Source organism: Tachypleus tridentatus, chromosome 6, assembly GCF_004210375.1.
Source record: "Tachypleus tridentatus isolate NWPU-2018 chromosome 6, ASM421037v1, whole genome shotgun sequence".
Classification (NCBI taxonomy): Eukaryota; Metazoa; Arthropoda; class Merostomata; order Xiphosura; family Limulidae; genus Tachypleus; species Tachypleus tridentatus.
Genome location: NC_134830.1, coordinates 157,439,237 through 157,583,415, shown reverse-complemented (window position 1 = coordinate 157,583,415; position 144,179 = coordinate 157,439,237). Strand labels below are relative to the sequence as shown.

The 144,179-nt window shown below is 37.2% G+C and overlaps 2 protein-coding genes across 7 annotated transcripts; one reads left to right on the top strand and one right to left on the bottom strand.

Annotated features, from left to right (window-relative positions):
* Positions 1-35,442: 35,442 nt before the first annotated feature.
* Positions 35,443-108,800, top strand: LOC143254228 (chordin-like). 2 transcript variants are annotated; one of them, XM_076509027.1, is made up of 24 exons: positions 35,443-36,251; positions 64,703-64,806; positions 72,826-72,952; positions 84,053-84,124; positions 86,287-86,404; positions 86,933-87,032; positions 87,739-87,886; positions 93,277-93,363; positions 96,273-96,410; positions 97,344-97,435; positions 99,865-100,009; positions 100,503-100,618; positions 100,760-100,879; positions 101,013-101,160; positions 101,946-102,172; positions 102,796-102,927; positions 103,359-103,550; positions 104,401-104,494; positions 104,990-105,132; positions 105,723-105,831; positions 106,057-106,170; positions 106,362-106,459; positions 106,642-106,741; positions 107,017-108,800. In XM_076509027.1, the coding sequence occupies exons 1-24, from the start codon at positions 36,113-36,115 to the stop codon at positions 107,103-107,105; spliced, it is 2,952 nt and encodes a 983-aa protein (XP_076365142.1). In that variant the 5' UTR covers positions 35,443-36,112; the 3' UTR covers positions 107,106-108,800. The 2 variants fall into 2 exon arrangements, with proteins under 2 accessions (XP_076365142.1, XP_076365143.1); XM_076509028.1 differs by lacking the exon at positions 93,277-93,363.
* Positions 108,801-110,772: 1,972 nt separating this feature from the next.
* Positions 110,773-143,250, bottom strand: LOC143254226 (alpha-mannosidase 2-like). 5 transcript variants are annotated; one of them, XM_076509022.1, is made up of 4 exons: positions 143,089-143,250; positions 139,480-139,932; positions 117,844-118,016; positions 110,773-115,656 (listed from the first exon to the last, which is right to left on the bottom strand). In XM_076509022.1, the coding sequence occupies exons 1-4, from the start codon at positions 143,233-143,235 to the stop codon at positions 112,851-112,853; spliced, it is 3,579 nt and encodes a 1,192-aa protein (XP_076365137.1). In that variant the 5' UTR covers positions 143,236-143,250; the 3' UTR covers positions 110,773-112,850. The 5 variants fall into 5 exon arrangements, with proteins under 5 accessions (XP_076365137.1, XP_076365138.1, XP_076365141.1 ...); XM_076509023.1 differs by lacking the exon at positions 143,089-143,250 and adding an exon at positions 142,845-142,982; XM_076509026.1 differs by lacking the exons at positions 139,480-139,932; positions 143,089-143,250 and adding exons at positions 125,943-126,042; positions 131,846-131,984.
* Positions 143,251-144,179: the final 929 nt, after the last annotated feature.

Genomic DNA, 144,179 nt, shown 5'->3' with positions numbered 1-144,179 from the left:
AAGCACTTGAAAGTCGTCAATTCTGGCTACCCAATGCATATATATATATATATACCAGTACATTAATGTATGTTATTGTATGTTGTACATTGTTAATACACGTTACTGTGTGACTGTTAGCACTTGTAGTTAAACCTCCAACAGATAAATCTATGTTATTGTATGTTGTACATTGTTAATACACGTTACTGTGTGACTGTTAGCTCTTGTAGTTAAACCTCCAACAGATAAATGTATGTTATTGTATGTTGTACATTGTTAATACACGTTACTGTGTGATTGTCAGCACCTGTAGCTAAACCTCCAACAGATAAATGTATGTTATTGTATGTTGTACATTGTTAATACACGTTACTGTGTGACTGTTAGCACCTGTAGTTAAACCTCCACCAGATAAATGTATGTTATTGTATGTTGTACATGGTTAATACACGTTACTGTATGATTGTCAGCTCTTGTAGTTAAATCTCCAACTTACCTAACAGTTACGATTCCAGCCATACACACATCTACAAAGTAAGTCGATCACTTTTTCAACCATCATTCTCTGAATATTGAGCGAGACGCTTTTTGTGTGTGTGTGTTTCTGATATTTCTTTACACTGTGGTCCATACATCCGGAATACGAAGCGACAGTCCTGTGGTTCGAGCTTCCGGATTGTGTAAAGGCAGAAAAATTGCCATGAACTTGTTCCATATTTTTCACGCAAGGGTTATTTGATAGACTCTTGGACTAGGCAACTAGTTAACAACACTCACCATCAACTCTTGGACTAGGCAACTAGTTAACAACACTCAGTATCAATTCTTTGGCTAGTCAACTAGTTAACAATACTCACCATCAGTTCTTTGGCTAGTCAACTAACTAACAACACTCGCTATCAACTCTTGGGCTAGGCAGCGATTTAACAGCACTCACCATCAACTCCTGGAATATGCAACTACTTAACAACACTCACCATTAACTCTTGAGCTAGTCATCTAGTTAACAACAATTACCATCAACTCTTGGACTACTTAACTAGTTTACAACACTCAGCATCAACTCTTGGACAGGGCAGCTAGCTAACAACACTCAGTATCAACTCCTGGGCTAAGAAGCTAACTAACAACACTCACCATCAACTCTTGAGCTAGTTATCTGGTTAACAATAATTAACCTCAATTCTTGGACTAGTCAACTAGTTTACAACACTCACCATCAACTCTTGGACTAGGCAGCTAACTAACAACACTCACCATCAACTCTTGAGCTAGTCATCTAGTTAACAACAATTACCATCAACTCTTGGACTAGTCAACTAGTTTACAACACTCAGCATCAACTCTTGGACAGGGCAGCTAGCTAACAACACTCAGTATCAACTCCTGGGCTAAGAAGCTAACTAACAACACTCACCATCAACTCTTGAGCTAGTTATCTGGTTAACAATAATTAACATCAATTCTTGGACTAGTCAACTAGTTTACAACACTCACCATCAACTCTTGGACTAGGCAGCTAACTAACAACACTCACCATCAACTCTTGAGCTAGTCATCTAGTTAACAACAATTACCATCAACTCTTGGACTAGTCAACTAGTTTACAACACTCACCATCAACTCTTGGGTTAGACTTGCCTGACTGTTATGAAATACATTTTGATAACAGTGAAGATGAAGGGATATCAGTAGGTAGCTTCCCCCACCTCTCTCTCTTTTGTTTTGTTTTTTGTTCGAAAGTAAATTTTTCAGTAGAATAATCAAATTGAAACTGGACTTCTTAACTGCATCTGAAAATGTGTTTTGTTTTCTACTGTCAACCGTTACATTCACTTTAATACAACCCCTCTGAATTATTTGTTGTTCAGTTTTATGCCTTCAATTGGCTATAAACACTTTTAACTTATGAAAATCTGATGGTAAAATAAATAAATAAATACATAAGGTGGCGCCACCTTTTAATATTTACCGATAAAGAGTCAACTAAATAGGACCATCGCAAAGTTGTTGGTTTTTTTTTAACGAATGAATGGGAAGTTCAAATTTCTTCGTAGTTTTTGTTTTCGCGTCGGTTGTCATCGACATATTTTGGGTCTCGTGGCGCCGAGAGGACGGTCGCCTGTAACATTCTGTGGCTTACCAGTTCCGACTATGGTCGGTTAACACCTAAACTAATTGCATTATTTAGCAATGGTAAGAAATACCACGCTGGATACGTGGCGCATGCGACTATGGAACTGAAATAGCTCGTAAAAAACGTGGCACGTGTCGAAATGAGGGAAGTCTTCAAAAAGTTTCAGCAAAACTGGACGGAGTTCCCGCATTATAAATCACTTTTGGAGCGTTCACACATATTTTGCGGGTATTACACTTCGTTAAATATGGTCTAATTTGTAGATAACAGTCGGTTGTTGTCTGTAGTGGTGAGGAAAACATTCTTTCTGTCGAATCGTTTTTTAAAACTCCTGGAATTGTGTGTGTGAGTTGTTTTTTTTTATGCAACAAACCTTTTCAAAGACTTAAGTTAAGAAAGTGTCACTCTAATTGCATAACGTTAGTATGTCACGAATTTAACAAATTCCAAGCATGCCAAGAGAGAAGATAAGATTTAGCGGCACCTGGTAAGAGCTAGGTATTTTAAGAAAGGGCTTTCATTAGTTACAATTCGAGTAAAAAAATAAAAAGTGAACTCGCTTTATATATAACTGATGTTACGCACCCAGGTGACAGTGGGCAGGTTTGAATATAAAGCTGCATCACCGAGTGGAATATATTATTTTCATCTAGTGTCAACCTTCTATTAAACATATGAATACTATTTCTAAGGGCTTATGAGATAAATTAAACGCCAGCGTCAACCACGCATGTCTGCTATATCCAGTGCCGATGAGGTATTTCGCGTTCATCGGGACAGCTGAGATTCGAGAGAGACAGACAGTTGTGGTTGATATGCTGTTTATATAATCAGATTACATCCACTTTTTTGAGTTGGTCAAGTGTAGTAAATTATCAGGACATCTCTTAAGTAATGTTCGATTTTAGGTTCAGAAAAATAGAAAGGATTTCAAACGCTTTTAATGTTATTTAATCAATAATGTATATTCTATTATTATTAATTACTTCCTGTCATCGATTCACAAGCTTCTGAATGTCACCTCTATAAAATTCTTGGGGATTGGAGGAAAAGAATGTAGCAGGGTAGTTTTGACATCTTCATATGTTCCAAGCCCTTTTCCATCAAATTAGTTCTGCAAACTTTGGGATAGATGATAATAAGATGGGGCAAGGTCTAGAAAATAAGGAGGATGTGGAAGTTTCTCCCAGTCTACATCTTCAATCTTTACAGATGTGATCCTTGCTGTTATGGGGCCGTGTATTATCCTGGTGTAACACAACAACTTATGATTGATCAAAGCAGGCCTCTTTACTTTAAGTGGAACATTCAAGCGCTCTAACTGTTGACAGTAGAAGTCTGATGTAATCGTCACATTGAGTGGCAGCAACTCAAAGTGGATCACACCAACAATGTCCCACCAAACGCTTAACAAAAATTCCCTAGAGTGGAGGTCCATTTTGGACTGTGATTTAGCCAGTTTACCTGTTGGCAGCATTTAACATTTTTATAAAACATCCATTTTTCATCTCCAGTCACTAACCTGTTCAAGAAAGGTGAGTTATGTTCAAGAGAGTGCAAAGAAGTGCAGATGTCCACTCTTGCTCTCAGGTTGGCTTCTGTAAAATCATGAGAGACCCATTTTCCAAGTTTGGACACCTTTCCAAACTGTTGCAGATGAGAGTGAACTATTGAATGGGTTGAATTAAGCTTCTATGCCAGTTCTTCAACTGTTACAGCACAATCTTCATCATGTGCAGCCAACAGTAAGTTATCATTAATCTCAACAGAATGACCTGAACATGACGCATCACTTAATATGTGGTCACCTGATCTGAACTTCTGAAACCACCTTCGACATTTTCTTTCATTGAGAGACTCCGGACCATAAACACCTTGAACGTTTTGTGTATTTTCTGCTCCTCTATTGCCTTTTTTAAACTCGTAAAGTATTATATGTCTAATGTGCTCCTAAGACAAGTCTGTCTTCATAAGGGTATATTTGATTAATGATCTAAAAACGTGGAGTTTAGTTAGTTTCTTTTATTTATCTGAACATTTTTATATATGTCCTACTACATATTTTAGTCATTAAAACCTTCTATAAAGACAGAAATGATGATGCACTTTCTGTATTAAAGTTTCGGACATTACTTATGGGATGACCTGATATTAAATATTATAACAGATCACGAGCAAACGACCAATGCTAGGCTGATTTCCTTAAGTTCACACAAACAGGCTAAGTAAACACGTAACCTAATAGAAAACAGTACGTTAAATATTCATATTTCAGTTACCGTATCGACGTTATAAATATATAGATATACATATATACGTATGGTGTTTTGTATTTTATAATATACCTCTCTGTATTCTCAAGACGACTGGTATGGGTATTAAACCTTTAACAAAGAGTTGACCTGAAGTCGTTAACCTGAAGATGACCTAAGAAGGTCGAAACGTTGTTCTGTACTTTATTTTAATTAAAGTTTTAATACCCATACTAACCATCTTGAGATACATTTTTACTTCAAGTTGGTTTCTTGTCATCATGAATGTACATTTTTATCGACGCTGTTAAACCAGTAGACTTTGAAGTGATCGAATTCTCTTAATGTTTCGGATTTAAACATTGCATCATTTAAAACACCATAAACTACGTTTTTCTTTTACTTTGATCCAAACCACAAACTTCAGTGTTTTAAAGTAGGTAGGCCCGCTAAGTGATACAAAATAACTATAAACACAGGAGAAGATTTGTCTGAAAATCCTCAAAAGTTACATTAAAACCCTCACAGTTCCCCACATGCAATGTATATAAATCAGAAGTATTTGTTTGGTTCGTTTATCCAAGTCAGAAACTATATTACAATACGTGATGAGAAGTTGTTTATCTAAGTTTCTTTTAAATTTTGTGCAAAGCTACACGAAGGCCATCTGCGCTAGCCGTCCCTAATTTTGCAGTGTAAGACTAGAGAAAAGACAGCTAATCATCACCACCCACCGCTAATTCTTGGGCTACTTTTTTACCAAGGAATAGTAGGATTGACTGTCACATTATAACGTCTACACGGCTGAAAGGGCGAACATGTTTGGTGTGACGAGGATTCGAGCCCTTGACCCTCGGATTACGAATCGGGTGCCTTAACCACCTGGCCATGCCCAGCCGTTTATCTAAGTCCCAACTATATCACAATACGTGATTGGTTTGTTTATCTAAGTCTGAACTATATTATAACGTAATTAGTTCGTTTATTTAAGTCACAATTATATCAAAACGAGTTACTGGTTCATATACAATAGAGATGAGTGATATGAGTAATAAAAACTTTTAATTAAAACGTTTCAACCTTGTGATGACCAAACTAGGTCGAAATGTTGTTACTTGTCTTGTGTTTTGACCATAACTGACGTTACTGCCATCATGAGTGATTGATTCGCTTTTCTACGTCGGAACCATATTGTAACGGTTTATTGATTGCTTACTTAACTCAGAACTATGTTACAGCGCATGATTAGTTTGTACGTTTTTACCCAAGTCAAGGCTATGTTGTAACGTGATTGGTCCACACATTTAAGTCAAAACTATATCCAAACAAATGAATTTTTCGCAAGCACTCAAGGCTATAGACTCAGCCCGAATTTAGTTAAATATATTATTATAACTTAGTATCTAGGTCATATTAGCAATAAAATCGATATCTCTGTCTGAAAAACAACTTTTATCTGCAATATCATTATTATTTAGGTCGGAGTTGTAGAAAAACAACCGTGGCGCACTCGTGCGTGATTTCAACTTCAAATTCAACACTATTTGTGTCAGAAGTTGTAAATATGTTACCGTTATATTTATGCCAGAGTTTCAAGTTAAACACTAGATCAGAGTTGCGAATGAATTATTAACGTTAATCAGAATACACCTGTTAATAGGTTTCCACAACACTTACGTTAGAACTGCTAATAAATTAAAATCCTATTTAGGGTAAAGTTACAAATGAGTTATGAAGACTATTTAAAATAAAGCGTAAATATATTGTAGCACTGTTTAGGGTAAAGTTATAAATAGATTGTAGCACTGTTTAGGGTAAAGTTATAAATAGATTGTAGCACTGTTTAGGATAAAGTTATAAAGAGATTGTAGCACTGTTTAGGGTAAAGTTATAAATAGATTGTAGCACTGTTTAGGATAAAGTCATAAATAGATTGTAGCACTGTTTAGGGTAAAGTTATAAATAGATTGTAGCACTGTTTAGGATAAAGTTATAAATAGATTGTAGCACTGTTTAGGGTAAAGTTCTTAATGAATTATAAACTCTATTCAAATCGCTGACCTAAGGTTTAGTAATTCGTTATCCAAACCAAGCAAAGCAAGATAATTTCATCTCGTTAAACCTTAGCGTTTTAATAAAGAATCGTATTTTAGTATGTTAGTCTCAAATACCAAATCCTCCATTGTTGATACACTGTGTCGATGTCATATTATGTTCCTGTTTTGGATTTCTCAGTATCGTTTCACTGCCTATGTCAACAAACAATAAAGCTTTATGTCTTTGTTTTGTTAGGTTAGGGTTTGTTGTTGTTTGTTTCAAAGCTGTTTGAGAATTAGAACTGAACGCAAACTATAGAAGCACCTCATTTTTATACCACAGTAATTTTTTGTGTCTGTTTACCCCTTAAAATTATAGAAGTCGAGCGTTCCAAAAGAGAGGTATCATCTTAAATACAAAGAGCATACTCTCCTAGATTTCTATAATATCGAAAGTTAAGCCTCACCTTTCTCGTAATTATTACAGCAGGACAGTCAAATTTATATTTATCATTCATTAGGTATTCTATGTATTGCTGAATATTGGGAACTTAAGAAGATGCGGGGTAGTTTGTCGCATGAATAAGGAAACAACTGGTAATTTTTCAAGGACAGTGCGCTATTTCATCTTTTCGCATCGGCTATTAAAGTTCCCAAGAATATTTTTTTTTCCTTCCTAGTACCGCTTAAACCAAGGTTACTATAATTATTTGCAGGAGCCATTTTGTGTCTTTTCATCATCACGATTGTTTTGTTTTTAATAACGAACTTCTTTACGTATCCTCTAAAACAATACGTTCTGTATGAAAATCCTTTGTAGATAAAGAAAACGATAACTTATTTTTAATGAAGTTTCTGAAGGTGTGAATTGAAACAAAGTGTTGTTCATAATGTTGTAACGTGTTCTATCGTTGGATGTTTTTTGTTGTGTTTTTTTTGTGGGGAAGAGAGGTCATTTTATAAAATAGTGCCAAATTCAGTCTGAATTACTGTACCAAATTACTATATTTCTTCAGTAACGTTTGCTTTAGGGTACATTCACTTGTAGGCCTAACTTCACGAACAAAGTTACAAAAGGAACTCTGAAAGCAATATGCTCGCAACTAAACCTATTTGCAGAATTTCCTTGTTAATTGATCGATAACAAATACGCTATAACTAACTTATTGTATAGTTTAATAACTGAATCACAAAACTTGATGAGTCATTGAATGGCTCTAAACTGATTCACTGAATAGTACTCTAATACAGCAGATAGCCCCATGTGGCTTTACTCTAGGAAAACACACACGCTAATACAGACTTACTCTATTATTGTTCTTTTAGTAAAAATACTAACGACACGAAACTTCTAGAACTTTCCTGAACTTTCTAGATGACGTAAGGTAATGCTCCCTCTAGTAACCCCCCAGTGGCTCAGCGGAATCTGGGGACTTATACCGCTAAAAACCGTGTTTCGATACCTGTGGTGAACAGAGCACAGATATCCCATTGTGTAGCTTTGTGTTTAATTCTAAGCAATAACAATCCCTCCAATGAAAAATTAAATATAACTTACAACAATATAATAATAGTTGACGAATTCTAGTAGCTACAAAACTGCAACCAACTTTTTCCAAGATAAATGTGAACATAAAACGACGTTTTAAAACATTATCATTGTTTCAATAATATGAGCAAAACTAGATAGAATTGTTAGTTTCTAAAACAATGTTTCAATAATGTGAGCAAAACTAGATAGAATTGTTAGTTTCTAGAACAATGCCACATTTGGTTATCCGCTGCGTCTACTGCAGGGAATCGAACCCCCTGAGTTTAGAATTGTCAGTCTGCAAACTTACTGCTGTCACACCAGTGTTCGATTAGACAGGAAAAAAGAAATGTATTGAGAGCAACCATGAAACAATAAATCACACACGAGTTTTGTTTTATCGAATATTGAGCTCACTTTAAAACCTAGTCTTACATATAAGGTTAGGGACAGAAGGAAGTAACGCAGTTCTTTTTGTTAAAGTAAGTATTACACTTCGTTCAACAGAATCACGAACTGAGGGGAGTGTTTCTGGAGTGAGACTTCACTGCGTCACTAAATCTCAGTGGAAAGAGAAACAGACGCACGTGCTTAGAGCTATGGTCAAAGGTCAAACCGATTCTTCTTGTGTTCATATCGTCGTTATATAATATTGTATTATATAGTATTGTTATATAGTATTGTATTACATAATATTGTTATATAGTATTGTGTTATACAGTATTGTTATATAGTATTGTATTAGATAGTATTGTTATATGGTATTGTATGGAAAAACGGCTCGTTTGGGTTGAGAAAATATTTTACGTAGAAGAGCGAACAACGTTTCGACCTTCTTCGGTCATCGTCAGGTTCACAAAGAAAGAAAGAGGTAACTGACCGGAAGCTGACCAAAACTGAGGTTTATACTATGTAAAAACTACACTGACAAACACCACACCAACATTATTTATAAAATACAATGTGATAACTGCCACGACTTGTATATTGGAGAAACAAGTAGATAAATGGAAACCAGATTCAAAGAACATAAAAAGTCACCTTCACACGTTTTCGAACACTGCAAGTCAAATAAACACAACATAACCATAGAAAACACTCAAATACTAAATAAAGAAACAAACATAAACAAACACAAAATTAAAGAAGCCTTACTTATACAACAACTTAAACCCAAAATAAACCAATATAAAGGAACGCCTTTATACCTATATTAAATATAATAATATAAAATTATATATTCAAACATCTAACACCGCCCTCTACATTCCGACACTCAGTTACACAACCCCTTTCAAACATGTGGTCAGCTTCCGGTCAGTTACCTTTTTCTTTCTTTGTGAACCTGACAATGACCGAAGAAGGTCGAAACGTTGTTCGCTCTTCTACGTAAAATATTTTCTCAACCCAAACGAGCCGTTTTTGCATATATATTTCTTTACAAGTGGGTTTTCTCGACATCACTGATTATATGGTATTGTATTAGATAGTATTGTTATATGGTTTTGTATTAGATAGTATTGTTATATGGTATTGTATTAGATAGTATTGTTATATGGTATTGTATTAGATAGTATTGTTATATGGTATTGTATAAGATAGTATTGCTATATAGTTTTGTATTATATAGCATTGTTATATAGTATTGTATTAAATAGTGTTGTTATATAGTATTGTATTGTACAGTATTGTTATATAGTATTGTATTATGTAGTATTGTTATATAGTATTGTATTATGTAGTATTGTTATGTAGTATTGTTATATAGTATTGTATTATGTAGTATTGTATTATATAATATTGTATTATGTAGTATTGTATTATATAGTATTGTTATCAGTATTTGGTGTATCTATAATTATCGTCAATTCTTAATTGTGATCTAATCAATCGCAGGACAATAAGGTAATTAATAATCTGTGATGATGAGAAATCCCACTTGTAGAGAAAATTATATATTTAAAAACGGCTGGTAAATATATCATATATAATAAGGTAATTAGGTTTACGATATATGATATTACTAATATAGTTTACACTTTTTTTGTTGTCAGATTAACGAAGGTTTTCTCTGTTAACTGATTTGAAGACAGTTACAAGAAAAGGTATAAACACTGACTTCCATGTTGTCATCAAACTGGTGCTCAAGATGTTCGTGGTAAATAAATATAAATGTAAAATGAAAACATTGTGAGTGTGTGATGTTGGCTCGTGATGCTCCATCTTTAAACTCCATCCTTTATATTATGTATTTTGTCTGTTGACCTCATACAATAATATTATTTTCTGTTGGTCTGTCTGTGTTGTTACGTCCACACTTTCTTTACGAATTAGGCCCTGGATGGCCAGGTGGTTAAGGCACTCGACTCGTAATCCGAGGGTCGCGAGCTCTAATCCCCGTTACACTAAAACATGCTCACCCTTTCAGCCGTGGGGAGCGTTATTATGTTACGGTAAATCCCACTATTCGTTGGTTAAAGAGTATCCCAAGAGTTGTTGGTTTGGTGATGACTAGCTGCCTTCCCTCTTGTCTTACACTGTTAATTTAGGGCCGACTATCGCAGATAACCCTCGCGTAGCTTTGTATTAAATTCAAAACAAACCAATCTTAACGAATTTGCTTTTACTCTTTGTTACAAATCGATACCGATTAGTTCTCGCCAAACAAGCCTCCCAGTAAGCGATACCTTCTCCTATCACTCCTTAGATTGCTTAGTAAGTACTCCTTCACGAGTTGCTGTCAGAGCCAATCAGAACCGAGCAATTTCTGTGAATAAGCGAAAATGAGTTCAACTTGTCGAAGATGGTAACAAAGTAGAGCAAGGAAATAATGCTAGAATCGTCTGCAGATAGTATCAGCCCCCTGGTGGGAGATGGATACGTCTAAGCATGGTAAATGGAAGTGACAAGACCGACCTGGGTCACGTGGGCCACTGACAGGCGGGAACCCGTCCGTGGCACCCATCAGTATTCAGTCCTCGTCAGTTGCCCGTCTTGGTGGCGTCATTTGGCGGCATGAGGTCTTGCGGCTTTATAGAGGGGAAAAAACCAAAAAAACAACAACTGAAAATTGTCGCAGTGCGTCCGGAGGAATGTTATTTTCGTCCTTGATTGAAAACGCGCCTTCCACTCAGTGCTTTACGTAAACCTCGCCGTTGAATATTAGCATTAGTTTACCTCACTCTTGCTGGTGCGAGAAACCCCTTTTAGCTTTAGCGAGTAATAAATGTTACATAATTCCGAGGCCAACTAGATACAGGAGTGGAATTATTAAAACTCCACGTTCTATCGACGAACCAACGACTGTTTATTCAAGTATCATTCCAATCGGTCCAACTCTTTCAACGTGGAAAAACAAGCTTTATCAGGTACTGATTAATTATCGAAGAAACTAATTCCTTCCCAGGGCTTATAATGATAACGTTCAGAGTTCGATTCCTGCGATGGACACAGCAAAAATAGCCCTTCGTGCAACGTTGTTCTCTGACTAATCACTACAGCTATTGGTTCTTCCTCAAGACATCTAGATAAGCTTGAGGGATTATGATATTGAAATTCATGGTTCCATTACTTCAGTGGGCGAAGCACAGGTAGCCCATTTTACAGCAACAAACAAATGAAATTTCCTAATTTAATAAAAAATGAATGAAAGATTCTAATTACCTGATGTAGCTCTTGGCAACGTGTATGACGTACGATTTTACCACGCATCCAAAAAAACGACACAGAAATTGATTTAAAGTAAGATAATCTAACATTACTCCATGTGCAGAAACGAAGTTCACTTACGAGTTAAATACTTGTGGCTTAATTACGAGACACCTGTTTCTCCTCTAAAGAATATTATCTCTTTCATCAGTCCAACCTTCAGATACTAAGCCTGCATCCGGGTACTGCGACACAGAGTTACGTCATCCTTTATAATAGCCACTTTCGAAACTTTCCACAGAATTCTATACCAGAGTCATGACCAGTAAAATGAAGAAAAAGTAGCCTGAATCATTTTAAATTCCAACAGAGTACTGTATGAAACTTGACGTTCATAGTTTTTGATTATTTTTTTTTCAAATTCTATAATGACAAAAGTGTAGGCCCACCGCTAGTACAGCGGTATGTCTCCGGATTTACAACGCTATAATCAGGGGTTCGATTCCCCTCGGTGGGCTGAGCAGATAGCCCTTTGTGGCTTTGCTATAAGAAAAACACACACAAAAGTGTAAATATTTTCCCACGCAGCTTTTCACTGTGCCTGTTATAATTTCTGAGCTACTAGTTACGACCCTCTGTCTTAAGAATCTGTTTGTTTCTTTATTTTTTTGAATTTCGAACAAAGCTACACGAGGGTTCTCTGCGCCATGTAAGACTAGAGGGAAGGTAACTAGTCGCCACTATCCACCGCCAACTCTTGGGCTACTCTTTTTACTAACGAATAGTGGGATTGGCCGTAACATAATAACGCCCCCATGGCTGAAAGGGTGAGCATGTTTTGGTGTAACGGGGATTTGAACCCGCGATCCTCATTTTACGAGTCGAGCGCCCTTAACCACCTGGCCATGCCAGGCCTTTTAAGAAGCTCTCAGAGATGACCCGGCATGGCCAAGCGTGTTAAGGCGTGCGATTCGTAATCTGAGGGGCGCGGGTTCGCATCCCCGTCGCGCCAAACATGTTCGCCCTTTCAGCCGTGGGGGCGTTATAATGTGACGGTCAATCCCACTATTCGTTGATAAAAGAGTAGCCCAAGAGTTGGCGGTGGGTGGTGATGACTAGCTGCCTTCCCTCTAGTCTTACACTGCTAAATTAGGGAGGGCTAGCACAGATAGCCCTCGAGTAGCTTTGTGCGAAATTCAAAAAAACAAACAAAAGGTCTCAGAGATATCTATTGCTTTGAGTTACCATGTTACGACTCCCTGAGCAATTATTAGGACTTTAATTTCAGTTTTAACATGTTAGCAACATACCTACATTATTAAAAAAAAAACACAGAAGAACAAAAATCGGAAAAGTTTTGAGTAGTAACACTCTGTTATGGAGCTAGAGCCGTGTGCAAAAATTCCAGGTTATCAATAGGTACAGGACAATTAAAATCGTTTATTAAAATGTAATAGTTGCTATGAAAAAGTTCGCCAACTCTCCATTACTTAAACCAACTTGAACCTTTAGGCGTGACTGGAGAAATACTGAATATATTGGTTACGTATCAGTTTGACACGTCAATATGGGATAACAGTGACACTCTTGAATATCGTTATGAATCACAAAGATTGGATATTTATTCAACAAACCAGCATAAATGACCCCCAACACCACCATGGGTAAGCTGTAAGCTCATAAATTTTCAATGCTAAAATCCAAATTCGATACGTGCTATGGACAGAGCACAGATAGTCCACTGTGAAGGTTTGTACCAATAATCCTCAATAACATGATATTTTTAGGGCGCTCGAATCTCAATCTGAGGGTCATGGGTTCAAATCCCCGTCTCACGAAACATGTTCGCCCTTTCTGCCGGGGTGATGGTGTTACAAACTCTCGGTTAATCCCACTATTAGTTGGTTAAAGAGTTGCCCAAGAATGGACGTTGTGTGGTGATGACTAGCTAGCTGCCTTCCCTCAAGCCTTATACTGCTAAATTAGGGACAGGTAAAGCAGATATCCCTCATACCTCGTGTAGCTTTGCGCGAAATTCTAAACAAATCAAACCAAAGGTCAAATTTTGTTTTGCAGAAGAATATTGAAGATAATGTTTAGGTTGTTTTTCATATTTTTTTTTAATTTTACGGTCGTAAAACAAACAAAGAAAAATAATAATAAACCGCCCAGAACTTGAATGGGCTAACCATAAAATAGGCTTACCCTAATTACCTGACACAGGTATTCCGGGTAGATCACGAAGTACTAACGTCAGTTATAATTTTTACATATGCTGATAATTTGTATGTAAGAAAAACAAAAAGTGTTGAATTGATACTTAATCCATTATGTATTATTAGTCACGTGGTCTGACCTCATTTCTTAAAGACGTCATACCGTTGCGTGACAATATTAACTATAACACGTAATAATGTTACAAACAGTTAACTCCGTGTATTTGGAAATTTAAAAAATAAACAAACAAAAAAGTACGATAGTTTTCGTTTCACTTTTAATCCGAAACAACCACACATCCTAAACAGTTTTTTTTTCAAATCGTTGTTTTATAGTGTTGGGTCTTACACGCTTTCATGAATGAAAAAAAAAATAGCTTTAATTTTTTTTTAATGTTAGAGAAAACTTTGTTTGTAGCTAGAAACATTAATAGAACCATTAAGATACGGCAAGCAATAACAACACGCCTGAGATTATCCGGGTTAATCATGGTAGTGTCCTGACATGGCCTGGTGGTCAAGACATTCAGAGGTCACCCCGTTCGAATTCCGTTCCTGAACATGCTGGCCCTTTCAGCCATAGGGGAGTTATAATGGTACGGTCAATTGAACTATTGGTTGATAAAGCGTACCCCAAGACATGGCGGTGGGAGGTGTTAACTAGTTGCATTCTTTGTAGTATCTCACTTCGAGAGTAGAAACAACCCAAATAGACTTGGAGTAGTTTCGTGCGAAATGTCCCCCGAAGGGACAACTGTAAGTTTACGAACTTGCAACGCTAAAATCCGGGATTCGGCTACCACAATAGAAACAGCAGATAGCTCAATATGGCTTTGCCCTATTACAAAATAACAACGCTAATTTGTCGTGACCAGTCACGACGGTCACTTTAAAGTGACTTCACTTTCCAACGTTTCGATGAGACACTTCACAATCCTATTAAAATATTTTACCTAATTTAACGAAATTCAACTGATCAGATATTTTCCAACTTCACATTAAGTACGGTGATGACGTCATTACAAACTTTGTTAAGCCTAAATAGTTCGTTTTACGCAAGATCAAAATCATATTTTTATAGCTTGCTAATCATTCAGTTACAGCCAGTTAAACTGAGTGGTTAATAATCATGCCACATGCAGTTAAGAAGTTAAAATTAAAAAGGCCACACCCATAAGAGATGTTACACTGAGCAAACCATTAACACTGTTTGTTTTTGTTTTATTGGCAGGTTCGTCACAAATGGCTAAAGAGTTGAAATGGCACTGTTGCATAGAGATAAATATAAGACCTTACTCGAAGTATCCGACGAATGCCATGTAAGTTACCTGAACAACTGGTATCTTAGTGCGAGAGTTTAAAAAACGATTGGTTAAGCAGACGAGTGACGCAAGTGTTTTTATTTGTTTGTTTTTAATTGAGTACAAGGCTACACGAATGGCCGTTCGCGATCTGCCAACCATGGGTATCGAAACCCTAAATCCTCAGACGTACCGCTGCACCACCTGGAGGCGGTGTTTTTGTGGTGTTACGTAATCACTGAGAACAAGTCTTACTAATAATAATTTTATAAACTTAACGTGGAAATTCACCAATAAAATAGGCCACGTCTATTATTAGCAAGGTTAATGCGATTAGCGTTGAGGTAAGTAGGTCTGTATACATTTTAAACGAGATAGAATAAGATTAACATTTCTATCATCTTGTCATTGAAATTGTAACGTTTATCTTGTAAGCATTCTAGTTTTAATAATTGTAACGTTTATCTTGTAAGCATTCTAGTTTTAATAATTGTAACGTTTATCTTGTAAGCATTCTAGTTTTAATAATTGTAACGTTTATCTTGTAAGCATTCTAGTTTTAATAATTATAACGTTTATCCTGTAAGCATTCTAGTTTTAATAATTGTAACGTTTATCTTGTAAGCATTCTAGTTTTAATAATTGTAACGTTTATCTTGTAAGCATTCTAGTTTTAATAATTGTAACGTTTATCTTGTAAGCATTCTAGTTTTAATAATTGTAACGTTTATCTTGTAAGCATTCTAGTTTTAATAATTGTAACGTTTATCTTGTAAGCATTCTAGTTTTAATAATTATAACGTTTATCTTGTAAGCATTCTAGTTTTAATAATTGTAACGTTTATCTTGTAAGCATTCTAGTTTTAATAATTGTAACGTTTATCTTGTAAGCATTCTAGTTTTAATAATTATAACGTTTATCTTGTAAGCATTCTAGTTTTAATAATTATAACGTTTATTTTGTAAGCATTCTAGTTTTAATAATTATAACGTTTATCTTGTAAGCATTCTAGTTTTAATAATTATAACGTTTATCTTGTAAACATTCTAGTTTTAATAATTATAACATTTATCTTGTATGTTTGTTTGTTTTGGAATTTCGCACAAAGCTACTCGAGGGCTATCTGTGCTAGCCGTCCCTAATTTAGCAGTGTAAGACTAGAGGGAAGGCAGCTAGTCATCACCACCCACCGCCAACTCTTGGGCTACTCTTTTACCAACGAATAGTGGGATTGACCGTCACATTATACACCCCCACGGCTGGGAGGGCGAGCATGTTTAGCGCGACTCGGGCGCGAACCCGCGATCCTCGGATTACGAGTCGCACGCCTTTCGCGCTTGGCCATGCCAGGCCCGTTTATCTTGTAAGCATTCTAGTTTTAATAATAATTCACGTCCCTCCTCCGCAGTGGCATAGCGGTATGTCTACGACCTTAGAACGCCAGAAACCGGGTTTCGATACCCGTGATGTGACAGAGCACAGATGGCCGTTTCTGTAGGTTTGTGTTTGACTACAAACAAACAAAATTTAGATTAATGCTAAAGATGGCACTTTACTTAACATCAAGATTATAGCATCATTACAGTTTTTAATTACCACTAAATAAAATATAACTATTTAGATTAAAATGCTATGTTAAGCATCGAGCCAGTTTCAAAGGGCATCTTTAGGCTTATGGGTCCTGCTTTGTGTAGTTTAGGCTTAACGAAAGTACGAAAATGACTGCAACTACTTTATTTAAAATGAACAGTATTGACACCATTACTATATTCTAAAATCTTCAACACTATGAATACGTGTAAAATCTGTGATGTAACTACTAAAAAGGCCCCGCTCACAGCATGAAAAGTAATTAGGCCCCCTCTTTGGGCCCCCCGTTTAGGCTCGCAAACCCCACATTGCTGGGAGGATATTTATTGTTTGTTTGTTTTGTTTTGTTTTGTTTTTTTATTTCACGCAGAGCTATACGAGGGCTATCTGCGCTAGCAGTCCCTAATTTAGCAGTGTAAGACTAGAGAGAAGTTAGCTAGTCATCATCACCCACCGCCAACTCTCGGGCTACTCTTTTACTAACGAATACTTGGATTGACCGTGACATTATAACGTACCCACGGCTGAAAGGGCGAACATGTTTGTTGTGACGGGGATTCGAGCCCGCGAACCTGGGATTGCGAGTCGAGTGCCTAAACCACCTGGCCACGCCGGGCCCAAGTCAGTAGAATACCTACAAAGTATGTAATATAAAGTCAGTAGAATACCTACATAGTCTGATGAAAAAGTTTGAGGTTACTAACAAACACACAATTTTACAAATACAGTTTACTGACTATGTATTACAGCTTACTGACTATGTATTACAGTTTACTGACTATGTACTTAAATTCTATAGTCAGTTCGAATTATGTAGAGAGAAAGGGTACAGTCAAGTGTTTTAACCTAAATTTTAAACAGTACATTTAGAGAGTGGCCAAATACCTTTGAATTATGAAGGTCAAATGTAGGTTGAGATCTATTCTCAACCTTCTCTGGACTTCATAGTAAAGCACAAAACTTGAAAATTCCTTGGTAGCTAGATAAAGAATACAGTATGATAAAGTATAATAGGTATAATACTAATGTCTTATGGCAATCATAATTAATTTTAATCACGCTTTGTTAGTTTGGAGGTAACATTCACATCTTAACCGTTGTCCTCATAAGAATACATAATTTTTCACGATACGTCATCGCAGTTCTAATCAGTTCTGGGATGGACGAATTATGCATTCTGGGATTGTTACATTAAATGTGGTCAAAGGTACAGCTGAAACTAAAGCACAGTGGTCAGGGAGATAATAGTTCCGAGTCCTCAGATGGGGACATACAACTGGAGGTCTGATTTCCCTAAAGTTTATCTTGGTGGACATTTGAAACAAGCTGATACCTGTTCATTGAAAGAAAGACTTGGATGTAATGCAGCTTAGACTGTAGTCAAGGTCATTTAAATCTTATAGGGTAAACAGGCCTTTCCTGATGTAAGCAGAACCCACCACATTACATTCTTCATAACACTGGCACTCACAAAATGGCAATCCATTCTTCAATGTCCAGTGCTGTATTATACGCAATGCAAACTCCCCTTTGTAGAAAAGGTCGATTACTTTGTTGCTTCATGTCTTTGCAGGAATATTCAACTCAATGTATACTCTTCAAAACAAGAAACGCAAAAGGGATATTTTTGTTATTTTAAAGAGAAATATATGTAATAACGTTACAAGCTCAGAGTATGTGATGTTACACGTATTAAGGTACTGAATGTCAGACCAAAATGACAATAAAACTTGTGCACTTTGAAAACGGAGGAAAACATCGGATTTTTCGCCAAAACGCATGCGTGTCCAATTAATTTGTTTAAGAGATCTGCATGTTCTGCAAGTGCAACATGTGCAAAATCCCTATAATAGTGACGGGTTCTCGGTTTCCATAGCTCTATGTTAAGCCACCGACACGCAATACAGTTTCGCCAAGACTGACTGAAGCACAACGCAACAACAACATTGGTCGCTTGGAAGCAGGCGAATCTCGAACAGATGTTGCCAGAGCTGTGAATGTCCACCCAAGCACCATCACAAGGCTATGGAATCGTCACCAACAGCATGGATCAACTCGTGACCGTCCACGATCTGGCAGACCTCGTGTGACCACGCCCGCACAAGATCGCTACATCCGGTTACGTCACCTACGGGATAGGACCACCACTGCGACGTCTACTGCCTCAACAGACCTTTTGCACATTCGAGAGAATATTATGGCTCAACGATACGTCGACGAGATTCTTAGGCCCCATGTGCAACCCTTCATGGTGAACGTCAACGACGTTTTTCAACATGACAACGCCCGTCCTCACACAGCCCGACTCACTACTGTCTTCTTGAGACACCACAACATCAACGTTCTTCCCTGGCCCTCCATATCACCAGATTTAAACCCCATCGAACATCTTTGGGACGAGTTGGACCGACGTCTGCGACAGAGACAACCTCAACCGCAGACTCTACCTCAGCTTGCAGCAACTTTGCAGGCTGAGTGGATAGCCATTCCACAGGATGTGATTCGTCATCTCATTGCTTCCATGGGCAGGAGATGCCAAGCAATTATTGATGCTCACGGGAGGCATACTCGATATTGACGTTGAGTGACGTTAAACTTCAACTAGTGAGCGTGGACTTCGCCTTTGCAGACTTTGGATGTTTAGCAGTGAATGTGCAAAGTTTCACACATGTCATACAGAACTACCCGGAATAAACTTGTTAACAATTTGTCTCATATTTTGCCTTTTGCGTTTCTTTTTTTTGAAGAGTATATATGGGAATAGGCGATTCCTGCTGTTGTGTGTATTCTAATTGTTATGCCAGCACCAAATGCTTTCTTCTTTGCAAGAAGGAGGAAAATTTCACCAATGGTCAAACAAGCCTGAATTGGTACCTATCCTAATTTTTTCAAAGTGACACCATCGAGGAGCATTACAACAAGTGACTTGATTAATAACATAATTGTAGGCATGTTTGACATGTTTCGGCAATCTCAGTTAACTTTCCAAAAAAACTTGACACTCTTGTGGTCAAAGATCTCTTTTCTCGTTTATCATGGCTGCTTTGGCCAAAATAACAGCATTCTCAAATAGGTCCCCTTTCATGGAAGTTTACGTCACCATATTTCTCATCCATTCTTGAAAATAGAAGAAAGAAAAACACATTAACATATTTCTTTCTTCATCCTGCTTCAGGAAGAAGTTTAACCAAATAACCTTTCAATTTGCTTCTGTTTACAGTTTTGTGACTGTTAAGGTCACTAAAACAACCTGCAAATAAAGTAATATACATATTAGAGCATCTGAAGCGAAAATTCCTAGAAATTACACATTGTTAAGGGCATGTTGCTATTCAGTAAATGCCCTCAACTCGTTCGTTTTCTCTTCCATATATCCTTTTTTTTTTTCTCACTCTAAGTTTCCAGTTTCGAGTAACAGTCCAAATGACACATCACTTCGATGGAAATCGGATAACCTTCACCTGTTTTTGGTTAATCCTCAGATTTTTGAAGCTGTGTTATAATTGCACATAAATGTTTGTCAGGATAAAGAGTTGAATATTCGTATAGAAGCACACACACTCCTTTCTATTATTTTGCCACAGAACATTCAGTTCAACAAATTTGGTGACTGGCCCTTTCTAGGCCTCTTTTCATCTGACGCATCTTTACTGTTAGTTTACTTTGTGCTTTTGACAGTTTGTACGTGTCCTATTCACGATTTCTGTCTTGGGGTACCATGGACCTCATAATTGTCAATTGCATCATCCTTGACAAAGAGAATATTCACTGGAAGGACACTGATGACCGTCAACCAAATTTCCCAAGGAAAACTTGTATGCGTCTGACCTGGAATCATTTGTTCCTGGAGCAGTTATAAAGTTTTCTTGTAACCTCTAACAAATCACTCACCAATTTCAGTCCATGTAGAATGTTTGTTTTTCAGTCATGTCTGCCACCACCTATACACTAATTAAGCATCTCTAATATAAAAAAAAGAAGTTATCATTTACGTAATCTCAAGTCCCAATCTTCACATCTCCAATAGACTACACAGCATTTTATTAAACCATCACAAACTACATTTTCTTTAACCTAGCTTATAATACACAGATAACAAGCAAAACATTACTACAATGTTATTACTACCACCCTTATTGACCAAGCTTATTTACAGTTCTGTACGAAACCTGAATTTGAACAACATGTAATTCAAATTTTGATCTAAATTAGTCGTAAGTCAGCGAAATTCCTAGATTGGCGTCAGGAATTTTGTGCATTGTACACAAAAACCATTTAGAATATGTAGGCTAAAATTAATAAGTAGTACCCAACTAAGCAACGTTTCACAGTTGGTGCTCTATAAATGCAATTGCACTAATATACCCAACAGATAGAAGTGAACGTATTAGGTAATGATAGGCTTAACGTTGTCTACGTGATTTTTATCACGAATAGTAGGTCCACTTTTCAGTCTATTGTCGTTTTCTGTGTATCTGGTTGGTAACAATGTTCTACACTTAACAATGAGCTACAGATAACAGGTCCTTGTTTTAAACTACAAGATAAAACTATCAGCTCGTATGTTGAGCATCTAACGACATTTCACACAATTCTTAAGTGCACTTTTTTATCAAAACGTCCTTGTTGATAAAAATTTCCGATTACGTCATCAGTACAGTAAAGATCTACATGTAGGGGGAACCCAAAGGTGTATTGGTAACAGGAGTAAAGTCACGCTTTTGATAATGAATTATCAAGTATTTTCGTAGCTGCAATAAAACGTAAGTTAAACACAAACTTCAATAAACAATTCCTGTGACACTAGGGGGCATACTTGAGAGGAAAGAGAAACACAGGTCTGTTTTGGTAATCGTCGGTTGTTGAAATCCGTCAAACGTTCGATCGTCATCTCAATTTTTGTAAGATTCAAAACAACGTTGTTGTTGTTGTTTTTCTGTAACCTTAACTGGGTCATTTTTTATGTAACGTTTTACAAGCAATACAATCAGTTGTGTTCAACTTCACTAGTTGAATTCGGTGTAAGTTGTATAATGATATTTATTAAGAGGAGCACTGGATATTAGCTTAATAAAAAGGAACATACTATAAAGATTAGGTTTATCGCATATATGTATAATCTCTTTTGTTTACAAGGGACAGAGGGCGGTTTAAGCTGACGTATTATGTTATGATTGTTATACTGATGTAATATTTGGCGCCAGTCAATCATAGGCTTCACTCTCGGCTACTAAACGAGGTGGGTCATTTGAGAAAATCACCTAATAAACTGTTCTTTACTCATTATAATAATGCTCACTTTTGTTTTGTCCTCAATGTACGTGTGCACCTTACTGTCTAAATGCTAATGCACGCGCACTTTATTTCAACGAATGTAAACAAAAGGTGGATGAAAATATACTTTATTCAATATCTTGTACGACAACATATTAAAAACTTATCAAATCTTTTAAGAAAGGCCTAAAGTTAGGTTGTAGAACAGCGCGAAGTTTATTTATTGGTAGTAGTAAGTACGATAAAGTTTAGCCCTAGCTAAACTAAAGCAAAAAAAAAACAACAACATAAAAAAGTTACACTGTTAATTTATTTCTTTAACGAATACAGACCCTATTTAAAAAAGGCATAATGTTAGGCCAAAGACAAGTGGACTTGCAGATTTCAGACTTTGATTAGAATTCTTTTGTATTATTCTGGAAACCTTGTATTTAAAGAAGTTCTGTTGTAATAAATATACCAGTTTGACCTCAAATGTAACATGAAACAAATAATTTATTCAGAAACTGATAAGAATGGGAAGCGTATGATTATTATGCAACATTTGACCTAACATGACTTATAACCAGGAGCGGTCGACCCGCAACCTAAGAAAACAATCACTTATTCAATGGACGCTAACACCAGAAATTCACGCACTAATAATCAAACGCAGACAATTAAGACGAACACACTACATCACACGCGATCCACACATTAAAACAGAAATCAATAGAACAAATACAAAAATTAAACAAGAAATTAAAAAAGTCAGAGAAAACAATTGGCATAACTTCTGTAAAAACTTAGAAAAAACCAAGAACAATCCAAAAGAATTCTGGAAAAAATTCAAGAGTATTGCGTCAGACAAAAACACAAATCACATGTTACAACACATCACACACAACAATAAAATCGCAAGGACGGACGAAGAGAAAGCTGACTTATTAGCTGACTATTACAAATCCGCTTTTAGCGATTTAAACTCAGTAGATTTCGACACACAACACCAACACCATGTCAACAACTACATAAATACAAACCAAGCTTCATTCTCACCAGGATTTCCCGGAGAGACACTAGAAACACACTCAAATTCAATTAATAGAAAAATAACCACAACCGAACTAAAGATTAATATCAAAAACTTGAAGAACACTTTCCCCGGACATGACCAAATACCAAATATTATTCTCAAAAAAAGTTCCACTCTCCTACTACAACACCTCACAAACATCATGAACATTTCATTAGCGACAGGGTATTACCCTGACACGTGGAAAAAAAGCCATCATAACAACGATCCCCAAGAAACAAACTAACAGAACAAATCCAGATAATTTCCGCCCCATCAGTCTGTTAAGCTGTCTTGGCAAACTGATGGAGAGAATTATCTCCAACCATCTCCTCCATTTTTGCGAATCAAACAACATCCTTCCAGAATCTCAAAATGCCTCCAGAAAAATAGACAAACAACAGATCACCTCACACGACTCACCGAATCAATCTACAAAGCTTACAACAACAATCAAGTAACCATCGGGGTATTCCTAGATGTCAAAAAAGCATTCGACAGCGTTTGGCACAACGCCATCATATACAAACTAAATCACCTACAAATAAATCCCACGATAGTCAAATGGATTTCAAATTTCCTAACCAATAGAACAGCACAAGTAAAAGTCAATAAAACCATATCCAAATTATTTAATATAACGGCAGGAGTGCCCCAAGGATCAGTCCTCTCTCCACTTCTATACATAATTTTCGTCAGTGACATACCTTTTCCAAATCTAATATGCACACACAATTCACAATACGCAGACGACATCGCAATCTGGAGCACCTCCAGAAACCCAGTAATGGCCACGTCTCGCGTACAAGAATCACTAAACAACGTCTCAACATGGAGCAACAAGTGGAGGGTCGTGTTAAATCCGACAAAAACACAAGCAATCACCTTCTATAGAAAACTAAAGAAGCAAAGAAAAAATCTAGAAAAAATAAAACTATCACTTGGAAACACAACCATTAACATGAGCAAAAACATCACATTCCTTGGCGTCACTTTCGACACAAAACTAACATGGAAAAAACACATAAACAATATACACTCATCAATCAGAAAAAGGATTTCATATCTAAAGACTATAACTGGTAAACAATCGAAATGCGCACCGAACACCATTATACAAATATACAAGGCTTACATCCGTCCACTAATAGAGTACGGATGTCAAGTAACATACAACATGTCAAACAACACACTCCAGAAAATCCAAGTGCAACAAAACAAAATATTAAAATCCGCATTCAGTTTACCATCATTTACGCCAACAAATTATCTACACCAAATTAGTAATTTACCAACTATAAGAGATAGAATGACAGAACTTTCTCTCAAATATTATCTAAAAGCAGAAAATAGAAACAAACTAACGGCATCACTACACAAATTATCAAGTGCACCAACAAAATACATATCACCTTACAACATATTTCAAGAATCACAATCCACTCAACAAAGAATCTAAATAAATAAAATCCATGTTATTAATATGTATTCCTTTTTTTCAGGTACAGGCCGAAAGTTTTGCCTGTCGTGTGAAAGTGGGTTTTCTCGGGGCACTCCCGTTTCCCCCCACATCAAAATCTTTAGGCATTGGATTTCTAGATCCCAGCCCAGGCAACTCTTTTGCCAGACCCTGAATCGTGCCGTTTGATTTGATCTGGATTTGAATGAATTATATTCACATTCACATCTGCCCAACTTCTTCCTTTCGGGACAAGTCCCGGTCTCTCTTTCCACTGCTGCCTGTGCCTCCACCCAAAACAGCATTTAGAGAGACATCCTCCACCCAAAAAGTCAAGAATAATAACGATAATTAATTTATTAAAATAATAATAAAAAAAAACACCACTTAATCTTAATAACAATCCACGAAAGGGGACGAAGAGGAACCACAAAGTTCCTGAACACCCCAGTTGGAGAGAGAACTCTTCTGATTTCTCTCTCTCTAAACTGAACCCCCTGTCATGGTAGTTTAGTTTAGTTTAGATTCGAGAGAAAGCTGTTTTAGATACTTTAGTGAGGCCCGGCATGACTAGGTGGTTAAGGCACTCGACTCGTAATCTGAGGGTCGCAGGTTCGAGTGCCCATCACACCAAACATGCTCGCCCTTTCAATCGTGGGGGCGTTGTAAGTGTTACGGTCAACTCCACTATTCGTTGGTAAAAGGTTGGTGGGTGGTGATGGCTAGATGGCTTACACTGCTAAATTAGGGACGGCTAACGCAGATAGCCCTCGTGTAGCTTTGCGCGAAATTCAAACCAAAAAAGTTAGTGAGTGCCTGTGTCGATTAAAACCATTACAACAAGAGACTTACTGGCTACATTTGCGATATATGATTACAAGAAAGATGCTCTCCTCCCGAAAATTATGCTAAAAGGCAGCGAGAGTAAAATACCTAAAAAAAATAATATCACTAGTCGAGTTCAAAGTTGAAAGTTTAGCTGTCAAATAACATTTCTTGTTATTCATTGATATGAAATATCAGTTTGATCGATAATCGAACCTAATCAGTGTTGTTTCAGGTATTTCTTTGTTGTTAAGCGCAAAGCTGCAAAACGGGCTAACCGTGATCCGCTCACTGCAGATATCGAAACCCGATCTTCGACGTTATAAGTCCTCAGAGTTATCGATGAGTTCTCAGGAGAAGGAGTGATTAAATGCCAAACTAGAGGAGACACAACGAACACTTTAATAGTGTGCAAACACTTCGTTGAATACATGAAAACAAATTATTTCGTGAATTCTCGTAATCCGAGGGTCGCGAGTTCGAATTCCCGTCGCACCAAACGTGCTCTCCCTTTCAGCCGTGGGGGCGTTATAATGTTACGGTCAATCCCACTAATCGTCGGTAAAAAGAGTAGCCCAAGAGTTGGCAGTGGGTGGTGATGACTAGCTGCCTTCCCTCTAGTCTTACACTGCAAAATTAGGGACGGCTAGCGCAGATAGCCTTTGTGTACCTTTGGGCGAAATTCAAACCAAAACCAAACTTACGTGAATTTTAACTTGTAGTAATATATCCTAGCGCCCATTTTATACATTATCTCCTTCTGGTTTCCGCCATTAAAAGTACGGCCTGTTTTAGCAAAGTACACACTGTCTTAGCTGTAAGTCTGCATGCTTACAGTGCTAAAAATAGGGTTTCAATACCCGTGGTGAGCAGAGCACAAACAGCTCAATGGTAAGCACCCGAAGAAACGTTGGGTCAAAGAAAAAGACACTATAATACAAGGCCACAGTAATATAGTCTTTTTTTATTGTTATGCTCAATTCACTAGTTTACGCCTCTAAATATGCAAAAATACCGTTTTCGGATAATGTTTTGTTTCGGACTCTTTAGTCTTAATAAAGCATAGCAACTAGTCCAACTCACATCTGCAGTTCCTTATAATGCTCAAGGACTTTTAAGGCTGTTTGAGATATAACGTGTCATACATCTTTAAGTAAACATTTTGCTCGTGTTTCGTATGATATATTAGAAGTAAAATATGATGTTCTAAATAGATTACTCGAGATGTATGTCCCTTTAGATGTTTTGTTGAAGCGAGTTAACATACAGGTTACCGTAATGGATTCTGGGTGAGAATACATCTTATTTTATTTGGTGTTTTCCTCGAAGTTTTGACATCACATTGCTACTGTTGCATACTAATGGGCGTTACGACCCAAATCCTTCGACTGCAAACGTCTGTTAAGATTGGATCTTTCGAATACCTTACTAGTATATTAATACCGTTGTTTATTACGGTTGTTGCTGTGAAATTTAATGACCATTAATATTTCGGACTGCGTTAAGAAAAGACAAAGGTCATCCTCAGTGGCACAACGGTATGTCTGAGGACTTATAACGCTAAAAACTGGGTTTCGATAGCCGTGGTGGACAGAGCACAGTTAACCTCTTGTGTAACTTTGTGCTTAATTCCAAACGAACAAAAGACAAAGCAAAAAGAAATCGTAATAAGTGTTTGAAATGTTGGTCTGTCCTAACATGTTATTCCAAACTATACTGACTAGAAGTACAATCCGAAATATTACTTATTAGTTCTTGAATTGTGTGGGTTTATGCTACTACGTGGCGCTGCTAGCAGTTAAACGTAAAACAAACTCTGTTAAAATACGTGATTTCCTAATGTGTCCCCATCTAACAGTGTACCATCGCCACGCTCAGTTTAACCTGGTGTAGAGACTGTATTATCACCATATTTGTGAGAACCCCAGGGGCCCAACTGGGCACCGTGCCAACTATCTTTTGTTGCACTAGTGCATTTTTTTTCTTATTTCACTTAACAGTGCAGTGAACACAACAACATCTATCTAACGAAAACACGAGACATGTTTACCACGCGATTTTATAAAACTGTACAATAGCTGATCTGCGAATATCAAACTTATCTGTATAAGGTAACTTTACGACTCTCTTTCGAGATGCGTTTCGATTCTGCGCAACTACGCCTCACTGAAGCCGTATTTACAGCTAAACTAGTCATTCTACTTGGCTTGCATACACCACAGGCGATAGTAGAAATGAATTTTTAACGAAATGACCTTGGCTTCCAGGCCATGTTCGTCCTTTGGATGGTATAAATGTTCCTTGATGTCGTTACTTGCTGAAACTGACATAACAAATCACTTACACATTAAACTCTTCTCATACAAGTATTCTACATTAGCCCTAATAAGGTTATACATCAAAAGAATAATACTGCCCTTTCATCATGGCTTTATCGTAACGTAATCTTTATGAAATATCTCCTCTAACGTACATCTTCCTAGCATTACAAGGGGTTAAATAAACCTTTTTTTTCTCTTTTTTACGAATGACCATAAGGTTAGTGACCATCTATTCCAAACATTTAGTCTCCTCCTTTCCAGTGGCATAGCGGTATGTCTGCGGACTTACAACGTTAGTTTCGATACCCGTGTTGGGCAGAGCACAGATAGCCCTTTGTGTAGCTGTGTGTTTAACTATAAAAAATCAATCATTTAATGAAGTTCAAAGAAATTCATATATATCCCTAACGAGTGACTTCACTTTTTTATTCCATTTTAATATGCACGTTTCAGAAACGTAGTTAACTACTGATCTGTCTTTCTCGATTGTATGGTGTCCAGGCTACCTGTTTACTCATAAAAGAGTTTCGTGCGTTAGAGAAGGGGTGTGAAGACAAATAGGTCATCTCAGCAAAACGCTTTATTCATATGGTTACATATTTCTTTGATTTTTAAAATATATTCTCCTACTGGTTTATATCGTTAGGCGTGTTCTTTTGTTTTGCTTATTTCATAATTCAACGTATTTTCCACTTTAAAAAAGGGAGAGCGTTTTATTTATTCCACTGTAACTTACAAGTTCCACAAGCTGAGGCCTAATATACAACTTAACACTTGTTAAATTATCTCTCGGAGGTACGGTACCAACTCAAAAATGCACAACACTAAATCTACTTACATATGCTTACTGACTGCTAACTTGTTCATTCTGGTGTTTTCTTATCAATATTTGTCTCTTTGAAAGTATCTAGAAAATTCGAGACGTCATGTCAAATCCATATAGTTCGAGGCGTCACACATCATCGTTACGTCATTCCACAACATCAAGGGTACTATGAACAGTTTATCTCACTAAACGTGAGATCATACTGTAAATAAATTAACATCTGTAAGTCACCAATAGGGATAATTTAGTGTATTAAAACCAATTTTCCAGAAACGCCTAACATAACTTATTTCTTACGCCATTGTATTACATCAAGAATAAAATTAAATAGACACAATTTTGGCACAACAAAATACAAATATTTTATTAGACATTTCAGCCATCTAGCTTCAGTAACACAGTTACTATTATTAGGCCTAGTGATGGTAATTCTGTTACCAAAGCTAGTCGGCTGAAATATCTAACAAAATACATCTTTTGATGTGTCATTAAAACGTCATTTTTGTTTTGCTTTTTTTTTCTCTTAAAGTAATAATAAGTAATCGAATGAAAACAATCTTAAATGGCTCCTCGATTGGTGTAAAAATGCCCAGAATCGATCTATAACTAATATAAATCGAACATTTATTGTCAGTAGATTTTGTCAGTGATACAAGTTTTTATTATTATTATTTACATTATTTTAATTATCTCCTCTGAAAACTATAGTTTACTGATTTCAAACAATGTATCATAATACAATAACTGATTCACATACAAAAACAAATCTCTAAATAATTATTTCAATCAATGATTTTATAACATTTAACAAATTAAAAAGGAAATAAATAATAAGTTTTTATTTGTGGCGAAAAACGAAAACAAGATTTCCACATATATTCACCTTATCTTACATAATGGGATCATATTGTATCGTATTTTGTCAGTAACCTGGTGATAAAATATTCATTAAAAATTAATAAACTAATTAATTAGCGTTATGGAAGAAGAAAATAGCTCAAACAATGTTATATTTTGATAGCTAGAAATGATCTTGAGAATTATGTATCAATGTTAGAGATTTAATCCAGAACCCAAAAAATTTTAGGGTCTCAAAGCGAACCTTGTAACCTCGGCCGTAATGGGTGCACCTGTGCCACACATCGCCTCGCTTCGCACCGGTCAAATAAACTTGACCCCACACACACTTTTAATTTGTCTCCTACGTCTCTGTGTGTGGTTAAACCTTTTGATTTGTGTAAGAAACAGAGAAAAGGAGTTGGTAAACAGACATATCTGTGTAAGACCATAAGGCTTAGTCAACAGCCTTTATGACGTAGTTTTCTACAAATTATTTTACTAGTGAGATAGGCCTGGCATGACCAAGCGCGTAAGGCGTGCGACTCGTAATCCGAGGGTCGCGGGTTCGCGCTAAACATGCTCGCCCTCCCAGCCGTGGGGGTGTACAATGTGACGGTCAATCCCACTATTCGTTGGTAAAAGAGTAGCCCAAGCGTTGGCGGTGGGTGGTGATGACTAGCTGCCTTCCCTCTAGTCTTACACTGCTAAATTAGGGACGGCTAGCACAGATAGCCCTCGTGTAGCTTTGTGCGAAATTCCAAAACAAACAAACAAACATACTAGTGAGACAATGGTCTTCATTGGCCAACTAGGAAAAGAATTCAAACTTTTAGCTAAAGACTAGGATCACAAAACGAACAAAAACTGTTGTGTGCATATTTATGCCCACACAAAATACAGAAGTGAATACTGGAAAGTAGGTATAATAATATTTGTGTAGTCTTGCTTTGTACCATTAAAAATAAGTTATTCGGTATTTAAAAGTAGGCCTAATCGTATATATACATCCATTGCTTTCAGCGTTACAAAATGCCTTAATAGCTAATATAAAGTAGCCTTAGCATTTTTTTACTTTTATTCACTCCATGTTGCACCATCATCAAATAGCGCTGTATCTAATGAAATGTAGGCCTAATACTATTATTTTTTTAATCGTACGATTTTTGCTTTCACTACCAAGAAATACTGCGAACAAATGACGCAAAGTAGGCTTAGCTATGTTCAACTTTTAATTGCACAATTTGTCTTTAAGTCACTACCAGAGAAAGAAAAACAGTTGTAATAGTTTTCATTTGATTAATATCTTAATTTTGTACTTTAAAGAATTTTGAAGTTTCATAATCTATTTTTGTCTTATAAAGATATTTCATCGCTATTTTAATAAAGAGTATGTATAACAATAATTTTATTGATATAATTAGTTCATATTCAGTTTGTTATTATTAGTATATGATAGTTATTCATTCCGAATGTCAAATCGCTGCTAAATGAAAAAAAATCTTAATATTTGTTATGTATATACGCCCAAAAGTAATTTGGAGAATTGCTCTTTCAATGTAAAGTACAAACAAATAGATGGCAAAAATACATTAAAAGTTTATGTTATGATAAAATATCATGTAGGCATTCAAGGCATATTGCGTTAATGAGAAAGTTGACGTGCTTAAACAAACAAATCAGTTAGCACCCACTACCCTCTTTAACACATCCAATGTTGTTTACTATAGGTTGTAATGTTAGTTTGACGGCGCCCCCTGGCGACCCTGTCAGCCTTTTCTGGAGGCCCTCAGGCCATCTAAATAAACACAACGCAGACAGAACTTAAATAACGATATACACGAGAGCTTTGGCTGACAAGTAATTTTCGCTTTATTTCCTTATCAAGTGGTTGTTGTCATTAAAGGGTAGGAATAGAGACGGCCCCATAACAGGAACCCAAAGAGAGGTTAGAAATATGAGAGGGATGAGGGGGTAGGGGGCGTTATTGATAGTTGGAGGGTAGAAGAGTATTAGAATGAAAGCGGAGTTTGAGAAGCAATCTGAAGCATACGTGAGACGCAGAAAAACAGTCAGCTGTATGGACCCTCTGACGCCGAAACTACGTAATCTAGGTTAAGCAGCGGTGATCACCCTCTCTGTCTTTCGCCAAGACTAATATAGGGCGCGGGGATCACGTGACCTCCCCATAACTAGCTCCTTTCATAATAATGACAAATGCTGATCATATCGACTTTGGTAAGAGAACGGTTGGGTTAAGCCGTTTTTCTCTCATTGAATGTCGTGGTTTATAACTGCATATAAGTTTTATGAAGCTCGAAACGAACGCGAAAACAGAAACGCTCGCTCATAAAGACGACGGTCCCCCTAAACTAAATTATTAGCCCATAAATCAAGCAGTAATTTTTACCACTCAGTGCAAATATTCAATGTGTATTAAATCTATTTATATTCATCCAATTTTTGTTGTTGTTTTTCATTGAAAAGTGTGTAGAAACTGACGACTGATAGAGGTTTTCAATAGCCTTGAACTTGAACCACTCGGTTATAGATCGGAATAAGCAAAAGCTAAACGGATAAAACACTTTCAGTAATGAATAAAGTATGTCCAAACAGTATTTAACGTTGTATTAAAATCTGCTTAAGTCTAAAGCCCAGAAACAGTTGTCATCACCACTGTACACCTTAAAGGTACGCGACATCTAGTAGCGTGATGTGAAATTATCTAGGTTTTTCACGAAAGTACTTGTACTTCGTGAATAATCACGTGAGGTTTTAGAACATGAAAAAGTCAGTTTTTTTATTGTTCTTTTTGTTGTTGTTGTTCCACGAGAACAACTAGTGTATCAGCCATCAATAGTTTAGCAAATGTTTTAAACAGTTAAGTTTGGCGTACACTTCACACGTTACTGACGATTGGGTGGGGAAGCGACAACTGGAGTGGTTTCTTGGGTTCTCCCCATCTTGTTCCTTGCCACCTACCTACCTGACTGAACTGTCATGAGGGGTGAGTATTACGTAATGCCTCAAACAGTTCTCCTGATAAAATAAATGGGAAATGAACTTTATCCAACACAAAACAGAACTGCTACAAGTCCTTTATTTTCATTGTCATATATATATAAAACAGAACTGCTACAAGTCCTTTATTTTCATTGTCATACGTATATCAAACAGAACTGCTACAAGTCCTTTATTTTCATTGTCATATATATAAAACAGAACTGCTACAAGTCCTTTATTTTCATTGCCATATATATAAAATAGAATTGCTACAAGTCCTTTATTTTCATTGCCATATATATAAAATAGAATTGCTACAAGTTATTTATTTTTATTGTCATATATATAAAACAGAATTGCTACAAGTTCTTTATTTTCATTGCCATATATATAAAACAGAACTGCTACAAGTCCTTTATTTTCATTGTCATATGTATATAAAATAGGATTGCTACAAGACCCTGAGTTTATTGCCACATGTGACAATATTTTAATGGTTATACAGTTCTGGTGGACCAATAAACATTTAGTAAAATAATTCGTGAAAACATTCAGTCTGTCTCTCCCTAACACGTTGAACAGTAATAACAGTTCGGAGGTAACATTGGCTTGATGAAGACAGTACTAGTTGATACTTACCAAGAAAAGTGCTTTAATTTACCATGGTAACAAGTTCTCACATAGCTAGTTATTGGACGGCCTTCCCCACTTATTACTTCCAGTTATATAGACCTATTATATAGCCGGAGAGTGGTACAGAGGAACAGCAATAAGCCTAAGAATGTACAACGCTGAAATCGAGGTTTCGATTCCTGTCGGTGGACACAACAGATAACCCTATGTTGCTTTGATATATAAAAAAAACCAACAACAACACAAACACACAGACATATAGAGTGATAGAAATTCTGTATGCTGTCGGCAAAGATGGATGGTTAACCCTTAAACGGTAGCTATCATCAGTTGGTGGTGCTACCTACAACATTCCCACTGTTTAAGGGTTAATAAATACACAACCAACGCTTTTAATAGTGTAAAATGAGTAAGTAATGGCTTCTGAGAAAAGAACATAAACACACTTTAAAAGTATTAAAATAAAGAGAATAAAACCTTTGTTTGTTCTGTTTATTGCTATACAACGAATTATCGGTTTTTCTTCTCACCACAGTTATCGAAACCCGATTCTTTTTTATCTTGATATGCTTTCAGACTTACCGCTGAGCCATTGAGTGGGGAGCTGTTATTTATAAAAGAAATGTTGCTATTGGATACGAAAATTAAAAGTTCTGGTTCAAGATATGACTTCACAAGCACGTGCGAAAGCAGGGAGGGGCCTTCATATATGCGTACACTTAAATATCGAATAAAGAGTGAGAAGATATTATTATTATAGGCCCATAAATCAATTTATATATATATACTTTTGTGATAATGACTTTGTCATACTTCTTAATAGTAATTGTTGAACGGATGACAACTGTCTGTTGTAAAGGATAATGTTTTGAAAGACTTCCGCCTTTAGTTGAAAAGACGATGAAAATGAATCCGAATATATTCTGGCAGTGCTGTCAAAAATTAAACATTGCTTCTAGTCATTTGTATTGCAAAAGCTCAGAAGATTAGATAAATGTGACCCGTCATGGCTAGGTGGTTAAGGAACTCGACTCGTAATCTAAGGGTCGCGGGTTCGAATCCCCGTTACACTAAACATGCTCGCCCTTTAATTGTGGGGGCGTTATAACGCTACGGTCAATCCCACTATTCGGTGGTTAAAGAGTAGCTCAAGAGTTGGGGGGTAGGTGGTGATGTCTAGCTGCCCTGTCTCTTGTCTAACATTGCTAAAGGAGGGACGGCTAGCGCAGATAGCCCTCGTGTAGCTTTGAGCGAAATTCCAAACCAATCAATTAATAGATACATGTAGGGTTGCTGTGAAAAATACTCGAGGTAATCCAAAATCTCTCTGTGGTTCATCTCATAAATATTGTGGAATTGTTACGAGTTTGATAATATCGTATTTGTATTGCAAAAGGTGTATAGATATGTGGTTTCACTTTTAGCTGCTATTAAAACCTCGTCTGTATTATTAAGGGACCACTGGACTAAGTTTACGACTCAGAAAAAATATAATATTTCAGTGTTCTTTATTGTACAATAAACTGCTACATCTCTGATCTATATTAAACAGGACATGAGACGTTGATAAAGACGCGTGATCTTAGACCAAGTATTCTGAAAGTTTATTTTTGTACAATATATTAATTTGAAAACGACGTTAGAATAGAAAAAAACAACAGTGGTCTTGTAGCTTGGTGTTTGGAATCGTTTCGCGAATGTCTATTTATTTGTTGCTTAGCGAAAAGCTACACAATGGGATGTCTGAACCGTATTCAATACAGTATTAAGACCAGCTTTTTAGCATTTTTAAGCCTCCATTCTGAGCTACGGCGAGGGTGGGGAACGTTTTATGTGTTGTTTGGAATATTTTGTGTGGAAAACTTTACGTATCCGTAAACTGTACTTTAGTGGTGACACCTTTTATCTGTAGAAATGAATTCCAACGTTCGTGTTCTGGAGTCTCGGCATTTTGTTACTTCTGAAACGTTATCATAAAATAATACTTTTAAGTTGCAAGAGTTGTTATAAGACAACCAATATGTTTATGTGTAAATAAGGATTGATATAAAAAAAGGCAGTTTTGTCGTAAATGTTTGTCTTGTTGGAGACTTGGGTGCTACGTCGGTGATATTTCATTAGATACAGACTGATAAAACTGGTAATGTTAAGGAAATATTATCAGATGAAAAAAACAAGAACAACAATAACCAGTATATGTTCACATTTGGTGAAATTGACGTCTATACAACTTGTATGTAACCATCCGGTAGTTGTAACCGTGCATGGCACCACTCTCTGATCTTGGAAAGCTACACTCAATTCGACTGATGTGGCAACATTAGAAAGTCGCTGTATATTAAACTTTCTCCGACCTCAGTTTCGTCGAAGGATGAACGTCTACTCCGAGCTCGCCTCGTGCACAACAGCTACGGACCGGTTCTAGCAGATACGATACTTACGTGGTTCACCCTGTATGATGACGTCATGTCGCGCGCTTTCTCTTCATAATACGATCGCGGGGTAGCCACGATTTCATTCAAAGGCCTATCTGAGCGCCCTGCATCACGTAACGATCAACATCGCGTCACACAAGAGCGTGAATAATTCTCCAATCCTGAATGGATCCAAAATTCGAACAGTTTACCTTAAGCCTTTTCTATCACTTTAACTAATAACCTCTCTCGTTTCCCCAGTATATACTGTGACCTCTTCGCTGCAGCTGTCTATAGCATTGTGTGCTCAGTCGCAGGGGGTGTGTCGGCCGCACGTGCGTTTCATCTCACAGGTGGGAAATTGAAGGCCCCCCTTAGAGATTCTACTGGACGCAGGTGACATCTTTTAAGTGGACGCTGGCAGGTCACAGAACAGTATTATGGTATAAAAGAATGAACGTCTACGCTAGCATTCCGTATTTCAAGACTCGGCTTAACGAAGAACGGCGACTCATTCAAGGGAACGTCAACACTACAGTTCATCGGGTCCACCGCTGTTTTTATACCGACCTCATCACGGCCTGTATTCCGTTATAATACCAGCTGCAGAATCTCACTCTCAGTGTGTGTGTGTCTGACTAGACTCGCGGGTCATTGGACTCCTTTTTTTCCATTACGTACCACACCCCCCAGTCCTCGTGCTCCGCGCGCGAGAAGCGCTCGTGCCCGGGTATCACATTTCGGCGAGGGTTACCGGTTACATTAAGTACTGATGGCGAGTTGGACGAGAACACTGGTGTGGAGGTTGTTGGTGACCGCTGTCTTTTCCAGGACCGTGGCCGCCGATAGTGGAGGTCTGAAATCGCCGCTAAAGGAGGCAGATGCGCATCGGCAAATATCTAGACAAACGCGTAAGTACAAGTTCTATCTGCTTCCTCTCTCTGTCTGTTTTTTTACTAGCAGGATGTCTCTTCTCTAAACTGTATTCAACGCGGCACACAAAATAAAGAAATCGACATACGCCTATGAATTTATACCACATTTTGCTCAATCTAAAATATATATTAAATTTAGTAATTTTTTCTTCTAGAACTTAAAACGTTTCTGTAGCCTACTACTTTGTAGTAAGATATAATCCATCCTCCGAAGGGTGACTTCGATGGAATAGGAAAGGAACATTTATTTGTAATAATAACAAACAGTAATTTGTTTTTTGTTGTAAGTCATTCGGGTTTCTGTTCTTTGTTCCTGATGTGTGTTTGTGCAGGCCGTTTCGTTACGTAAAGTATTTGCGTGTTGATCCGTGAGGTAAGGGCATAGGGTGAAATGACTTGAACTTAAACCTGCATCAGGTTTGTCGCTTCTGATAACATTATCACTGTATGCTACTACTAGATAAAAACGCGCGCGTGTACTAACTGACATATGATTTCATAGTTCAGTCGCATTCTATGGCATAAAAGTTAGGGCTGGCTGTGTTTGCTTATTATTTTTATCATTCGGTTAGGGTTAAGCAATTTTATGTTTCAAATATTATACAAATTATACGTTTATTTTATCTTTGTTGGTTAACCCCTCATTTTTTTTTAATTGCGGGCCACACGTCCTCAGACTGTCTAATCGGTGCTCGTTTAACTGTTCGTTTTGTGTGTTTAAGAAGATTAACGGGGAATCGAACCTAGGATTTTCGGATTATGAGTCCGTAGACTTAACCGGGGGACAGTCATGTAATAAAAATTGTTTATTTGTAGCGAGAAGTGCATAAATTAATAATGGTTGCATCGACTTATCGTCTAACTTCTAGTCATGGACGAGTAGTTAACATTACTGATCTGTGGATTCAAAAGTTCCATGTTCGAGTCTCGATATCACTAAAAGAAATTGTGTCCTGCACTTTTGAGGCCGTGTCACAAGAGTGATTGTCATGTCGCACTGTTTGACTAGAATAGCCCAAGAGATGGCAGTGGGTACAGTTCACTAGCTGTCTTCCCGATATAGTTTATCATTTCATAAGTTCGAAATAAATCACGTATAGCTTTGGACAAATATCAAAACGTACCATATACGTGCGTATTTATACGTATTCTTAAAAAACAAAACAAAAGTTATAAACAGTAAGAAGGAGTTATGCGGTTGTTTTGTAGATTCGTGTTTAATATAACTTGCTGAAGATGGAATATATATATTCCGAAACGTCCAAGAATTAGATGTTTGCTACTAAACATACACCTGTCAAATGTTTATTGTAACTGCCTTCAACCTCTTATTCATCATTAAATGGATTTTATTTTTCAAATGTCATGTGATTAATAATATAACTTTCTCGGACTTCGTACTCTCAAGTTCAGCGTTTCGTTTAAATGTAAGCTCTCAGTGGTTACTTTGATGGTTTTCCGAAGTAGCACTCGATAAAATATAATTATGAAATGACCATCAGATGTTCACTTGTATTACTATACATATATATATTTCAATGAAACATTAAAACTTCGAACTGTGGTTGGCTTCCAGTGGACATCGTAGATATATATCAATGTCATTTTCAGTGGCACGTGGAACTCGTGAAGAACCGTTATCGGAGTAAACAATGGATCCAACGTTTGCGTAAGCTAATAAAATTAGCATCAAAGTGTTATTATGTATTTAAAAAAAATAAATAGATTCACGTCATTGGGTTTTTCTATTCTGTTCGGATATTGTGTGCGTTTTAAATTTTTGCCAATGTTCGGGCAAAGCACGTGCTGTCGGCACGCTGTACCAGACGGATGGCTACAACTAGAAGTCTGTTTCACGTCGGTGACTCATTCATCCTGTCTGAACTAGTAGAACGACTTTTACAAGATTAAAAAAAAAAGTATAGAAAGGTACTTCCTTAGCCTTTCTTTAGTAAATTACTTGTTTTTTGTTGCTTTTTAATTCATTTTTTTGTTTTTTAAAGGACAGTCTGGAATGATGACACAGTGGAATTGATGTATCTACGTAGTTGCTAGCAAGATACACAGCTTTGTTCTAACATTAGATATACAGATGGTTCTTGGATTGTGCAACTGTCGCTAGTAGGTATTTAGCCTTCAAAACGACTCTAAGCATTACCGATAGAGGTCGCGACGATGTATTTATAACGATAAACGATTCAAGATTACAACCATTACAACAATTGTGTGATGCTTTTTCGCAATGTCGATATTTCCTTGTACTAGTTCCCAGCTTCACAATGATTTTGTTACTGTAAATTTAAAGCAGGAGAAAACTGCTTAACTAACTCGCAAAAGACACTTTAACTATTTCTAATAGCTCTTAACGACCTTTTACTATTGCGACTAAAATGACGTACAGTCTAATTTCGGTGTAGTATTTTGAAATACCGAATTTCAATAGTCCACTATTACCAAAAAAAGATTTCACGGCCTCGTGCAATATTCAGGGGAATTTGAAAAGAACGAGCGAAAACAAATGGACTTTTATTCGTCAATCTAATTCATTTAGGTTACTATACCTCACATAAAAACACCCTCGTATAAATAAGCTACATTGGAACTCGTGTGTGTGTTTTCTTATAGCAAAGCCACATCGGGCTATCTGTTGAGTCCATCGAGGGGAATCGAATCCCTGAGTTTAGCATATTGGAACTTGTAACATGATTGTTATCTAACACAGTATGCAAGCGGATAATTGTTTTTTTTATTGTTGTTTATAGACTGGTCAGTAAAAATGTTTTGTTACTTCATGGCCTGGTGGTTGTTGGGGAGCTCGACTCGCAATTTGCGGATGGCGGGTTCAAATTCCCCTCACTCCAAATATGCTCGCCCTCTTAGCCGTGGGGCCAACGAGGCTTTACTCAAATAACCAACCAACGATTGCTAACTATGCCCGTTATTAACTGAATAAGTGCTAAAAAGTGATGAAGTGTATCACCTTTTTCATCCGTAGGTACGTTATAATGGTAGTGTCACTCCCAATATTCGTTGGTAAGAGTAGCCCAAAGTGTCGTTTTGCCTATCTGCCTTCTCTCGAGTCTTACTGCTAAATTAGGGACGGCTAATACAAATAGACCTCAAGTTGCTTTGCAAGAAATTCAAAACCAACCCAAAACACACATCAAGGAAAATGCTAGGTCTACAGAGGATTGGATCAATGGCAGGCCTAAAACCAAGTTCGACCCCTCATTAGGCCTAACATCAAATTAAATCCACGTTTTTGTTTTCCTTTTTTCCAAAAGCGACATCAGTGTTCCGTTGAAATTAAAAATCACGAAGTTTTTTAAAACTTCAATGAATTTACCACGCCGTACCCTCCTCCAGTGAATACATTTTATCAAATATTTTGTCTGCAATAGGGAAGTAGTTGGTACGCCCCAATTTTCCACTCTCAGGGGCCATTTGGGAATACAGTGGTAACAGTTTACGACACCGAACGCCATTACTTATGGTCCGTATGACCCACCATTAGTCCGGCATGGCCTGGTGGTTAAGGCGCTCGACCTCGTAATCTGAGGGTTGCGGGATCGTATCCCCGTTGCACCAAACATGCTCGCTCTTATAACATGACGCCTAATTCCACTATTCGAGTAGCCCAAGAGTTGGCGGTGATCACTAGTTGCCTTCCCTCTAGTCTTACACTGCTAAATTAGGGACGGCTACAGCAGATAGCCCTCGTGTAGCTTTGCGTGAAATTCAAACGAAACCAAAACCCATCGTTAGTAAAGTGTGCAGTAAGTCATGCGCATTCGTGATGACCCACTTGAAGTAAAAATGTATCTGAAGATGATGACCCAAGGAGACCGAAACGGTGTTGTCCACTTTATTTAATACCCATACTAGCCGTCTTGACACACAAATACGTACATTTATTCTCAAATATATTTTGTCAGATTTCTCAATTTTCTTTCGATACCTGGGAATTACAAAATACCTGGTGCAAAACTGGTTAAGACTAAGTTTTCTTTCCAACTTTTTCCACCTCGTGTTAACTTTATTTATTAAACTTTATGTGCTCGTTAAAGGTTGTCATTTATCGGTAAGAAAACTCCTCCATAGCATGCTGCAAGTGTTACCTTGAGGAATGTGTTGTATTATTTTCTTCTCACCAATAACATTAGGAACTCTGTGATGCAGGGTGGTTAGAAGTGATAGACGCGAGGTAAGTGTAGCTACTCGACAACGACCACCTCTAACTCATGCGCTGCCCTTGTCTGTTCGAATAGGGAGACTTAACCGTTATTAGATTAGTGCACTGGCTCGAAGTGTGGAACGCGTTTTTTTGCACCATCGGATGCGAACCATGAATCCTGTTATTCTCAGTTCAGGTACAGTAACCATTAGACCACCACAGTTAACAGTTACCCTATAAAAGTACTAATTTTTATTTGTTTCGAATTACAACGTAAGGGATATGTGAATATGAAATGGTACTTTAGAGTGACAGAAGAACAAACTTAATAGTATAGTTACGGTGGCGAGTGCCAAGTTTATGTCGTTTTGATTTATCTGACCCTGACTTATGCCTTAAATTGTCTATATATATATATATAGATAGATAGATACCAGCATTCATGCATTACACAATGTTGCAGTGGTATTAAAATATGCGCAGACCTAAATTATTTGTGACACATTTACGGCGTGTTTACCAGAGTTTTGGTTCGACTGAGTTTTGGCTGTGTTCTCAGATGATGTAATAATAGCATATTGTAGATTATGTTTATTTGTTGAACAAGTTCGGTTTTTCCACTGATAAGACTCGCGTTTTATTAAGAACCCTTTAATCAACAAAGTTATTTATCACAAAGCTAAACAAGGGGCTATCTGTGCTATGCCCACAGCGGGTATCGAAACCCTGTTTGTCGTGTTATAAGCTTTCAAACTTGCCATCACTGAGCCACTGAGGGCAATTAATAAGGCCATGGTCTGGTAGACCATTTTGGGTTTTGAATTAAATAATTTAGAAGAAAATAAAAATGTTTCAAAAGTCAATGGCGTGGATCCCCTCGATAAGCCTGATAAGATTAACTGGTTCAGGGCTACGCGATCCTGTGACGCATCGGAACCCCTGATGGAGAGAATCGTGTTAAATTCTCGGTTAATTTACTGTGTGTTTATCAGAGTAACTGAAGAGAGAAACGTGACTGGAGTTAGCTTAGTTAGACTGTTCTCAGATGTAACAAAGTTGTAGTAACAACACATTCATTGCTGTGTCACAAATGATTTAGTTCCTCGCACATTTTAGTACTATTGAAGTATTAACATCGTGTAATACATGAATGCTGTTGATCTCCACCTCCAGGGGTCGCTGAACGTCATATATCAAGACGTTGACAGGCAAAACTCCACCCCCTTGTCATTTGGTACCTTTTTGTTAAAGTACACAGCTAATAACTTGTTTGCCAAGCTACTACAGCTTTCGAGATTGTACAAACAGTTTGACAAAAAATTGTTTTCGTGTTTAGACACGTTTAGCAGAATTGTTACTTTTTGTTCTTGTTAATGTAATACTTGTGCTCTCAGAAAACAAGCTTAAACAGTCACTGTTTAAAGTGCAAGCTTTCCGGACAGGGTGGTCCAAGAATAATATTTTTTACATACAGCCAACAGTCGGCGTAATTACGTTTTGTTGTTTTTATGCCTTTCTAAACGGTATACGAAAAACGGCTTAGCGATAGCGTAGGGCCACCTGGCGAGACTGTGTAAACAAGTATATTTAAATGTGTGTATATGTATGCTGAAAACGTCCTGTTTCAGATCGGCTATCGTTAAAGCAATGACTCAAAATGGCAAAACAATAACAACAATAATGTATAAATCAAGAGAAACGTACAAAGTTTTAAATATTTTTAAATATATTATTGATAAGAGTCACGCCACCTATATTTCAAATTAAGTATTCCTTTACAAAATAAAGAAGAAGAGAGAGAGAGAGATAAAAAAGGACGGAATTCTTGCTTGCTTGGTTTTATTACTGCTAATACAGTTTAATAATATTTATGGAAACGGAAGATCGCAGGTTAAAAACATGAAATGCAAAAGTAATTGGTCAAAAAGGCTTAACGGGTTTCCCATCTGAAAATAGTTATCGGTATAGGAGTGGCATTTATTTTCTGATATTTGTTATTAAGCACAATGAGCTATCTGTGCTCTATCCATCGAGGGTATTGAACCCTGAATTTTAGCGTAAAGAGCTCTCAGACTTGCCGTTGAGCCCCCAGGGTTGGGAACTTTTTTTTTAACGAAGAATATAAAATAAGAAAGCTATTGTATAAAATAGCGTGCCCTAGTATTGTATTAATGGGTCCTCATTTTTTTTTTTGTTATATACAATCCAAAGAGGACTACTGAGATAGGCATATTATGGTAACAAAATAATAAATTGATACTGTATGGTTATAAAAAATACGGTGTTATGAAGTGAAAAAGTAAACGCATGCATAACACATGCCCACAACTGTCCGGTTTCGTGTGATAGCCTTGGATGTTTAAAAACAAGGTGACAATGTTCGTATCGATATATTAACTTTAAGATATTTCTGTGAATGTTTAATATTTTAATCATTTTCATTCTCACCCACGTAAAGTTAAGGTCTTTCTGAATATACTTTATACGATGGACAAGTTACAATAAACCTCAGGACGATGTATTTACGTCACTCAATGTTTTTTTTTTTTACACTGTTATGAGTCTAGTAGTGTGAGTTATAAAAGCGAAACGTTGAATGACATAAATATAATTTCGTTCTGGACTGAACGGTCGTTTTTATCTTTTTACAATGTTACTCCAGTCAGAGCATAAAACTCTGACTTTTGGTTGTGGAATGAAATAACTTCTATGCTAAAACAGAGAACTGGTTCGTTAACCATCTCCAAAAATTAGGTTTGCCATTAGCAATGAACCAGTACGTTAATATGTCTTGTGCCGCATTAATAAATTAGGATATTTAATCTCCAAATGTTGACATCGCTTTCAAAGATCCAGATATTTCCTGTGATTCGGTGGTTATAAAATTGATTAGGTAAACACAAGCAACTATGTAATGTCGAAACCTGGGTTCCAGAGTTAGTCTTAGTGTCGGTGAATTGAAAATGGAAAGAAACTGTTTAAAATGAGTGCAACTGATTATTGCATGTTTGTGATGTCCAATGATTGGAATATTGTTTGAAGTTTCTCTTAAAGCTGTGAAGAAAAAAGAGTACCTATAACTGGCATATAGCAAATCGATAATATATATTAGGAATGTAATTGGTATACAGTAGCCTGGGGCTTAAGGGTGACAAAGAAGCTGTTGAACTGAAGCATCGTGGGATATGTTTTGAAATTATCTAGTGCCATTGCGGAGGGTTAGTGGCCGTTACTCGGGTAAACGTCAAGTTTGTAGGAGAATTTAGATCGTTGAGTTGAAATACTTTATTATACGGACACTTCTTTGGGCTTGTACGCCGATGGCATTAAATACGTTGTTAACACACGTACACAACTGTCTTACAGAAATTCATGAGTCACGAACAGCTTACTGTATATTTTTCACGCGGGTTGGTTCAATGTCCATATCTTTGACGTCATGATGGTCAGTATTTGTCGTAGGAGCCATTTAACGAGTCATGTCTTTGCCCCATAAACTACAATTTGGGCAGATAGTTAACCTCAATAGGGTGTCATTACGTCACAGAACACGTTTTGTTGCGATTCGTATTAGCATCGTACGGGTGGTCTTCCCCTATCCCCCATCATGTATTCTATAATAGATACGAGTAGGCGTGTGGGAATTTGACATCTCAACGATTGACGTTTAATACTAGTGCGTGTATGAATATATGCGCGTAAACATTGAACACACCAACTGTTCTTGGAAATTAATGTCTCGTCATAAACCGTAAGGCTTGGAATAACAGGTGACTTGGAATGGTGCGTTAACTACGTTAATGCTGCAACAGTTTTAACGTAACAAGTGCTGCTAACCCTCAGCTTCTGGAAACATGATGTCAGCCTGTTGTAAGTGTGTGTCTTGCATTAAAACGTGCAATGACATTCGAACTTACGCGAGCTGCACTGCTTTGCATACTTATGTGGCCGGATCGCTGGATTTTTATGTTTTTTCCTGGCACACTCGGCTAACAAACAAAAATCACAGAACAAACAGATAAAGTCGGCTAAACTAATAAACATACTGAATTTGAACCTATAACCTTAAAAAAAATAATCAAATTAACCTACAAGTAAAATTAGGATAGAATTTTTAATTTTTTTTTACGCGCGTGTGAAAAATCAAGGCTTAGCTAATGTCTGTAGCTCGGCTCTACAAGGCTACTACCAGTTACGTGTGTAGCTTGGGTCTGCAAGGCTACTTACTAGCTAATATCAACAGCTCGAGGAGTAAGATTTTATGTAAAAAACAACAACAAAAAAGCATCAAAATTGACTTTCCAGGAATGTTCTCTAATGTGGCATCAACTGTTCGTAACAACTTGATGTAGGCCTCACAAGAGCGCGGTAACTAAGAGTGAGGCACTCGGCGACGAAGGGGCGCTGTGAATACGGCCGTCGGGCATCTTAGCCTGGTAGATTTCCTGTACTGAATTAATCTAGTTTACTAACAAATGTGCTGATTTAGAAAACTCGTCGATCTTCGACAACTGCACTATTGCCAGTGTCTGGCCACATGGTTCTAAAATGTCCCTCTTATTGAATCATTAGCTCTATGAAACATAGCAACGATTATAAATGTGTTGTGTGTCAGTATATAGTTGAGCTATCTGTGCTCCACCCACCACGAGTATCGAAACTCTAATTCAGGCGTTGTAAGTCCGCATACATCCGCTGTGCCAGTTGGGGTGGGGCCGTGTGTACATATAATACACTGGCGTGATTATGACATTTCACGTGAAATTCAGGCTGTGATGAAAGATCCCAGGTTCGATTCTCTCTCACATGAGTATCTTAGATGGTAGAACAACGTTTTGCTTCCTTTTTTTAACTGTTCTCAGAAGTAATTTAATTTACCAAATATACTATAAAAACGGCGGCTAGTTGCGTGACAAAATATAACTAATTATTCATAAAACGTAATAAATAAATAAAAGTTGTATCCGTGTATCGGTTACCTTTTGTCGCATAACTGCAGTGAAATTGGAATATTTATTTTTATACGTATATTTATACCTTTTATATCTCCTCCGCCCCTGTGGAGCAGCAGTAAGTATGCAGACTTATAATGCTAAAAAACGAGCTTCAATACCTGCTGCGGGTACAAGCGCAGCCTTTTTCGTAGCTTGATACTTACGAACAGACTTATTACTGATGTATCTCTGTGTGTGTATCTATAGATGATTTGTCACGACTAAATGCCATCTTAGGACACGGGGGAGGAGTCTGTCCATAACATTTTGTTTCTTGTTACACGGCCATTTTCAGGTATAGAATATGTCTCTCTGGAAAGGTCGTTGATCGCTGTTGTATAACGAGTTATTATCGAGTTAGTGGAGAAACACATTGAGAATATTTTTATATTTACTCTTAGATGTAGATAGATATGTAGATATACACGCGCGACCTGGGTTACCTTTCAAGACTGCACGATCGTAATGGGGGATGGGGGAAGGCAAGGACGATCACTGCCGTCACACCGCGACGACAAGCAAGTCCTCTTTCCCGGTCGCGTGTTCTATTTACTGGCGCCACCAATCCTCAAGACTGGTAGAGAACCGGTTAATTTTGATTGGTTGCCCTAAAAATCAAATGGGAAATATACCTCATATGGTGACAATTTTAAAAATTTAAGATGCTAACTGAACTGTCTCTGGCCCTTATTCTCTTAGCACCCGGGCTTACTCACGCACGCCCTGTGTACTTTTAACATTTCAGGTCGCCTTCGCCAGTTTTTTATTGCTTTTAATATGTTAGAAAATGCACTATTATCTTTGTATCAATTCTCTATTAAATAAAATTACAATTAACAAAAAATTGAGAAAATTTGTTTTTGACCGATATTTTTTAATCACGTCCTTAATAAAAGTGACACAATAAATGCTAAATAATAGCAGAAAATTCTGATTGGCTGGTAATATTTCAGATGCTTTATAAAATCTGGTTTTTAAAATACTGAGGAGAAATAGTGCATTGAGTTTGCTTGATACTGCTAAGCTCTATTATAAGGTTGTATCTGCTGCGTCATGGTATTTATAGAACGCACATATTTTCTTTTTTTTCCCCGTTTCTAAGTGTTTTTATGATTATGATCATTCCAATAGTTTGTTAACTAAAAATCGTAATTTGTTATCACACGAATATCGGCTCTTAGATTAATAAGATAACGCCTATATGAGCTAAACTAACCTCTAACCTTTTGTTTTTCTGTTGTTAATTCTACACAAAGGGCTATTTGTGCTCTACCCATGTCCACGACAGGTATCGAAACCCGGTTACTTCAGAGTTTTGAGTCCGCAGACGTCGCCACCTTACGTAACCTTTTGTAACTGTAAGAACTATGATTCGTCGAAATCGCTCATTGATATTAGGTAACCTTTTCAGTGTTCAGTGCTTTCCAAGTGTGGTATATTTTTCGTAATTGTTTTCAAGATTAAAATTTTTACAGTTGGTACAACGCTTCGTAAAAACAACCAGAAACCAAATTGGCATAAAAATTTCGTTTCTAACAGAAAACTTTGAAGCATTAATCAAGCGGGCGCTGTAAACGTTTGTGTATGCATTTTTTAATTTTTTTTTCTTCAGTTCGAATGTGGTCACGTGCACATGGTCGTTGCTATCGTGATTTAGTTGAAGAGCTGGCAGATTGCCAAGAAAATACGAAATAGCTTTTGGGTGTAGTAATAATAACAGTGGCGTCGAGATGGCGTCAATACAAGTCCGCCAAATCTGGGCTGTTCCGTTTTCCGTGACCTCTCAACACCCCCCCACTCTCCACCCTTCTGGCCCCTTCAAGTTCTTGTTGACTTCTAGAAATTATATTGGACAAAGGTTGCCGCCTTATATTAGACAAGTAGAAGACTTTAGTAGTTTGTTTTTTTTTCTGAAGCCACTTTGGCTACGTCCTTGTCCTAATAACATAAACATCTGAGTTGCTACGTTACCAGTTCAAGAGGTTTTGTAGTGGATAGTGGCTACTCTTTTGATATCGCAATTAAACGAAGACTAATCAGTGATTAGTTTTGTTTCTTCCATCTGTATTAGTTGATACAAAATTTCAAAAACAACAAATAATTGCGCTTCGTGAGTTACTTGTGTTTTTATCACCAACAGAATTGCATTGAAAGGCCCGTAATAAAATACTTAAAATTTTTAGATTTTTTTAAGTTGCAACATTGTTTATTTTGGGGGATGATGGGTTATCTTTAGATATCATTTGAACATGAAAATAATATTAAATAAATAAATCGGGTTTATTTTTAACTTCTGCTGTGTATCACAGCAGTAAAGTGACTTTGTGTGTGTGTCCCGCTGGTACAGCGGTAAATCTACGGATTTACAACGCTAAAATGAAGGGCTCGATTCCCTTCGGTGAACTCAGCAGATAGCCTCATGTGGCTTTGCTATAAAAAAAACACGCACACACAGACGTTGTGTGTGCGATTGTTGGCTTTCTTTCCATACTTTACCGTCGTACGTGGCTAGGCCTTTCCCAGGGGCTGTGTGGTGAAAGGGGAGGTGCAGTATTTATCGAAAAGTACGCAAACTTCGTTATGAACACAGGAGAAACACAAACACTGTTATTGAATTTGAGACAAGTACGAGTACTAACAACTTACACCTTTTCAAAAAATGATTTATTGTTGAGATGTTATCTTAATATTTTTTTAGAGACATCACTTGACACTGTGTAGCCCATATTAGGAAACAGTGTTTTACTTCTTGGACAGAACTTGAGTGCCCAAAGTTCTGGTCGAGACTGCGTAGGAGGTCCGTCTGTACACAGCCAAAGATATGTAGAAAAGTATCATACTTTGCTTTAAAAAAGCAAAATATAGAGTAACAAAGTTTGTCATTAAACACCGAATGTGTTGTTGCGAAAGCAAGCTAGGTGTTCTCACCACCAACGTACAAACATGGGTAGTGTTTTCTTAACCACTAAAGGGGCTCGGCATGGCCAAGCGGTTAAGGCGCTCGACTCGTAATGTGAAGGTTACTGGTTCAAATCCCCGTCACACCAAACATTCTCGCCCTTTCAGCCGTGGGGCGTTATAATCTAACGGTCAATCCAACTATTCGTTAATAAAAGAGTAGCCCAAGAGTTGGGCTGTGGGTAGTGATGACTAGTTGCCTTCCCTCTGGTCTTGCACTGCTAAATTAGGGACCGCTAGCGGAGATAGCCCTCGAGTACCTTAGCGCGAAATTCAAAACAAATAAACAAAGATAAACCACCGAAGAAAGAGGGCGTTAATGAAGCTTTAAATAAACAACAGTTTTAAAAAAAATCTTTCTTTAATCAAAAATAGTTGATTTTCATCAAAAAATTCCACGCTTACATATAAGAACTGACTTGTTTGAGCTTTGGAGTTAAGAACCACCAGAACATTGTGTGTGTTTGTACATATTGTCTGTTTTTCTGCTTCTAAATAAGGATTACTTGTATAAAATTCTGCTGACTGGAGTCTGTGACAGGAGAGAGGAGAAAAGACAGAGGGGTAGGGCACCTGAGAGTAGGTAATAAGTAGAAGAGAAGAGAAAAAAATAAGACGTTGGACTGTACCAAAATTATCTCTTACACCAGCCAATGTTTATAACTCTGCATGTTCTAATAAATTAAATTTACACGTGTTGGATTTCAGGATGGGGGGGGGTAACGTGTACTTGTATGATGCGTAAAGATGATGTACATTAAGGTATTTTTTTTTGTTTTAGAAATCTCCATGGTAACGTCTGTGTAGGGGGGGGGCAGTCTGCCTCTTCACCTTTAACAAGAACACGTCTTAACGAGTTTGACTCTGTGCCAGAACACACCACCGTGACTTTATAACTGTTGCCAGGAGAACATGTTATACTGTCATCCCTGATTCTGTCACGCAAGCCTGTGCTGTGCCTGGTTAAATTTCATTCATTTAACCCTAACCGATTCTTAGAACTGCGTAAGTAGGCTTCTCTGTCTGGCTTTCTCGGAAAACAAAGTTGTCACAGTTTCATCTTGCTCTTTTATTGTTTATATAAAATTAATTAAAGTAATAAAGACTGGAGGGTGAGATTGTACATTTTAGCGCGTATTTTGCATCCGAAATAATTAGATAAAGCTACACGTGTTACATCAAAGTTATAGATTTTTACGATAAAGTTTGTTAACCACATTCTCCAAATGTTGTCTTCTGTTTTGGAAATGATATCCACCTTATTTCTGGGTTAAGGAGTGGTTACCAACTGTTGTATTTTGTTTTGGAAATGTTATCCACCTTATTTCTGGGTTAAGGAGTGGTTACCAACTGTTGTCTTCTGTTTTGGAAATGGTATCCACCTTATTTCTGGGTTAAGGAGTGGTTACCAACTGTTGTCTTCTGTTTTGGAAATGGTATCCACCTTATTTCTGTGTTAAGGAGCGGTTATAATTATTCATTGTTAACCATGTCCTACATATTTCAGGAAGTGTTTACTTGGAGAGTAGTATATTGAGATTATAATATCATCACTCGAGGGGCACTTAGTCTCTTTACACATGCAGTTGATGAGTTATACTCGATCCATATATTATCTTATGGCTATCGTCCACTATTCTCCTTCACTATGCATAATTCATGGCATATCGTCCGTTATTGTCCTTCACTATACATAATTCGTGGCATATCGTCCACTATTCTCCTTCACTATGCATAATTCATGGCATATCGTCCGTTATTCTCCTTCACTATACATAATTCGTGGCATATCGTCCACTATTCTCCTTCACTATGCATAATTCATGGCATATCGTCCGTTATTCTCCTTCACTATACATAATTCGTGGCATATCGTCCGTTATTCTCCTTCACTATACATAATTCGTGGCATATCGTCCGTTATTCTCCTTCACTATACATAACGTGCGATGTAAGTTCATGTTCACTCCAGTGTTTTTGTAGTTTTTTTTTCTTTTAATTTAACTGCATCATTGTTGAAATTATCAAACTCATTTCTTGAAATATGTTCGGCATATCCTGCTATCCAGTTTTTCTTCAAAGGCTGAGCATGACTAGGTATAATACCAGTCACCAAACTTACTCATCTTTTAAGCCGTGTAGGTTTTGTAATGTTACAGTCAATCCCACTATTCGTTGGTAAAAAGAGTAGCCTAAGAGTTGGAGGTGGGTGGTGATGACTAGCTGTCTTCCCTCTATTTTTACACTGCTAAATTAGGGACGGCTAGCGCAGATAGCCCTTGTGTAGCTTGCGCGAAATTCAGAAACGAAAAGGAAACCTAATAACATCATTTATTGTTCATTATCATAAATATTTAAACATATCTAACGTTTCATTCGTCAGTTTTGGTTATTTTTTCACATGTTAGTGGTATGTGTATTATTCGTAATGTTTAGCAACATACACTGCTGGCCAAAGTCTTAAAGCCAATTGAACATAAAGAAAAAATATGCATTTTGCGTTGTTAGTGCTTCGAAAGATGAAAATAAAAAAAGGGAAAAAAACAACTTTTTAGCATTTAATAGGGAAAATGTTGACACTATGAAATTAGTCTAAATACTAGCTGATCAAAATTTTAGACCATAAATATCAAAAAGAATTCCAGTCCTGAACAGGGTAGAAAATGCCCAACAAAAGGTCTCAGTAGTTGCACGGCCGTCATTGCGAATAACTTCAAACATTTGCTTTGGCATGGTCGATATAAGCGTTTGCAGAAGGCTGGCTGGAATGTTATTCCAAGTGGTGAAGATGGCTTCACGAAGATCATGCACTATTTGGAATTGATGTTCATTTCTATAGACTTCCCTTACCATCTACCCCCAAACATTTTCAATGGGGTTCAGTTCGGGCGAACACCTTGAATGGTCCAAAAGAATCACCTTATTCGCCATGAAGAAGTCCTTTGTCCTGCGAGCATTGTGGATTGCAGCGTTGAAAGATCCAGTTATTTCCACACAACCGAGGGCCTTCAGTCTATATGGATGCTCTTTCCAACATGCCAATGTAGCCAGCTGCTGTTTGACGCCCCTGTATAACCTGCAGCTCCATTGTTCCATGGAAGGAGAAAGCATCCCAGATCATGATGGACCCTCTTCCACCGTGTAGAAAATGTCTCCGGTGGGATATCCTTATCGTGCCAGTAACATTGGAAGTTATCTGGACCATCCTAGTTAAATTGTTTCTCATCAGAAAACAAAACCACTTTTCTACGTCCCATGTTTGGTGCTTCTCAGCAAAGTTTAACCAAGCTGTTTCGTGGTGTGAAAGGGGGCGTCTTATTGTTCTTGAGCTGCATTCTGCGTCCGTAAGGGCCTTAATCTGGTTTGACGATCGGCTGGTGTCTTGCTGGGCAACCAATCGAATCCTCCTGCTCAACGCCGGCGAAATTTTCTTGGGCCTACCACACTGAAATTCTCGTTCCGTAATCCTTAGGGTCTTTTAAGAAATTTGCAACAATAGTTTTACTACACTCAATCTCACCAGCGATGGCACGTTGAGAGAGACCTTGCTTTTGCAGCTCGACAATTCTGCCACATTCAAACTATGTCGACTTTTTAGCCTTTGCCATGTTTTTACTCAATGTAACACAGGAGATGACAGTGGGAGATGTTGGATAACGCTAATGCTTGAACATAAATGACTAAATTTTGTTACGTGTTTACCGACTAACGTGTCGTTTCAGTATGGTCTTAAACTTTTGACCAGCTAGTATTTAGGCTAATTTCATAGTGTTCACATTTGTTCTATTAAATGCTAAAAAAGTTTTTTATTTTTCCTTTTCTTATTTTCATCTTTCGAAGCTCTACTCAAGTGATTGAGTCTAACAACGCAAAATGCATATATATTTTTTTTTTTATGTTCATTGTCCTTACGATTTTGGCCACATCTCCCTTACAAGGAAGAGTGGGTTAACGAAACTTAACGGTTTTTTAACAGGTTTTCTGTTATACCATACCGCATATCTTTGAGAGAGCTTTATTGGACGAGAGCTATGTTATTGTTGTCCCTATTTTAGTATTGATAAACTATAAACTACTGTTGTCATTAAGATGAAAATTACGTAAAGATGTAAACATTTCGAGCGCAAATTTAGAGAAGAAAAAACGAATTGAAGTTGTACGTGATTCACAAGATTGGACGACGCTTAAGGTCAGTACTTATGAAAATATTTTAATTTTAAAAAATAAACAAATTGAAAAAAGGTCAACCACCCCAACGCGTGACCAAACACTCATAGTTAGAGCGTAAATGTTATTCCTCGCTTCTACAACCGGTCCTGGTAAAGTTTGTTTATTATTGGTCCTCGGTGTTAAGAAGTTTTATTATTGGTCCTCGGTGTTAAGAAGTTTTATTATTGGTCCTCGGTGTTAAGAAGTTTTAGATTACTTGTTCCGTGTTACAGCTCCATCAGCCAGGACAGGTTCATGAGTTAAACTGAGAACTAAAGATGATCCCAAAGAGAGGTCCTCACTGGTGGGTGGAGGGTTAAGTGAAGAACGAGATTTATTGGACAGGTATAAAAATATTTAATTATGTTGTTCGGTTACTCGAGAGACAGTTAAGTACGAAGGGCAGGAAAGAATATAAGTGTTAAATTTATAGATGAATAGTTTTAATATCTATATTAATAAAAGCTCCCCAGTGATTCAGAGATTTCTGGCAACTTATAACGCTACAAACCGAGCTTCAATACCCGTGATAGGCACAGCACAGAGCCCATTATGAACGTTTGTGCAATACTCCCAGCATGGCCAGGTGGTTAGGGCGCTCGACTTGGTAATCTGAGAGTCGCGGGTTCAAATCCCCGTCATACCAAACATTTCAGTCATGGGTGTGTTGTAATGTGACTATTAATCCCACTATTCGTTGTCCCAAGAGTTGCGAGTGGATAGTGATGGCTAGTTGCCTTCCCTCTAATCTTACACTGCCAATCAAGAGACGGCTAACGCAAGTAGCCCTCGTGTAGTTTTACGCGAAATTTAAAAGAAAACAAAAACAACACAGTATTTTAATATCATAAGATATCGGTATTTTGTGCTCGTGAGTCGATAAGGCAGGTTATCTCCATTCCAGTTGTTATTTTTTTCGCCCCTTATGAAGTACTGAATATTCCAACAAGGAACCACGTTGTATGTCACTTAGGACGTTGAACAATTGCCTTCTGGGTGGGCTACAAATCATTTGGTTTAATAGAATTTTCTATTGTTTAACTACCGCCAGTTGTATGAACACCAAATTGAGAAAGACTGCGAAACCTTGTTACGGTAGGGGAACGACGCCCTGAAAACATTCCCCCCAAAAAAAAAAAATTTAGGTCAATCAGGAATTAGTATTAACAAAATATGACGACATGGTTTTTCACCCCTACCTCCCATCTTGCATATGATTAATTGACCGATTGTTAATCATTTGGTGCTGTTTGTATGTGAGGAGATGTTTGCGTGTGGTCTCGTATTCAAATAACTAATACGATACGAAGTGGGATACTGGGTGTTCATCGTGTAGTTGATTTTGTGTGAGGTGTGTGTGGTCCGTCTAATAGGGCGACTGCTCCAACGTCATCGTGGATACATATTTCATGACTTGAACTTTATAACATTACAAAATGGCTTAAAACCCAAATCACTTCTTTTTTTTTTTTTTTTACAGCGAACTGGTTAACGTGTCCTGAAATGTTTTAAATACGCGAGCATGCAGATATTTATATGGAATGCATTATTAGACAAATATAAACAGACAAATTAATATATCGAGCATGCATTTTTAGTTGACGTTGCTGGAAATCTTTTTTTCTTAGGCTTAACTGTGGGTGGGAACTGTACTCTGCCCTAATTTTCAAAGTCCGTATAAAAATGTTTTGTACAGAAACAATGAGTCTCGTGTTAAAAAGAAAAAAAAACAACAAAATATCAAATATTCCTGTTAAAAAAGTTGTGTTTGTTACTAAGCAAAAAGCTACACAAACATGGTTTCAAGTGTGATAGGCCCGCAGGTATACCACTGCACCACTAGAGGGCATTATTAAATAAAGTTTTACACATTTAATTTTGTTAAAGTGCACACCTGTGTAATGGCAGGACGTCTGCGAACTACAACGCTAGTAACCGGGTTTTGATACCCGTATTGGGCAAAACATGTAGATTTTGGCTTAACTACAATACAAAACATACAAAAAACAACACCTGGCGAGACAAAAATAACTAAACTGAATGTTTTTTTTCTGACAAAATCGATTAGTATTCGCTTGCGTAAACATTGTTCTAAAGATAGAATTATAGGGGAGTGAGATTTAATAAATCCGTATAGAGTGGGTCCGCCATAAGCCGAATTATTTAACACTGTTTTTCTCTAATATGATTACTTTTCAAAGTGATTTATTTTCTTCTAAATGTATATTTAACAGCCACGAGGGTTAATTTTTCTTTGTAAGAATTATGTTTTGGTTGCGTGCCCTGCTCCATTTGTACTAATTTCTCCATCACTGATCTTTCTCAGTCTGTCTATGATTACGCACTATTGTCCGGCTCTTTAAGAAGTTTCTGGGACGAACAGTAAGGACACTTTTCGACCACAAACCATGACAGATTTTCCTTTCCAAACATGAAGATCGGACTCTAAGACCAGAGGCAAAGAAAGTCCATTGAAGCTGTACTGGACGACTTGGCAGGTTCGTGGTTGCTGCGGCACTATTTTATTCGGCCATCTTTCTCACGAAAAATAACCATTTGGTTTAAAGATATAACTTATGAGTTTTCGTCAAGTTCGTTTAGATGTTCATAACCTTGTGAACGGTATCAGGAGAAACGTCCAGCTTCAATTCAGTGGCATTTGGGTTCGGAGGGCTCTGTTTCGTATCAATAGATTTCATTTTGCGAGATAAGAGTGCTAGTCGAGATCGGCTTACGGTAAGAGGGGTTTCGTCAACCTAAAATTGTAGCGCACGATCTTTTAACGCTACCAGGAGAAACGTCCAGCTTCAGTTCATATGCACTTAGGTGCGGAAGGTCGTCTGTTTTTTGGTATTGCTGCATAAGAGTACTAATTCAGTTCGAATTTGAGTGCATTTCGAGGTCAGGTGTTAAAATGGCTCTGCTGTTCGAGCTTACTTCCCTTTGTATTCGACATTTTGTGTCCTCTAGTTATGAACACTTGCCATGTAGATACACTTCGTCAAAAAATACATGAAATATACCACTCCAGCCGTAAGTCTATCCCTGGCGTCTCACTGCTCGTCGAATAATTGGGACTTGCCCATGAACCACATTCATAGGTCGCCGGTGGCGCCATGACTCGCACTTTCAGCGGTGTTCATATACATGTTGCTGTTACTAAGTTACTGTTTCTTAATATGTTTTTTAAGTCAGATAATGTTCATCTTCAAAATCTTCCTCAAATACTAACAGAAAACCGATAATTTTACACACTCCCTTAGATGCACACGAGCCGAAAACTGCCTCCCTCCCCATGCGCAAAGATTCACTAATTTTCGCGGTGCACTGTTTGAAATTTTACGTGCAAAATGCTTGTATAATATGATGCTAACCACAGTTGAAAAGCTGAGACTGTCTAGCCAGTGGATCAAACTGTGATTTTTCTGGAAGATAAGAGAAGAGCCTCTATTCAACATATTTATTTTTTTGGGTACAAAAATTAAGATGGCGCTGTTACGCAATGTCAATGAGCTGACCTATACGTTAACCTCTCTATTTTCTCACTATACACCCGATATTATGTATATATATTACTGAGAAGAAATTCTATATTTCAAGAAATCTCACAACAAGCACATCTTCGGTAATTAACGCACGATGGGAGATGGCCTTTAAAAGTTAGGGTTGACATATCTCCGCCTACATATCGACACTCAAATAGTGCAAATTTCATTCATTTGTCACTTATCAAATTTCATCGGTTAAATGAGAATTACAAAAAAGAAGGCGTCGGTACTTCTCAAGGTTTACATACGTAACATCTTTGTCTGTTATCATTTCTACACCAAAGATTTGTTTGTGTTAGAATTTTCCCACAAGGATAAACAAGGGTTATATTTACTTCGGTGGCCCCTAATTTCAAAGTGATAAGAGTAGAAGAAAAACAGCTGGCGAACGCCTTTCTCCGCCAATAGTTGTGCTACTCTTGCTTGTTTGATGGATGGAGTAGTGGTATTTGATTGTCACTCCTATAGCGCACCAACGGGCCACACGTTATAGAGCGCTTTTATTGTTGTCGAAACAAGACGCGAACCACCAACTCTTCGATCTGTACTAAGGAATATGCGAAGAATAGTTGTCATACTGAGATGTAAAACGTCCGAGGGGATGCATGAAACTTAAATCATTCGGCTGTCATTTGTCATTTCACGAGATAAATACAATAAATATATTAGGGGTAAATATCAGTGGAACTTGTTCTTTCTTTAAAAGTTTCACTAATCGTACTTTCAAGAGACGGGGCCCGGCATGGTCAGGTGGTTAACGGTTCGATTCTCTGTCACTCCAAACATGCTCGACCTTTCAGCCCTGGGGACATTATAAGTGATGGTCAGTCCCATTATTCGTTAGTAAAAGAGTAGCCCAAGAGTTGGCGGTGGATGATGATGGAATATCTAAGCTGCCTTCCCTCTAGTCTTACACTTCTAAAGTAGGGACGGCTAGCGCAGATAGACCTTGTGTAGATTTGCGCAAAATTAAAAAAACAACAACAAACAGACGGTTACGAAACCGTTACAGGGGAGACGTGCAAGTAGTGTTATTTATCTCTATATCCAACGAATATAAATGGTTTGTTTTGAATTTGCGCAAAGCTACACAAGGGCTATCTGCTATAAAAAGACAACTTATCAAATAAATTGTTAATGCTGATGAGGATTCAAAATTAGTTTGCCACATTTTAACAACTTTATTTTAAATGATACAATCCAAGCCAGGAAGAGGGCGCTTTTCTCTCCATCCCACAAATAAGTTGTTGTCATTGTTTTGAATTAAGCATAAAGCTACACAATGGGCTATCTGTGCTCTGCCCACCACGGGTATCGAAACCCGGATTTTAGCGTTGTAAGTCCGCTGAGCCACTGGGGGTCCCCGCAAATAAGAAACAATGTTTTATTTAATATTTCGACTCCAGCGAAAACACCACAATTCAATGAAAATATATTTTGTATAAAAAATTAGATATAATTTCTCTCCTTTCATTTCAATTTCGTAAGTACCCAGAAAAACGGGACAATGTGTGTGTGCAGGAGTTATTTTTATTTATTTTTAAAGAAAATGTAAATAATATTACCTTAAGTACCTATACATTTATATGGGGTCTAGCTTGGCCAGATGGTTAGGACTCTCAATCTGAGGATCGCTAGTTCGAATCCCCGCCACACAAAACATGCTTTCCCTTTCCTTTCCTTTCATTGGTAAAAAGAGTAGTCCAAGAGTTGGGTGGTGATGACTATCTACCTTCCCTCTCGTAGTCTTGCACTGCCAAATTAGGGACAGCTAATACAGTGTAGTTTTGCGCGAAATTCATAAACTAACATTTATATAGGTTCAAATGTGTTCTGTCGTTTATTTTAAAAAAAATTCTATTTGGTTTGAAATAAATGAAGTGGACAGTATTTCTCTATATACCGGCTCGATAGAAATCGGTTGATTTGCACAACACATTTGGCGTTTTATTATTATCGACGTGCGCATGCGTAAAAAACCATAAAACGTCTCTGATTTACAACTTCTGATCAGAGTAAGAACAAGTAAGTATCACCGGCTTTGGTTGCCATCTTTATCATGTGCCCAAAGCTGAAATTGTGGAACGTTTTTATAACATTCCACCAATGTCGGACTTTCCAATACGTAGCCCTACTTGTTAATCACAATTCCATGCTAGCCGAAATCAAGTTTAATAAGTGTAAAACATAACAAAAAGGGGACAACTGAATGTCACAAGGCTTTGAAAAATAGAGCGGTTAAAATCATCTTATACAATTTGTACTTAGCTCTTTATCTCTTGTCACTGCACTAGAACGTCGAGTGTGCACAAAGATTCGTTAAAAAAAAATTAGTAGCCTGATCTAGTGTCACAGAACACAAAAATAGAAACAGGACTGTTTACCCTTGAAACCGGTTATTAAACTATTTAAGTATGTATAAAATAATCAGAAGTGGTTCCTTCTAAAGGTCAATAAGTCAGAGGTCAACACCGGGTAATGTCTGAATAGTTCTACTTCGATCGTCCAAATCATATTAGTTTGAATTATAATTATCCTGGTAAACTCGGGGTTATTTGGTTCACTAGGCTTGCCACAGTAGCCCACCAGCACGTTCCAGCCCTCAATTTTATAGCGGTAAAACTCGGGGTTCGATTTCTGCGGTGGAGTGGGTTCAGCATAGATAGTTCATTGTTCTGAAAATCTCCGTTCAGAGGGCGTTTCCTTTCTTTTAAGAGATAGTAAACGTATGTTTATTACCTATGTTTATGACACGCCAAGATAAGATATACTAACACAGACCCTTTTTTTTTCACTGGATTTGCCCTAATTGTTTTGGTGCCCAATATTTTTCTTCCCTTAAAAAACAAGCGGTTTGAACGAAACTGAACAACATTATATAGCAGTACAGATTTCTAAAACTGGTTTACTTGGAATTGTTAGTGTCTTAATTTAAGTTGTTTTTATGAAAAGCAATTAACAGGTGGTTGTATCTAAAGGAAGTGTACATAACCCATTTAATAAATAAATAATTTGTTACCTTTTGTTTTTCCTGATTAATACATCATTCCGTCTTTTACATTTTTTGGTGATTAAAGGTCGTTTGGTTTGGTTTGAATTTCGTGTGAAGCCACACGAGGGCTATCTGCGCTAGCTGTCCCTAATTTATCAGTGTAAGACTAGAGGGAAGGTAGCTAGTCATCACCACCTACCGCCAACTCTTGCGCTACTCTTTTACCAACGAATAATAGGACTGACCGTAACATTATAATAACCCCATGGCTGAAAGGGTGAGCATGTTTGGTGTGACAAGGAATCGAACCAGTAGCCCTCGAATTAAGAGTCGAGTGCCTTAACCACCTGGCCGTGCCAGGCCTTCTTAACAATATGCACTACAAATCTCAAAAATGTATCCGTCTGGAATTACGATTAGAGAGTCTTTTAATGTTTTTTACTGCATTCAAAATCTGCTATTTTTAACATGCTACATAATAAACAGTTTTTGGAATAATTTTGTAATTAATTTTCCAATGAGAAACTTTAATAAAGTTCTTCTAAGTCGCTGAATTTGGGGTTAACATTTTTCAAATGAATATTAGAGGATAATCAGTGATGTCGAGAAACCCACTTGTTTGTAGCTATGTTTACCGACTTACAATGCTGAAATCCGTGGTTCGATTCCCCTTGATGGGTCCAGCAGATAGGTCAATGTGTTTTTTGCTCTAAAATAACCAATCAATGAATGATATAGCTAACTTTGCAAGTTATTAACGAAATAACTTTTTGTGAAAAGTTTGCCTTCCCATCCATAGGGACGATATAATGTGACGGACAATCCCACTATTCGTTGGTAAAAGAACTGCTCAAGAGTTTGCGATGGGTGGTGATGACTAGCTGTCTTCCTTCTAGCCTAACGTTGGTAAATTAGGGACGGCTGAAGCAAATATCCTCGATTAGCTTTGCGTGAAATTTCAAACCAATATATAGTAAAGAAGATTTTTGTACTACAGTTTGTTTGATCTCAAAAATAAATTAAAATCGAAAACTTTCAAAAGATGGTGATTTTAGATGTATCTTTTCTTTCTAGACAGGTTTTCTTAGTTTCTATTCTGGCTAGTACTAAATTTTACCCACTTATAGTAAATTCAGTATATATATCAATAAAGCCACATTCTCAGCATAATTAATTAAGCAGTTTCTAACTCTTTATACTTCTGCTATTACCTTTTAATGTTTAACTTTCACCTGAGATTTGAACGATATCACCTGTTATTCAGTAGGGAAGGTTGAAGCATCACTATAGTCAGCAGTGGGATGAGCAGAAGGAAACATTTTGAAAATAGCTACAGGCATAATACTTACTCGGCTTGCTGCACAGTATCTATCAAGATGGTTCTAAACAGTTCCTGAATACCTCTGGTGTCATTTGGAGACTTCCGTAGGTTCTTATCCTTGACAGTTAAGCTCGTGATGTGCTGATGGATTTCAGTCACCTTATCACTTCAAATTACGTTTTACAGCCCCAATGCTAGAGAAATGAAGGAAATATCTTCTATGTAGCCAATAAAAATGCCCATAAAATTTCAAAGTAAGAAAAAGATGACTGTGTAGTATGTTTTTCTTCTCAACAAAAATGTTCCCCACTAGCTCGTGATTTACAGCGCTCGAAATCGGGTTTCAATACTCGTTGTGGACAGCAAAGATATATTTGTACTTAATTACAAACATACTGATTTAAATAAGGCAAGATAAGAATAAATTGGGTAAGAATCATAGATTTGTCTCAAGTAAACAGACCAGGAAACCTGATGTATTCGCAGCATTTTGGTCATAGGTCTACTTGTGTAAACTGCTCTTAGGATGATGTGAGTATTACATTTGTTTGTGGTCATTCTTCTCTGTGTACAAATATTGCTACAGTCATTGGACGAGTTCCTTAGCGATTATTTGATAAAACGCTAAATAAGCATTTGCTACAAAATTTGTTGGTTAGGAACCAACTCGTAGTAATCTGCTGGTTGTAGGTTTGTAACTCATCACCGAACGTCCTGATCCTTTTAGCCGTGAGAATATTATAATGTAAAAGACAATTTTAGTGTTCGTTGAGTAGCCGAAGAGTTGGCGGTAGGTGGCGTTGATTAGCTGTTTCCAAACAGCTGGAGAGGGCCTGACTTTGCCCCTATCACTAGATGAAGATTTATTACAAATAATTTTTCTGATGTGAGTATTCCACTTCTGGGTGGAGCAGTGACTATCTTCCTTATTGTTAATACCTTTGGTATAGTAATTTCCATGTAGCACACTAGGATTTTCTGGTCATAGACTTTATTTAAAAATATTTGAAGTTAGCCTAATCTTTCATCCATGTCTCCAAATGAAATTGTTTCCCAATATACATTCTTCTCCAATGTCGATCACCCACACATCATTAAGTGTAAAAAAGCCTCCTAGAGTGAACGTAACTTTCTTCTTTTGAAATTATTTGTATCAATTCATCTTCTTTATTCATCTCTTGGCAGAAAATTCAACAGACAAACAAAAAGCTACATGCAACGTTCACTCAGGTCCGGCTCTACCAAACAATGTTTCAATAGGAACTCCAATAAACTTACTCGCAGATTTTCTTCGCCAATAGATTAGATTGATTTAAAAAAAAACGCTCTAACTCGTCAACCAATTTAACCACAAGCCAACAGACCTAGTAACTATCACTGCCAAAGTCACTGGACTTATAAACTTATGAACTGATTGCTACACGGAATACTACAAGAAACTACCAGATTTTATAAAGGCTGTAAATTTCTAGACATATTGTGCCATAATAACATAATTACACGTTCCCTCTAGCAATGAAATATCGAAATTGAATTTTTAGAATATTATTGGTCGCCTTATCCTTGAGTATCAGTCACGTGATAGAATTTCTTTTTATGCTTTACAGTATTTTACAACCAATAACATTAAAGCTTGTAAATATATATATTTTCACGCGTAAACCTGTTACATAAACAGCGATGCTGTTGTCACGAGGAAACGTATTTCTTCTTTCCTTCAACAGCTTGTATTTAAAAAGTTCACTGTAAGGAATTCATTGTATTTGACGTAACGTGTTAACGGAAGCGAACAAATTATGTTAAATAAAATAAAAAATTCTCCACATCACCGTCATCACTGAAAACTTCTATTCAATTCAAATTGGCTTTACCCCAATGAGGACGTGCGAAGCATCATGCACGAGCCACGCGGAACACACCCGTTTTACGTCATTTTGACGTACAAATTCTAAGTGCTTGGAATAAGTTGTTAACTTAGAGAGTTCCGAACGATAAGTATTTTAATGTCTCAATATATATATATATATATATATAATACAGTTTTTTGAAGGCAGAAATAGGTTCGCAATAGTTATGCAGTTTTGTTTCAGAATATTACATATTAACCCTAAAGTTACAGACATAGGTGTGCAGATCATTCATTGGTTACACGCTGAGTCTGGGCCCGGCATGGCCAAGTGTGTTAAGGTGTTCGACTCGTAATCCGAAGGTCGCGGATTCGAATCCCGGTCGCACTAAACATGCTCGCCTTCCCAGCCGTGGGGGCGTTATAACGTGACGGTCAATCCCACTAATCGCTGGTAAAAGAGTAACCCAAGAGTTGGCGGTGGGTGGTGATGACTAGCTGCCTTCCCTCTAGTCTTACACTGCTAAATTAGGGACGGCTAGCGAAGATAGCCCTCGAGTAGCTTTGCGCGAAATTTAAAAAAAACAAACAAACCTACACGTTGAGTAATAAAAAACAAAAAAACACGAAATTCCGTGGCAGTGGTTTAGTTTTGAAGGAAGTCCCAGAAGTTATATAAACCCATTAGTAATGCATGAATATATTAGAAACAACTCAGTTAACAAGCCGATGAGACATTTCGGTTTCAAGTAAAACCTGATACCAAGGTGTAGAACAAAACGGAATGATTTTTTTTTCTTTTATTAAAGAAGTTTTCATAACGTGAGATGTTAAAATTTTTCAAGTGTCGTAAAAGTGTGATCGAGTCTCCTTCAGCACTAAACACCGTCGGGTGTTTTTTACAGAAAAAGGGAATTTTCTTCTACACCATAGATCTTATACACGTAATACACGTAAAATCTTACGTGAAATTCTTGTGTTTATTTAAAACATACGTATAATAATAAAATAATGGGCCTTTTAGATATTTTAGACATTTCCCCTAGCTACTTTCGCACTAATAAGTTCGTGTTTTTTTTTTAATTTTGTGTTTACCTGGTTTACCTAGAAAAAGTAATTCGTGGCTCGCGCGGGACACATTTGCACCATTTCAATAACTCCCAAATTTAAAGAGCCTCAACAAATCTTGTGCAGAATATTCTGACGAGAGTAAGGTTTGAAAGGGAACTTAATGGAAGTAGGGGACACCAGAGCTCTTGATTTTGTTGTTGTTTGGAGGGGGGAGTATCCAAAACGTGAAAATGGAAAAACACATTCAAGAGACGATGGACATAACTGTCATGCACTAAAACTTCTGCTATCAGTTGATGGGTTAAGGGCTGAAAGCCATGGGTTATTTGATAAATTGAAATAAACGGAGCGTAGCCGTACTGTATATTTCACCAAAACAAACCAACAAAAACTTACTGCTGACCTACTAGCCAGGCATAAGGAGAAAGGGGTAATTATTTAAAACTTACAGAGGCTCGACCCACTGGGTCCCCCTCAGTAAATGAAGTGTAGCCATTTTGTAGGTTTTCACATAAGAACAACCTTTTATTCACAAGTATGCTTCAAACTTTTTGTATCATTTCATTTATTTAGAATTTATAATTTAAATAACATATTAGACTTTAACTTTTAAGGAATTATTAATTTATAGAACTATATAGAAAATATTATGTTTCGTCAAGTCGTACGTCATTAATGTAATATGCAAATACAAATTAACGTTTGAGCTAGCTTTAATGAAACTAAATCTATATCAGCGTATATGCCGAAGTTTTATCATTACTTTGGTGGTAAACAAGTTTCGGAAATATTCTTAGACTTTCAGACTTCACTTTTCACTTGTAATAATGATTATTTAGGTTTAGTACTGATAACAATGACAGATATGGAGGTGCTTATTGAGTTCGCAAACACACACACACAACAATTCGTTGCGAAATAAGCAGCACGTCGCCTTTTCAGCCGTGAGGGCGTTATTATATGATTATCAATACCACAAGAGTTAGCGGTGAGTGGCGATGACTAACTGCCTTTCCTCTAGTCTTACACTGCTAAATTAGGGACGGCTAGCGCAGATAGCCCTCGTGCAGCTTTGCGCGAAATTAAAAACAACCAAAAAATCAAACACAAGCTAAAACGACTTTGTTCTATGAATGCTTAACACGCAATATATAACCCTCGGTCACGTATATGTGTGATCTATGTCTATAGAAGACCAATATGATGTAATATGTAGTTTATCTTGGTCACGTATATGCGTGATCTATGTCTATACAAGACCAATATGATGTAATATGTAGTTTATTTGTTTATTCTCTCAATATTTTTTTTCAGATTGCCAATTTGGTAATAACTCGTACGAGATAGAAGAAAGATGGAGACCAGACCTTGGACCCCCTTTTGGAGTATTCTACTGTGTGCACTGCGAGTGTGTGGCGGTGAGTAATTCAGTTATTTCTCAGACAACAACACAAGACAACAGACACTTTTAACACTTCTAATAAGACTAGGAACAAATTACCCGTAGAATAATACAATAAATAAATACACTTGTTTTGTGAGCAGCTGCTAACAAATTGACAAACGAGTTCAGTTTCACAACTTTTCAAATAGACTGGATTATAACCCTGTTGGATCACTTTCGAGGACTTATCGGACCAAAGATTTATTTAACACTTTATATCTGATGTTATTTGTTCTGGGAAATTTTAGACATCTATGTTTTAACAACCTTATGGTAACTCTTAATATTGTAAATATTGAAGATATGAAAATTAACCATTGTGAAATAATCGTATCTTTTGCAGTATTTTACAGGAACGTGTGTGTTAGAAACTCTTCTATTCAGACGAACAAATAAAATCTACACAAATGCTTAGACCTGACCTATACTTCCAACAATTGTGTTGGACACGACTTAGTGTAATATTAGCATGCGGATTTAAAGATCTTACGTTCGAACCCACGATATACCGCTTAGCACTTTGGGTTAAGAATGCGATAGGTAGTGCCAACGGGATTTTTCTTCCATTAATCTTCAATTCTAAATTACGATAACCGAACTTTGGGATCTCTGACCTTATGGGTCTGGTGGTTAGGGGGAGTTTGACAAGCAATCTGAGAGTCGAAGGTTCGAATCCCCGTCATTGAACATGCTCGCCCTTTCAGAGATAGGGAGCGTTCTATCAACCACACTGTTCGTTGGTAAAAGAGTATTTCCAAGAATTGACTAGCCACTTTCTCTCTAGTCTATCACTGCAAAATCAGGTAGCCCTTGTGTAGCTTTGCGCGAAATTCGAAATAAAACAGAAACCTTATTGTTTAACAGTAAAGTGGCATTTGTACAAAAGTATCCCAAATAGCAATAACATAGCATATCAGTAGGTAGAACACTGAATTTACACTTTACCCGAATTATTCAGCTTATCTCTTATACATGCATAACCTAAAACAATCGCAGAAATGGCAGTGCAAGTCCGATGACGTCCTGGAAAATAAAGACCGACCCATTTTTGTAGTAACGTTTTCGTCCATGTTATTCTCCTCTAAGCTAAGCAGTTTTCTAACGTTATCACAACGTGATGATCTGTCAGAAGTTTGCTTTTTGAAATCATCGCAAAATACCGTTTCTCTCTCTGGAAAACTAAACCTTAAAAATAAAATTCACAGTTCTTGCAAAATGTGACAAATGAACCACGTTACTTGAAGAACCTGAAAACGTAAAGACTCCTCAAACGTCGCTAGAAATCGGGTTTCGATACCCATGGTGGGCAGAGCACAGATAGCCCATTGTGTGGCTTTGTGCTTGATTCTAAATAAACAAAAAAACAAGATTTATTTTTTTATCTTTCCATTTCTAGAGTGTGTAAGGAAGATGACATCCATCTTAATATTTATTTCGTACACTATTCACCTTTGCACGTGGAGGTTACAGGATTTATTGAATTTTTGTGCAAAGCTACACGAGGGCTATCTGCGCTAGCCGTCTCTAACTTAGCAGTGGAAGGTTAAAGGGAAGACAGCTAGTCATCACCGTCCACCGAATTCTTGGGTTTCAATTTCACCAATGAATAGTGGGATTGACCGTCACGTTATAATACCCCTACGGCTGAAAGAGCGAGCATGTTTGGTGAAAGGGATTCGAACAAACAATCCTTTGTGGGTTCAGTCTATTTGGCACTGTAGCCTAGACCCATTAATAACCTTTACTAATATCTGATCAATCGTCTATCTTCGAATAAAACAGGAAAATATATTATTAACAAGGGCAAAATAACACCCATAATTTTGGTTTATCTGTGGCTAAAATGACTTTGTGCCCTAGACCCATTTATTACCATTGCCAATATCTGGCCTATCATCTCAACAACATAAGTAGAAAACAAACTGTATACAGCGCCCTCGCCTTATTGACAGACAGTAAACTGGCGCGAACGAATGGTGTTTAGAAGTTGTAGTTTCTTGCTGCTCAAAAGGTCGATAACCCAAGTTTCAGTATTCTAGTTATATCATTGTAAAGTGTAAAGCTCATTGTGTCTTCTCTAAAAATGGTAAATGTAGCAGAAACAGGGAACGTTTTTTGCATTTTCCATTATATCTCCATTTGTCTAGTAACTTCCCACCCCTATACCTTTAATCAAGCGTGCTAGAAAATCAACAAAAAGTATTGGGGGGGGGAAGCAGTGAAAGATCCTAAGCGTCAGCTGTACCAGCCATTGCTTTGATTTGTCCAGTGGACGTTTCGTTACATGCGCCACTGGATACTGCCCAGATTAGTGTTCGTATGGAATTTCTCCCCAGTTTCTTCCAGTAGGAATCTATTAAAGCGGTAAACCGCTCGAGATAGTCTCCTCGTGGATTTTCCCATACTTCTTCATGTCTTCATAATCGGCTTGCTACGAACCATAATGGGATTGCCAGAGCACTGTATATTGAGAGAGTACTGAATTGAAAACCTGGTTAGCTCGGGTTTGAAACATCGTAAATAGTTAAAATCCGTCTATTGATGGAGCAAGTTAGGAAAAACGTACGTTTCTCATGAAAATACCTTCCTTTTCATATAAATTAACAAATAATCTAGTCCTGTTATTTAGAAATCATCCGAAACTTTCGTTGTCTGATAAAAAAAAATACATAGATAAAGTGTTCCCTCTTGCCAACTGACTCACTCTTGCTTCTAAGCTCTCACCCCACAACCGGTGCCATTTGAAATAATGCATTTGCTTTAACTTTTTTATTATTGAAAACTTCTATACGGCTCTCTCTCTTTGTATTTATTTTATCTGAGTCTGGCGGCTTATCTGGAAAGCGTGTATTATCTGATCAGGACACGTAACGTCAAACGTTTTCTCACGAGAACTGTACTTTTTTTTCCTTTTATAAATTTACGCAAATTTCTATAACCGTTTTTTTATGTTTGAAAATTTATCCATTATACGCATGAATGATGGTTTAAAAATATAAAAACCAAATAACAAGCCGAGATGAACTTTTATTATCTTCACGTATTGGGTCAGCGACAAGTTTGCAGACTTATAACGTTAAAACACAGGTTTTGGTAACCGTAGTGGACACACCACAGATAACTTACAACACAGAATAAAACTGGACGTTTCTACTCAAGGTAAGGTATACATTAAAAGGGTAAAAGAGGATTTTCAAACACCACAAACTGCGACACTTATAACAAAGGAAAATAGTCGCATTTAATTTGTGATTGTAGTTTTACTTTGTAATCACCATGAAAATATTACTGCTTTTAGAATTTTATTGCAACAAATAAATTCTATCATTTTAGTGTCCTATTGAAAAGTGAGATTTTGTATGTGTGTGTGTCATCCCAGCACACCTGGGTAAAGAGAACCTAACGCAGTAAATGGTGAACACATGAAAATTACACGATTTCATCTTGTCGACGGGATTGCAAAGTTGCTTATAATTATAAAAACTGTTCCCAGGGTGGGTCAGTTTACGAACTTGCAAAACTGAAGTCCAGAGTTCGATTCCGCGCGGTTTACAGAGAGCAAAGAGTCCCACCGTGTAGTTTGGCACGAAAACAAAACCATAATGAACCACGAGATTAGTTGATTTTAAAAACTGCGTGAGTTATCGAGGTTATAACCTTGATATTTCAAAGAGTGGTTAAGTTTAAATTTTAGAGATTATCCAGTTATAATTCAGAAAATACAAAGAGTCTTCAATTTTGATGAAAGAAAAACAGATGTCTGTCAGGAAACCTTTTATTTCGAAAATGACAACATAAGGACACCAGGCTCCTTCAATATGACGTCAGAGCTTATTGTAACTAAAAAGTAAAGGCATTCTTTTTAACATAGCTCGTAATAATAGCTTGACGTCACAAAACAAAATGCGTGAGAAAAGAAACAAAATTTAGGTAAAAGTAATCGTGACGCCTGGCAAGTTAGGCCTGGCATGGCCTAGCGCGTTAAGGCGTGCGCTTCGTAATCTGAGGGTCGCGGGTTCGCGCCCGCGTCGCGCCAAACATGCTCGCCCTTTCAGCCTTGGGGGCGTTATAATGTTACGGTCAATCCCACTATTCGTTGGTAAAAGAGTAGCCCAAGAGTTGGCGGTGGGTGGTGATGACTAGCTGCCTTCCCTCTAGTCTTACACTGCTAAATTAGGGACGGCTAGCACAGATAGCCCTCGAGTAGCTTTGTGCGAAATTCCAAAACAAACCTGGCAAGTTGCGTGTTGCAAGACTGTAGTGTTGGGCAGAAAAGCAGCACGTGCTACTAATTGGCAAAATGCCCAAAACCTTTTTGGCAACTGTTGTTGCTACCAGCAAACTTCCGAAACGTTTTGTTTGTTTGTTGTTAAGCCGAAAGCTATGTAATGGGCTATCTGTGCTCTGCCCACCACAAGTATTGAAACCCGGTTTCGGTAAGACATGGTCAGGTGATTAAGACACTCGATCGTAATTTGAGGGTCGCGAGCATGTTTGTGATGGGGATTAAATCCCGCGACCCTCAAATTACGAGCCGAGTGCCGAACCTTAACTGTTAGACCAAAAAAAACGTTAGACTAAAGAACTGAGTTTATACCAAAAAATTGTGCCTGACAGTTTAGAATAGAATGATGGGATTAATTGGTTTTCCAAGAACTGTATACATTATTTTTATTGTTGTTTTCAAATGAGGCAAAAAGATAAACTAGAAGGCTACTCAGTAGAGCGCATAATTCTTCCGCGTAGCGTTTATCATGTTTGTTTGTTTGTTTTTGAATTTCACACAAAGCTACTCGAGGGCTATCTGTGCTAGCCATCCCTAATTTAGCAGTGTAAGACTAGAGGGAAGGCAGCTAGTCATCACCACCCACCGCCAACTCTTGGGCTACTCTTTTACCAACGAATAGTGGGATTGACCGTCACTTTATAACGTCCATACGACTGAAATGGCGAGCATGTTTGGTGCGACGGGAATTCGAATCCGCGACCCTCGGACTAGGAGTCGAACGCCTTAACCCACCTGGCCATGGCGGGCTTTTATACCTTTACACTGTGTGAGTGTCAGACAGTCAGTCTTGCTATGTGGCGGATGTTGTTGATTGACTTATTCCATTCGGCCAGTAATTAAGAAGTAAGCACTCCTTACTTACAGGATAATTTACCTGTCCATCTTTCCCACGTGCGCATAAGTTGCCTTTCAGGTTATATTAAAATACATCACTCCCATGGAGCGCCCTCTATATTATGAAGGTTTCGATCTAGTAAAGTATTCCCGGGCCAGCGTTTATCATACTTGGCTCACAAAAAATAAGAAAATGTGTCCATATTTTCGTCGTTATTAACAGACACGGACCATTTTTGGCAGGACAGACGTGGAATAATATTCTATAAATGTCCACACCAAGCTTCATCAAAATCTGTTCATTTTAACTGAGTTACAGTGCAAAAATAATGTGAAAAAAATCCCGTGTCACCAGATAGGGATAGATTCCTATGAATTTTCGTAGTCTTGCTGTGACCTAGACCATCCAAAATCCAATCACTTTTACGTTGGGGCATAATCCTAAAGGTATACAAACTTTCGTCCAAATTCATTCAGCCCTTTTCGAAAACTCGTGCTGAGAGACAAGACACACAGGGGTGAAAAACAACCTCCGTTCGGTGGACGAGACAAAAAAAACAACAAAAACACAAGAAACGCGTGTCTTTATTCAGACGAATATTATTTGATGTATGCGCAACATATTAGATTGTATTATATCAGCCACCGGTATAAAAATAATTTTGTTTTTTTCCTTTTTAGTATTGGCCAGAAGTGTTTACAGCGACAAGAGGCAGTAGTGGCCATTTTATTTGTTTTTTAAATATCGCATTTCGAAAATAGTGATTATCATGTGTGTATTCTGTTTGTTTCACACATAAGATATTACTTACGTTTATGTTCCTTTTGTTTCACATATAAAATATTACTGAATTTACATTGTCTTACGTTCCTGATGACGAGAAACTCACCTGAAGTAAAAATGACAGCTGGTATTGGTATTAAAACTTACAGAACAATGTTTAGATCTTTTTAGGTCAACTTCAGGTTAACAACCTGAGGTCACCTCTTTGTTTTAATACCCATACCAGCTGTCTTTAGAATACAACGTCTTATGTCTTAGGTACGTTTGCGGTACTGTTGTTTCACACTTACGATATTAATGAATTTTACATTGTAAGATTGTTGTCAGATGAAGGGAGTTTTGATGTCGTTGTCTTCCTCTACAAGAACCACATTCTGCTTACTTGTTTATTAGAATAACGAAACTCTATGAGTTACCAGATGGAATGATTGCGAACGTGGCCTTCCTTGTCCAGCCATCAAACAAATCGCCACCAACTCTTACTACCCCCAATATATAACATCTTATTGGATGCATGGACGGCTGCGAATTTACAATTACAAAACGCCCAGAATAGGCTATTCATGGAAGATATCTATTGTACCCAACTATAAGAAGTGATAATTTATCAAAATAACTCAACGACTAGTTTGTTGACCTGACAGCCAGGAATTCTTTGTCTGTTAACCTGTCACGCTAAGCTGTGGACACTGAAAGGGGGAAGGGAAACAGTTTCGAACTGAAGAAGACTTTCCTATGATCCGGAACGGCTGAGCTTTCTTTAGTCTGAATATACAGGGTGGCCCGTAAGCCCCTACCCATCCATATATCTTATGTATTCAGTGTATCTGTGTGCTGTCACTCATTCTCGCTGCATAATATTATGCGACGCCATGTTACAATACACTCTTCAAATGTAAATGGGCTTACATCGGCCATATTTCTCTGAAAAAAATTATAATACATGCATAATTGAATATAACATAATAACATATGGATGGGTAGGGACTTACGGGTCACCCTGTAGAGAATGGAAACGGTCTGGAGAATAAACGCCGCCATATTGGTTTATAAAGAATCCTCTCTAGTGGACATCCACAAAAACCATACTTCCATACTTATATCAAACCTTGTTCGAGATCTTTTTGTGTGTCGTCACGTATGTAATATGTCTCCATGCCATAGGTGACACAACCATCTCGTCACTATCGTCCCGAATATGTCATTGCACCTACACCTACACAAAAATGCATTACTTTTTTATGACCACCCGATTACGAGCTACCGCCCGTCATAATAATTACACGAAGCAATTTTTAGATAATACCCTCGCCCTACGCGTCACGTGCCGTCAGCTTCCTTTTGTTCTTCGTGGTTATTCATGTGCACACCCCGCTCAAAAGATTAATAAAATACCAACTATCGAGTGTTTGAACCCCTAATACGGCGCTACTTGTTAGTACATTTTTACAGCTGTCTCTCGTTAAAAGATGCAATATTTTCAAAGATGGTCCGGCATGGCCAAGCGTGTTAAGGCGTTCGACTAGTAATCCGAGGGTCGCGGGTTCGCATCCCCGTCGCGCCAAACATGCTCGCCCTTTCAGCCTTGGGGGCGTTATAATGTTACGGTCAATCCCACTATTCGTTGGTAAAAGAGTGGCCCAAGAGTTGGCGGTGGGTGGTGATGGCTAGTTGCCTTCCTTTCCTTTACAAGACTAGAGGGAAGGCAGCTAGTCATCATCACCCATCGCCAACTCTTGGGCTACTCTTTTACCAACGAATAGTGGGATTGACCGTAACATAATAACGCCTCTACAGCTGAAGGAGCGAGCATGTTTGGTGTGACAGGGATTCGAACCTGCGACCCTTGGATTACGAGTCGAGTGTCTTAACCACCTAGCTATGCCGGGCCTATCTGTGAAGTGTCATAGAACGAACTCGTTGAGCAGGTGTATCTCGGGCCGGCTGGTATGGGTATTAACACTTTCAACCAATAAAGCAGAGATCAAGGTTTCGACCTTTCTCAGTCAAGTTAACAAGCTGAGCAAATGTAACTTTCATGTTAATCCTCGTCAGTTTCTCACTCTAAATGTATCGTTGGTTTTCAGGTGCAACGAAAACGTCGCATCGTGGCACGAACCAAGTGCAAAAACATCAAGAACAGCTGTCCGAAACTAACTTGTGACGAACCAGTTTTTCTTCCAGAGCGATGTTGCAAGTCGTGTCCAGGAGAAGGTAAGTGTTTGTGTCTTTGGTGTTTAAAATTAGAAAAACTGACAACAATAATAGAAAAAATTTATTTCGCCACTGCAACATCATCAGGGCTATACAAGTTAGCCAACGTTTCGCCACTGCAACATCATCAGGGCTATACAAGAGCTAGCCAACGTTTCGCCACTGCAACATCATCAGGGCTATATAAGAGTTAGCCAACGTTGAAGCTGAAGTGAACAAATTGATTGAAAAGTTTTTTTTTTACATTGTTATTGGTTTTTTCTTTACTAAAATGTACAAATCGCTCCAACATGCTTCAAAAATTCGGGTAAACAAAAATATATGACCCCGACGTCCTACAACCGAACAACAAGGTTCTGTTTCCAGAACGTTCTAGAATATATCGAATGCTCATTAGTTTAACATTCGGTTCTAAAGATTATCAACGAATTGCGACTGACAAGATCTACTGAACAACAGCCCCAGCGCTTAATAAGAACCAAACGAAACTGACCAAAAGCCCAAGTTGTAAGGATCATAAATGTACTGAAAGTTTCACAGATGAAGACAGATCCGCATAACTGACTAAATGTTATCAACTAGTGTATAAAACTGAAACCAATGCTGGGCAGAGTGCATTCTGTCATCAAACGAATACTGTCTTATTTCTCTCCTGGACATTTGTAATAAAAGTTATGTAATTTAAAACAGCTTTTATATTTTAACAACGGTCTGCCAGAGGTAGTTTGTATTACAGATAATTGGGCAATCAATTAATATTAATGATTTAAATCGTGCATCTGCTTACTATAGTTTTGCGCGAATTTTCTAAACCCCACCAAAAAAGAAAAACTCCAGTTTGTTTGAATTTCGCTCAAAAACTGCTCGAGAGCCATCTGTGCTAGCCGTCCCAAAATTTCGAAGCGATAGACAAGAGGGAAGGCAGTTAGTGGGCATCACTAACCGCCAACTCTTGAACTACCCTTTTACTAACGATTAGCGTGATTGGAAGTCACATTTTAACGTCCACACCGCCGAAAGGGCGAGAAATGTTCGGTCACACTATTCGATTTTTTTTTTTTTTTTTAATTTCGCGCAAAGCTATACCAGAGAAGGCAGCTAGTCATCACCACCTAGTGTTGTAACGGGAATTTTCTGACCCGCGACCCTCAGATTGCGAGCCGGGTGCCCTAAACACTAGGTCACGCCAAACTTCAGCCTCGATCTGTTTAATTTCTGCCGAAACGTGATTTCCGAAGTGAAGTAAAAAGTGGAACTTTAAAAATCGAGTACAATAGAGCGTGAAAAATCACAGAAAGTGATGAAGTAGTAAGACAATACGTGGGCGCATTTGTACGTGTTGTAACTGAATTCATATAGATAACAACAACAACAACAAAATTGGTCCGTTAAGTATGTCGGGGATATATTAATAACAACAGTATTGTTGAAATAGTCAAGTAAACTGTAATTCTGCTATTTGTTTCAATTCTTTACGATTCTTTATATCAGTTTTGTTTTTCTTCTGTGTTTGAATTTTTATGTCGAGTACCAACCTCTATGACAATGAGCTCCTTATTACGATCGCGCTGACGCTATAATCAACAGAGTCATTGTTGTCGACTTGTTCGACAATGAACAACAAAATGTTCACTTATTGTTAAAAGTTTACCATTTACCAGAAGCTTTGGAACAATGCAATGCTCTTTTCTTTCTGGGTTTGTACTGTTCATTTTCAATTAGCACTGTGTCTTGAGTTTCGAGACACTTCAAAATGTCCGCCGCTTGTTATTTGTAGTCCAGAACGAAACAGTCGTGTGGAAGTTGTGTTAAGTATATTAGCTGCAGAAAGAAATGCTGGGGAAGAAACATCGAGAACATTTCTTTTCCCACAAATTAAAAAAAACAAACCAATAAGATTCCTGTTTTAGTTATCAACTCATGGTCCTCTTTTATAAAAATTGGGGCTGAAAGATAACCCGCGATGGTGAAAAAGGGCAATACCGTCACACCAAACATGCTCGCCCTTTCAGCCGTGGAGGCGTTATAATGTGACGATCAATCTCACTATTATGTTGGTAAAAGAGTAGCTCAAGAGTTGGCGGTGGGTGGTGATACTAGCTGCTAAATTAGGGATCGCTAGCACAGATAGCCCTCCTGTAGCTTTGCGCGAAATTCAAAACTAACCAAACCAGTCATATCTCGCAAAATGAACCAACAACTCAAATTTGTGTCATAAATGGCGTATGCAACCGTACACCTGTATATAATAATATATAATCTATAAATATAGAGTTTTTCACATCGCACCTATAAACTTTCTAATACAATATTTAATGATATGTGTAATAGGCACCAGTAATTTGTAACATTAAGCATCGTATTTTGTATACACACAGCGTTAAGCGCGGTTGAATTTTAAACCCTGAAGCCATTATTCAGAATTCCAAAGTTTCTTGAAGACACATTAAATCGTAGAATTGTACTGTCTATTACGAAAACATTTATCATAGGAAACTAGTTTAAAAACTGTTCCACAGTGAAATGAATCTATGGTGTTCAGTGTTGTCTATGTATAATTCATTGTTTCTTTTAAAGTTGAGCATATAGCTACACAATGGTCTATTTTTGCTCTACCTACCCACCACTGGTTTCTATACCCGGTTTGTAAGTCTGCAGATGTGCCGCTGGGAGGGGGACATGTATAATTATAATGAATTTGAATTTTATTATTCATACATATGGCTATCTAAGAATCATCAAAAATATACCGTTAGACTGAGTAATGATGAACTGCTGACAATTACCGGGAATGTGAGTTAGTGCTAATTCAACCACAGCTCGGTGATACTGGCTTACGACTGTATGTATGCAAGTTTTTCCGGCTATCTGCCGTGCCCATCGAGGGGAATCGAACCCCCTGATTTCAGCATTATAAATTTGTAGCCTTACCACTGTACCGTTAGGGAACACTTACGACTGTAACCAATGGGCTTCGTGACGACGTTTTAAACTACAAAATCGCCTGTGACGACTATTTTTAACGACGACTGTAACCAATGGGTTTTGTGATGAAGGTTTTAATCTGAAATTCTGAAACTATGAACTTGACCACACCTGTGTTAACCCCCCTTGCACGTGACTCGTGTTTGTGATGTGTGTGTAGCCACGCGTTGTCTTTTTTATTTAGTGCAAAGACACGTGTTGTGCGTGGTTTTCTGAGATTTATGACGATATGACGATGAACTGGTTTATTAGAACAGACATAAAATTGTTCAGTCCAAACGATGTTATAACTGAGACATCTGACTTAACCTCCACGTGTAAGTAAATTGGGTTGTGGTTACTGAGGATGTGATAACTGATCATATGGATATTTCTCAACTTCCGATCCAACTCTTATCTACTTAGATCTTGACTCGTTTCTTAACTATTTACATTAGGGATTCCCTAACTTTCGCAACTCCCTTTCCTTGGGGTTTCTACACAGTTTTGTGGGATCGGAGGTACTGAACTAGAAGTTATGGTTAGCTCAGTGTATTTCATTAAAGCCTAATTAGTCATCTCGCATTATTTTTGCTTTTATTATTTGTTAAACAACATATTTTTTATCTTTATTTTTGTAAATAACGTTTTAATGAATATATATTTATGTTTCGCTGTGGCCTGTTTTACAACCCACAACTTACGAAACGCCGATTTATAGTCCTGACTGATTCACAAAAAAAAGTGACGTAATTTCAGCTAGAAGAGACTTTAAACATGACGTAGCTTTCGGCAAGGAATGTCGTCATTAGATCTTAGTTCTTAACTAAAGAGGCATAATATGTTCTCTTTACAATACATTGACGAACCGCTTGAAATACACAAGTGGCCCTTCAGGGCTTCCGTACACTCAAGAGGTTTTGATTTTGTACAACTCTCGCTACGTGTACAAAGGCTATAGTTAATAAAAATGTGTATGTAACGTGTCTCTTAACCAGTAACGGGTTATAACGGTTGCGATCTATCAGTACAGAATATATGCTCCAACCCAGTTTTATCGAACATGAACAAAAAATATATTTACATTAATGTACCTTTCTGTTAAATACGTTGGCAAGTGAAAAATGAAATGCGACAGTTTTAACTAGAAAATTTATATATATTATATATTTTAAGTTTCATTTTACAACAGTAACTATTCATGACTAAGTAACAGTAGATACGTTAATGAAACATAATAAGGAGTGTTACTATAGGACGTAAAACAAATGTATATTAAATAAAGCAGCTCAGTGAACATTTCCCCTTTCAGTGGCCTTGATAAACAACCATGTTTCTGTTAGTGTTACAACTCTTGTCTCTAGATGTACACTGAGAGCAGCATTTACACTGGAGCTCCACCTGGAGGGTTTTATCCAAGCAAGTAACATCATTCGCCAGATATCCATTGAAAATTATCAAAGAACGTGTAATGAAAATATTAACATTGTAATAACATGAGAAAACTGTAAAATTCTAAGTGGTGTATGTGACTTTCTTGGTGGTGGTTATGTGGCAGTACCCATTACGTGTCTGTTTTGTCAAGAGCTATGAGGCACTCGGTATAGAACTGTGCTCAGTTGATGGCTCAACCTAGTTTAAATTATTCATGTTACAAGTGATTTACCTGGTAATGGCTGAACCAAGTTTAAATGATCCAAATTAGCAATGACTCTTTGATGAATAAACCTATTTTAAACGATCCCTGTTAATGGTGAGTTGTGGATAGTTCAATCAAGTTTAAATGATTCAGCTTAGTAATAACCTGTTGATGACTTAACCAAGTATAAATTACACTTAACAACAACAATGACTGCTTGATGACACAATCTAACATAAATTATCCAATTTAATAATGACTTATTGATGGTCCAGCCTTGTTTTAAAATATCTTTTAATCGTAGAATTTTCGTTTTTCTTGATCTCTATGTGCCCGTTTTTTCTTTTTAAAATCGTTACATCTAAGTTTATAGAATTTTAAGTAGATGATTTTTATAGTTGGTTAGTATAAATACTTAAAGGTATAGCCAGACACGAGCAGTAAAAGCTGTCGTTAAACTAGGTAACAGATGTTGGGAAGCTTCGCCTATCATGCACGGGCTTTAGGAATATTCACAGCTTTGTGGTCGTTTGGGACAATTCTGAAAGAATGGCTGGCAAAGAAATAAAAGCGAACATGCAGTTCGCAGAAGATTGAAAATCAGTTCGACAGCGGTGGTCCAGCAACGCGTATTTTGTGTTGTTACTGAAATTTAACAAAACACCGTAGGGCAAAGTCACAAACAGAAGATGGGAGCGACAGCTCGGCCTTGTGTAGGCTTACAGCAACAAAAAGAATTCCGTGGGGCCCACTATTATTGATCTTCTTACCCTAAGTAGGGCGAAGAAGGCGGTAAGGCATTAAATCTGGTGATTTGTAACACTGACTAAGTGAAAAGAAAAATGGCTATTAAACCCTAGACCGATTTTCACACCCTAAGTTTTCCTGCTGGTCCCACGATCTTTGTATTAGAAAACTTGTGGGTGGCGGGAACTCCTGAAAGCAGATTAGGACAGATTTAAAAATCACTAAAGTCCTCTAGCGTTTAATAACAAAATAACTTTATTAAATTAAATTCGGGATTTCTTACCTCATTAAGACATTGAAAAAATCACCCAAGCCCTCTAACGTTTAATAACCAAACGACTTCATTAAATCCGGGGTTTGTTACTTATTTAGACATTTAAAAATCATTCAAGCCCTCTAGCGTTTAATCACCAAATGACTTAATTAAATGCAGGGCTTCTTAGCTATTAAGACATTTAAAAATCATCCAAGCCCTCTAGCGTTTAAAAACCAAATGACTTCATTAAATCCGTTATTTTTCTTTTTTTTCTGCTTATTTCATTCAGTTTCTGTGCATTGATTAATTTTAGTTTCGTGTGAACTCAACGAGGCCTCTTTCCTTAAGGTTTTTTGTAGTGATTATTTATAAAAAAAAATGGAACGACGACGTTTATGTATTTGTATACGATAAAACGGTTTCTGTGTTACATGAATAGCCCTTTATTCTTGTCTTAGCGAAGGAAAACTAGTTTATTGTTTCAACCCTTTAGTAAGCGCAGGCCCGGAATTACTGTTAACAACCATTTGAAATGTATAATACTTCCTTGTTCGCGTTTATATAGAAAAATTAAACTTTTGTGTTTCAGGGCTAGAGAATGTGACCATCATGTCAGGTATCTCGACCTTTTAAAGAGCGTTTTTATTATATGTATATTTTTTTTATTTTTTTTCCATTCCAGTGAAACGTCCAGTGATTTAACCACAACAAGAATCATGTGATTAGGATCACGGGTCGCGGGTCACCGAACATGCTCATTACCTGTTGGGCGCTATAATGTTTTGATCAATCCCATTATTTATTGGTAAAAAGAGTAGCCCAAGAGTTAACGGCGTGTGGTGTCGACAAGCAGCCTTCCCTCTAGTCTGTCACTTCTAAATTAGAGATGACTAGTAAAGATGTCCCCCCAGGTAGCTGTACGTGAAATTCAACAGACAAACAAAAACAAACTTGTGATCACGGGATTGAAGTGTTTTACGCAACATGACGCAAAATTTTGTTGCTCTTTCGATGTAGAGCTTTAGAAAGAACGATAGATGGAGATGCGTTGGTTCTCATATTCTTGGAGAGGCTATATGATATCGGGTCATTTTACCCAACATAGCAGCCTAGAGGCGTCATGGGTACTTGAGAAAAATGTGATTGTTACATCGTGACGTCACACCCGAGCCTGACCTTGGCCTGCTAATGAAAATTAACGCCGCTTTCGCAGGGTGTACTTCTCAGGGGGATATCATTTACATTCTGGTACCATACACGACTCCTCTCTCTCTGCAAACGTATACGAGGTGTCAAAAGTAAATAGCGCTGGTTTAAAGGTCACTGCAGCATTTCCATCTTTCCTTCGCTCTAAACACACCGCGTTCCATAAATTACAAATAAGTGTACTGCTCCTGTCCCATTAAGAGTTTCATTTCAAGAGGAGGACGGGGGGGGGATACTGTACCTATATCATGTTGGAGTCTATCACCGATATTTTTTGTTGTTATTTTGATTCCGTAATAAATTATTTTGCACGCATAAGCTGCAGGTTGGTATGCCTCATTATAGCGGTTAGGGTTACTATCTGTCGAATTTCCAAGACCTGAACAATAGACACGAGATGTCAACACTGGAGTTTTTGAATTTTCCGCAAGGCCACGCGAGGGCTATCTACGCTTGCCGCTCCTAATTTAGCAGTAAAAAACTATAGAGGGAAGGCAGCTAGTCATCATCACCCATCATTAACTTTTCGGCTACTCTTTTTCCAACGAATGGTAGGATTGATTGAAACATTATAATGCCCCAATGGCTGAAAGGACGAGAATGTTTGGTGTAACGGGGGCTCGAACTCACAAACCTTCGGTTACGAATCGAACGCCCTATCCATCTGGCAATGTCGGACTCACGATTGCTTTACATGATCTAACCGACTGGATTATTTATAAATATAAATAATTTCTTTTAGTATTTGAAGTCATATATTTATGCCATTGAACTTTTCACATTATACAATTTAAATATAATATATAATACATCAGTTACATGTTTATATAAACAATAACACAACGCAACATATCCAGGATGTTAGGTGCTCGTCCTGACAATAAATAGGCTTATCTGTATGAAAAGATTCAGTGTTTATGTGTGTGTCACGTGACTCATTCTAAGCCTTTGGCCACTTAGTACTACTAAACGGATCGCTTCGGTCCCTAGGTATGCGAAAAGGTAAAATGTTTCGCTCCACCCCTTGAGATCCCCGTCACACCAAACATGCTTGCCCTTTCAGCCGTGGGGGCGTTATAATGTTACAGTTAATCCCACTATTCGTGGTGAAAGAGTAGCCCATAGTTGGCGGTGGGTGGTGATGACTAACTGTCTTTCCTCTTGTCTTACACTGCTAAATTAGGGACGGCTAGCGCAGATAGCTCTCCAGTAGCTTTGCGCGAAATTCAAAACAAACCAAACCATCCCTTGAGGAATCTAAATATTTCGGGAAGACACTTTTATCAGGAATTTCGTATAGGAGAACTCATAAATTTGGCGTTGATTTACATTATAACACGTCAATACGCCTACTAATTACCGTTCGTAACTTGGCTAAAGAAATTAACTTTGTATTATAACCGGCAGTGATCAATGAAATTGAAAAAGTGAAAACAGAAGCTCAAACATTGTAAAATAGTGGCCCCGTAAAACGTGGCCCATGGGTTCACCAATACTGAAATTAAGACTAATACTTACTTTACGTGTGCTTCATTATTGATATAAGAACTTGGAAATTAGTTGTTTTTTTATTCTTTCGGGTTTTGAAATAAGTCTCTAATTTTGCTTTACTGGGAAAATGATACTTAACCAAATAATATTTCGTTTATTTCGAGGAATCGAACTCGAATTTTAGTATCGTAAGTCCGCAAACCTGGCGCTCGCCCACAAAGGTACATAATGTGGGGTTTTTTGGGCATCATATATTGAATCATATATTTTCGTTCCTTCTACATTCCCACACACTAACCACAACGTTTAGTTTTCTTTAGATATAAGAGCCCGAATCTCGAAACCCAATTGTTAACAGTAGCGCCTAGAACCGTCATGGTTCGTCTTTGGAAAATAACCGTTGTGCATGTATCCCCTACCATCTCCGGAATAGTTTTCTGAAGTAATTGAAGAGACGGTTAATTTTTGTTTAATATATACTGATTTGATACGCTACGTACAAAATTTTTTTTGTCGCTGTCACGGGCCCCCTTGTGGACAGTAGGGTAACAACATCTCCGCTCTCTTGGTCAGCCTGATTTTGAATGTACGTTAGATTAACGACTTCCGATTAAACATGAGGGATATGTGTGTGTGAAAAACAACCTATCAACTTGTTCCTGGGTGTGTATGTGTTTTCGGGAAAATGCTTGTTTGCTATTTATTATGAAACCCTCTTTTCACATGAGGCGACAAGAAGTGTCGATTTCTAGCTTTTTTATTTTAACCAGGTTTTACCCGATTTAACTCGGGGAACTCCTGATCGGCAGCTGGATGCGAGAGTGTGGTACAATTATAGTATGGATGTTTCACGCTTCTTGGTAACAACTCCAGCTGTTTATATATAAATACTCCATTGTAGGAAGGGGAGGGATTCGATGTTTCGTGTTGCTTTTTTGCCAACACTGTGAGTCACATGCGGAATGTTTGACCGTGAAATGCTACGTGAGCTGTTGTTTTTTTTTTTTCCGAAAACCCGAGACACCTCGAAGCTAATCGGTTTCTCGAAAAAATCTCCACCGGGTCTTTGCTTATAAAAGTTTAAATACCGTTTAACTAAATATTTAAATGTTGATCTGATACATTGCTTACCAGAAACTCTTAATAAACTTCTAGACGATATTTGTTAGTGGTAGTTTTTTGCCTGGAAAATATTCAGCTTGTAATGTGTTGTTGTTTTAACGCTGGATAAAGACCACGTTTTGTAGAGTGGACCACAACACAGAGACGTTTTCACAGTAGTTCCGTCTTTGCTCGTACATAGCTTCAATTATATATAATAAAAAAAAAGCTTAATGTAAATATATATCCAGTAGCTTATCAAGTGGTTAAACATGGAGTTTATAGCGGGGGGGGGGGGGTTGAGCTATGTTATCTATATACGAATTTCGCTGTTTAAGAAAGAAACGTGAGAGGTTTTAAATATCCCAAGACTTGTCTTCATAACCACAAAATAAAGTATACCCTTTCAGGTTAACCTGCTGTGTTGTATATTCAGGTTATTAGCACGTTAACACTCTTATGCAAAGGTTTTTGGTTTGTATATTCAGGTAAACACCGTACTCTTATAACAAGTTTTTCAGCCATTAAGTAGGATATACAATCACCGACGTGGAAAAATAAACTAGTTGAAGAGAATGACCAAATAAAGAAGTTTACACTATAAATGTTGACCATCATAGTTTTGGTCGAATTCATCATGAAGCTATTTCTCTCTCTATTGATTTAAAGCTCAGTAGCACCATATTTGCGTTGTTCAAAACTTAGTAAAAAGTAAATATTTTCATGCTTTTGAAGCGCATCATCCACATCACTCTTTATTTAGACTCGCCTTGTCGCTTAGCAACAAACTGTGTTAAATAATGGATTATTCAGTACATCAATTTGTTTATTTAAAACATCGTAACGTCATTTTTACGTCACAAGAAAGTTGGTAGAAATATTTATCTTTCAAGTTTTTGTGTTTGACCCTTTAGATTTACCCGGTTGCTTAGGAACAAACATTGGTCCTTGTTAACATAGTTCCAAATCGAAACTAACTTTGATCCCATGTTAAATAAACATGATTCAGAATAAAACTTACAAATTTACAAAGAACTAAAAAGAACGCTTAATATTTTTTTAAAACCATGCGAAATGTTGGTAAGTAAAAAAACAATTGGTTGTTTTAATAAGAAAAAACAAACATAAAACAAGATTATAATAACCTATAGCTTTAAAACCTGTGTTTATTTTGTTTTTAGATCAATGTACTGCTGTTTGTAAGGTTTCATTCAATTAATTTTAATCGTTGTATTAATGCATATAAATATTTGGAAAATACCGTAGATGAAAATATGTGTTGTTCGGAAAGACTGCAAAACCGTAATGCACCTGCACTAATCCTTGCTTATAACGTAAAATTTCGTCAACAGACCGATTATTAAAGGACATAATTTTCTGTATTATTTTGTTTGAAATTAAGCACAAAGTTACACAACAAGTTATCGGTGCTCTGTGCCCACCACGGGTATCAAAACCTGGACTTTAGTGTTGTAAATCTGCAAACATACCGCTGTGCCACTAGGGACGTGCAGTATTGAGTGGTTTCAGTCTCATCACGCTAAAAAAAAATCCGGGTTAGGGCACCCGTGGGAGGCAGAACACAGATAGTCGATTGTGTAGCTTTGCGCTTAACAAATTAATTAGACGTAAACTGAGGATTTTGTATTAAATAAAGGCCTGTCATTGCTATTTATTTTATTATTTTTCTTTTCAGATTATCTGGCACTAGAAGAGCATCTTGCTAACCAAAAATTAGGCGAAGAAGATGATGATAGAAAGATGAAAGGTAGAACCTAAATTAGTATTTTGTTTTGATATTTTATTTGTTTTTGATACACGAGGAAGTTACGTACGTTTCGCTACTTTTATGTATGTCAGAAATAATATCTGTTTTAACACAAATTTCAGATCAGAGCAAACTGCTTGTATAGATCATAACTAAAAATAAAAATATCAACATGGATATCCCTACTTTTGCTATAAACGGTACTGTTGGCAGTAATCCCAGTATCGTCTCATTCACGAGCTAGCGTAGGAGGTTTAGATTAGCACTAAATCCATACACTAAGTCAGTAATTCAGATTTATTTTTTAAATCTTATTACAGTGGAGTTTACGATGTATGCGTCCAAAACTCGGATCTTGGAAACAACCGCACCGATCGCCATGTAGCTTCGCGAGAAATTAAAAAACAAAACGAACAGATGCTCATTTCTGATATTTTTTATTTTAAAATAATACAAAGTGTCAGGATATTCAAAGGGTAAACTAAAAGAAAAGTGGACGGTAAATTTACTAGCTTACAACTCTTATAATCCTTTGGGGATTCGATTCCATGCCATGGACACAGCGCAGATAGTCAGCCCCTTTGCGCTAACACCGCCACATATTGATTACCTGCAATTGAAACCAACATTAATTGTCGTATAATTTTGATTAATAATCTTTTATAATTAAAAATAATAAAACTGTCAATTTTGACGCTGGTATATCTGACATTCGCATGCTTAAGCGAGTCGCAGTCAATAAAACACTTCGATTCCAGTGGTTGCATTCTTATTTGTATTATATTATACGTTGGCGCCATCTAGTAATAACTATAAATTAAATAGACGTTCTCCATTAGTTCTGGTGACCAATCGTAGTGGGGTAAACGAAGAATGTGCTGACAAAGAACTATGACTGAGACAAGAAATGTTTATCGAATGACAACGGGCGCCATGCAGTTAATGACTCTAAAACAAAAACAGCAAAAAAAAAAAAAAACAAACACTAATCATTGTCGAATATTATCTCTTTCTGTGGTTTTTACACAAGCCTAAAACGAGTTTTACAGCATAATTAGGCTTAGAGACGAGAGTTACCCACCGTTTTTGTATGTCGCTATTTGATCGATAAGAGATCTCTGCTAGCTCGAGTTTTTCGTTTGTTGCTCGATATTATATTAGGTTAAAACAACATGGGGTAAGTGGTAAAACAATACAATTCTTGTACAGAATCCTGTGGTTTGTATGATTCAGGAAGGAATTCACACGCGTGGCTAGATTAAGTGATTTATTCGAATATAAACAGTAAGAAAAATATTTTTTTTCAATATTTTATGACGTCAAAAGTTTTCTTAGACATTAGTAACTGAATGAAGAAATCTTGAACAGTAATAAGAGTTTAAAATGATGGACTTCTTATTAGCCTAACCTTCACCTATGCGTAATATCGAGCAGACGATATTTCCTGTTTTGTTTTTTGGCGGGCTTTAACTGATCTTGTGCTGTTATTACGTGCTTGACTCGTCGTGTTTACGTAATTGTCACTCGTAGCTGTGAATGTACGACAGTGTGTGTCTGTGTGTTTACAGTAAGTAAAACGTTAATTAATAATATTAACATCTTTCGGCCTAGCGAAGACGACACCAAATCTGTCCATGTCTACACTTTTCTTCACTTATTACCTACGTAAACACCGAGGGTATGCAATAGAAAATTTGTAACAAACCGGCTCAACTTAATAACCGGTTGATTTTTAATTTCGATTTTATTAAGTAGCTTGTTTGATCGGATTTAATATTACTTATTTGGATAAATAACGTTTCTGTCTAAAAAAATATATAAAATAAATGACGCTCCTTAAACCAAGCCTTAAAACTCGAAACTTATAAATTATTGTTTGGTATGAACACTATATATTACCAGGTACGACGACATGTGGATTGTTGTTTGGTATGAACACTGTATGTTACCAGGTACGACGACATGTGGATCGTTGTTTGGTGAAATAATAACAATATTCTTAAACGAAGTTATTGCCCCTATCTGTAGACTTAGGAAGAACTCTCAAAATTGAACCTAATAAATTAAATTTTACTTTATAATGTTTCCTTATTTTAAACAACACGAAAATTGTTACGTCTAAAGTGTAAATGTAAATGTTTTAAACGTGTAATTTATTACAGAATTTACCGTTCTGCTAACTGGAAGAGGTGTGTCTCCAATGGTGCCGACAGAGAGCGTTGCGAGAGGATATTTCACTTACGTTAAAAGAAAGTTACATTACACGATTCATTATGTGGGGTAAGTGATAGTCGAAAATATCGTAACAATCTTTTATAATAATACTCGGTTTTTGACCTGCAAATGCGTGTGAACCTTTGTATCTAAGTGCGCATGCGCGCGTATTTATTTTCAACGGATGTAAACAATATATGAAAAGCTTAATAGGTCGTCGAATAACTGTTAACTGATTGCAAACAGTTATTCGACGACCAACGGTAAAGTTTAGCCTTATCTTATACGCAAGTCAGTGTTAATTTATCACTCTATCGAAAACAGGTCGTAATTAATAAAGACTTAACTAACTAATGTTAGGCCTAAGACAAGTGAACTAGAGAATTCGGAGTCGTGCTATTAAAATTATTTTATGTTATTCTAGATATCCTGTATTTCAAGAAGTACTGTGGCAATAAAGATGGTAATCTGACCGCAAATGTATTGTGGGTCTCTGCTTCGTTTTACTAATACTTCATTTTGTTGTAGGATAGATTTTATTAGTTAATACAAAATAAGTTGCTTTAAAGTTTAATTTCTTTTTATATTTTTTAGATCTGAAACACCAACGTTTCTACGTTTCACTGATTCTGACGGAAAAATTCTCGAAGAACATGAAATAAACCAGATAAATCACTATGGAAACGGTTTAAAGGTACAAATGTATGAACTATTGTTAGTGTGTGTAATATTTCATTGTCCTAGTTAACTATAAATAAGAAGGGGAAGGACAGTTTGCTGAACCAAACATGGTTTAATGATTAGCGTTAACATTTCGGGCTGCGTTACGAAAGGTTCAAAATACTAACCATGTTACGTCATCGAATGCGCTCTGTGCTTTCAGCTGTTTTTCGAATTATAATTGGGGTATCCAATCCCACCTTTCGGTTAAGAGTAGCCGCATAGGTGGCGGGTGCTGCTGTCTGGATGCCCTGTCTCTGGTCTTCGATTCTAATTTAAAGATGGTTGAAACAAGCAAATATAAAATATTTGTTAGCGGCTCAGTAGTAAGTCTATGAGCTTATTACGCAAAATAATCGGGTTTTCCTTCTCCATACAGCACTGACAGTCCTCTGTATAGCTTTGTCTTAAAAATAAACCATTCCTTCAGGGCTTACATCCAAAAGTAATATTTGTCACAAGGATGGGTTAAGTATTATCCTCTGTAGATATGTATTCATTTATCTATCCAAAATATATGCTTTCACAAACCCTGACAGCTGTTCAATTACCTTTAACCCTAAACGTTTATAAGTGTTTCTAAGACATGATATAAAATTGTTATGAGTATGGTTCAATTATTATTGTATATGTACATCTATGTCAAGTTGTTTATAAGCCGGATACGTTATCTGTTTCAGATGTGTGGTGTATGGAGGATGATTCCTAAGGTCTATAGGCGAAAATTAATGAAAGGAAAATTACATCTGACCTTAGCTACAGAACACTATCCGGAAGGTCTTGTTGCAGGGAAGTTTGTCAGGTCCAAGGAGTTAAAAGTCAATGAAGGTACGTCATAGTTTTGGTACACCCTCGCTACCCAATCGCGCTCTTGTTTATTTCGAATACAGATATTTCAACAAAACTCAGATATTTAGAAGAAAACTGTAATAAAAAAAATCTTTAGAACCTCTGTGGAAGTTAGTGAGTTTATGTACGGTAGCGCTAAAATTTTGGCCCTCTGGAGAAATGAATTTTTCACATCGCTCGATGTTTTTGTCGCAAGATGTCGAAACGCAACTGAAAACATTAGACCATCTGAGCACGACGACATGGGATATGTTGGGGACACCACATATCATGCAGAAGCTTCGTATCCCCGTGGGATCAGGTTGTAGGACACCCTGTTCTTTAAATAACAGAGGTGAAGGGGGTGGGAGATAAAAAAAGATGAAGACTAAGGGCTATTAGAAACGGTTTCATCTTGACAAGAAGTTAATTGGAGCGCCATCATTATTGGCTAGCTCTTCTACTGAATACTGAGCATCTTGGCTGTAATTCGTATGAAATATCTAGTAATCATTGTGTGTTATTCTTATTAAGGTCAACAAATAGAAATAATGTTTTATTGTAAAGAAAGAACCTTCTTTGTTCCTGTTGCTTGTTGTTGAAGTACAGTGCTGTTTACTTACCACAAGTCTTAAACATTCTTAAAACATGTGTTGTGTAGGTGGGCGATAGTTCGGTATTCTTGGTATAACCTTCACTGTCACTTTCTCCGTGTACCAATATTTCACAGTCTCGTAGAATTTTGTTTGGCCTTACATCAGATGATTGTGGACGTTGTAGCACATTTTGGATTCCAAACCACCTCAAAGGGAAATGTCTATGTCTATAGGATTCAACGAGTATGCTTTCCTTTTTAGCCGTTGCTTTTGAAAAAAAAAAGAATCCGGACCCAGGAAAATGTTTCAAAAATTGTACATTACTAATTTAATAACTCAGATACTAATGAATTTCATCATCGGTGATAGATATGGCAGCTAACTTGTTAACTATAATTAAGAACGATTTTTTTATATATTATCAAATACAATTTCAGCTGCTCCCTCGTATAAGCAAGACATATTTAGTTTTTGTGAAGGTTCACAACATATTTTTGGTAAACGTTCACATGTGTAATGTGCATGGATATCCACCATCATGCGCGAATCGTGAGTTATGTGTCGCACAGGACGAATAACGGGAAAATCTTTATCTCGTACTTTCAGTCTGGTGTTGTCGCTAAGCCTAATATTTTTCACCAGTTTTTAATCATAAGATACTCATCTTTTATTTCTGGTGGTGTTTTGTTCACGGTACAATGACTTGCTGTGTTTAAGCCTAATGTTTTCTGCAGGTTTTTTTTTACACTTGCACTGTCTAATAATATTGCGATCATACTGTTTATATATTCTAATATTATAATAACTAACTTGTTATGAACTCTTTGATAGGTTGTTTAGGCAGAGTATTCATGATGAAAATAGGTTGAATGGATGACAGCTGCCTGTTCCAGAAACACGTGTTGAGGACGAAGTTTCGAACGTCTGAAGACGAAAGAAGGAAGACTTTCATAGCGTCACCTACTTATACATGTATTTCTACAACGGGCCGTTGTCGTCCATTCAGCCACATTTGATCAACATTATGAATCATATTGGTTTCGGGTATAACGTATATCGATGATTAAAATGTTTTTTATAGCTATATTCTCAACCCCAGTATCAATCAACTGACTCACCTGCTTATTTCTTGTTATCTTTATTCGTTTGTTTGTTTTTGTGTCTTTGTCTAACTATTCCTCTGTCCATCTGACTGTGCGCGCGCGTATGTGTATCCCGTTTCATTCATTCGTTTTTCTGCGCATGTCTAAATGCGTTTTAATCTCAGTGTACTTGTACGTTTTCCTCATTGCCAAAATGAGAGGTATTTCATTTATTATACTGGTATAAATCAGTTTTAAATGCGTGTGAATTTTTGGTCAAATTTCTACACTTTGTAAAGTAACGCCTTCTCTGTATTGGGTATGCGTTTGTAGAAGCCAAAACTTTGTATGAAATCTGACCTCTCGGGATTTCTTTATGTTTATAGAACCACTGAATATGGATATCGCAATTTTTGTTTGCAGTGGTCGCAAGAGTGCGTAAATGGTGATTTTAATATCTTAAAGGCACTTGCCGTCTTAGGTGGCATGTTCGTTCTATGGTTCTTTGTGGTGTTTACGTCATAAAACGCATAGAAATAATAATCCATATATCTAGTTCATTCATTTTCATCGTGCGGTATAACGTTGCGTAATTTTATCTTGAACAGAAACTGATTATATACATGAGTTATGCTCTTAATTGCTTTTAAAGAACCGGAAAATATTATTTTAATGACGTAACTTTAAACGTGCTTGTTACGTAATGTCTTCAAATACGACACGAAATTATGCTATTGTTAATCCACGCAGTGTGTCTCACCAGGATTACGTTACTGTAGCATAGTCAAGTACGTCACTGTTTTATTATACTGTATTGCGGTGCATCAAAACGATATTGTGTAATAGAATAAATTAACTCGGTGCCACCAGGGGAGTCTGTGTTTTAAGTTATTTGAAAGACGAACCGCAAACAAGGTCTACCTATACTCTTTTGCCCCCAGCATTACTGAATAATAATAATTTTACTGTTTTACAACGAAACTCTACGTTTGGTAGTAGGGGGTTGTATATAAAGTAATAGGAATTTTGTTTTGTTGAAATTCATGCAAAGGTATTCGATAGCTATCTACAAGGGAAGGTAAGCTAGTAAACTCCACCCACCGCCAACTCTTGGGCTACTTCTTTAACAACGAATGGCAAGATTAATTAAAACATTGCGACGTTCCTATGGCTGATCACTTTGGCGACGAGATTCGAACCACCTTATCGCGTCTTGTGAATCGAGTGCCCTAAATATTAGAACCTTGCTAGGCATAAAGTATGAAAAGTGAAGACTTCATCGCGAATAATTTGTACGTTCCCGTCGTATGACCTGTTTTTTGTATTGTTCAACTTGTGAACCCATTCGCCGTACAGGGTACAGCACGAGCGTGCTGTTTACGTTGTATGACTCGCGAAAACTTTTTCGCGCTTGTTTACAGCAGCCTCATTCAAAGGGTTATATAATGCCATCTCTATTCTTCACACACTCTTGTCAAGATACCCCCTTCCCCTTGTTGATGCTAAAACCGAATTTCGATACCCAGGATGGGCAGAGTACAGACAGCCCTTCGTGTAGTCTTCAGAAACAAACATTCATGTGAAAAGTTTGGTTTATTTAAGTTTTCGTTTCCTTGGTGGAAAAAGTTTAGAGAAACGTTTCAAAGTGTAATAAGTCGCGATAAATCCAAAGTTTTGTTGTTGTTGTAATAACAAGTTTCAAAATTATGACATCAGATAGGTGCTGGTAATTTTTGTGATTAGCGCTGGGCCTGATTTAACGAACATCTAATAGGGTTCAAATTTAAATCACAAAACTGGTATTTCGCGTCGTGTGTGTGTAACAGTCAGATCCCACGAGAGTATTTCGAGAGCTGGCAGTAGGTGTAATTGCCTTTCCGTTAGGCTTATCATTCTAAAAACGAGGGACGGTAATTGGTAATAATTTGTGTGTGTACCTTTCTTAAAACAAACTGGAACTAGCATTATTTGTTGTACTAACAGTAGAATATCACATGATTGGTTTAGGGATATCTATTCATCCATTTACAAACTTGCTAGTTATTTGTTTGTTCGAATTAGGCACAAAGCAACGCAATGGTTTATCTGTGCTTTGCCCACCATGGTTATCGAAACCAGCTTTCTAGCGTTGTAAGTCTGCACGCATACCCCTGTGCCACTAGGGGGCGTTATTTAATTGAAACGTATTTAGCAGTAATGATGCAGCATCTGTGTGGTGTTTCAGAATTCTGTATGGCCGGCTGGTTAGGGCGTTCAACTCGCAATCCGAGGGTCGTGGGTTCGAATCCCCGTAACTCTAAAGATATTCTCATCCTTTCAGTTGTGGTTACGTTATAAGTAACGGTCAATCCTACTATTCGTTGGTAATAGAGTAGCTCAAGAATCGGCTTGGTAGTGACTAGCTGTCTTCTTTCTACTCTTATGTTACTAAATTAGGGACGGCTAGCGCAGATAGCCCTCGTATAGATTTGCACGAAATTTAAACCAAACCTACTGCTTCTACATTTCTATGTGTGTGTTTCCCACGTGTTCCGTGAAAAGTCGTTATTTAGCAGAGGTTGTGCCAAGTTTAATTAATTAATTATTAGTCCAACATACCTCCGGTTTCTTTTCATTTAATTATTGTAAGAAAATGTTCAGTGTTTTTATTTAGAAAAACGGCAACTTTAAGTTTCCTTTTTTACACGGCTATTAGATGTATTTAAATAACAAAACAAAAATTTATCCATCGCGTAGAAACTGACCAAGAACGATCGTCTTTTTTTGTTTGTCTTTATATCAAAAGCGTTGCGTCATAATAACCGAGATATTTGTTTTTGCTACTACTTTTAGCAGGAAGAATGTGCAGTTTGAGACTTGGCACGTGTTAAGTAGCGATGATTTAATTTTTGTAAGGCAGCGCCATCTGCTGGAATTCGCAGGCTATTTTGTTTGAGTTTTTTTATGGTATCAATAACGGCACATAGCGAGCTGAATTTACAGTAGTTAAAGAAAGTGTGTCACGAATTTTTGGTCTTCTGCATGCCGTTTGGTAACATCAGTACAAATATTGTTAGATCGATGAATTGTTTAGATTTTGGTCGAATCGCCCATTTTTCATCAGGTGTTAAACTGGGATGGAATGATTTGGAACAGAATCCCGTTTCTTGAGGATTCGAACCATTAGCGTTGATTCGAACGTCAAAAGTGGATCACTAAAGGGAGCTCCAACTCTTTCAAAATCCCAGGTTTAATTCCAGTTTTCCACTCCGTATACCTTATTTAAAACTGTACTAGCCTAACGTACCTGGTTGTTAATGAGTTGTTTTTATGTTTATGTGTTTCAAAGATGGATTTAATGTACCAGCTACAAGAGATCTGGCATGCAGTGTGTTAACTCATTTGATTTGAAACCTAAAATAGATTAACTTAGAGAGAGAAGTGTACAAAAAAACAACTAAACAGTCGAACGTGATTTTTATCAACATTAGTTAGGCCTAATGAATTTATCTGCTTCGCTAGCTTCGGCGTTTAATAAAAACTGTCCAGTTACAACGAGACTTAGGTTTGGTCCATGGTTCGATCATTTTTCGGATGTTTAGAATGCATTTATCGTCTACCAGTTTTTAACTGTTCATATCGTGAGTCGAGATTCATTTCGTCGTTTTATTTATTTGATTTTTTATTTATGTTGTAAGTTAAAATAAAAAGGTTATAAATTATGTGTACGCAGCCATTGAACATCAGGGGGCAGCACTGATTCAGAATTTTCCCGATGACCTGGAAGAGATCGTCAAAATACCAGGCCTACCCCTGATTGGTAAGTTGGAAATCATTCTATTCTATTTGCTGTCGCTACCACCTCAATATTTTATAGGGTTTTATCATCTGTTTCTTTGCTTTCTGTTAATAGTTATGAGGTGTCAAAAAGGAAGCACTCGTAGAAATGCCACAACATCAACAGTTAAAAACGAAAAGCAAACTTCTCAGTTTGTATTTATTGTTGAGGTTATTTGTGATAAACCCAGGACTAGAATTCGTTGAATTAGATAGCTATTTGTAGTTCATCCACATTTGTATCTGTTTGCCTGTTTCGACATTCCGTCACAGAGTGTACGATGGTGGTTTCCAAACACCTGTTGGTCGTTATGCGTAATCATTTCCGTGTTGTACTTCTGCAGAGGTTCTAAACTATGATTAATATGTTGCACAATTTTTATGAAATACAGTGATATAATTTTAATTCGCTCTATTGCTATTTACGATTTTAGTGAGTTCTATTTATCTGTGCACAATACAAGAAAATAACAATATATCTCCATCTCTTATCATGCCATCTACCTACATCCCCGTATACACGTAATGCAACGTTCCTAGTAAAGTTTAACACTACTGCCGCGTGTTAGAAAATAAGGGAAAAACCAATGAAAATATTAACACAAACTTTTTGTTTTCCAAATTGCTTTATTAGTAATCCTGTCTTACTTACGTTTGTTGGTTATTCACGCGGTGACTTGATTTTGCTTGTGGATGAATGGGGAGGGAAGAAGTGACTACCTGTTTCAAATACACTAAATTAATGAAAATTCAAGCGAATTAATAACCGTTTTAAGATGATGTAATTTTTGACACTATAGTACATAAGTGGACTTGTTTTAATTCGTTAACCTTCGCGATGCATATATAGAATACGGGGCCTACAATAACTTAGGGGTTATCACGCTTCAACTATAGGTCCGAAGATTCCTAGTATGCATCCCGTTGCCTAAAAGAACGCGCTCCGCTGTGTGTGTGTGATATGTGTGACAGTCAAATACCATCATTTGTAGACAAGGCTTAGTTAGCCGTTCCTTTTATCTGGTCAATTCAACAGTATGTACAAGTGGTTCTACACGACCCAGATTACGTCCACCATATTGTTTTTGTCATCTAAGTTGTTCCGATTGATAACGTGGCTACTTTTTCGACGTCTTTTTTAACTAGTAGCTGTTAAACTGTCAAATAATGTCTTGATTATAATATTTACAACCCATAAACGAACTTTGTTTTTATAGTAAACAACTAGAATATTAGATCGATCAAAAAGTTGTAAAAGTCACTCTACATGTAGAGACTTTTAACACTCGTTCATCGGCTTAAATAACGATTTTAACTGTGCATTATAAAATGTTATTCCTATGTGGACGTTTTCTACATACATACCTATATGTATGTATGTATGTATACATGAGTTCATCGAATTTTAACTTTGTTGAGTAAAATAAGAATATGTTGGGAGTTATATCTTCAAGTCAGAGTAGAGTTAAAATATTTTTTTCTAAGCTAATCCAAGTACTTCAAAATACACACCGGTGTTTGCAACCATTTTGTAGCAATGTGTTACGTATAGTTTATCTAGTTTAACGTGCGTTAAACGTTTCTAGGACTTCCATACGGAACTGCGAGTTTAACTAGTCTGTTTGTAGCCTAGTGCTTTACTTCATCGTCTTCAATAAGTCAACTTTACTGTATCTAACTTTATATATCTGTGTGGTGTGCGTGCGTGTAATTAGAATTTATGGTAAAGGTCTCGGCATTCGTATTAGTTTTAACTACAGTTCCACTAATGTAAAAATAATACATATTTCCGTTTTCACTTGTGATCCTCGGTGGATTCGTTTCGTAACAACTCATTTATATTTTCACCAGGATTGTGACTTTCGCGAATAGTCCACGTCTTGTGAGAATTCATTTAGATTTCACAGACGATTCCGTTCTATCAGAAAGTATGGCAGTGATACACACTGATATAAAACCATAACATATATGAACCTAATACAGGTCATTAACGTTCGTCGTGATCGTAAAATCTTGTGTGTAAGAGTGGGATAGAAAGCTATAAACGAAAAGAAAGAAGCTCGTTGCTCTCGGTCTCGGGAACTTGTAGGATGATGTCCATAAAAACAACCGTGAGATTTCTTGTCAAGATATTTTCAACAGGACGGCTTGGAATTTGGAAGGTCAACAGTAAGGTTGGCAGCCACCAAACGATAAGATAAGCATATCTGCTGTCACCTTTCAAGTGTGTTTAGGTGTAAGCAGATTTCAACAAAAAACCGAATGTTATTTCTGTTTGGACAGTATATCTGTTCAGGTAACTCGAAACAGTGCATCACTCTTCGTCCGTTTAAACGCCTACTTTTTATAATCGCTTATAATATCCATGTATAAAAGGTAATTTTGCATACGCTCAGTTGATAAGTCACTTCTACGTAGGGGAGTGGTGCATGCTGGGTATTAAACGGTAGTGAAAATGAACCTTCTTTCTTTTAAATCTTAATTTTACATTTTAATGATGGATTTGTAGCCCCTTTTTGAATTTCGGAAGAAGCTGGAATTACGTCATAGGTTTTGTTAAATCTGAATTTAGCAACGGTTCAAACTGTGATTCTTCCACATGAGACCATACAGTGATGTGCAATGAGGAACAGCCGATATGAATGTTTCGATCACATGTGTGCTGTGAAATATAGCTTCCACACGTTAACGACATTTCTAGTTATAAATACAATAATGTCTTTGTAAAAAGTGTGAAAATATTTATGTTAATGCATTTTCAGTTAATAATAGGATAACTTTTGGTATTCGCGTGTTTCACTTATTTAACTAAGCCTAATATTTCTACAACTTTTTTGATGTTTTAGTGTGTTTCAGTTATCTTACTAAGCCTAATATTTCTTTAAATTCTAGAGGTTTTCAGCGCAGTGCTTCTCCCGAATGTTTTACTTTCTCCGGAAACAGCAGGTGGCGGTGGGGTCGCTGTTGTGTCACTGTCTCAGGGCAACGTTCTATTAACCATTGATTTCAACGGCATTCTCGACTCCAAAGGTAAAAAAACTGATGCCTCAAATAAAATGTGCAAAAGTGTTTTAATGTGTTAATTATTATAGTCATATTAGTGAAGTAGCAATAATTGGTTTCACTTAGAAGAAAGTGAACACTACACGCAACAGATGATAATTACAACCGAAAGTTTACTGAACACAGTTAGCAGTTCATGAAACACTGTCTACCGTAAAACCCACGATAGAATTGCTTTTGTTTTATTCACCCACTATAAATGAAGTAACAATACAATGATTTATCAATGGTTTCAGTTTTGTAATATTGAATGTTACTGTTTACTTTAGAACCGCATGTTTTAATAACGTTATTATATACGTTGTTCAGTTCATACAGGATAATAATACGTGGTGCCCAAAACGTTTGGAATCATAAAGCACGTAGAACACGTGCTGTCCTCCTAATTCGAAACAAGTTTGGAGACGGAGTTTCTATTCTCATTTCAACGCTGCGAATAATAAAAATGTATTTTCAACACAACTGGTACGGATATTAAAACTTTAACAGAACAACGTTTCGACTTAGATTATCTTCAGGTTAACAAAGAGTTGACCTCAAGCTGAAGATGACCTAAGAAGGTCGAAACGTTGTTCTGTACTTAAGTTTTGACACCCATTTCAGCTGTCTGTAGAATATAATTTTTCCAAGTTGGTGTCTCGTCATCACGAACTGCGAGGAATATTTGTCATTTGTCAATGCCCCGACACTCGTCACGAATTCGTTGTTCCAGATGTTCGGTGTCTTCTGTAATTTTTTTGTACACGTGCTTATGATTCCATATTTTCTGGACACCCTATAGTGCATTAAAAAGTCATATAAGGACTTCCAGTATCACTGGTGTTTTTCAAGACGTTTTTCATTTTAAGTTTGAGTTGAATTTTATTTACAAACATTCTTATATCATTTGTCTTTATGAAGATTCTCGCCACGTTTCTTTCATCGTTCGTCTAAAGACTCCAGATGACCAGATTCAGGCAGTAACGATGGTCAACCTGCAGAAAGTATATCCAGTAAGTGAATGTTTTCCTAAAGCATCATGCTACACTTTGGGGCCGGGGTTACACTATAAAAGCTACAGCGAAATTCTACCAAGAGTAAGCTGGGTGTAGTACTGAGTAACTGCCTTCCCTCTAATTTTTCGGATCAAGATACACCGATGACCGTGTGTAACGATATATTTTTAATAATAGGATGTTCCCCTTGTTCGAAAGGCCAGAAGTGAGGGTCATCTACTTCTCGCGGAACTGAAGTACTAGATATTCTGAGTTCGATTTCTTGTGGTGGACAGAGCGCAAGTACACTGTTGTGTAGCTTTGTACAAAAACAACAATAGCGCCAATCGTCAGCCTATATTTCTTTGATACCCTTATTAAGTTCCCTATGAACAAAGAGACAGAAATAAAAAGACTCAATCATCAACTGGTATGATAGTCACTGTGATTGTAAGATCAGATAATCATTTTTAACTGACTAATTTATTAATCGTTTTTAAAATGAAGGCAGTTTTATTAAACGCGTTAATTGAACACAAAGACATAAAGCATCGACAGTTGATTAATTCAACTAATCAGAAGCTCGATCACATTGTCGTAAGCCAATGATCAGCTCGATTACTTTGTTGCAAGCCAATGATCAGCTCGATTACTTTGTTGCAAGCCAATGAAAAGCTCTGTCACATTGTTGGAAATCACATCGTTATAGCAACAGGAAAACTTTGATATAGCTAAAAGTAGAAATAGAACACGTTGCTCTGTTACCATAGTGAATAATAACACGTAAATATAAACTAATTTAGAATCAAAGTTTCCTTAACAGTACGTTATAATTATGTCATGGGTACAAAGCCAATGATCACGCCGTCGTAACCTAACTTCGAACTCTTAATACGAAACTCTCCGATTAAACAAAAATAACGTTATTTTTTGTGTGATGTAGAACGACACCTAGACGAGAATTCAAACAACTTCTTTCTGTTTCTTTAGCTGTCCTATTTTAGGTTTAACGGTAACTGTAAAGTCACCTGCACTTTTCACCTTTGAAAATGTCTCAGTGAGATATTTTGGGCAAAGAATAAGCGTGGATGAAATGTGTAACCTAAATGTCAAAATGAACATACCTGTTTCTAGTTAAATATAGCCTGTCTTGTAATGTGAACAGGGTTTTCTGTCTAAAGAACTCTTGTATTTTTGTCAAAAGATGAACGGACCGGTTTATAATACGTATTGTATAATTAATGTTGTAAAACGCTAGTTTTACCACGTTACTAATGTGCTACGTTAATTAATTCGCACCATTATTACTGTTTTACTTTATTTCACACCGTTATTAGTATTGCTGTAATTCCCACCATTATTAGTGTTTTACTCTATTTCACACCGTTATTTATCGCTGTAATTCCCACCATTATTAGTGTTTTACCTTATTTCACACCGTTATTACTGTTTTACTTTATTTCACACAGTTGCTGTAATTCGCACCATTATTACTGTTTTACCTTATTTCACACCGTTATTAGTGTTGCTGTAATTCGCACCATTATTAGTGTTTTACCTTATTTCACACCGTTATTAGTGTTGCTGTAATTCGCACCATTATTAGTGTTTTACCTTATTTCACACCATTATTAGTGTTTTACCTTATTTCACACCGTTATTAGTGTTTTACCTTATTTCACACCGTTATTAGTGTTTTACCTTATTTCACACCGTTATTAGTGTTGCTGTAATTCGCACCATTATTAGTGTTTTACTTTATTTCACACCGTTATTTATCGCTGTAATTCCCACCATTATTAGTGTTTTAGTGTTTTACCTTTTTTCACACCGTTATTACTGTTTTACTTTATTTCACACTGTTGCTGTAATTCGCACCATTATTAGTGTTTTACCTTATTTCACACCGTTATTAGTGTTTTACCTTATTTCACACCGTTATTAGTGTTGCTGTAATTCGCACCATTATTAGTGTTTTACCTTATTTCACACCGTTATTAGTGTTGCTGTAATTCGCACCATTATTAGTGTTTTACCTTATTTCACACCGTTATTAGTGTTTTACCTTATTTCACACCGTTATTAGTGTTGCTGTAATTCGCACCATTATTAGTGTTTTACCTTATTTCGCACCATTATTAGTGTTTTACCTTATTTCGCACCATTATTAGTGTTTTACCTTATTTCACACCGTTATTAGTGTTGCTGTAATTCGCACCATTATTAGTGTTTTACCTTATTTCACACCGTTATTAGTGTTGCTGTAATTCGCACCATTATTAGTGTTTTACTTTATTTCACACCGTTATTAGTGTTGCTGTAATTCGCACCATTATTACTGTTTTACTTTAATTCACACTTGAAATAGTGTGTTGCTTTAAATGTGTTTTCACTATTTATTTTTCTCTGAGTGAGTAAACTTAATGTTGCCGTTAATCTATTCCTAGGACCTAAACACTGTTGATGTAAAATTTGACGTCACTTCCGCCCAGGAACTCCTCCTTTCCCAAAACGGACTGTTTCTTGAAATATCTTCAGAAGACGGAACAAGAGCCCTGTCTGGACCAATATTACCCAAGACTACGTGTAACGGTAACTGAGATAGGTGGTGTTCACGTTGAGTTACGTAATTCACGAAACAAAGATGAATATAGGGGCTAAAACCTCCCCTCAAGACGGTATTTATCAGCTAGATGGTTTTCATTCCGAGATAGGTAGTTGATTAAACAAAGGTGAAAAAAAAAGGTTAAATAACCTCCCACCCCCACCCATAGAGCACGAGCTAGAGGGGGGTTGATAGATCACTCACTGACTTAGAGAAGTGTTTACAGCTAGTTACAGTCGAAATGATTCTCCACAAACCATCATAAAGCTGTTTTTTTTTTTTAGATTGCATAGCGTTAAACATAAGCGAAACTACTGTTAAATCTCAGTTTTGATTCGATTTAATAGTTAATCGAAGTCACGGTACGTGACAATATTTGTACAATATACGTCTTTAGGTTTTCGAAATTCTGTTTGTTCAATATTCACAACCCGAGCACATGTCTACAACTGATTTATTATTTGCTTGTTTCAAACTCAGTGTTCCAAACAATCTTGACCACTGGACAGTCAGCTGACGCACAAAAGGAAAAGCGTCCTCTATCGACGGGATTTGGAGTTTTGGTCATACAAGCAAATGGCTCGATTTCGTTCAAGGTACTTTCCTTTGAAAATCTTCCGCGTTACACAAAACTCCTTCCATTTCATAATTACTACAGTTTATAGAAGTGTATGCACAACTAAATGTTAAATAATGTATTTTTATTTGTTTGTTTAATTATTTTACTTTTTTTAAAGATTCGGACCGCGAGATTGACTGGTCAGGTAATCAAAATCAGCCTTGAAACCCGTAACCCTACCAACCAAGGAACGACCACACTGACCGAAACGACACAGATGCTTTCTACTGGTCAGTGGGTGAGTATCTTCGATAAACAAGTTTACAAAACTAATTATTGAGGGGGGTGAACTTCGAGAAGCTTTGGCGTGCTATTTGTATGCTGTGTTGCTAAGTGTAGGAAGTCGTACAAGAAATTTTCTTCATTCGCAGATAAATGGCACGTTTCGCAAGGCAACAGCACGAGACCTGGAGACGTTGTTGATTGGTGATCTCTACCTGCACGTGCAAACGATGAAGGGTGAAGAAAATCTCCGAGGCCACGTTCGCCAAAGACTGTACACGGAAGCTTTTACTAATGGTAAGTGACCTTAGAAATACTATAATTAGTTTGGCAGTGTGCTATATTAATATTACTGAAGTTATTACAATCGGGTGTGGCTCGATTCCAAGGATTCGGTTTCCCGTAAAATACATGCTTCGCAGGTGTTTGTGTGTGTGAAGGGGCACCCAGGAAACATCTTTGTCAAATTCTAGTTAGGTTTGACAAGAGTTGGCAGTGGGTATTACTGACTAAGCTGCCTTCCCTCTAGTCTGTCAATTGAAAATTAGAGACGAATATGTGCATATCACCTTTTTTGTTGTGAAGTTTCTTAACCGTAAAAGAAAGGGATAATTGTACCAGTTTCCTGTTTTTGGAAACAACATTCGATAACACAACAGGGAAGTTTCAAGCTTTGCCGAACGTCTAATCCACTTAGACCGTTTCAAGATGAGACGTTTGGAAGCTACACTAAGACAGACATGTTTTGTAAGTTACATTAAGACAGGCCGTTTCAAGACGACACTTTTTTTTGTTGGTTGTTTTTCAACATGTGAATATTCATTTCACAGGCAGTGTCAAGACGATACGTTTGTAAGTTATACTAAAACACCGTTTCAAAATGGCAAGTTTTTGTTATATTTTTTAATACGTGGATGTTTATTTCAATTGTTTTATCTTATTTTGTGTATTTTAATTATCGGGTTTCCCCTTTCAAAACCCGATTTTTGTTTTCAAAGTTTTTTGCATATCAGATATTTATAGATTATCACGCATAAAATTATTGTTATAATTTCCTTATTATTAATATTTTTCCCCGATAGAGGTCCCCTTGCTTTTAGTTGGTAATAATACCGCAGCCGGTCAAGTATGGTTATCTGTAGACAAACATTGTCAACTACATTATGAAGTGTTTGTTTCTGGACTTCATGCTTCCGATGACGATGTAGATGGTCGCCGTCAACGCCATCTAGTGGAAGTGCAAGAAGTGCATTTGAATCGGCACAGAAAACCTGATCTACATGTGTTGAGAAAGTTTGGTGGCGAAGAGGTAGGAGTGACATCTGGAACTTTTAAACCTTTATAAATATTTTTTTACATAAAGAGAGAAGCCAGTTAGTTGCACAATTTTAACCAGAATTGGAGAGATCTTTCTATAATCTGGAGAAATCAGGTTGTCTTTGTGGTAGATCTCTGGATTCTGGAGATGGCGATCTTGTCTCGAATCCCCGTTCATTACCATAAAACTATACCCCTCGTTGTAAGTTGCGAGTGTAATCCTTAAGTCTGAATGGTTGTTAGTTGGTTGGTTTTACTGACTGGACTTGTTCCATCTGATCAGTAGTTCAAAATTAGGGATGGAGGCAGATGGCGTTAATGGATTTACCATAACTACAACTACCTTGTATTATATTGCGAAACCTTTTTATTGATGGGATTTAGATAGTGACGCTTTGGAGAGATTTTCAGTTAAATGATTTAATGTTATCTCAAGGGAGTTTCTTGGGTGGATTGTGTTTAATACTTTTGATAACTCTTGCAAAGTAGTTTTTTGTTATTGGTTGCAACAAGACTCCATAAACCTGCAAGTTCAAAACAGAATATTTCAGTTTGTTAGTATTGTAGGTTTGAGACTATTCGATCAGTTTCTCACGTGTCTTCTTGATGGTGTAGGTCGGGGACGTCTTTGAAGGTCTGGGCACGAGGACATTAATTCATCTGGAATTTGGACAGAGTGCTTTCCTGATAACAACGAAAACCACCGGTGTTGGAAAGAAGGTCGACCTAGAAGGTAGAATAACAAACGTACGTACTGAAGAAACAACACTATGTGTTAGGGACTTGTTTTCTTAATAAAACAAGACACGTGGTGCATCTTGCAATAGAGCTCGCATCTTGTAATATACCGAGAAATTCTTGATTTTTAAAAACCTGTTATAATACATTCGGTGTAAAGAAATTACCAGAAAATAAATATATGCAATGAAATTATCCGTTGGAAGTCTGAATTTATATAACTTCCTTTTGGTAGTTCTAGCACCCAATATTTTCATTCATACATAAAACCCACAAAGGATGCTCTGTGTATTGAAATATAAAATCATGTATTACTTATATTTTGATATCTTTATTTAAACCTATAGTTCTACTTTGTTGCTGCTTGATCTAACTGGTTTCTGATTGGATGATTCGTGGGTAACTTGGTTTCTGATAGGATGATTCATTGTTTAATCTAGCTTCACTTGCCCGACTCCTGCTTTCCCCAAACTGACCAACTCCGAAGTGGGAAGAACGTGCGCATGCTCAAAGACAGTTTTAACAAGATCTATCCCGAACCCACACACAAGTGCTACTACGAAGGAGAGGTTATAGAAGATGGACTTCAATGGAAAGCCCAACACGAAACGTGTACTATGTGTTCCTGTCAGGTAGGTGTGTTTCTTTACCCATTACAGACCGATCATATTGGTTGATTCAACTCAGATCATAGTAGTTACTTCATGTGCGTCGTATCGTGATCTGGAAATGGAAAAAATGCTTACTAGGTCACGACTAATGGCGTACGATACAACCACATGCGCGCGCGTGCGCGCATATATTTCTATGTGAAACGTTTTTAGGTGAATTTAGTTTATTAAAATACAGTTAATCTTGAAATAATACGAATCACAGTTCATGAACTTTGTAATTAAGGACATTTTTATGTAAGAAATCAAACTACTATATTTATTGTCACGTGATGTTAAGTATTTCCCATAATTGGCTAGCGTGCGTAGTTGCAGGTTTTAATTTCAACATCTAGGTTTATTATGCGCGTGCGATTAAATATGTATTATCGGTCTATTGCGTAAAATTGATTAAACTGTAAAGTTATAGGTGGCGCTTTGTAATGACGTATGTACTTCCGTTTAATTCTTATATTTTTATTTTATTTTCTCTGATCTAGAGTGGTAGAATTTATATTATAAAATAATAATAAAATCTAAACAAAGACAAAATTCAATCACAAAAACGTAGATTTTATATAGCTTCCCTTGTTTTACTCAAAGGGTTTTTTAATTACATGGAAGTTTAAACGTTGACGTCACCCAAACAGCCTCCAATAGGAAGGCGACTGTATAAGAAATATACATTTCTAAATTCTCTCTAATTGTTTATTGTTCTGCTTGGAACACTCGCAGACTAAACAAGTATTACTTTATAAACCACCCAGATGTAAAGCTACTTAATAGTATCGTGCTTGTAGGAAGCTTTATGACAATATCGAACGTTTTCCAGATGGGACGCGTACACTGTGATACCATTGTTTGTCCGAAGCTGACCTGTGACAGGCCTTTGACTTTAAAGGGAGAATGTTGCCCCGTCTGTTCAGGTAAGAAAACTTTTAACACTTTCATCCGTTAATTTACTGAGTTTACACTGCAGTTAGTACGTCCTGTTCGATTGTGTGTGAGAGACAATTTGTACCAAGACGTTTCGATATTAGGTTTCCAAACAAGTAATCATCAAACCAGTTGGGCCTAGCATGTAATCTCTGGATCACAAGTTCGAATCCACGTTCCACTAAACATGATCGCCCTCTTTCAGCCTTGGGGGACGTTATGAAGCAACTGTTAATTCCACTATTCATTGGTGGTGATGACTAGCTGTCTTCTTTCACTGCTTCATTAGAGATGACTAACGTTCATAGCCCTTTTGTAGCTTTGCGCGAACTTTCAAACAAACCAAGCCAGTATACTTTGGAGACGTTTCTAATTGTGTTTATTGGTTACATTGTAGTATTCACTCAAATGTTTAACTTGTTGTTTTGTTTTGTATCTATAGTAATAACATTTAATGAATACATAATTTGTAATTGTTGTTCTAGAAGTGAATAACAACACTGCAATCGAGAAGAAGCCACGTGGTTGTTTCTTTGAAGGCGACAAAAAATTTCACTTGGCTGGCACCAGATGGCACCCGTATCTACCACCCTTCGGATTTAGCCGTTGTGCCGTTTGCACCTGTGACGTAAGTCTCGCTTCACGCTCTTACAACCATTTTTAGAGACATTTTGAATAATTTTTTTTATTGGTTATGAAATGTGTTTTAATAACAAAAGGTAGAAAAACAATTGTATTCTGTAATATCCCGTCTTGAGCGGTTACTAGTTATCGTTGCAATACATAAACATGTATGAATACGTTTGTATGTACACCTCAAAGCCTTTATTTTATTTGTTCTTTCTGATGCACCCCAACAATTAAGATTACCGTGTAGGTGGCGCAACAGTCTAGGGCCCCATCCAGACTTCTTTAAAAAAGTAATGAGCAAAGTTATACTTTATATATACTGCCGCATAAAAAAAATAGTTCGAACGTGGTTTTCCCACCTTCATATAAATGATGGTATGCCTAGAATTTAAACTACTAACGTTATCCACCCATTATCATTATTGTTCATATAAATTTCCTAGATTATCTAATGCGTTGAACAACCTTGGGGATTCCCCTTCCCCAGTATTATCACCTAATATTCCCTGTTTTTCAAACACGTTTATAAAAATTAGTAAAATATTTCAACGCATTTTACTAAATAGCTCAACCGTTTTTTGTCCATAGGAAGTAACTCTCCAGGTTGAATGTAGAAAAATCAACTGTCCATTACTGACCTGTGGTCACAACGACGTTTTCCGAGAGCATCCTCATGATTGTTGTAAAAAATGTCGCAGTAAGTTTCCATAACAGTTTTTAAATGTCTGTTCTAGTGTTAAAACGTTTTAAGTGTTAAAATCTTTGGTTGATTGTCCGTTTTTCAGGTGAATTGTGTAGTTACGTTTGTTTGCTATATTAGTCTGGGTAATAGTGAAAATACGAAGTTACTGTGATTTTTATTAAAGCATTATATACGCGCTGGTAATACGTAATTAACTAAAATGCATCGTAATGTTTTCAGCCCAAGTACGTATAAAATCGTACGAAACTCATCAGCACAACTATCATCCCGGGGACGAGGCTATATCAATTGTAAACCAAGAAGAAATAAACAAAGATATTTTGGCAGCTGGCGGTAGGTAGCGTTACAACAACAACGATAATAATAAAAATAATAAAGTATTTTTATTAATAAACCTAGTTAAAATTTATTCCAACTGTAAACAGTTTTCGTAAGTGATCGTAAGTTATGACACTTGTAAATAAAAACTACTGCACTCTTGTTCAGTATCTGTACTGATTACAATTTGTTTACTATTCGAATAGGGTGCCTGTTTGGTGATGTTATTCATCCAAATGGTGACTTTTGGCATCCAACAGTCCAACCTTTTGGAGAGATGAAATGTGTAACATGCTCCTGTAAGGTAAGTGCTTCCATCTAGCGTTATTTTTCATTACTACATAAGAGATAACTGACATCGAAATTTCAATCCGAAACACGCTATAATAATAATAAAATTCTATAAAATATCTTTCACATAAAAGGTACCGTATAAAATAAGCATAAACCGACATTTTTATTTATTTATTTATTTTTTATACACAGGACGGAAAGCAGAAATGTGAACGAGAAAGATGCCCCAAATTTTCTTGTGTTGTGAAGATAGAAGAAGAAAATGAATGTTGCCCCAGATGTATTGACTCTAGTAAGTGTGTTCTGTAGCCCCACCCGACGGGCATGTTTACATCAGCATAGTGAAAACATGTCAAATATTAAATGGTTTAGTTTTTTTCTTGAGAACAACTTTGTGACGCAGTAATATAAACACATTAGTTATAACCAGGTTAATTATAACCCTTTACCTAAAAAAAAAAATCATTCTACAATGCGTTACGTAATTTTATTTAAATATATATAATATATTTACTACCGAATTTTTTGTGATTTTAACACGTTTAACGTAGTTTTTTTTCCGTGCAGGCGAAATTCGGTCAAAGGGAAGACAAATTAGGATGGCGGGGAAAACGAAGAAGAGAATTCGTTGGGAAAGTTCGTCGAAACACCATTAAAATCATTGCCTGGGAAGTTGGGTGTTGCTTACCTACACGAGTACATAGTGTTTAGTGTGTGACTACTGAAATAAGTAAAATAATACTAGTAAATCTAGATTCGGTGTCACAAAGGGAAAACAAAAAATCGCGAAATAAAAATAGGCCTTCCCTACGTAAGAGGATCCATAATTGCCGGACGTTTCTATTTAATATGCCGGATACAGGTGCCAAAATGATCGGCAGACGACGTTCTCGTGATCGTGGCACGTCTTTTCCCCATCCCTTCTATTTCCCCCCATCTCCCCCCGTACCTCAGTTTTTACAACTTTGTAAATACAGAAACTTAAAGCCTTTGAAAAAAAAATTTCATCGATAAAACATGTAGAGTTTAGAGATAAGATTGTTTTGCTTGTTCGCTTAGGTTTATGTAAACATGTATACGTGTGCGTAACAATACGTGAACGTGCCATATGTGTCAAAGTGCGTCGGCTGTGATACAGAAACTGTTCTTCGTCCATGCGCAGAACTCTTGCGCAATGTCGAACCGATCGGTACAGTGTTACAGCAAACTGATTATGAGATGCGAGAAAGTTATGTTGATATAAATATCAGTGACATAGCTGTTATGAACGAAGTAACAGCTCTCTTTGAAAGAAATAGCCAACCCTTACTTTTCCCATACACTTCGTGGGGAAAGCATGCTGTGTGAACGTAGTTGTTTTCGTTATTTGTTACGTTTGTTTAAATTGTTGGTGTTAGAGGCTTTTTGTTTTCTCATATTCCGTCAAGTAAAATAACTTGTATAGAAAAGGCCAAAATGATTTATTCATAAATACTAAAAAAAAAACTGTATTATTTTGTTTTATTAATACGTAAGTTTGGCCTCTTTAGAAAGTATACACACGTAATTTCGATGCTGGAATAAACATCGGTGATGAAGTATCGAATAATAAAAATATCGTACCTAATACGCTAATAATTGTAAATTACAATGTTTTATTTAGTCAAATGTTTGTTCGAGATGCTAGAAATACATTGTCATTAAGAAATAACAATTACGAAAGCTTTTATTGTATTTTACTGGTATTACGCTGATATAATAACTCAATTAACTAAATGTAGTACTGCGGTTTGCAAAACGTTGAGTCGGTTTTACAAATAATTGTTTATTGGCTCCGAACACTTATTATGTTGGCTGTCGCGGTCAGTAATTGAATATCGATAAAATATTAAGTTCGAAAGAAGTTTTAAATTTAAAAAATGGCAACATTTAACAAAAAGGCGTTTTCAAGACATTACCGGTAGATGGCGCTTTAGTTAAAAAAAAAAAAAAAACTTTTAAATATATCGTCAGAGTAGAGAAGCACACTTGCTGTATTATTGTTGGTCAATGACAATCAGATTGTAATATTTAGATGCATTTATTTATTTATTTTATTCAATTGGTGGAAAAAAAAAGTGAATTGTTGGTTTTTATTTTGGAAACTTGCGTACATCTCGTGTGAAATGAAATATGATTATAACGTGCCAAATAGACGCCATTGGTTCCCCGAAATGCTCAAATGTTTTTTTCGTTATTCGCTTTTAAATAATTCTATACGAATTCAGTTAAAACATTTGATGTTTCTAGTAAGAATTTTAAAACGATGACTCAACGTTTTGTTCAGTGTTAATTATAATAGTGCTACCTAATAAAATATTGTGGAAAAGTTTTGTGATGATTAACGTTCCTTAATTTCATCAGACACACAACAGTACACACTTACAGTTTGGTAGCGAGATTGTTTTCTCGCCATTCTTCAATTTTCTTTCCAACAAACAATTTCGCACAAAGCTACTCAAGGGATATCTGCGCTAGCCGTCCCTAATTTAGCAGTGTAAGAACAGAAGGAAGGCAGCTAGTCATCACCACCACAACATGGTCGCCCTTTCAGCAGTGGGGGCGTTATAATGTTACATTAAATCTCATTATTCGTTGGTAAAGAAGTAGCCCAAGAGTTGGCGGTGGGTGGTGATGACCAGCTGTCTTCCCTCTAGTCTTAAACTGCTAAATTAGGGATGACTAGCGCAGATAGCCCTCGTGTAGCTTTGCGCGAAATTCAAAAAACAATAAACCAACCTTAATCTTCTAATTAATATAATGTGTTATATTTTACTTCCTTGTTTACAACTGGTTCGAACAACTTATTACGTATTTGGATATAGCGAATAAAATAAATATTAATTTTGAAAAAGTGAGTGAAATCAAACTATTTCAAAATTGACTACACCCTTGACGACAATGAGCGTGATACGGGAAACCAGTTAAATTTTATATCATGGATACTTGGTTCATAAAACGTTGCAATTGTTTGCAATTTTAAAAGTTGAATGAAAATAAATACGTTGACTTATATATGATAATTTATAACCTTAGTCGTATTAAAATGCCTCAAACTTTCTTAACTTTAAATCTTTTAATTTCAACGTATGTTTTATTTTTTGAAACTTGCGTAAAGCTACACAAGGGCTACCTACGCCAGTCGCTCCTAATTTAGCAGTGTAAGACTAGAGGGAAGGCAGCTAGCCATTATCACCACTCACCGTCAACTCTTGGGCTACTCTTTTACCAACGAATAGGGTAAACAACGAACATTATAACGCCCCCACGGCTGAAAGGGCGAACATGTTTGGTGTAACGGGGATTCGAACCCTTGGCTTACGAGTAGAATGTCTTAACCCCCTGGCCTTGCCGGGCTTTCATGTGTATGTCGTTTCATGAATACAAACAGGTGATTCAATAAAACGAAGGTGTGAGTTGTCACGTACATTGAACACTTGAATAAATATATTGCTCAGTCAACTTTCACGTATTTCAGACATTTATACACGAACAAGTTAATTTATAACCTTCTGAGGTAACCGAAATGAAATGATTGCAAAGTAGGTATTGCACGAATTATAAAGTTACTTTTGTCGACCACGAGTTCGTAGCTAACATTTTATTGTAATTAAAACTCTGGGTAGTGCTGTCACATACGACAGAGGCTCATAACAGCTGCTTTCGTACTTCTCGGGGTACGCGGAGATCTTTGAGAAAACATTGAAAAATAATAATACACATCTCAAAAGCTAGAGGGCAGTTTCGATGACTTCCCAAGTACTCTATTACCTAGCATTCATTGATGAATTATTCACGTTTAAAATTCCTTTTTATTTATCTCTATTTATATGAACCACTTTTATTTTATACAGATAGCTCATTGTATAACTTTGTGTTTAAACTACAAACAAATTACATACTTCGGGATAACTCAGCTGTTCAAAGGTCTGACTGGTAGTGGGGGTGAACGTTAAAAACAGGTTGAGGTATGTTTATTTCTAAATAAAGCCACTTTGGACTATCTGCTATGTCCAGTGTAGGGAATCGAACCTCAAATTTTAGCGTTGAGAGTCGGGAGACTTACCTCTGCCCTACCAGGGACAACTAAATTGGAAAGTACTGATATAATATACAAGATATATATATCAATTTGTTCAACCATATAAAACATGGAAGGAGACGTTAATCAATGAAAACACGCAGTTAAGACTAATTGCCTAACACTTAATAATAATATTTCTGTTGAGTTTTGTTTCTAGATTCTTTTATTTGTTAGAAAAATTATGTACAGATGAGGCTACTTATATAGCATTCAGCAAGATATAAAAAAGTTAAGGATTATTTATTTCATATTTATCACGAAACATACAAAAATCACTTATTCCACACTACGTGAACTACGATAGAAATATTAAACTGCTCCCAATACAAAGTGTGCGTTTCTGTTGATTGTGCTGCCATCTAGTAATATTTCAGTGATAAGCATATTATGTTAACATAATAATAGGTAGGCAAATAACGACTTATAAGCAAAAGAAAAAGTCAAAACATGTAGCACTTTCTACCACCAATAAAAATGTTCTTATGCTTATATCTCCTAGTGGCACAGTGGTTATGTCTACAAACTTACAATGATAGAAATCAGTTTTCGATATCCGTGGTGGACAGAGAGAGTACAGCTAGCTCGTTGTGTAGCTTTATACTTAACTTCAAACAAATCTTATTCTCATAAATCGTTCTTTGCATACCTAGTAATGCCGTCTAGTGATAAAACATCCAACGTAAGCATAAAACTATTCACGGGCTAACAATAATTATCGAGATCTGATCTAAGTAAGCTACCTACATCGAGCAGAAGAAAACAGTAAATAATTTAACAAATTTGGTATAGTGTTCGTAGCTTGCAGTTGAGTATCCTAGCTTACTAGGCAATCTAAGGACAGAAACAAAATCAAAACAGAAAATTATAAAAATATCGAAAATTAAAGCTTTCACAATGAATAGTTGCTTTAAATAATTAAACAAATGATGACAACCAGCAGAGACGTTTTTGGGTGTTACGGTAGCTAATATGTTTTGTTTTGTTGTTGTTTTGTCGAAGTTCCAAAATAACTTTTAAAAAATATAACATCTGATGCAGATGTGATATAAACAATTTTAAGGTTTGTTTCTCCCCCCACTCTAGATTTTTTTTTTCTGTTTCACATAAATTATTATTCTTTGCTGGTTTCTGTAACAGTAAAATTTTCATTATTGTAAAAATTTCCAGTGCATATTTAATTACTCGTTTCTCCTGCTCTAAGCCTAATTTTAGTGAGACATAGGGGTGTACTCTACTCAAGTAGTAGGTGAATAAATAGTGCATTTCATCTTGCTTTAAGCCTAAGTTTAGCGATACGAGTTTAGTGATGAAGAGACATTGTAAAAAAAAAATACTGGGTGAGTGAATGGTGAATTTCATCTTGTTTTACGTCTAATTTTAGTAAAACGTGGATTTATTCATGTTATTCATCAAGAGAATGAAAGAAATACGACAAAAGTAAATAGTGCACTTCATCTCAACCTAAGCCTAATTTTAGCGAAACGAAAGCCCATTTTTCAAGAGCCATGGTAGAAGTATTGAGTAAGTAGGTATATATATAATAATATCTTAATATAATAGCTAATAAGTGTACGTTTGTTTGGATGGATTCCAGGCTTCTCTCTAAACGTCTAAGACGAAACTAAAATGTGATTAACAACACCAATAATAATTCTATTAGATTAAGTATAATAACAAATAAATAAAAGATACTGAACAAACAACACAAAAATAATTCTTATCCTTAAACAAAGTACATATTTTTACTATTATCAACGCTTTCTCCATCTTTACACGTATATACATTTAGAGTGAAGTCTGATCTGACAGTAAAAATATATTTACCGAAGTAAAACTGTTTCGTTATCGATTGGGAAAGTACATAAATCATTATGATGAAAATACTGACGGCGATCTTATACAAGTTTAAGCTGACAGCTTTTTCTTTCTATAAGACTATTAATTTTTTTCTCTAATTTCTATATACCCTTTTTAGAAACTTCGTTTATAGTAATTTGCTTACATCTGTTTTGTTGTTTTTTTTATTGCGGGTGTAATGCTTACTCTAAATTAAAGTAGTTCTATTACAAACAATACTACATTTTTATATATTTTTACATATAAATATTTCTCTACAAGTGGATTTTCTCGTCATCACGAATAATACATATTATCTAATCTTTATATAGGTAATACAGAAAAAGGGGGCTTGTGTGCGCATGTGTGTTAAAACTGCAGAATATTTCACTTGTCCAGAATTTATGGATCGAAAAAATTCATCTTTAGACACATATACGTCGCTTCTTGTACTCACGTAACTCTAATGAGCAAAGTTAAGTTTATAGGTCCGAATCTCCATCGGTTGGATATGGACATCATTGAAGCTCTGGACTTTCTGAACAGAATGAATTCCAGTCAGTGACGTTTGTTCAATGGACTGTAATTGGACGTGACGAAGTTTGCTCAATTGAGCCTTGCTAGCTTCGTTCGTACACGCATCTGTGGCGTGAGATTTCACATTGCACGAGTGACCCCTGCGGTGAAGGATAAGTAGGCTGCTATTGGATGGATAGTTATAGTTCCCAGCTTTCGGTATAGTTCGAAGATTCACCAAATGGACATCACAAGGAAAAGCTTTTTCGATGAAAGTCATTGCTCCCCGAAGAGGACGCTCTTCTTTGCCATCAGAAGCTAAGATAATGGCAGGGTAGTTCAACACAGAAGACAGAACGTTGGCTAAGTGACTCAGATTTGGCACTTCGTCTTCTGTTGGGTCCGATCTCAGTTTCTCTAGCAACAACCAGAAATGTGCGTTAGTTCTTTTATTGTCCATAACTCCCTCAGCCATCCCACGACTGTCGTCGAATCGGAGTCGGCGGTCCAGCACGACTTCCAGCCAACCAGAGTGAAGACTACTGCACCCGTGAGCATGAGACATGAGCATTGTTAACCGCCAATCAGAGTCTTCAATGTAGGCTGCAGACGTAACTGGATAGAAGTTGGCTTCCGTGGGAACATGCGCATGCGTATATCTTTTAACCATCTGAAACCCACTGGAGTCCGTGTAGAAAGTGTTTTTATTGTTTAAGTCACTCTGTACTCTCATGAACAACTCTACGTTATTACGCCTGCTTTCAGACATGTCAAATATCGTGTCGACTTCTATACCTTCCGCCAGGGGGCCATCAAAGTGATGAACGCGATAGGTAACAGAGAATACACCAGGATACACCGTGGTTATCTCTGAGATAATCTGACCCTGCACGACACGAATAATGGGAAAACGTTCGCTAATATTAAGCACGGGGTACATTTTATTGGGCTGAAATAAATACGCCCCGCTGTGGAATTCCTCAGAATTATAATATAATACTTTCATTTCCGCTTTCTTCACAGACTTCTCTGCTGAGAGTTCTACAGAATCCAAAAGTCCCGAGGTTTTCGAAATCACAGCTTTCAAGAAATGATTCTTCAGCACTATTTCTTCGTCTTCTGGATTCCGAAAGTTGAACAACGATACTGTGGGAATTTTCCCAAAGGCGTCACTAACAAAGATGGTTATGGTTGTCTTGGAAACTTTACGTTGTTCTTCCCTTTTGTACACAATGTATGTTATTAATGACAACGGTGGCAACTGTGCCACAAACACAAGTTCAAAGATGCTGCTCAAAATTTCTACTGATCCATTCCAAGCTGGGTTCACCTGACAAGGAACTTCTTTGCCCGAAGGATCTACGACACGCACGTGAGGATGCTTGATTCCAACCCTGATCACTTCTTGTCGATGATGAGGCATGGAATTGAAGACCACCACTTTTTGACCTTCCACTTTTGGAACGTTCAAAGTTACTTTCTGAGGAAGGGTATCATAGGATGGCCTTTGGATATCCGGGAACAAGTATGATGTCATTGGATGGGCAGGAAGCAGATCGCTTGGCTTGGTAAAAGGTTCGTGAAGGAGAAGAAACTGTGCAGAATGAGAGATGACTCCCATAACTTCTCTGAATCCTCTAAATAATTGCTGCCCATAGTCATGCATGACAATCTCCTTGGATGTTCCCGTAATGGCGTCATGATGCTGGAAGAGGCCTAGACTTTGACGTGCGAGAGTCAAATAGTTATAATCTTGATCTAACCTTTCTCTGAGTCTGGTGTTCCCTTGTTGCCGAATAACTGTTCTTGCCAAAGTGTACAATATCTCAGCACTTCGTAGCCAATGTTCCAGTTCTCTGGACAGGTGTTTCCAGTAGGGTCTGGTAGAGAAATAGCCAGTCCAGTAAGAGGGCCGACCTTCGGCGTAAATGTCCCCATAAGGGTGGAAGTCACCAACTAGCGTTGGATATTGGTCTCCATTTAGCTTCTTCATTCGCTGATGGACCTCTTGGAAGTAGTCGTTTAGGGTTCCAAACTGAATTTCGACGTTCCAGTCTTCTTGAGAGTTGATGTATTCAAATAACACCTTGTAATTCCGATATTGTTGATCCCATTCTATATCGTGGTTGAAACGAAAGTCATCCCCAAGTAATGCCAGCGCCACATTGTGGGGAAATAAGGAAGCCATGCGACCGTACTGACCCACCAGTAATTTAGCCTTATCATGGACGTTATCCTTGGTTATTCTGGAAGCTTTGCTCTCAGAATATTCTCCAGCAACGCGCCGGAAGTCGAAGTGAAGACAGACTTCTGTGTCGGGTCCGCAAGCATGTTTAACATTGTACAGGTCGAAAGGCGCCATGTGGCACAAAATATCCTCTTCTCCGGAGTTATTCAGTGCCGCGTTGGAGTCAAATTGTTGCCTCCACCAAAACTCTAACTGCTCTCTGGCAGCGAGGAACTGTTTCCACGCGTAATGTGTTCTCTGGATGTACGTGTTCTTGAGTCCCGAAGACCTCAATAAATAAGGCATAGTCGAACCATGACCAAATGGGTCAATTGACCAGCCAGTTGTTGGCGCCACTCCAAGGGTACTTTTCATCCACTGATGGCCTTCAATTAGCTGGTCAATCATGGCGTAGTAATGGGCAGCTGCTTCATCCGTCATCACCCATCCACCGGTTACTATCTCCAGTTGTCCACGCACAATAAGGTCTTTTAAGGTCTCACGGAGATGAGGACGAGTTTTCAAGCTTAAACATTTAAGATCAAAACTTAGCATTACACAAAAACTAACACTTATTTCAAATTTACAGTGTTGACATTACTTTAAAACGACACTTATTTCAAGTGTACAGTGTTGACATTAGTTTAAAACGACACTTATTTCAAGTGTACAGTGTTGACATTAGTTTAAAACGACACTTATTTCAAGTGTACAGTGTTGACATTAGTTTAAAACGACACTTATTTCAAGAGTACAGTGTTGACATTAGTTTAAAACGACACTTATTTCAAGTGTACAGTGTTGACATTAGTTTAAAACGACACTTATTTCAGGTGTACAGTGTTGACATTAGTTTAAAACGACACTTATTTCAAGTGTACAGTGTTGACGTTAGTTTAAAACGACACTTATTTCAGGTGTACAGTGTTAACATTAGTTTAAAACGACACTTATTTCAAGTGTACAGTGTTGACATTAGTTTAAAACGACACTTATTTCAGGTGTACAGTGTTGACATTACTTTAAAACGACACTTATTTCAAGCGTACAGTGTTGACGTTAGTTTAAAACGACACTTATTTCAGGTGTACAGTGTTAACATTAGTTTAAAACGACACTTATTTCAAGCGTACAGTGTTGACGTTAGTTTAAAACGACACTTATTTCAAGAGTACAGTGTTGACATTAGTTTAAAACGACACTTATTTCAAGTGTACAGTGTTGACGTTAGTTTAAAACGACACTTATTTCAGGTGTACAGTGTTGACATTAGTTTAAAACGACACTTATTTCAAGAGTACAGTGTTGACATTAGTTTAAAACGACACTTATTTCAAGTGTACAGTGTTGACATTAGTTTAAAACGACACTTATTTCAGGTGTACAGTGTTGACATTAGTTTAAAACGACACTTATTTCAAGTGTACAGTGTTGACGTTAGTTTAAAACGACACTTATTTCAGGTGTACAGTGTTAACATTAGTTTAAAACGACACTTATTTCAAATTTACAGTGTTGACATTACTTTAAAACGACACTTATTTCAAGTGTACAATGTTGACATTAGTTTAAAACGACACTTATTTCAAGTGTACAGTGTTGACATTAGTTTAAAACGACACTTATTTCAAGAGTACAGTGTTGACATTAGTTTAAAACGACACTTATTTCAAGTGTACAGTGTTGACATTAGTTTAAAACGACACTTATTTCAGGTGTACAGTGTTGACATTAGTTTAAAACGACACTTATTTCAAGTGTACAGTGTTGACGTTAGTTTAAAACGACACTTATTTCAGGTGTACAGTGTTAACGTTAGTTTAAAACGACACTTATTTCAAGTGTACAGTGTTGACGTTAGTTTAAAACGACACTTATTTCAGGTGTACAGTGTTAACATTAGTTTAAAACGACACTTATTTCAAGTCTACAGTGTTGAAGTCAGTAATACCTTAATTGAAGACAGTGCGGTAATGATTTCCAATTTGTAACACGTTAAACAACAAATAACTATAACATATGCAATAGCGCCCGGAGCACGTTTTTATTCCTGTATAGAGTGACCATGGGCAATTCATATGAACAAGGATCTATCAAATAAATTACTTCACTGTGGACAACGAAACCCACAGAATAACCAGATGAGGACCATACGTTCGAGCACTATCGGCATCTAACTTTCGTCCAAACAGTTTGATATTGAGGGATATCATGAAATATCCTAAAGATATCATAGTTTTTTAACAAAATCGAAACTTCGTATCTTTCACTACATCTTCAATTCCACCATCATCAGCTTCAGACTGTAACATCTGTATAAATTACAAATACAGCCACGAGAGCGTTTTCGTTTAGCTTTATGTCTTTCATATCAACTGTTTCAGTTTTGTTAAATCCTAACCAATAAATCCAGTTTTACATCCATCTCTGTTTTCAACTTAAGATGTGGTACTTCTTTAAGATCCAATAATGGATTCTGCACACGCGAGATTTTTTGTTTTTTATTACCAGTTCACAGTGTTACAGTTTTCTACTGTGGTTGTGGTCAACATTTCAAGCTGTATTCATGTGAATTCAGTAATTCAAACCCATTAGATCAAGTGTTTAGATATTACCATATAATGTTTTGTTAAGGATCATCCATCAAAGATTTCTATTGGTCAAACTTATTTCTATCTTGATAATGTATAATGACAGGTGAGAGAACACTTACCTGTCCCAGTATTTGGCCAAATAAGAGATCTCTGCCCATACAAAAGTCATGTCACGATACTGGGAGAGTTTATTTAACATGCTGTTTAAGATGTGGACGGTGGAACTCATGAAGTAGTCTTCAAAGGTTTTTAGCCACCCGGGGTCATTGTGGGAGTGTGGTAAAACAAACACCTGTAAAAACAGAAACCGTTGGTATCATTGTAGGAGTGTGGTAAAACAATAACAAAAAACAGGAACCACAGGTATTATTATGGGAGTGTGGTGAAACAAAAAACAAGAATAGAAACCATAGGTATCATTGTAGGAGTGTGGTAAAACAATAACAAAAAAACAGAAACCACAGGTATTATTATGGGAGTGTGGTGAAACAAAAAACAAGAATAGAAACCATAGGTATCATTGTAGGAGTGTGGTAAAACAATAACAAAAAACAGAAACCACAGGTATTATTATGGAAGTGTGGTGAAACAATAACAACAGAAAACACAGGTATCATTGTGGGAGTGTGGTACGAGTATCATTCGGAGAATGTGACAAACATTTGGATGTCTGATTCATAGATGGCGCTTACATCCAGCCAAAAACCTAAAAATGTGTACGAGGTCTGTTCAAAAAATACGCGGACTGTTTGAATTGCGCAGCTCCAGTTGGTTACAGTGGAATCCGCTTGGTGTCGCTAGGTTCGCACAGATCAGCTGATTACGACGCCATTTCCTGATTGCAGATATCTTCATTTGTGTATTAGCTACGCGGTTTTAAGTGAAGTGCGATTTTTTCGTTTGGCGGATTTCAGAACGAATGACCTGAAGGAGCAACGACTTGCTGTGAAATCTTGTGTTAAACTTGGAAAATCTGCGACTGAAACTTTTGCTATGCTTAACACGGCTTACGGTGATGTTGCTATGAAGCGTACGGCATGTTTCAAGTGGCATGAACGTTTTAAGGATGGTCGACAGTCCATTGAAGATGATGAGCGTCCTGGACGTCCTTCCACGTCAACTGCCGACCCACACGTCGACAAAATCAACACCCTGGTGCGGGCAAATCGACGTCTGACTGTCAGGGAGCTTGCTGAAGAGTTTGGGATATCAGTTGGATCTTGTTACGAGATTTTGACCGGAAAATTGAAGATGCACCGCGTTGCTGCGAAATTTATGCCTCAGAACTCGTCCGTTTTTGGCCAAACACTCGATCACTGTTCTTCCCCACCTCCCCTACTCACCTGACCTTGCTCCTTGTGATGTTTTCTTGTTCCCCAAACTCAAAAGACCCTTGAAAGGAAGAAGATTTGAGACGATTCCCGAGATTAAGGCAAATGCGACGAAGGAGCTGGAAGACATTACAAAAGGAGCGTACCAGGACTGTTTCAACAAGTGGAAACACCGTTGGGATAAGTGTGTGCGTTGGGGAGGAGAGTACTTTGAAGGGGTCCCAGACCTGTAACTTCTAAATAAAGTACATTTTGTTTTATGACGTCAGTCCGCGTATTTTTTGAACAGCCCTCGTACGTGTATTTTGACAGCAAAGCCACATCGAGCTATCTGCTTAGTCCACCGAGGGGAATCGAACCCCTCATTTTAGCGTTGTAACTCTGTACATTTACCGTTGTATCAACCTAGTAGTGAAAACTAGGGTTGCGTATCTCATCACAGTTGTTGATGCTACACCTATCTGGATACAGAAGTTTTACCAACGGTTTGTCACAAAGTTTGAGAGTCTTGTCTGTAATTTATTATCTATATTACTAATACTGTCTTATTTATAAGTACTTCAGACCTTACAGTGGATTTTCAACTTTCCAGGTTTGACCAAATAAATGACGACCAGTAACTAGTAAATCTGATATCTGTTTTGTTACGTTACTCTGATTGTAATGATTCAGATAAATACAACATGTAGTACTCATCACTCACGTTCATTTATTGAATCATTATATTTTAGTAAAAATAATTTATTAGAAATTTTGAGTTTTTTGTATGAAAGTTTTATAATGTTTACTGAAAGCTTGTCAAATTTCGTGAAGATATATAAATCATATCGTATCGCTGTATCGATATAATCGTATCGCTGTATCGCCATATCTTAAGTGAAAATCGTAGCTAGAAGAAACACAGTTTGGAGACAACGGGATAAACAATTCTTTGTGTAGCAGCCCGGCATGGCCAGGCGGTTAAGGCACACGACTCCTAATCTGAGGGTTGCGGGTTCGAATCCCCGTCACACCAAACATGCTCGTCCTTTCAGCCGTGGGGGCGTTATAATGTTACAGTCAGTCCCACTGTTCGTTGGTAAAAGAGTAGCCCAAGAGTTGGCGGTGGGTGGTGATGACTAGCTGTCTTCCCTCTAGTCTTACACTGCTAAGTGAGGGACGGCTAGCGCAGATAGCCCTTGTGTAGCTTTGCGCGAAAATTCAAAAACAATATAAACAATTAAAAAGAAACTGAAACCCATTTAATTTTCATGAAACGTTATATGGCATCTAAACTGTAGTATAACGAGATATATCTAGTAAATGTGTTGTACGCGTTGAAATTCCATCGATATGAGTCATTCATAAACATGTAAGAAGCGTTACGTAAATATTACATATTATAATATACCGTCACTATGACAACCTTCATATTAGTCGTAGCATGATCACATACGCGAATGGCACCACCAGCGACCGTGGTTAACGTGTCGCATTGTACTATAATTTGTCTATTAACTATAATTTTACCTCTGTGAATAATTCATAATATAAATAAAATAATTTTTCTGAAAGATTTTTCGTATGAGTTCTCTTCACCCTGTTTTATTTTGCGATATATATACACACATCACAACTGTGTGTCAAATGTCAACATTGAACAAATCATTATTTTATTGAGCTGGTAGTATAGTCGTTTGTTTTTGAATTTCGCACAAATCTACTCGAGGGCTATCTGTGCTAGCCGTCCCTAATTTAGCAGTGTAAGACTAGAGGGAAGGCAGCTAGTCATCACCGCCCACCGTCAACTCTTGGGCTACTCTTTTACCAACGAATAGTGGGATTGACCGTAACATTATAACGCCCCCACGGCTGAAAGGGCGAGCATGTTTGGCGCGACGGGGATGCGAACCCGCGACCCTCAGATTACGGGTCGCACGCCTTAACACGCTTGGCCATGCCGGGCCAATATAGTCGTACATGCGTTATAAAAGTGATAGTCAAGTTCTGGCAAGATCGTCTCGAATGTTGATAACTGGCTGAGTGCTGATCTTCCTTATTTGACGCACCCCCCACCTCCAGTGACACATCAGTATGTCTGCGGACATACAATGCTAGAATCCGGGTTTCGATACCTGTTGTGGGCAGTGCACAGATAATCCGTTGTGTAGCTTTACGCTTAATTATAAACAAACAACTCACAAAATCTTGTGTCAGTTAGAAATTAGGGACTTTTTTTTAGCTTTTAGCTAAAAGTATCCGAAATAAACAATATTACTTTTATCTTTAAACGTGATCAGTTATGTTAGCTTTATTGCTACACAGAGAAAGAAGTAATACATAGTAACTGGATTTCAATCAGACTTAAGGAGAGTTTATCCAATGAAAATATCAGACACGCACTTTAGACCATTGACCCCTGGAGAAAAGTATACAATGCTGAAGAACAAATGTGAAGTCCCACTTGTCACTGAGTAATATTGGTTGAGGGGAGGGGGGAAGCTACTCCATTTGTCAGTAACCCCGAAAATAATAATGATAGTGGAAAAGTATATTTCTGGTGTTTGGAGGTAGTTTTCCTTCATTCTGTCAACCACATTGTATCTCCTATATCCGTTGCCGACGAGACCTTTCGCCAATACCAGAATTCGTCGGACTGGCTGGGATATTAGTAGCGCGAGAAACAACTGTTACGGTATCAACTAGATTAAATTGAGGGATAACGTTTATCAAATAATAATTAGGATAAATATTAATAACGCAACATTATTTACCTTAATACCAATTATTTATTACTAATATTCTTGAATTAACTTCAGTTATAATTGTGAACAACTGTCTCGTTTATTATTCGCCTCATTAATATTAGTATTATGAAATGTTACAAATATTTAGTACAAAGTAGTTTTTGTTTTTTTACGTTTTAAATTCTTTTCTTTGTTTATTGTATATATCGAAATTTTGTTATCAAGGTTTAGCTTATCTACCAGTAGGTTTTCCTTTAAAATTACCCCCCTCCTAGTGACACAGCGGGCATGTTTGCGGACTTACAACGTTAAAAACTAGGTTTCGATTCGATACCCGTGATGGTTAGAGCACAGATATCCCATTGTATAGCTTTGTGCTTATCTTAAAACAACGACAACCTTAATTTATATTTATACAAATAACCGGTACCGCCACCTAGGAGTTTACGTGGCAGTGTCATTGAACTCGAAAGCTCCCGTTATTGAAAAGACATCTGACAATGAACTAGTTTCGGACACCAAGTGTATGTGTCAGAGGTTTGTTTGTCTTTAATAGTGCGAGTTCTTTTCGTGTTGAATTATGGGTAATAAATGGCACCTAAATCGTAGTAATTGTACCCTGTCATGTTTGCATTTTTTGGTGGGATTACAGTTCAGGGCATTATCTTTGCTATTTCTTTATTAGTAGGTCCTTAGTGGTACGTACAATAATACCATGATTGTTGTATTTTTCAGTTTTTCTGATTTTATGAACTAGACAAACGACTGTTACAAAATTATAAATCAATCCACTGACCCCGTAGTTCCATTTCCCAGTTTTTGCCAGGTATTGTGTTAACGTAAACAAAAATTGCGACTGCACTGGCAAGAGCCAATCAAATTATTTTCGATCTTCAAAAAGGCGGAAACGGAAATGGACTTAAAACATGCAATACACTGTACCACGTGACTCACGATTCATGTAGTAGTTATGGCAGTTCAATAGGCACGAAAAACAACTCTATCCAACCAGTGCCTCTCACCGTTTTGTTTATTTTTTTTTGTTAAGCCTTAAGATACACAGTATTTTATCTGTTCACCGCAGGTATCGAAACATGAACGCTAGTTATAAGCCAGGAAAAAAGATTTGTGAATGTTTTAGTATAATTACCCAGTGGAGTGGAATAAGCAGACGATCCTAAGAACGCAGCCATTTTGGTTTGATTCGGCGGCCATTATCATATTAGGAATTATTAAATAATAATAAATTATTGTATCCTTCTACCTTGAAACTCTCAATGTATTTTCTTATAATATTTGTTGGTTTATCTCACATTTGTAGTTCAATCAGATCAACGGCAAAAACAAAAACAAACAAACAAACGTAATCTTTAAAAGGCCTAATTCCGTAAAAGCTAAGTTCACAATTCTTGTGTATGTATGTGTGTGTGTAGAATATTAATAATCAACAGTGAGGCCAGATTAAGGGTTTTATTGGTCCACGTCTTTTCAACTAATAGAGGCCCCTTCGAGACAAAACCTCTACGTGCAATATATTTATAGTTATAGCTTGAAGCCTCCTAATTAGTATGAAGCCCTGGGCTTTAGCTCGATAAGCACACCTTAATCCGGGGTTGCTCAATAAATCAAGTAAAACAAAAATCAAAGGGAAGGACTGCGTTAAAAACAGAAAATCAAAACCTTTTACTTATGGTAATTTGTTATAAACAAAAATAAGCCGGAAAAAAAAACGATGCTCAAATTAAAAGTATCCCCAGAATACAGGCTATAATGTGGGATATAAAATGTACCCTAGGTTTTGGAGGTGATTGAGGATGTAGGAACCACGTTGCGGGTGGGAACACACCTTCTTTTAATCTTAACCTCTGTTCGCCAGTCTCATATGAAGAAATTAATAAATAATAATAATTAAGTAATCGAAGTGAGATAAAAATAATCATGAAGAAATTAATAAATAATAATTAAATAATCAAAAGTGAGATAAAAAATTCGTGGATTACTCTTTTACTAACAAACAATAGGAGGTACAATCACATTATAACGCTGAAATGGTGAGCATGTTCGGTGACGGGATTTATATCCGCAACCTGCAAAATTACGAGTCAAATGTCCTAATCACCAGGCCATGCTCGGCCTAACGGAATATATGTATAGATATAGATTGATGTTGAGCAGTGCAACGACTCAGTTATAACAATACTGTCAGAAACTGTAGATTAACGTATTAAACACCCGATAAGCTACAAAACCTTATTGTGTTAAAACATATTGTATGAATTTTTGTTATTTCTTTGGAAAGTGGCTACGCTCTTCTGCTAGTGCAAAACAAACAAAAACTATAATATAATATCCTATTTTACCACGTGAAAGATTCTTTTGAATCTCGAACATGAAACAATACTGGAAGGAGAGATATGATTGGCTACTTCGTGTTTTACGTCACAGTAATACTCGCAGTGCAGCAAGACAATTTAATGCTCTACTAAAGATAACATATGCATTAACACAAATGTTACATGAACTAGTGCGTAGGCACAGTGGAAAAAAACTGTTGTTACTGTCCCAGGATGTTTTCTGTTAACACCCAGTCTTTAAGAGGAGGAAGAAATAAGTCACACGGTTCGATTTTTCTAATCACACGGTTAATTGATGAACTGTTAGAAATCAGATCTAATATTGTGACACAACAGTTTGCTAAGCATTTTTCCAATATTATATCAAAATATAGCTAAGCCTTTTGTGAACATTATATCAAAGTACAGATAAAGCTTATGTTAATGATATATAAAATATAGCTAAGCCTTTTGTCAATATTATTTATCAAAGTAGAACTAAGCCTTTTTTTTAATGGCATACAAAGTACAGCTAAACCTTATGTTAATGATATATAAAATATAGCTAAGCCTTTTGTCAATATTATATTAAACTAGAACTAAGGCTTTTTTTTTAATGGCATGCAAAGTATAGCTAAGCTTTTGCCAAGTAATCTACAGTACAGTTTAAACGATTCGTTAGTAACTTTCGCCTTACATTCTTCACTTTTAAATAAAAGCCACATTGCTATAACAACGTCTTTTAAGTACGTATTATTTCCACGAATGGCAAACAATCTCCTACAATCTCAATCTTTACATAATACAAAAATGAGAATTATTAGAAACCAACACTTCTAAAATTGGGGGGGTATAATCCCTATAATTGTAGATCCTCCTCACTCCTCTTAATTTACCCTTTTCGTAATAAAAATCAGATGCATATTGAAATATTTCATATCTACATTTTTCTCCCATAAGCCAGTCCAAGAAGCCGTTTGGGTGGTATCAAAACCCATCAGTTGGGCATACAAGCGTTTCTTTGTTTGGTTTTGAATTTTGCGTAAAGCTACACGAGGGCTATCTACGCTAGCCGTCCCTAATTAAGCAGTGTAAGACCACAGGAAAGGTAGCTAGTCATTGTCACCCGCCGCCAACTCTTGGGCTACTCTTTTACTAACGAATAATGGGACTGACTGTTAAATTATAACGCCCCCACGACTGAAGAGGGGCGAGCATGTTTGATGTGACAGGGATTTTAACCTGCAATCCTCAGATTGCGAGTTGAGCGCCTTAACCACTTTGTCGTGTCGGGCCACAAGCTTTTCTCTGAATCATTGTTTATACGTTCAGTACAATTACTATACATACTTCCGGTGTGTAAACCATAACGTAACAAGACATATTGTTCCCAGTATTTACAATTATTTTCACCACATGCAGGCATACGCCCAGCTTTACGAATTCCTTATTTCACTTATGTTAGTTTGGTATTTAACTCACTAGATGGCGGCACTAATGACAAACTTTTTTTTTTTTTTTTTTGTCTTTCTACATTTTGGTTTCTCGAAGAAACCGGGCTTGTCTTGTTTCGTCTGTTTAAGAGTGTAACAACTAGATCTATTACGATTGTTGTGACTAGATTCCTTTCTTTCTTTCTGAGAAGTCACATCATTGTTGCTACGCTAAAAGGACTTGCATAAATAAATGCACTTGGCAACTTTCCCACATTTCACTGTATCGAACTGGTACAATACACTTCAGGCCACTCACCTTAAGTTATTAGCCATATTTGACACACGGTGACGATTTCCGGCTTAGAAATGAATACATAAATTAAATGACTTACACAGACTTCTCGGCTATGAAATTTTCTTATAATGTTCTTCCTCGTTTGTTTGTTTTTCTTATTTTAGTTGTGTCATTGCCAAGACTTCACTTAACGCCACCTGGAACAAGTTTATAACGGAGTCTTAAATAAAACGTATTGTATTCAATCACCATTAGATCAGGAACTTAATGTTTCACCAGCGAAATGTACCGCTTTTTTCTTATCTTTAATTGTTTGTTTATTTTTTTGAATTTCGTGCAAAACTTCACGAGGGCTATCTGCGCTAGCAGTCTCTAAGTTGGCAGTGTAAGACTAGAGGGAAGGCAGCTAGTTATCACCACCCACTGCCAACTCTTGGGTTACTCTTTTACCAACGAATAGTGGAATTGACCGTCACTTTATAACACCCCCACGGCTGAAAGGGCGAGCATGTTTGGTGCGGCCCTTAGGTTGCAAGTCGAACGCTTTAACTCACCTGGCCATGCCGAGCTATTTATTTTTAATAATAAAGCGTCTTTACAATAATACAAAAAGAACCAAATAATGCAGTTTTTAAGGTGTTTTGTGCAGTGTAATATACAATGGGTGTTCATGAAAATATATAAGTGATAAGGTCGAACCTTTGAAATATTCTTCACACAAAAGGCTAACAGTTTTATTTGAAACCTTTGAATTCTTCGAAATAAGGCCTGGCATGGCCAGGTGGTTAGGGTGCTTAATTCGTAATCACACTGAACGTGCTCGCCCTTTCAACCATGGGAGCGTTATTATGTGACGGTCAGTCCCACTAATCGTTGGTAAAAGAGTAGCCCAACAGTTTGTCGTGGGTCGTGATGAGTAGCTGCTTTCTCTCTAGTCTTTCCATCAAGCCCCCAGAGTGAGGTCAGCACGTGAGTGTAATGTTTGTGATTATAAAAGCGTGTGCGGACAAAAACAATGAATTACTGAACACAAATATAAAGTTATCACAAACAGACGTTATTACGGATACTTATTTACATCCACACATACCCAGCAGAACTACGCAAGCATTGGGGGGGCGTGCCCCAAATGTTTGTCCCGATAGTAAAGTGCTCAATTTGAATGGGTAAAAGAACTGTATGGAAAGTCAGAGTTTCAGCTTTCAATGCGATAGTCACGATTAACATAAGGTGCCCACCTACTCACCTCCAATTTCTTCCGACGTCTGTGTGTACACGTGCATAAAACAAAACACAAAGAAAATCTAATCTCGTTTTCTCTTCAGCTTCCGAGTTAGCCTGTTCTGTTCAATATGCACAAAGCCAAACAATGAGCAATTGGGAAGCAATTACTGTAAATAAAGTCTGTTTTGTTGCGACTCTTTTTATAATTACAAATTTTAAATTGGAACTATTGTTTAAAATGTAGCGCTGTCATTATTTTAAATATTAGCAAACATAATTTGCGTTTTGTCGATAATTTTCACGGGTGGGATTATTGTATTTATTATTTATATATTATGCAATTTCTATGCAATCTGCCCACCACGGGTATGGACGCCTGATTTCTGGCGTTAAATGTCCACAGACTTACCGCTGTGGTGCTGGGGAGAACAGTATGTACGTTCCACATCAGGTTGTGCTAGAAATGACAAACACAAACATTTGATAATAGTAAGAAGGACAAATGATTTTAGTAGTGGGAGTGAGAGATAAACCTTCCTATTTACATAGTCCCCTGCAGGAACAGCGATAAGTCTACTAACTTACAACGCTAAAATCAGAGGTTCGATTCCCCTCGAACAGATAGGTCGACGTGGATTTCCTATAAGTAAAACTATTTACCAGATTGTTTACATAAACGGGCTTATTATTTTCAACGATTTTTTTAATTGAAATAATTTACCATAACCAGAATTTCCTTCTTATAATCCTCTGATTTTGTGTTCCTTACTGCATTAAGCCCAATTTTACTGTTAGGTTACACATCGTGAAATCCTAACGTTACAGTCTTCTAAATTTCATGGTCTATTGTCTTTAATCACCGGATAATATTTTCTCTATCAAAAAAATCTAGTGCGATCCACCAATAGAGGGCTGAACTGTGCTACGATATTAAATTGTACAATTTAATACAAAGAATGAAATGTTTTTAACTCCGTATTTTTAAGAACGTAACGTTTTTATTTTTTTATCGTGTGCTGGAAATTTATGTGTGATTACCATGGTTACCTGTTGACGAAGAAACTGAGAGGCGTCACCTCAGTGTGCGTGCACGCATGTACAGAATATCGTAACAGTTTCAGCCTAAGGACGGATATGAATTCAAGTGTTTTGTTTTGAATAACAGCTAGACTCGAGAGACTAGGTAGCTTGTTTTTGAAGTTCACGCGAAGCTACACGAGGGCTATCTGCGCTAGCCGTCCATAATTTTGCAATGTAAGACTAAAGTTATCACTACCCACTTCCAACTCTTGGCTTCTCTTTTACCAACGAATAGTGGGACTTACCATCACATTATAACGCCTCCATGGCTGAAAGGGCGAGCATGTTTGGTGCAATGGGGACTCGAACCCGCAATGTCTGAGATAACCAGTCGAGTGCTCTAACCATTTGACCATGCTGTACCGGCTAGGTAGCGTTTGTTTCACGAATGCGCACAAACACAAAAACGTGTTTTTTGTTCTTCAGCTACCAACACTTAACTAACACTTAATACTGACCTCTCGCTGACTAAAACTCCAAGTGTTATTTTAGCAAGATTTATAAATTTATCTTTAACTCGCGAAGTACCCGGATATGAGTGCGTGCGTGCTCACCAGAGGTATTTTAATGTCGACCAGGTTTCGGAAGACATACAGGGGTCGTTTTATTTACAAATCGGACTGGTATTTTTTAAAGTCCAGAATTTTACGTATTACAAAAGACAAAGAGCTAGTGATGGACTCTTAATTTCTAATCTGAGGGTCTTACCAAACATATTCGTCCTTTCAGCCGTGGTATCGTTATAACGTAATGGTTAATTCCAGTATTTGTTGGTAAAAGTGTAGCTCAAGAGTTAGCGATGGATGGTTTTGACAAGCTGCCTTCCCTGTAGTCTTACAATGCTAAATTGGGAAAGGCTAGCGTATATAGCCCTCGTGTAGCTTTGCGCGAAATTCAATACAAATCAAACCTAGACCTGTTAAGATATGGCATTGAACGAAAGGCCTCTTCAACATTGGATATTACAGATGTAGCGTGGTTGACACATATATTTTCCATTGCTTTTATTCATGGGTTCTTAGAACTATGAAACTAACAAGTTTCTTTGAGAATCTGTGCACAAACCTACAAAAGGTTTATCTGCGCATGGCCGTCTATAATTTTTAACTGAAGGATAACATAGAAAGCATAACTGGTGGACAACACTTGTTGCCAGTTCTCAGGCTATTTTTGTCTGACCAATTAGTAGCGATTTTCATTCTTACAGGTCGCTATCCGTAAACGGTCACGTTTCAAAGTCCGACCAAGATAACTGTTAAAGTATTTAACGACCAGTCAGTAAACTGGCGCCGGTCCATGGGATTTCACGTAAACAAACAAAAGCGGATAGAATATTCATGAGTGAATCGTGATTTTAGCTGCTATTAACAGTTTTTTTTTTTTTTGGGGGTCATCTAACCGGTCCCTGCTGTCGAGAAGTTGGATGGTGGTTTGTTAACTAAATTATTTTGTAGTGTTTTTGTTGTAGACTGGTGTAAAAATGGCTCTGAGTTCAGTACATTTCAAAGTGTTATATTCTAAAAATGTCTTTTAATTCACAGCGTATGATTGGTGTAGATACTTTTAATTTTCAATATTACACTATAGGTATTACAGTTACATGACGTCATGTAGACAGATTCAGATTTAACAGGTAATTTTTCGTCAAACATAAATCACACGTACGGATAGGGCACTTTTCTCATTGCTAACGCTAAGTCGTTTAACACATACAAAGGACAGGCTTAAAATAACGCAATTCTGTTCACATCCGGTGGACTAATACGACATGGATCGACTAATGGGATTAACACTCACATTTCCATTAAGAAGGTGCGATCCATAAAGGGACTTACCGCGTGTGTGTGTGTGGATAACATTATATATTTAAACGTTCACGTTCACTGCATATTTCTATAGCACGTGACCCCTCCCGTATTCATCATTGCTGATAGTTAAATTAATTTAACGATTCAAGAACTACGTTGACACACGCGAGTGTTTGTTAGGAAATGAGAACAAGAAACAGCGTTCTTCAATTGAACAGTTTAACTTGGAACAAGAGTGTCACCGCTGCATGAACCGTGACATTTAAGTAATTCTGTGATAACGTTCCGCTATTGTTTCTACACGGTTAATGCACATCCAAATGCAGTAATAACACGAATGGTACACTTAACACAACTAGAACCCGTTTGTTGTTAAACGCAAAGCTACATGACGGGCCATGTATGCTCTGCCAAACACGTGTATCGAAACATGATTTTTAGCGACGTAAGCCTGTAAAATTACCGCTGAGCCATAGAAGGCCTAGAACTCGGAAAGTACCTAGAGTACTTCTCACACCACTAGCATGTAGCAAGTGTAACACCTAGAGTACATCTAACTACCACTAGGCATGTGGAAAATGTAACACCTAAAGTACATCTCATACCACTAGCATATAGAAAATGTTACACATAAATTACGCCGAACACCATTACAAATTCGAAATGAACAACAAAGTAGACACCTTCATAAGGAGAACCTAGTTTTGTAGATTTCATCAACTTGTTGAAATAACCGAATATTCCCGTGAACCATATTTAGCGACCGTAGCATAACTTTTCGTTTTGAACAAAATTTAGATAAATACAACCGAAAAAAAAAAAAAGATACGAAACTAAACCTTTTTTTTATGTGATCGTTTGGAAGACAACATTTCAAGAGATTTGAACCAGAAAATGTTATTTCATGAAATTTTGCTTTAATTGGCTAACTGGAAGTGTCCCGTTTCATACATCCTAGGAGTTTTCAGTTAAAAGATTTACTCCTCACATTTACCGACACTTTCAGTAATTTTTCAGAATAAATGAAAGCCAGTTCAAAAACAGAACGCTAGGTGGATTAATTCTCTAACGAGCATCTCGATCAACGCGGCAATTCCATCAAAACTCCACATCATGTGAGTTTTGTTCAGAGCCAAAGATGATTGAAATAAAATATACATCTTCTATCATCTTAACTAAAAAGGAAGAAATAAATAAAAAGGAAAAACATGTTTTACTGTACTTGCAATTTTTAGCAAACCTTATTTTTTAAATACATCAACGTGAATTATGAAAGAAAGATTCAGACATTGTGGTTGTCTTAACTTTAGGCCTAACATCGTCTTCTTCCGGAATTATTAAAAATGTCACAATAATTCAACTGCTTTAATGAAAATATGTATCCTAATAATGAAAATCATTTGACAAAACACTCTCTTACATAGCACCTCCTCTTAGGTGGCTAAGCAGTATGTATGAAGGCACATAACGCTACAATCTGGGTTTTGATCCTTGCGATGTATAGGAAACAGGTACGTCTGGCATGGCCAGGTGTTAAGGCGCTCGACTCGTAATCCGAGGGTCGCGGGTTTCGAATCCCCGTAGCACCAAACACGTTCGCCCTTTTAGCCTTGGGGCGTTATAATGTGACGGTCAATCCCACTACTTGTTGGTAGAAGAGTAGCCAAAGAGTTGGCGGTTGGTGGTGATCACTAGCAGCCTTTTCTTCAGTCTTACACTGCTAAATAAGGGAGAACTAGCGCAGATAGCCCTCGTGTAGCTTTGCGCGAAATTCAAAACAAAACAAACGAAACAGGTAGTTTTACGCCTAATAACAAACAAATTATAAATAAACAGTATATAACTGTTTTTTTTTGTGTTTTTTTACATATTACTGAAGTTTACCAACCTTTTGCTTGGACGACACACTTCGTCGAATGTCACTGCCATCCTGACTAAACAATCTTTAAACAGAATCACTAGGGAAAATGACTGTCTGTTTAAGATAAGAAGTCCCGAGTCATGCGAATTAATGCTAAATATACTTCCAAAACAAACTTTACATCATTTAAAGTACTGGCTACTTCCACATAAAACTCCGGCATGGCCTATTGGTTACGGATGCTCGACTCGCAATCTGAGGGTCGAAGGTTCGATTTCCCCGTCACCGAACATGGTCGCTCTTTCAGCCGTGGGGGTGTTATAACGTGACAGTCAATCCCACTATTCGTTGATAAGAGAGTAGTCCAAGAGTTGGTGGTGGATGGTGTTGATCAATTGCCTTCCCTCTAGTCGACCACTGCTAAATTAGAGACGGCAGGCGCAGATATAGCCCTCGTGTGGCTTTTCGCGAAATTAAACAAACAAGCAAAGGAACTACCACACAAAAGAAAAGTTCACATGTACACAGTTTCATTAAGCTTTATCTGTTGTATTTCAAAACAGCTTATCTAAAAAGGAAACTGATTACCTCACTATCTTTATTTGTTTTCTACCGTTTGGTAAGGAAGTCAGTTTCGAAAACTACGAATAACATCCACAACACAGAGTAATAAAATTTTGAATAACAGAACAAAACGTACACGTACAACAGCAGTAATTTGTATATTGTGCCATAAATGAAATACATGTTTTTATACTGTGTTCGGGGGATTTCCCTACATAAGTAATTTGCAACAGTATAGGTTCTGAACACGAAATTCTGCGAATAGTTTTTGCTTGTCAAAAATAAGTAGATAATGTGAGCAGCAGCCAATGTTGATCACGACTAAACACCTACGTGCGTATCTTGGAAACGTTATAAGACAATTTGCCATGGTTCTGAATTGTGTTCTTACATCTGTAACAAACTCAGTGTTGAGTCTGAAAGCAGAATTGATGTCCAGAGAACTTCAAAGATGCAAACTAGACATAGCCTTTTCTAACATAACTCTATGCGATTCATTCGAACTTAGGGGAAGCATCCCCTCTCTGGAAATTCCCCCCACAGAAAAATCGAGTTAAGTATCGTTTCAACTAAAGCTAGATTTCTGCGACCCATCTGATTTGATTAACTGTAATACTATTTGTTTCTTGCAAACATTTGTTGGGAGTTTGTTTTTTGTAATATTAATATAATTACAATGGAATATTTCCATGTCGACTTTCAACGTTTTGATATTAGTACTAAAACGTGATGTTTTTCATTCTCACAGTTATCACGTGGTCCGGTTACTCCACGTGTTTTATATGGTACCTTCCAAGGTCAGGAAACGGGTTTTTCTTGGTTTAATACCCACATCACTGCCACTCTCGAGTTCAAAATTATCAACGTACTGTTGTTTACGTCTTTTTCTTATAGAGTACGTTTACTCTGACGTCCACTTCACAGCGAGTTGTACAAAAAAAAATATTTATTTAAAAACTACTCGGGAATGAATCAATTTGAAAAATATTCAACTTCCCAGAGCAAAATACAGAGCACTTTAAAACACTTAATTAAAAAAAAAAGCAGGTAGCGGTTCTAGATTGTATTGGTCATAAAAACGAATTATCATATGCCACTTTGTGGTAGAAATTATGGTCATACAGAACGGATTATTGTATAACATGCCACTTTGTGGTAGAAGTTATGGTCATACAGAACGGATTATTGTATAATATGTCACTTTGTGGTAGAAGTTATGGTCATACAGAACGAATTGTTATATAACATGTCACTTTGTGGTGGAAGTTATGGTAATACAGAACGGATTATTATATAACATGTCACTTTGTGGTAGAAGTTATGGTCATACAGAACGAATTGTTATATAACATGTCACTTTGTGGTAGTTGTTATGGTAATACAGAACGGATTATTATATAGCATGTCACTTTGTGGTAGAAGTTATGGTCATACAAAACGGATTACCATGTAACATATGTCTCAGTTTCTCTAGAAGAGAAAGCCTGGTTGTTGTTAAGCGCAAACCTTAAGATTATACGCTAACTGCACTCTGCCCACCACAGATATCGAAACTCTTACTTGAAGGTCGTAAGCCTGCAAAACTGCATGGACCACAACACGAATTCATCGAAATACAGGCGTATAGAACAGCAACACCAAGATTAATTCACTGTCAAAAAGAAAAGAGTTCGTGAATTTCACGCAAAGATACACGAGGGCTATCTCTTTAATCGTCCCTAATTTACCAGTGTAAGACTAGAGGCAAGGCAGCTATCATCACCACCACCGCCAACTCTTGGGCTACTCTTTTACCAACGATAGCCACATTATAACGCCCTCACAGATGAAAGGGTGTGACGGAGATTCGAACGCGCGACCCTCGGATTAGGAGTCGAGGGCCTTAACAACCTGGCCATGACGGGCCGAAGAAAAGAAAGAAAAAATAGTTAACTAAAGTTCAGAGTTCAAGCCACTCTTGTTATATGTATATATACATATTTGAGTCAAAGATGGTAAGGCAATCTGCCCTTGTCATTAATTTTTAAACTACCTCCCAATAGCAGCCGGTCAGCAGAAGTCTAAAAACCCCACTATCCTTGCTAAGGGGTTAACCATCACTTATAATGCACTCAAAGCTGAAAGTAGGAGAAATATTTTGTTGTATAGTACGAATTCGAACCCGGCTCACCAGCCAATCTACAAACTGTGAACATAACACAACCCGTTACAGAATGGAAACTTCAAACAGAAACTCTCGAAAGACCAGCAGACTTTTATTAAAAAAAAAACTTTTAATATCTTAGCAGTAAGTTTACAGACTTGCAACGCAAAATCAAGTCTTCGACACTTCGTGAGAGACAGAGTGAAGATAGTCTAGTATGTAGTTTGCGCTTTATAAAAAAAAGAAACAAAGAGGTTGTACCATTCATCCGTCCTCGCTGGGGGAACGTTGTCATAACCCCCCCTCCTGGGATCACCAATAATAATAACGAAAAGTTAATAAATCCGCGAAAAATTGAAAAATAAAACGCGCACAGTGATCAAACCATTACGCGGTTGTTCAAAAAAGCTGCGTCAAAAATGTGATGTTCTGTAATTTTCTTACGGTCTCCAAGAACACCGTGTTATCATACTTTATATTCATCAAAAGTAACTTTTCTAACGTCAGGTCTTCTTTCTGAACTACTTCGAATTACCGTGTTCTAACCCTAGAAAATTCCGACTTTTCTATATCTTACCATGTGTAAAATACATAAATATATTCAGGTACTATACATGAAGAATACAGACCGATGTTCGGTCGAAACATGTAGTCTGTGTTACTCCCTTCACTTGTAAATCACTTCGTTATGCTTATAAATCATTGATTGCCAGCTTTTTTGTTAAGATATGATATACAAGAAAAAGTAAACTAAATACCCTGATAAACTGTACAGTTTTGTTTGTACCCAAAGGGCCAGGTGGTTAGGGGGCGCTCGACTCGCAATCTGAGGATCGTAGATTCGAATTCCTGTCACACCAAACATGCTCGTCCTTTCAGCCGTGGGGGCGTTATAATGTGACAGTCAATCCCACTATTCGCTGGTAAAAAGAGTAGCCCAAGAGTTGGCTGTGGGTGGTGATGACTAGCTGCCTTCCCTTTAGTCTTACACTGCTAAATTAGGGACGACTAGCGCAGATAGCTCTCGTGTAGCTTTGCGCAAAATTCAAAAACAAACAAGATATATCGTAAAGAATATTCCCTGGTTATGTGTATAGTTAGTTGTTCTTGTACTTAAAGCGTTAGAAGAATCGTAATCAATATAAATGAATTGTGTTGTCCTATTGTTGTGTTCAGATTGTGAGGAGATGGTGATTTTGAACTGCCTTAGAGAGTAAGATATGTAATTAGCGCATAACACATGGTGAAACTTCCCACACTTTTTTAGTGTACAAACACTAGTATTAACACTGTGTTAGAGTGACTTTGTTTTTGTTCTTATTTTCCCCTCCACTCACATTTTCTAATAGAATTAGGCCCTGATGCGACACGATCAGAACAGCGAGGAACCGGACATAGCAGTGTCCAATAATACTTATGGTCAAACTGTTCGGCCGAACAAGAGTCGTCAGTGCGTTTGGGTGTTGCTAATTCGCTTGTCTTACGTCTTATTTCAACCTGTTAGTTAGGGCCAGGATTAAATTATTACGATTTAGCTTGCCGTTGTTCCGGATTATAAAAGCGTTGAAAATCGTTTCGTGAATGTTTCAGGTGCTGTAAGTTAGAAATTTAAGAGATGGCCATGCGCAGATGTTCATGTTGAGCTTCGAATAAAAATTCGAAACAAATAAACAAGTGATGTGTTTAATTTTGTTTGATTTGTGTTTTTACTTTGATACCATATTCACACTGTATGCTGTGTTTGGCACGGGGAATCGAACCTTGGATTTTAGCGTTGTAATTCCTTTAACTTATCTCTATTCGTTTAGCACAGTCTGAGCTTTCTAAAACAAAGTTTTAAGCGTTCCACAGATCAAATTATGAACAGCAGGATTAAATAAAAGTTCTAATCTGGTTTATTGATCGATCACTTAGCAAACACAACAAATGAAAGCATGAGTATTTCACCAGAGATAAAAACATCACCAGAGATAGGAACATCACCAGAGATAAAAACATCACCAGAGATAGAAACATCACCAGAGATAGAAACATCACCAGAGATAGGAACATTACCAGAGATAGGAACATCACCAGAAATAGAAACATCACCAGAGATAGAAACATCACCAGAGATAGGAACATTACCAGAGATAGGAACATCACCAGAAATAGAAACATCACCAGAGATAGGAACATCACCAGAGATAGGAACATCACCAGATATAGAAACATCACCAGAGATAAAAACATCACTAGAGGTAGAAACATCACCAGAGATAAAAACATCACGAGAGATAGAAACATCACCAGAGATAGGAACATCACCAGATATAGAAACATCACCAGAGATACAAACATCACCAGAGGTAGAAACATCACCAGAGATAAAAACATCACGAGAGATAGAAACATCACCAGAGATAAAAACATCACCAGAGATAGAAACATCACCAGAGATAAAAACATCACCAGAGGTAGAAACATCACCAGAGATAAAAACATCACGAGAGATAGAAACATCACCAGAGATAAAAACATCACCAGAGGTAGAAACATCACCAGAGATAAAAACATCACCAGAGATAAAAACATCACCAGAGGTAGAAACATCACCAGAGGTAGAAACATCACCAGATATAGAAACATCACCAGAGATAAAAACATCACCAGAGGTAGAAACATCACCAGAGATAAAAACATCACGAGAGATAGAAACATCACCAGAGATAAAAACATCACCAGAGGTAGAAACATCACCAGAGATAAAAACATCACCAGAGATAAAAACATCACCAGAGGTAGAAACATCACCAGAGGTAGAAACATCACCAGAGGTAGAAACATCACCAGAGATAAAAACATCACCAGAGATAGAAACATCACCAGAGATAAAAACATCATAAAAAAACACCCTATGAGAGTAAGTATATTAATAAAATTGTCTCTTACTGCCAGGTGAACGACATTGGTTGGAAAAAATATCCCGCCTATTAAAAATATACCCCATTAATTCCTGCCTCAACACATCTGCCCTAGATTTTGCTCAAATTTCTAGTTACATGTCGGTTAAATATTTTACAATCCAACCACACACGCAGATGACACATGCATCTGAAACAAAGAAAATATAGGTCAGTTCCAGGCACGAAGACTCCGAATAGAGCTCGGCAGTTGAACTCGTGAATAATTTACATGTGGTTTCTTTATTATCATCAAATAACATCGACAGTCTGTTGTCGTCGTTGGTTTTTTTTTACCGACGTAACACACAAGTATGCACGCACTGCCACGCTGGGAACCGAGCAACGGTTTATAGCGAGCACAATAGACGTCAAGACTCATCCGTTTACAACATAAGTTGATATTCAACAGTGAAAAATAGAAACCATAGGAGACTTTAAACGTATATCCGACAACAGGTACGTTCATCCTGAGAAGTGTCGCCACAAATAAAATATTTGAAGATTTTTTTTTAATTTCGCGCAAAGCTACGCGAGGTCTATCTGCACTTGCTGTCCCTAATTTAGCAGTGTAGGACGAGAGGGAAGGCAGCTAGTCATCACCACCCACCGCCTTAACCACCTGGCCATATGTACTTTTGTAAACAAAAGTAAACCGGTTCTAACTCATTAGGACACGCGGCTCAGTGGCAAACTGTGAGGTTTCAAAACGCTAGGGTTGGAACTTCGATTCCTCCCAAGGGCACAAAAGCGCAGGTAGTCTATTGTTAGCCAACGCTACATTTATTTTTATAACAAAAGAAAGCTCGCGACGTTGTTAATCGGATAGTCGGTCATGTTAAGTCAAAGCCATGGTGAGTTATCTGCTGTGTTCACCGCGAAGAATCGAACCCCGAATTTTAACGTTATAAGTCTGTAAACTTACAACCGTTCCACCAGGAGACATGTTGCTACGAAATACAATGCGTAACGAGTTAGGCGAATTTTTATTTATAAAAAATGATGTAAGACAACAAAATAACAAATCCTTTATAAGAGTTTTGCAAATAAATCAGACATTTTCACTGGTCGTATTTCCCTTTTATCTGTATATCGATTGCTTTCGTTTGAAAACGCACACGGGACTACGAGATACACACGTGTGCAACAGTGTTAACCTTTACTGACGTTTCAGGTCCCCTTGTTTGTTTGTTTTAAATTTCGCACAAAGCTGCACGAGGGCTATCTGCGCTAGCCGTCCCAAATTTAGCAGTGCAAGACTAGAGGGAAGGCAGCTAGTCATCACCACACACCGCCAACTCTTGGGCTGCTCTTTTACCAACGAATAGTGGGATTAAGAGTCACATTATAACATCCCCACGGCTGAAAGGGCGAGCATGTTTGGCGCGACGGGGATGCGAACCCGCGACCCTCAGATTACGAGTCGCACGCCTTAACACGCTTGGCCATGCCGGGCCAGGTCCCCTTGTGGATCAGAGGTAAGTTTACGGACTTAAGACGCTATAATCGTGATTTTCATTCCCCGCTGTGGACACAACAGTTAGCTTACCCCACTGTGGGCATAACAGATAGCTTACCCCACTGTGGACACAACAGATAGCTTACTTTACTGTGGACACAACAAATAGCTTACTCCACTGTGGACACAACAGATAGCTAACCCCACTGTGGACACAACAGATAGCTAACCCCACTGTGGACACAACAGATAGCTTATTGTGACTTTTTGCTAAAAACAATAAGAAAAAAAGTTTTATCAATAAGGGACAATTGTAAAGGACGTGTTAATAAATCAGATTATCTAAATAATTTCCTCGTGTCCTGACGTGTTAATAAATCAGATTATCTAAATAATTTCCTCGTGTCCTGACGTGTTAATAAATCAGATTATCTAAATAATTTCCTCGTGTCCTGACGTGTTAATAAATCAGATTATCTAAATAATTTCCTCGTATCCTGACGTGTTAATAAATCAGATTATCTGAATAATTCCCTCGTATCCTGTTTCTTACCTTTAAAGGAACTTTCTTCCAGTTTTCTTTTTTCTTCAAGTATCTTTTCTCGAAAGTTCGATTCCAGTAGGTCTGAAAGGTTGGATTAAAGTTCAACGTCGGATATATGTCCCAAGTTCTGATGTCTACGTGCGCTGTGGGCGACACGAGAGGGCAGGTCGGAGAAGCAAAATTAGGTCGCTTACCTGTCATCCATGGCCAGAGATAAGCGGTCAGACCAGCCGAGGGTTTATCAGAGCTAGCCCTACCGAGGGCAGGCTTGGCATTATCTTTCCAAACGTCGTACTCGCCGAAGTGGGAAGAGGGGCTGTTAACGGGGGCAGGTTCTGTGTTTTTATCCTGTATTAGCCTTTGGTAGGACAGAACAAAGAAGACGAGCACGAAACAAAGGGATAGAACCACGTATTTAAACCTTGTTTTCCTCGGAAAAGGCCACATGATCGAGGTTTGAACCTGAAAAGTTTGAAACGTGTAAATTAAATACCTAAAATACAGTTGGGGAACACCCATTTCATCTCTTAGAAGTATTCCCCCCGATAAAACAACAAGAAACAAACAAACCAGTAAACGACAATCAATCATTTTCAAAATATTTTAGTACTTTACTCGAAACAAAATTCAAGTTCATATGAATGAAGTATAGAAAACGTCGTACATGTCGAAAGCGATACAGTGTAAACTCGACGAAAAATAGTCGCATACTTACCAGTCGAAAACGATACTGTGTAACTGACAAATAGTCGGATTCATACCAGTCGAAAACGATACAGTGTAACTGACAAATAGTCGGATACTTACCAGTCGAAAACGATACAGTGTAACTGACAGTAAAATAGTCGCATACTTAATAGTCGAAAACGATACAGTGTAACTGACAAATAGTCGCATACTTACCAGTCGAAAACGATACAGTGTAACTGACAAATAGTCGGATACTTACCAGTCGAAAACGATACAGTGTAACTGACAAATAGTCGGATACTTACCAGTCGAAAACGATACAGTGTAACTGACAAATAGTCGGATACTTACCAGTCGAGAACGATACAGTGTAATTGACAAATAGTCGGATACTTACCAGTCGAAAACGATACAGTGTAACTGACAAATAGTCGGATACTTACCAGTCGAAAACGATACATTGTAACTGACAAATAGTCGGATACTTACCAGTCGAAAACGATAGTGTAACTGACAGTAAAATAGTCGCATACTTAATAGTCGAAAACGATACAGTGTAACTGACAAATAGTCGGATACTTACCAGTCGAGAACGATACAGTGTAACTGACAAATAGTCGGATACTTACCAGTCGAGAACGATACAGTGTAACTGACAAATAGTCGGATACTTACCAGTCGAGAACGATACAGTGTAATTGACAAATAGTCGGATACTTACCAGTCGAAAACGATACATTGTAACTGACAAATAGTCGGATACTTACCAGTCGAAAACGATAGTGTAACTGACAGTAAAATAGTCGCATACTTAATAGTCGAAAACGATACAGTGTAACTGACAAATAGTCGGATACTTACCAGTCGAGAACGATACAGTGTAACTGACAAATAGTCGGATACTTACCAGTCGAGAACGATACAGTGTAACTGACAAATAGTCGGATACTTACCAGTCGAGAACGATACAGTGTAATTGACAAATAGTCGGATACTTACCAGTCGAAAACGATACAGTGTAACTGACAAATAGTCGGATACTTACCAGTCGAAAACGATACAGTGTAACTGACAAATAGTCGGATACTTACCAGTCGAAAACGATACATTGTAACTGACAAATAGTCGCATACTTACCAGTCGAAAACGATACAGTGTAACTGACAAATAGTCGGATACTTGCCAGTCGAAAACGATACATTGTAACTGACAAATACTCGGATACTTGCCAGTCGAAAACGATACAGTGTAGCTGACAAATAGTCGGATACTTACCAGTCGAAAACGATACAGTGTAGCTGACAAATAGTCGCATACTTACCAGTCGAAAACGATACAGTGTAACTGACAAATAGTCGCATACTTACCAGTCGAAAACGATACTGTGTAACTGACAAATAGTCGGATTCATACCAGTCGAAAACGATACAGTGTAACTGACAAATAGTCGCATACTTACCAGTCGAAAACGATAGTGTAACTGACAGTAAAATAGTCGCATACTTAATAGTCGAAAACGATACAGTGTAACTGACAAATAGTCGCATACTTACCAGTCGAGAACGATACAGTGTAACTGACAAATAGTCGCATACTTACCAGTCGAGAACGATACAGTGTAACTGACAAATAGTCGGATACTTACCAGTCGAAAACGATACAGTGTAACTGACAGTAAAATAGTCGCATACTTAATAGTCGAAAACGATACAGTGTAACTGACAAATAGTCGCATACTTACCAGTCGAGAACGATACAGTGTAATTGACAAATAGTCGGATACTTACCAGTCGAAAACGATACAGTGTAACTGACAAATAGTCGGATACTTACCAGTCGAGAACGATACAGTGTAACTGACAAATAGTCGGATACTTACCAGTCGAGAACGATACAGTGTAATTGACAAATAGTCGGATACTTACCAGTCGAAAACGATACAGTGTAGCTGACAAATAGTCGCTTACTTACCAGTCGAAAACGATACTGTGTAACTGACAAATAGTCGGATTCATACCAGTCGAAAACGATACAGTGTAACTGACAAATAGTCGCATACTTACCAGTCGAAAACGATACAGTGTAACTGACAAATAGTCGGATACTTACCAGTCGAAAACGATACAGTGTAACTGACAAATAGTCGCATACTTACCAGTCGAAAACGATACTGTGTAACTGACAAATAGTCGCATACTTACCAGTCGAAAACGATACTGTGTAACTGACAAATAGTCGGATTCATACCAGTCGAAAACGATACAGTGTAACTGACAAATAGTCGGATACTTACCAGTCGAAAACGATACAGTGTAACTGACAAATAGTCGGATACTTACCAGTCGAAAACGATACAGTGTAACTGACAAATAGTCGGATACTTGCCAGTCGAGAACGATACAGTGTAACTGACAAATAGTCGGATACTTACCAGTCGAACATAGTACCGTGTAACTGATAAATAGTCGCATATCTACAAAAAGCAAACATTTGGTTTAGAATTCAGCAATAAAAGTTCTGTTTTACGACAGAAATATTTGGTATAAACATCCAGATTGTCACGTTAAAATACTAAAGTCACAGGTTTCTACTTTCAGAAAACAAATCATCCAATATTTCAGCAAAATGAAGACAGTAAAACAATTCCCTGATTTGACGTCACCACTTGTAAGTAAAGTTCGTACCTCAAGGATTTCCAGGTGAGCCCGGAGTCACAGTCAACCTGTATACTGTGTATTAAGCCTAAACACTCTATCGGTGTTTACAAGAACAGGACCCTCACCTGGCCCGTTGTTGGACGAAAATGACGGAGCCCGAGCTTTAGCAGCACGTAACAAACGCTTTAAACCTGTGACGAATATTAAACATTACACTTACCGTTACTGTTGTTTCTAATGTACTTAGTTTAAAATATCAAATCAGCATTACCATATCATCTATATTCTTCACGTAAATCGGGTTCTGTTCAGAGGCAGAGCAAGCGACGCGCGTTTGTACTCTGCGTTTCTCTGTTCGGAGAACGATAGACGCCGAGCGCTCGTGGTTGTTGGTACAAGAAGTTATACTCGTGTACATGCCACACAGCTGACACTTCGAGAGGAAAAAGATGGCTAAAGGCGCATGCGCATGTAAGTAGTCTTAAGTATTTCGGCGGTTCTGGAAGGAGAAATATATGCGACACCAATTAGAGACAGAAATATTAATTGACTCGTTCCACTATTGCGTTGAATTGTAAAGAATAAAAAAACAACATTTATTTTATCCGGAATTCAGCCGTAACTCAAAATATTATAAAATCATTTCACAATACTTGTATTAACGTCGGAAAACGTCCTCCCCCTCTTCCAGTGGCACGTTGGTATGTCTGCGGACTCACACCTATAAATTGGGTTTCGATACCCGTTGTGAGAAGATCACAGATAGCTCATTACGTATCTTTATGCTTAATTTCAAACAAACTTGGAAAGATATTCAACAACCAAATACCCAAATTCCTTTTCGACTGGTCCGAGTGGCACATCGGTATGTCTGCGGACTCGCACCTCTATAAATTGGGTTTCGATACCCGTGGTATCATTTTACTGCTGTCTTCAAAAGATTAGCTTATTAATTTTCCATCTTTTCACTGACGAGCAGAAATAAAAAACGTAATTCATGTGGAACAATCTTATTATAATGAAGCTTGTGACGTATACGCCCAAAAACTCGGATCTCGTACACTACCGCTCCGATCATCATGCGTCATAACTGGGTAATATTTTTATAGCTGAAAAATAAATAAAACAATTGAAAGTTACACAGATATGTTTCAGATTTAACCGATAAAAATTACAAACAAGAAAGTGTAAGTTTCAAATATAAAACAGTAAAAACAAATGTTAAAAAAGTATGTTTTTCTTTAGTGAATATCTGGTAACTGTTGCAATAGAAAATCAAGACACTTTAGTTGATAATTGCCTCTACAAAGAAATACTTTGATATAATCTTCTCTCTAATATGATGCTGTCGTGATGGTTCAT

Coding starts and splice junctions, on each gene's coding strand:
- LOC143254228 (XM_076509027.1), top strand. CDS start 36,113: ATGGCGAGTTGGACGAGAACACTGGTGTGGAGGTTGTTGGTGACCGCT. Junction 72,953..84,052: donor CAAGTCGTGTCCAGGAGAAG/GTAAGTGTTTGT, acceptor TTTTCTTTTCAG/ATTATCTGGCACTAGAAGAG. Junction 86,405..86,932: donor TACACGATTCATTATGTGGG/GTAAGTGATAGT, acceptor TATATTTTTTAG/ATCTGAAACACCAACGTTTC.
- LOC143254226 (XM_076509022.1), bottom strand. CDS start 143,235: ATGTACACGAGTATAACTTCTTGTACCAACAACCACGAGCGCTCGGCG. Junction 139,933..143,088: donor TGAAGAATATAGATGATATG/GTAATGCTGATT, acceptor CAAACTTTTCAG/GTTCAAACCTCGATCATGTG. Junction 118,017..139,479: donor GGAAGAAAGTTCCTTTAAAG/GTAAGAAACAGG, acceptor CTGTTTTTACAG/GTGTTTGTTTTACCACACTC.